The sequence below is a fragment of the Rhincodon typus genome, chromosome 2 (genome assembly GCF_021869965.1).
Source record: "Rhincodon typus isolate 14 chromosome 2, sRhiTyp1.1, whole genome shotgun sequence".
In the NCBI taxonomy this organism is placed as follows: domain Eukaryota; kingdom Metazoa; phylum Chordata; class Chondrichthyes; order Orectolobiformes; family Rhincodontidae; genus Rhincodon; species Rhincodon typus.
Genome location: NC_063333.1, coordinates 119,125,835 through 119,255,076, shown reverse-complemented (window position 1 = coordinate 119,255,076; position 129,242 = coordinate 119,125,835). Strand labels below are relative to the sequence as shown.

General features: G+C 40.5%; 1 protein-coding gene and 1 long non-coding RNA gene across 4 annotated transcripts; one reads left to right on the top strand and one right to left on the bottom strand.

Annotated features, from left to right (window-relative positions):
* Positions 1–23,260: 23,260 nt before the first annotated feature.
* On the bottom strand, positions 23,261–90,467 carry LOC109930721 (E3 ubiquitin-protein ligase RNF144B). 3 transcript variants are annotated; one of them, XM_048610576.1, is made up of 9 exons: positions 90,363–90,467; positions 56,533–56,744; positions 53,196–53,300; positions 37,693–37,761; positions 36,165–36,225; positions 30,884–31,094; positions 28,226–28,370; positions 27,162–27,251; positions 23,261–25,051 (listed from the first exon to the last, which is right to left on the bottom strand). In XM_048610576.1, exons 2-9 carry the CDS (start codon positions 56,698–56,700, stop codon positions 24,911–24,913), a joined length of 990 nt encoding a protein of 329 aa, XP_048466533.1. In that variant the 5' UTR covers positions 56,701–56,744; positions 90,363–90,467; the 3' UTR covers positions 23,261–24,910. The 3 variants fall into 3 exon arrangements, with proteins under 3 accessions (XP_048466533.1, XP_048466526.1, XP_020385778.2); XM_048610569.1 differs by having other exon boundaries at positions 90,027–90,420; XM_020530189.2 differs by lacking the exon at positions 37,693–37,761 and having other exon boundaries at positions 90,027–90,420.
* LOC125485817 lies at positions 90,198–109,381 on the top strand. Its single transcript, XR_007264511.1, has 3 exons — positions 90,198–90,270; positions 94,420–94,481; positions 109,027–109,381. It is a non-coding gene; the product is annotated as an uncharacterized LOC125485817 (long non-coding RNA).
* Positions 109,382–129,242: the final 19,861 nt, after the last annotated feature.

The following is a 129,242-nucleotide window of genomic DNA, read 5'->3' as shown; positions in this document are numbered from 1 at the left end:
AAAAAAACATTTTGAATGGTTGTAAACATTGCATTGTTAGAGACCCAGTTTTTTTCTTAGTCAATTGAAAGAACAAAGTGTAAAAATGATCATAGCCATGTGGAAGAAACAGCTGAAGTGTTGTGCCCAGGCGGTGATTTAATCACGGCTCACTCCGTCTGATATACCTTGTTGCATTTGTGGGAGTTCTCCAACTATCCTGGCCAATATTTATGGCCCAAGCAACTCCACAAAACCATATTATCTCTTTATTTATCTCATTTCTGTTTGTGAACCTAACCACTGTATTTCCTCACCAAAGAGAGTCTTTATTTATATAGCGCCTTTCTTTCCCCCAAGGCTTTCTAAAGGGCTTTACAATCTACAACAGGAAGTAACAACAGTGACTACAGTTTAAAGGTATTTAATTGGCTATGAAACCATTTGTAACATCCTGAGAATGTGCAAGGTAACATACTGATGCAAGTTTTTCTTTCTTTTGATGTTAATTTGAACTCTGAACATACACACTCCAGCACAGCATACACAAAGGCAGCAAGCTCTCCACCTAGTGGAATAAGTATGTTATAACACATTATTTTAAAACATCAGAGCTGCGTGAAAACAGCAAGCCAAGCAGGATCAGAGGAGCAGGAAAGCTGACGTTTTAAGCCTAGACCCTTCTTCAGAAATTGTTATCTCAGATTCTCCAGCATCTGCAGTTCCTACTATCTCTGACACAATCTTTTTAAAACATCACTTTATTTAAGACCCACTGTTGGTTCACAACAATAAGGAAAAAGAACATAATAATAAATAATACTTGCACTTAAATGGCACATTGTCTCTTTTACAGCATGACCACAAATTTGCCAATGATACCAAACTTGGAAATGTGGCAAATAATAATGATGATACTAATTGAAGGCAATGGTAATGTTTAGTAGAATAAGCAGACAGACTTTAATACAGGTATGTGTGAACTGACGTAATTTGGAAGAAGGGATAGGGAATAGCAATAAAGATACAATGACACAATTTGAAAGAATGTGGTAACAGTGGAACCTAGAGGTACAACTATGTATCAATATTTGATGGTGGCAGGTCATATTTAGAGAATGGTTAGCAAAGCATAAGGCATCTTAAGATTCATCAACAGAGGCATTAAGTGTTATGTAGGGAACGTGATAATGAATTTTTTTAAAGCTGTGGTTCAAACACAGCTGAAGTATTGCATCCAATTCTGGTTGCCGGATGTTATGAAGAACGATCAATTGATACTTTTTTTGCAGACATTTACTTCAGAGAAACATGTTGACGACTAATTCAGGGAAAACTTCCCGTTGGGTATATAATACTGATGGAGGGCATTCAGGCTAGTAAATCTGAGCCTATACTGATGCCATTAATTCAGAATGAATCTCACTTTCTCTGCACATCTCTGTATTTTCCCCTACCTTAAATCTACACATCCTCTAAAGATGAAATCATCTCTATTCCATAGCAGAGACATGACATCTTCTCATTGTGCACACACAACTTTGGAAAATACACTGGTAAAAATGAAAGTATGGACACTGTTATGTTGCAGAGAATGAACCAGTTGTATATTTAACAACCAGAAGGTTAAAAGTGAAACTTTTTGGTTGCAAAGCCATGTAAGGTTTAGAGAGAAAGAAAAGTTTGAGTTCTGAAGAAGAGTCACTGGATCCGAAATGTTAACTCAAATTTCTCTTCACAAATGCTGCCAGACTGCTAGGTTTTTCCAGCAATTTCTGTTTTTGTAACTGTTGAAGAAGCTAGATTTGATACTTTTGTGAGACGAGAATTTTTAACTCCAGCAAAGACTGAAGTGCAACTGACCAGGCAATGAATTAAGCATTTGTTCATAGGATCCCTACAGTGCAGAAACATTCAGGCCATCCAGCCCATTGAGTCTGCACTGACCTTCCGAAGAGCTACACACCCAGACCTAGCCCCGTCAGCCTATCCCTATAACCCTGTATTTGTCATAGCTAATCTAGCTAGCCTGGACATCTTGGGCTGTGAGAGGAATCCAGAGCACATGGCAGAAACCCACACAGATACAGGGTGAACATGCAAACTCTGTACAAGCACTCACCCGAGGATGAAATCGAACCCAGGTCCCTGGCGCTGAGGAAGCAGTGCTAACTCCTGAACCACTGTGCTGCTCTAAATGCTGCCCAACATTGTTTATTGTCGACAACAACGTTACATCATCACTAAAAATCAAAAGAACTGTAAGAAAGTCACCTCATTCCACCATGTATTTTGCTCACTTGATCTACAGAATTTGTTCCTTTTTGCCTATGTTTTCAACCTATAAAATTCCTACAGAACTCTCTGTCTTGTCTGTTTTTTTTGTGAAGGAATGTGTAGATGCTTGGGTTTAAAGACAACAGCTGAAGTCAGTGGTTTGATAGGTCTTTTCTACAATTGTGATGGCTCAAGGAATATTGAGGCTTGATTTCCAGTGCACTGTTTCCATCAGTGTCATGATAATCCTTAATACAGACTAGTCTTTTCCTGTTCACTCCATCAGCACTTCATCAGTTTAAAGATGGCTTCATTAGATCTGCTTGCCTTATCAATTGCGCAGAAATGGCATAAGTTTTATAGAGTCATAGAGTCATACAGCACAGAAACAGGCCCTTCAGCCAACTCGTCCACGTCAACCAGGTTTCCAAAACTGAACCGGTCGCATTTGCCTGTGTTTGGCCCAACTGCAGCTACTAATGTCTACCAGCCTAAAGCCAGGTACTACCCGTGCAGTTGAACGTGGCCAGGTTGTGTAATCGGCTCTGATGAACAGAGTTGATCTCACATGTGGTCATCTTCTCTCTCCCTGCAGGTTGTCAGAGCTCTGCTGCTGGGTCAGGCTGAGTTTTCACTGAGGGAATGGCCATGAGGTGTCCCTTCTTATCCCTCCTTGCTGCATTCTTCCAGAATATTCTCCGACGCTCAGCCAATCGATCTTCCGGGTCAAGGCCACAACATACCAACGTTATGGAAGAATCTGGGTCCACCGTCGGCATCCATCCTCCAATGTGTCAAGGATATATCCCCCTTTCCACATATGGTCATGGCAGGAGTCTGGAGCACCAGTGAGTCTGCTCACCATAGTCCAATAAACAAACCAGCCTCGTTTTCCAGGGCACATCTTTGGCCGCCTTTGTATTGTGAGGATGCTTTATGCTTGACCTGAAACTCCCTTCAAGCCTGGCTGCTCAAAGGTTGCCCATTCTGGTTTCGGGCCTAACCATTCAGGCCCTGGCCTATCTGGCCTCACTGGGGTTCTGGGTTACTAGTCCATCCCTATTATCACTCCACTACCATCTCCCTATTTTCTAGAAATAGTACATAGGATGACTATTGTTGTCAGGTTTACTGAATTACAGGCCACAGAATTCGGCAGTTTCAATGTGAACAGAATTGGGTTGATCACATTGAAGTAATCATGCTCCAGAGAATAAGAGGGTTGACCTGCATTCAATCACTCATTGTGGAAACCCAGTAGGTTCCAGATTGGAAGCAAAGAGCAGGAAAGAAAATTCCAAATCTTTCTATATCACCACATGAAATCAACAGAAGACAAAAACCCAATGTTTGTGGCATTGAGAGATAGCAAGCACTGCAGATCTGGAGTCAGAGTCAATACAGTGTGGAGCTGGAGGAACACAGCAGATCAGGCAGTATCAGAGGAGCAGGAAAGTCGAGATTTCAGCTGGGTGAAGGGTTCCAACCCGAAACATCAACTTTCCTGCTCCTCTGATGCTACCTGACCTGCTGAGTTCCTCAAGCTCCGCACTGTTTGTGGTTTTGATTCCTGTGAAGAATCTGAGGGTAAAACCTTACATGTTAAAGCAAGTTTCTGATATGTTCCATGAAATAACTCCATGGAGGCAGGTATCCCATCACCAAGTCACCCTTTATTTTCAATGTACAGTACATGGACTCTGACCAGCTAGCTCAGAGCCAGTTCCTACAGTGAGGAGAGTCTGATACACCTGTATATATCCCTCAGCCAGGGCTCCTGCTTAACAACATCAATCATGGAACTCATACTCAATGAGATCCACCTAGTTGACCACAATTCCAATCACTATAACAGAAAAGGGGAAACCTGTATTATTCCTGACTTCATGCAAAGTGTGAAATGTGAATGTAAATTGGACAGAGTCTGAGTTATCACATCATAAAGACATTTAAGGGAACATTCTAGAAAATTGCCCTAAATAATTATGCAGCTTTTGAAAAAACTAAGTATCAGTCCTTGAAAAAAACAAATGTCCAAATAAAATATGAAGACCAGATGAAACAATTGTAGCTATTACAACCTTGACAACAGTAAGGTGTGTAGTTTCAAGGAAGACCATGAGCTAGATATAACATCAGCGGGAATGTCTCCTTGCATTCCAGATCGTCTCAGTATCATGAAACTAGAGATTCTGCCAGTACTTAGCAGTGTTATTCTTGAGCAGATAAGCTGGACCAAAATAATGACACAGGCTTTGGGCATTGCAAAAAGATTGTAAGTGGACTCCAGACCACATACCATCCTTTGTAGAGTTTGGAAGTAGACACAAATGAATGACAAACAGTTCTTGAGGATCCTTCCTGAAATACTAAAAAAAAATTCAAAACCATTCCAAAGGAAGTAGTGAAGTCAAACAGTATTGAGGATTCAGTGTCTACTGCTCTATTTATTATTCCCAGTTCATTCATTGCCAACCATACTCCTTGAAATCAGCAAAGGTTCAGGAAACATGCGGATTGCTTGAGCTTGTATACAGTAATGTGTACTATGCGTATAACATTTCGCACCGAGTGGTAGATGACTTTTATCGTTTCTTGTTGTTTTCCCATTAATCAGGCTCATTCTTAGACTTGACTGTCTTCATCCCAAAATTCTGAAGGGGAAAGGGGAACTGATATGTGATGTTCTTGCATATTGTTGGATGAACACTAGAACTTTTTTTCTGCTTTAGTAGCGTTGATATCACAAACTAGCATTTGTGTATAGATAGCACCAGGCATGATCTGCTGAGATGGTAGCTTTGAAAATGCAAGACTGTTAAATATAAATAAGTAATGGGGCTGTGATTAGTTCCTTTGGCTCATTAATAACCTTCATCTTCATCTGCCTATCTTTGTTTCATATCCCTTGATAATTTTACTCATGAAAACATATCACTGTCAGTTTTCAAAACTTTCATTGACCCTGATATTCACCCCCACCCCTACCCACGCTTTTTGGGAGGGAGAGTTCCAGATTAACCCTTAATGTGAAGAAGAGCTTCTTGCTCTTGCTCTTGCTCTTGCTCTCAAGGGAGTGCAGCAAAGGTTTTCCAGGCTGATTCCAGGGATGGCGGGACTGACATGTGAGGAGAGATTGACTAGGTTGGGATTGTTTTTGCTGGAATTCAGATGAATGAGGGGAAATCTCATAGAGAATTATAAAATTCTAACAGGACTAGACAGGATAGACGCAGGAGATGTTGCCGATGGTGGGTGTATCCAGAACCAGAGGTCACAGTCTGAAGATTCAGGGTAAACCATTTAGGATGGAGTTGAGGAGACATTTCTTCACCCAAAGAGTGGTGAGCCTGTGGAATTCATTACCGCAGGAAATAGTTGATGCCAAAACACTGAATGTATTCAAGAGGTGACTAGATATAGCACTTGGGGTGAATGGGATCAATAGTTATGGGGAGAAAGCAGGATTAGGCTGTTGAGTTGCACGAACAGCCATGATTGTGATGAATGGTGGAGCAGGCTTGAAGGGCTGAATGGTCTCGTCCTGCTCCTATCTTCTATGTTTGTATGATCTAAATGGTCAGTTTCTAATTCTATGATTGTGGCCATTTGTTCTGAAATCTTCCACACAGGGAAATAATTCAGCTGTGTCTATACTATCAAGCCCTTAGAACACTCGACTTTCTCATGTTTAAACAAATTTAACCATTTTACTAGAAAAATTCTACTGAATACTTAAAACACCATGTCTTCAAATAATCCATTTAAAATTAAAGCACTTTTTATAAAATAATATATATAATAATTGTTTTTAAAATGAGTTTAAAAAGTTCTAAATGTTAACTTTCTACGAACACAATAAGAAGGATTAATAAAATTTGCAACAAACCTTTCTGTAAAACTGAAGTTTATCTATTCGCCACTAGAGGGTAGATTGGGTCCATTTATAGATCAACAGCAAAACAGTGCTGTGGCTGGGTTCACAGCCAGCTGTTGCCAGATTGCGTCGCATGAATCATGTCACGTATTAATATAAATTATTAAGAATAGATACTTATAATCACAAATACATCACTATTTTTTAAAGTGAAGGGTAAGTGTGTTAAGGTTGTCAAATGTAAAGGCGTTTGGGGTGCAGAGTCACTGGAACTGAAAACTCTTAAGACAAAGCCCATAAATTGCATTGATGCATAAAAAGGGTAATTGCTTGGTGGTTGGTTTGTAATGCAGAGCGATGCCAATAACAGGGTTAAATTCCTGCATGGGCTGAGGTTACTATGAAGGAGTCTCCTTAAACTGTCCCCTCACCTGAGATGTGGCGACCCTCAGGTTAAGCCACCAGTAGTTATCTCTCTCTGGACTACTCTGGTTTAGTAGGGGTATGGCAACTTTACATAAAAAGGGAGGGGAAACAACGATACTGTGACCATAACGGGGGTGAATATGCTAAATGATGTGTGTCCTGCTGGAAAAATCAAGATTTGTTTTAAAATTATTCTTGAACTGTGGCCATCACTTGGAAGATCAGCACTGTTTTTCTCACCCTTGCTTAGCTCAGTGTTTTGCTGGATTATTTAAGGGAATAGTTAAGATTATGGCATGCGACTGGAGTCATGACAGGCCCAGGCTAGGTTTCCTTTCCTAAAGGACTTGAGTGAATCAGATGGGTTTTTACAACAATCAATAACTTTGTGACTACTTTTACTGATCAGTTGTGTTTTATTTTCAGATTTTTAAAATGGAATTCAAATTCTCAAACCTATTTTTCAAAATGACATATATATACAAAAATATATAGAATATATTTTTATGAGATTACCTCATTCACAAATTTATTGGTGGCAACAACCCTTTAGAAATAGATGGTTAAATGGATGTTTCTTTAAAAAAGACAGGAACTGCAGATATTTCACACAATGCCCATACTGTAATTGCAGTTAGTGTGACTCTTTATTTTTAATGAAATTAACTTTCTTCCTACAATACAACAATTACCATACTTGGAGACTGCTTATTAGGTACAAAGTGCTTTGGAACATCCGAAGGTTGTGAAAGTTGCTAAAGAAATGTAGATTTTAGCTTTTCTCAGCTGAATAGCCATCTCACAATGTTGTGTGTCACAGTGGAAATCAACTTGGTAGGTCAATAGTCCCAGTCAACACAAGACTGCCTTCTTTCAAATTTGGGGAATCAACTCCGGGACCTGCTATCCAATACGACCACCCCACATCTTAGCAATCATTCAATTTAAAATAAAAAGTGAATTTAAATCTCTCTATAAATGTGCATTTTCTATTTGCACACACCCTGCAATACTTCATTCTTCAGCGGAAAATTGTGCTCCCGTAGTCAGTGACATTCAGATTGCACATCTGTGATTTCCTGCTTTGTTTCCCCCGGGTCAAGTGCCTAGCTGAAAGTCAGCAATCAGAAAATTCACCTAATAGTTCAAGCAGCACAGATTTGCTGTGCATTTGGTGCTTGCATATAACAAACCCAGAGTCCTAGATTTTTTTTTTGTAAAAAGCTTCAATTATAAGGAAATCCTGAATGAGTAAAATCCCTTGATTTGAGAGCCCTTTATGAGGAAATATAGACCTGATCACAGACACGAATGGTTTCATATGTTTGATTGCCAAACCCATTAGCTAATTGGAGCACTTCCCAAACTGTGGTCATTGGCGTCATGTGTTTGGTATTCAGAAAAGTGTGTCAAACTTCCAAAGAGTCAGTTGTCTTGTAAGCACTATAACTGGACTTAAATAGGCTCTTTTAAGTTTGACTAAAACTAAAGGAACTGTCATGTTTTCTAAAGCTTTGAAGAATGGGAGGTGATCCAATTGAAATGTAAAGGATTCTTAAAAGGTTTGACAAGGGAGATGTTGAGAAGCAGGTTGAAGAGTCTGGAATGATAGGCCATAACCTCAGGATAAGGACAGGGATGAGGAAATATACCTGTACTTGCGGGTTGTGAACCTTTGGAATTCACTTCCACAGTTGATGAATAAATTCAAAGTAGTGACTGAAAGATTTTGAGCTGTTAAGGGAATCAAGAAAAATTGAATATAAAGTGGGAAAGTGGAGTCAACTGAAAAGTTCAGCCATAACATTTTTGAAAGGTGGATTTGCCTCAAATTCATGTGTTCTAATCTCTTCCAATTTCTCAAATCCTGTCGATGTGTGCTTTATTAGCACTAGTCTGTGGTAAAATTTGGCTCTTGGATGGGTGTGGTGATGTTTTGTGAATCACAAAACAATGAGGTAGTTGGACTTCTAATCACATTATGAAATTGTCGTGTGATAACATAAAGTCCTCAAAAAACAGTAGGAGAAAGAATGAAATTATATAAATCTCATCACATCCACCACAAACTTCAAATCCTTTTAGATGATACTATTTCAAAATGATAACCTGATGGAGGAGTTATGATTGATGAGAAATAGTCATGTGTCCTCAAAGTTACCAAGGAGTGGTACATATGCAAGGGAGAGGAGGAGGGAACTCTATGAGACATCAGAGATTTCGACACCAGAAAAGGAAGAGGGTGGGGGAAGATTTGACTTAATCGGCAAGTTCAGGGGGAGAAGCAGCAAAAGAGTTGAATACAGGGCCTCAAACATGATTTCAAATACTTTCAGCACTTTGCACTTGTAAGTGCAGTTAGAAGGTACAGGAGAGTAGTGTTTAAGGGCATGATTGGTGGTACAGAAAAGTCAGCATTATACTTGGTCTCCAGGATGACCCTGAAATATGATGGTTTTAGAAAATCAAAGTGAAGCCTGGTAGCCTATTGAACCTGGAGATAGATAGCTAAATCAGATGTGTGAAAGAAACATTCAAACATATCCAAACAGTGTAATTTGAGAGCAAAATAAAAACTTAAATGATTGTGGGGGGATGCTGGAAATCAGAAACAAAAACAGAAATTGCTGGAAAAGCTCAGCCAGCATCTATGGAGAGAAATCAGAGTTGACATTTTGGGTTCAGTGTCCTTTCCTCAGAACCTGTTCTGAGAAACCTCCTGTTCTGAGGAAGGGTCACTGGACCCAAAACATTAACTCTGACTTCTCTCCATTGCTGCCAGACCTGCTGAGCTTTTTCAGCAATTTCTGTTTCTGTTTGTAATTTGAGAGCAAACTTGACTGTGGGAACGCCTTTGGGGAGCTCATCCATCTATTATCAATGGATAATTGAGAATCAATTGAAACCTGTCAGCAATAGCCAGCAAGTATTACTGATAAATACAGCACAAAATGAAACCATTGAGGCAGTTTGTTTTTTGAATGGTAGCAGAAATAAAAAACTGTATAGATGTGCTAATGACAGGCAGAGGTCCAAAATGTCACGGGTGAAATCTGAGCGCTGTTGTTGAAAGCAGTATGAAGCTTTACGAGAATCTAATGTATCAAGTCTGTTTTTTTTAGTGAGTCAATGCTATGGCAATGGCAGCTTGTGCATCCCTGAGCTCAACCAGTGCAAAAGGAAACAATAGACCACATAGGTAAGGATCCTAAGATGTTTTCAGCAGAAGACAGCAAGAGATGGTCCTTTTCACAAACAATAAAACAGATTATTTGAGACTGACATTTGAAATAGCCTTAGAGTTAGGTTGCATCCTAACTCTTTCCCCTATGGACGATGTGTGCCAAAGCATCATTTGAGCCAGGACAATTAGAAGCAAAATCAATAAGCATTGCTTCACAAAAATGTGAAATGGCCACTGTGCCCCCATTCAATAGGGTTAGGATCAGGGCTCTGAGGGACAATTGCACTTTTCAAGATAGTGATGGATTTTTATTCAGGAAAAGATATTCAGGATTTTGGAAAAATGGCAGTCAAATGAGGTTGAACCACTGACTAGTTGAACAGCAGAACATAGTGATCTACTCCTATTCCTAGGTCAAAGATGGACACAGAGCAAAAAATTAAAAATATATTCCATAATTCTTCTTAAAGATCACTTTATCTCAAATGCTGCCACATGGCAGAGTTGGGTTATATATCCAGCAAAGGGTTGCCTGTGAAGTAACTGAGATATAGTATGAAAATACAGAAGCCAAAGCTACTTATACTAGAGATCATAAAGAGGTGACCTTAGTCAGTCAAGAACCTTAAAGTTGTAAGCAAATTGCCCCAACACCTAATGAATATAGAATAAGTCTAACGGGACGTTAAGTAAATAGCAGTTTTGTTCAAGGTCCGGGGGGATGAGGGCCATGGCAGGGATTGGGGTAAGTGGAAGGGAGCTGAAGCCGGGGGACATGAACAAAGGGAAATTTGGCCAGCACAAGTAACTGATTGTTCTGTGGAACAGTGACCAGATGTTGATGACAAATTCCTCCTGTTTACCATCAACAATATGGTTGGCTCCCAGGTAGCTGAGCAGCTTGTGAGTGTGAACAATATGGGGAAAAACCTTCAGGCCTCCAAAAAGGGAGATGGTGTCTCTCTCTCTCTGCAGTAAAACAATACCTAAAGCCTTAAGTAAGCCAATTTATTTCCCCTCAGTTGGTGTAAGCTGTTGTTTTTAACCAGTAACAAGAGACTATGAATAGTTAGAAGTTGTAAACCAGTCACTCGGTGCCTCCTACAAGCAAATGAAAGGAATCTGGGGAAGAGAGATTGAGGAATATCAGGTCTTGGCGAGACAAGAGGATCATCTCAGTGAACCCTATAGCCAGGGACAACTGAACTGCTGGACTAGATTTTGTTTTCTTTCCCTCTACCCATAACACCAGTGCTTTTTGTCTGTCTGTGGGAGAATTTAGAGGGGGTTAGAGTTTTAACTAACAGAGGTTTTTGTCTATGGTTCATAATTGTCACTTGTAGTGAAAAACCTATTCATTTGTAATAATAATAATAACAATAAATCCCCAAATGTAGTGGTCATAACACAAGGTGCGACAGAGTTTATTAGTTTTCTGCCATGTCCTTTTATTCTACTGCACCCTACCAGTTTGAAGATTGTGTGATAATTTTTGACATGTTAATCAAGAGACCCACTGATTTGGAAGTTCAAGGACAACAGACTGTAAAAGGATGTTTCCAGGTTTGGGAAGGCAATCAGAAACAGATGTCAGCTGATTTTCAATATATTAGTAATAAATGGTAGTTCTTGTTAAGAACCAAAACCTGATCCATACTTTGTCAACCTGCATCCAAAAAGACACAAATTCGGGAATTTTGTTTATTTTTATAAAATCTTTAATTTTTGCGCCAACTCCAGAAATGGTGAGGCTTTATTTCCAGTACACTACCCCAGTGAGATGTGACAATCAATGCTAGGGATGGTGTTCTTATGCCATATAAATCATATTGGTAATTTGCAACAGTCTTCACTACAAACGATGCAAGTAGTAACTATTAGTAACCATAGATCAGGCTGTAGAAGGTCTTAAATACATTTTAAAAGTAGTACACTGGCAGTATTAACACAGATAACGGGAAAATAAAAGTTGGTGAGAGCCATGTTAGGAGGCAGAACTTTGGATTAACTTAAGGTTTTGGAGGACAGAAGATCAGCTAGAATGTGCATCAGGAAAGCAATCAACAAGAGCAAATAAATGGAAGGGAGAAAAATAGTAAGAAAAACAGATCGACCTCACAACAAAGATAATTGAAAAGCAGAAGGTCGACATCTGAAATAAAACCAGAAAGTACTGGAAACAATCAGCATTCAGGCAGTAGACGTGAAGACAGAAACAGAGTTAATGTTTCATGTTGATAACCTTCCATCAGAGCTGAAAAACGTTATATTTGCACCAGTCCTGGGTGGGACAAGGACAAAGGGAAGGTCTGCAATAGGATGGAAGACAGGGGAAATTGAATGACAGAAATGTTAATTCTACAGGGCCAAAGTGAATACCGATTGAGGAAAGAAAAACAAGGCAAGAAAAGATATCCTAACCATCACATCCTCAAAACCAATTGAACCTCTAACTTTTCCCAGTCCTGATGAAAGATCACAGATGTTACCTGACCTGCTGAATATTTCTAGCATTTTTCTGTTTTTATTAGGACAAAATTAACTTCTCCAATTCAAAATCCACCCATGAACCACTTCATTGTTCACATCTGTTAATTCTTACTTTACAGGTTGTGGTCAAAGGTCACAACAGATGCAACAGAGCAGTTTGTTGGGGTCTAAATAGTCAACTACATAGAAGACTATATATGAATAGCAAGTTCTGTTTCCTACAAGTAATAGCAAAATGTTAACAGAAAAGGTGGGGGGGAAATGTTATTGGACTTATTTTTTCTGAAGGACAGTGGGTTCTTTGTTAATTCCTCATCTGTAGTAGTCATCACACAAGGCATTTCAGAGCTTATTAGTTTTCTGCCATGTCCTTTTATTCTACAGCGCCCTATCAGTTTGAAGATTATGTGTTAATTATTGACATTTTAATCAAGAAACCCACTGATTTGGGAGTTTCAAGGACACCAGACTGTGAAAGGATGTTTCCAGGTTTGGGCAGGCAATCAGAGACAGATGTCACTTGATTTTCAATATATTAGTTCAACAAGCACCACATCATCTAATATCCCTCAAACTACTTAATGAGTATCTCAATTCCCAAATAATCTCTTGATGGAGGTCCACAACATGGAATGATGAGAGCCATCACCCTGTCAAATTCCACACACTGGATTCATGAATTCAGCCATCACATTGCTGATAGTTAGGAGGTAAATGCTTCATTTAGATAGAAGGTGGGAATGTGCTCAGTGACAACGGGAAAAACCGTCACTTTTCATTGAGCGTTTCCTTAATTTCTTGCAGGGAAAGGAACCCTAAAGCAGGCTAGCATCAGACAGTTGTGAGCTGAGGCCCAGAAAACAATCAACCAGGAAATCGGTTGAAGGTCACAGATGAGGGGGAAGGCTGTCTGTAATAAACCCCAGGTAAGAATAGGGGCATCAACTTTGTAGTCATTGTATGGGGTCAGCTAGGTGGACCTCATTGAATATGAATTCCTTGCTTGGGGCTGTTAACCTGGTCCAATCAGGGAGCCTTGGTTAACAGGTATAAACAGGAGTGTCAGAGGTTCTGTTCACTCTGAGACCTGGCTTTGAGGGAGTTGGACCAGTGTCAAGTACTATGTGCATGTAAATAAAGGGTGATGGGATACCGGCCTCTGTGGAGGTACTTCAGTAGCACAAGACAGAAAAATACACTCCTGAAGAAACTTGCTCATAACAGTTGTCTTTATGGTGGGTAATCATTTCTGGCATCGTGCTGCAATTTTGGGAAGCTTGACTCATTTGATCATGCCAACAACTGGGCCCAGTATGTGGAAAGAATGCATTACTTTTTCTGGGCAAATGGGATGAGGGCAGATGAAAAGCAACAATAATTTTCCTGACAGCTTGTGGGCCCACAGCTTTCTCGGTTATTAGAAGCCTAACTTTTCCTGAGGCATCAGATACTAAAACATTTCAAGAGTTGACAGACTTAGTTAAGGAATATTATGACCCGAAGATTCCTCTAATTAAGGGATGCTATTGGTTTTACTTGGCAATTTGAGAATCGGGGAATCCATATCAGGATTTTTGGCTAGGTTAGGACAACTGGCAGAAGCATGTGACCTTGGTTTGACCCTTGATGAAATGCTGAGACCCCATTGGTGTGTGGAATAAGTGATATAACCATGCAAAAGTGCCTACAAGCTGAAGCCCAACTAGACTTCAAAGAGGCACTGCCAGTGGCTTCGCCATTAGAAAATGTAGCAAGTGGAGCATATGAGTTTCAGGGTGCACTGATGGAAGTGGATACCGTTGCCAGGCTGACTAAGCTTGGGGGACACCACTCAACTGAAAGCAGTTGCATAGCTTCACTCAAGACTCTGAACAGAGGGAAATTCAGGTCAGCCCACAGCAAAACCCCAAAAGAAAGCCAAGCCTCAGCCAAACAGTTAACATTTTCTTCAGGATCCAGGGCAGCAAGCCATTGTAATTGCTGCTGGTATGTGGATTCAAGACAGCAAGAGTCCCACTAGGCCTAAAATGAGTAAGAAAATTCATAGGCCAGAATCCAGGAGAGTGCATACCCTGGAAAACCCACCTACATCTGGCTTGGAACAGTTAAATTGCTTAGCAACATCCAAATCAGAACCAATCGTCTGGTTAAATGGTCACCCGGCTCTAATGGAGGTTGATATCAGCATGGCTACATCGCTGATTTCAGAGCCAGACTTTAACAAAATTCACATCAGACTCCAACTCTTAAGTTTGCATAAGATCTTGGCTAGACTGAGAACCTATACTGGGGAACCTTTACAGATTAAGGGTACAAATTCGGTTCTGGTCTTGTATGAGAAGCAGCTGGTTCAGTTACCCCTGATCGTAGTAAAAGGCTCAGGCCCAAGCCTGATGGGCCGAAATTAGTTGAGAGAGATTTACCTAGATTGGTTCAACATTTTTCGATTAGAAAATGGATGCTTGAGTGAAGTCTTAATTAAATACCCGGAAGTCTTTCAGGAAGGTCTACGGACTAGCATAGGAGACAAAGCTAACTTGCATTTTGACTGGAAAGTATTCCACAATTCTGTAAAGCCCACCCAGTGCCATTTGTCTTGCGTGCAAAAATGGAGGCAGAAATCAGAAGGCTGGAAAGTGGAGGAATCATCAAACTAGTACAGTCTGCGAAATGGTCAATACCAAATGATGGTGAAGCCCGATGGGTCCGTTTGCCGCTTTGAAGATTTTAAACAAATGGTAAACTGCTTCTCACAGCTGGATAAATACCCAATCCCTTGCATAGAAGACAAATACGTAAAGCTGGCGGGGGAGGGGGGTGGACTGTCCTTCATGAAGCTGGACATGAGCCATGCGTACCTGCAACTGCCGTTAGATGAGGATTTCCAGAAGTATTCTACAATTATTAATACCCAAAAGGGTTTTTACCAATATATGAGACTGTCATTTTTCAGCAGATGATGGAGAACATTTTACAAGATCTAAGATGTTGGCACACTACGATTCCAAGCTAGATCTGGTGTTGTCATGCAATGCCCCCCTATATGGTATCGGGGTAGTGTTGGCTCACAGATGGCCCAATGGGGAGGAACTGCGAATGTTTCCTGGACATTGGCTGATGCAGAGTGCAAATATGCCCAAATAGAGAAGGAAAGTTTGGCAATCATCTTTGGTGCGAGCAAGTTGCACCAATACCTTTATGGGTATAAATTTGTATTAGTAATGGACCACAAACCCTGCTAAGGCTATTCACTGAGGAAAAGGCCGTGTCGCCCATAGCTTCAGGTCAAATTCAGTGGTGGGCTCTCATCCTAAGTGTGTACAATTACAAGTTGGAACATCATACGGAGGCCAAGAAGCAAATGCCGTTGCCTTGAGCCACCTCCTGCTAACAGACACATCACCAGTGGTGGTGTCACTGGAAGTGTCCATTCTGGTTTTAAACTTTCTGGACACCCTTCCGGTCACCAATGACAATTAGACTGTGGACCCAAGAGGAACTGGTCCTGGCAAACAGCTGGTGGTAATGGGAGAAACAAAAGGGTTATCACAACCAGAACTGAACCTTTTCTGGGCCCAGCAAGACTAGATCACTATGGACATCAGCATTTTGTTATGAGGAGCAAAAGTGATTGTCCTCCAGCAAGGGTCGCCACCAGATACTAGCTGAATTCAACCAGGGTCATCAAGGGGAGTCCAAAATGAAGATGTCGGCAAGACATATGTCTAGTGGCCAGGATTAGATGCAGACGTAGCTGCAAGGTGGGACAGTGCCCAGAGTGCCAGCAAGGACAAGAACTACAATCGGCAGCTCCCCCACATTCCTGGGAATGGACAGGTAAACCCTGGACTCAGGATTACATGTTGACTATGCCGCTCCTTTCATGGACTCAACATTCTTAGTCATTGCGGATGCCCCCTCAAACTGGTTAGACATGCATAGAGTTCATTCATCAAACATGGGGATGACAATAAAAAACCTGCGAGCATCTTTTCCAACACACAGACTCCCAGAATTGTTGGTCACTGACAACAGGCCATCATATACTAGCAGGGAGTGAGTCATTCCTGAAGTTGAATGGCATTGGGCATACAAGAACAGTTCTATACCATCAATCATCTAATGGTCTGGCAGAAAGAGCAGCCTAAACTTTGAAGGCAGGCTGAAAGAAACAGCCTAAAGCTTTACTCGATACCAAACTGTCCCGGTTCCTATTTGATTATCGGACCACCCCTCATACAACTACAGGGATAGCTCCAGCTGAGTTGCTAATGGGGAGAAGACTCTGCGCCAGGTTTAATCTGATCTTCCCAGACCTGGCATCAGGAACATCAATGCCGGACACAAGACTCCTCTAAGTGAGAGCAACTCTTTACTTCAGAGTTTGGTGCCAAAACCACAAAGAGCCCTGCATGGGAAAGAAGCAAGGTCAACACGAAGTCAGGTCCTGTGACTTACAATGTTTGGGTAAGTGAGGCAGTCCTGAACAAACAGATGTACCACATGAAAGCTGCAAACTCTCAAATGGTGTGGGAGCAAAACTAGCCCACCTCTCAACAGCCTTACCAATTGTTGCAGAACTTGTGGGTTCTCCCCTTCTGTCTAGTGAACAAACCTCTGATTCTGAGATTGACACGGCAGATGACGCTGCCTCGACACCTTTACTGCCTGAAGAGGATGAATTTCTTCTGAGATTCTCTGGGTGCAAGAGGCATGCTATGGTCCAGTACACACCACCTGTATTGAAGGCTGAGTCAGAATAACCTGACCTGGTGCAAAAATGCCCCAAGAGAAAGAACAGGCCTACTTCCCCAAATTCAGAGGGTGGGGGTGCTGTAGCAATTGTAATGAGGTCAGCTAGGTGCACCTCATAAGATATGAGTTCCCTGATTGGGGCTGTTAATCTGATTCATTCAGAAAGTCCTGGCTGACAGATATAAACAGGAGTGTCAGAGGTTTTTTCACTCTGAGAGCTGGCTCTGAAGAAGCTGGACCAGTATCAAGTACAATGCATGTGTAAATAAAGGGTTACTTGGTGACAGCATACTGGCCTCTGGAGTTATTTCAACATCACAGATTTCAGAGATCGGAAGAGGTGTAGCTCTGAGAAGTCATTCAATGACTCTGATGCACAACTGTCATGGGGTATCCACCAATGTCAATAAACAACACTGGGGAGGTGATGACCTAGTGGTATTATTGCCAGACTATTGATCCAGAAAATCAGCTAATTTTTTTTGGAGATCTTAGTTGGAATCCTACCACGGCAGATGTTGGAATTTGAATTCAATAAAGCATTTGAAATTAAGAGTCTAATGATGACCATGAATCCATTGTTGATTGTCAGAAAAACCCAACTGTTTCACTAATGTTCTTTTCAGGAAGGATATCTGCCATCCTAACCTGGTCTGGCTTACATGTGACTGCAGACTCACAGAATGTGGTTGACTCTTTACTGCCATCTGGGCAATTAGGATGGTCAATAAATGCTGGCCTAGCTAGTGATGTCCACATCCCATGAATGAATAAATAAAAAAATCTGCACAAGGATAAGTAATATTATTTATTTTAATATCAAACAAAATATTCATAAGCTTCCAAATGATTGTTTTCTTAAATTGAATATTTAGCAATATGGCACAGTTATGTAGAGAACTATGTTTATAGATACAGCAATAAAGTGCATGGATTTACAATGCTGTTCTTATGATATTACAACAATGTGACACAGGCTTGATTATGGAGTTTAATAACTGGGACTGCAAGTGTAAAACTCAAATCAGACTGCGGTCTTGAGTTTATAACTTTGCAGAATTGTCTTGGTGTCTTCAGAAACTGAACAGTAACACACTTGTCACAGCTGAGAATAACATATAGGGGGTGGGGAGAAAATAATGGACAATGAAAGTTTTTGTCCCCATTTTCTTTTACCCCTATTTTGCTACTATGTTCCAAAAAAAGTATTAGAAGATGAGGACAAGGGCTGTTGGAAGGAGGTCTTGTGCTGAAACCTCCAAGAAGACATCCAACTAGAGTTGGCAAGCTTATTGCACTGCATTATGCTCTAAAAGCCAGCTGCATCCCTCTGCGTAAATTATGTGCTCCAGGAACAAGTTCATCTGCCAATCGTTCTTGGGTTAAGTTTGCCTGCTTCAGAAAGGTAAGCATGGGGAACCACATCCACAACCTTACCCTTGTCAAGACGATTTGTAAACCCTGGTTGTGTGACTCTCTTAGCTTAAGAGTAACATTAAAGGTATTAAATAAATTATCAAAAGTATATAGTAAGAGCTGTCCATTGATCACTTTAATGCCTGCCAGGCAATGGATTAGCTTCTCCACATACAGGCACAAGGGTGTCACATGATTCACAAAAGGATTTAAGAGTATTCAAATAAAGATTTTTTTTCAGACCACCTACAACTCTCCACCACCACCTATTCCAGTCTCTCAAATAGAACAAAGTGCAGCAAAAACTGTAGTAGCTGGGTGGGAGATAATTTCAGCACATGAAGATGCTTCTCTCCAGCAGCACCAAATATACTGACAAATCCTCCCTCTTTAAATCTTGCACTAAATGGGATCTTTTGAGGTCAGTTATAATGAATAAAATTACACAACGTATCTCCATGACATCAAAGAACCAGAAAGGTGAGGATAATACATTTTATTGCACGACAAATTACTATTGGCTAGAATGTACTTCCCAAAAGATGTTGTATACTTGAATAGGGAAACTTGCAGGGCTATGAGGAAAGGGCATAGGTAAAACTGAATAACTCTTTCAGAGAATCAGCTGAATGGTTTCATTCTGTGCTTGAAAACTGATTCCTTTTATATTATACAACAAAACAAAACTCAATTACCAATTCAGTTTAACCTCAATGCTGGCTTCTGGGAGATTGTGAAACTTGGGAGTAACAATAAACAATGCAACTTAGAAAAAGCAGATTGGAGTATGTTCGAAGAACAAGACATATTGAAGTTCAGATAGTGTTGATAAAGTACTCGAGCTTATTGCTACAATCCAGATTGTCATCTGAATGCTACGATGTTAGTCTAGTCTATTATTACCTTGTAGTCTGCATATGTTATCCAATATGTTATTATTTGATTCAGCTGGTCAATAGTCCATTTGATCTCATTCATCTAGAACATGAAACCAATGCGCTCCCCATTGTCGAATTTAGGTGTTTGATAAGTTAGTCCAGTGCACTGGCTTCAACCAACCTTTGTGTAACCTGCTCCGGACACTGATAAATCTCTGGTGTAAAGATGCATGCTGTGTCCTTTGTCTCACGTTCTCCCTGACCTTGTGTCACGTTGCTGCCCCAGGCATAGATGAAATAAGCAAAATACTTTAATCCAGGAGCTTAGACCATTTCTCAGCTCAGCTGTCATGTGGCTCTCCCATCAATTAATGGGCAAAGGTCACTATTTTAGAAAGGCAAATTAAATCATGCCCTTGGAAAGTCTAGCATCATTTTTGTTTCACATTATAAAAAGTCAGAAACACCTTTGCAAATGGTAACATTTCACTGCAAGCTTGCTAACATTGTCTAATTGCACCAAATATCCCTCTACAATTCATCATTCAAAACAAGGGATACAAGCACAGCGAGCGGTTCCCAGACCACATTGACATTTAGCTTTTTGCTTGTACAGACTGCTTATTGCTGAAATAAAGACAGACACTGTATTAAAGTTTTTCTTCATCCACTCATCAAGATAGGATCACAAGAAAACCAGACTGCATATCTCAGAAATTGGTGGATCATATCAAACAGCATTTCCTGGTGGCTATTCAAAACAGGCAGAATACTGACCATACTCAACAAGCCCATGATTGTAAAACTCAGAACATAATATCCTACATTGGATGGGATTTCCCCAAATATGCAACACCTGCTAAACAATCCCAATTATGCTAAGAATTGAATTAACAACTCACTTATGTTTGTGTGTAACTTCTAGCATTCACACATAGCGCCTTGTCATACAGTCATACAACATCGAATCAGACCCTTCGGTCCAACTAGTCCATGCTGAACATAATCCTAAAGTAAACTCGTCCAACCTACCAGCTCCTGGCCCATATCCCTCCGAACCTTTCCTATTCATGTATCCATCCGTCTTTTAAAATGTAATTGTACCCACATCCACCACTTCCACAGGAAGTTCATTCCACATGTGAACCACCCTCTGTGTAGAAAATTTGCCTCTCATGTCTATTTTAATCTCTCTCCTTTCACCTTAATGTGCCCCCTCGTCTTGAAATTTCCCATCTTACAGAAAAGACAACTACCATTAACTTTATCTATACCTGTCATTATTTTATAAACTTCTGTCAGGTCGACTCTCAATCTCCTATGCTCCAATGAAAAAAGTCTCTGCCTATCCAGCCTTTCTTTATAATTCAAACCTTCCATACCCAGTAACATCCTGGTAAAACTCTTCTGAACCCTGTCCAGCTTGATAATATCCTTCCTATAACAGAAAGGACATGGCCTAGCATTGGGCCTTTTCACTTCAACAAAAGCTTGGGCAATAACCATTCCCTGATGCATTCCCCTAGGGAATGATTTAGCCAAATGAGTGTTGACTTGCTTGGTCTGAATTTAAGTAAAAGTGTGGCAGTTAACTGTTCCTTGGTGCATTCTCCATGGCAACGCCTCTATCAATCAGAGTCCACCTGCCAACTGATCAGTACTGTCTTCTCCTACAGTATGTTGTTCTGAGAGATTTAGTTTTCTTGTGATTTTGTCCTGATGAGTGCAAAATGGAAGAACTTCAACAGCACGTCTCTGTATTCAGAAATATTTCTAAATATGATAAAAGTACACTAACATTAACACTTTGAAAACAAAAATATTTGATACGCAAGATTAAATATAACATAAAAGTTGCAGAAGAGCAACAAGGCAGCTCAGCAAATGACGCAAAAATAATCTGCATTTTCACAAGTCCAAATAAAACATTAAAACATCATCTGCAAATGTCAGGACAAATCCCAAGTTTTGACTTCCTTTCTTTTATAAATGCATGAGATACCATGTGAGTACTTAAAAGAGAGCTCACTGAAAGCTCAGATACAACTACACTGCTGTTTGCTGACAACACAACATTTTAAAGGCAAAGCAAATCATCCATGATCTAATGACAGAGCTCTCTCTATACTTACACACATTCCTCCAGCCTCTGTTTTAATGCTCTGATCAGAGACGGCCTACATGCAGACAGTTTGTGTAGCCTCTTCAGGTGACTCCCTGTGGCTTTACAAGTTGAGAGTGCTGCCCATCAATCTTGCATTCCTTCTCAATAGCTTCAATGGAGTACAGCCTCCCATCACAGGACAATAACTCAATAAGAAAGAAAAACTGATCTGCCAGCAAGAGTACATGTAAAGTCTGATTACAGTGGCCATTCCATGCTTGCTGAGAAAAAAAACTGGGAAATCTTAGGCCTGGTCTCCAGAAAATTTATAGAATATCTCTTCATTTACTGTACTTTTCAAAGGGTTTTCTAGGCTTTTTGGCACCAAAAGCTATCACTTATTTGACAAAATGACTCAGGCCCAAAATCACACCCTTCCTTGGTTTGGCCAACTCAAGGGTTCAGGAACTAGTTGGAATATTTAGCATCATTGTGGTTCAATGTTTCCACTCTTGTCTGAATCAGGAGGTCATAAGTTCATTATGATCTGAAGAGATGCGAGAAGATAATTTACTTAAGAGTGATAGGGTTTCATTTGTGATGATAATCTGAGACTTCATGTGCTCTCTCAGATAGCGACATCATCACACTATCCCATACACTCAATGGGGAAGGCAATTTCAGAGGGAAGATTATATATGCACTACATCAAAAGTAGGGTATGCCAAAAGGAAAATGTCCTGGAAAATATGTTACAAAACAGACTCTTTGATGCAATTATTGTACAGTACTTCCAATATCACAACTAAATATTAAAGTGATAATTTTACAGATGTGTTCCTGACAACTTTTGACTACTGATGGAGATAATAATCTATTAATCCTGCACAGCCAAATGACTGCCTCAAATTCCTAATATACTCTCCCACAAGATAAATCTTTGCACGGGGAATACAATTTCTTAAAATCTACAACTTTAGCAAATGTTCATTTGATCATATTTTTCCAATCACTATCAGATTTTTGCTGTTACTTTTTAAAACACACACCTAACAATACAATAAAAGTGGCTCGTAGCTATTAATAATGCAAAAATAACTCCTGCATTCATCAAGAGGATCCATTATCCTCACAAAATTGATGTTGAGAACTTTTCTTACGCATTCCTTCTTTCCTATGACTGATCGCAATAAATTTTCTGGAAAAGCAAACTTTAGCACAAATGCCATCAATAAGATATTCCATTGTAAAAGGGAAAACATGAGCAGATTCAGATCTAGCCAAACAAACAATTTTAAATTGGGATAATTTCCTCTCAAGAAAATTGACCAAATTATGAGTTGTCATAGCTCACCATATTGCTGTATTTTTCAACTTCTGTCACCAAAAGGTGGACAGCATATTTACCTCTTAGTCTCGGAATATCTCTGGGTAATCTAATTTAGAAAGATTACTGAATGGGACAGTATTGTTGCTTGAGTTACATTAGAACTGGAATATTTTTTAACTGACAAATTTGAGCTATATTAAAATTCCCATAACATTCACAACTTACTTTCATTTGTTTCTCCTCATTGTCTCTCTTATTCTCAAGAATCTGGTGTTACAAACAGATTAATATAAAGGACAGACTAAGAAATATCCTTACATCTGCAGGAATAGTACAGGTGGAAACTCTCTGAAATGCAGTTACAAGCTGAAAATCCAAATTAATAAATGATTGGGTAGAAGACAGTTCAGATTCTGTATCTAAGTTGGGCATGGTCTTTTAGAAAGGTGTCAAGGCCATACAAGTTGCAGAAAAGATTAATTATGTTAATCAGTGATGAGAGCATTAGTTATGATATGAGACTAAGAAAGTGGACCTCTTCTAATCAGATGCAATAACAGCAAAATTTTTTATTTATATAGTGTTTTTTAAATAGCAAAAAATGTCAATAGCACTTGATAGGAGCATAATCAGGCAAGAATGAGACACTGAACCAAATGAGACATTACATCAGGTATCCAAGCACTTGGGACTGTTTTTTTTCTGGTTGGGTCATGATGCTGATGTCATTTTCAAATCTGTTCCAGAACCTGGAGATAGTGGTGTCAAGATGTTGGCTGCCATCTTCCATGGGCAACCAAGATGCCCTGTCCAACTAAGGATGGCAGGCAGACAATGGGAGTCAGAGTACAAACAGAGGAGCCAGCAGTAGTGTCCAGCCAGCAGTTCCATGGGGAGAGACAGGCTGAAGTCATTAGAGAATGCGGGGCATCTCAATATGGACAGGCTCTGTATAGCACTGAAAATAATTAAAAATCATGCACAACCACAGCTGTTAGGCCACCATTATAGAAAGGGAGTTTCTCCATAGATGGCATGAGGTATCCCAGTGAGTCTGTGTTGAGGTGATCAAAGTGGAAAACACCCATGGTTACACCAGCCTGCTACTGAGAGGCCATCTCTAGTTGTCAGTCAAGCTCTGGCTTCACATGAGAAGCCCATCCACCACAGGGTAGATAGCAATATCACCATCAGAATTTCCCTAATTGGCTCAGTCATTGACCTAATTGTTACCCATTGGTCCTGGACCCATACCTATGCTACATTGACCCAGTCTTTGGAGAGCCAACCTGATGCATTGTTTTGTAACTCCACTCCTGGTTCTGACTTGACCTGCTTCCAACAGACTGGAAAAAATTCAGTCCTTTGAAAGGAATTGTCTGGCTACTACTTCAACTCCCTAAAGCTCTAAAAGGAAGGATGATGTCATGATCAGTTTCTTGAGATTCAATTTTTGCAGCCTTTACGATGGGGAAATAAGTTTCATAAGATTTGTCACCAATTACACATTTGGTGCCTCTGCACGTAAGTTGCAACTTGAAATAACAAATAAATTACAAATGAAACAATACAACCACCACAGTCCAAATATCAGAATAATGATCCAGTGGTATAGCAATGCAGTTTCTCATTGAAAGGGTTTAGATAGCTCTGAGTTTGAGTTTAAGTCTTATATCGTGCCTTTCTTGCGAATTCCAATGATTTTCTTCATGAATGTTACTAGGTGAAGCATTTTTATGGTTGTCAAACACTGCCTTGACCAAGTGATGGAAAATAGTGTAATTGAGAATCTTATCCTGTACCACGGTGGTTGAAACATATAATAACAAATAAGCTAAAGCAAAATGAGTCTGTTAGGAGAAAGCAGGCAAAGGGAGAAATGTGTAGGTTGGGTAGAATAATTAGCTGAAACCATACAATCATCCTTATCGAGAAACTTAGGCTGCAGCAGCTTGCATTGTAAAGACACTTGAGCAATGTCATATTCACCGATTGCACTTTAGTGTGACCTGTTTCTTTCAGTCACCACAATAATACATAAGTCGAAGTTACCACCAACTTCCCTTCCCCCCACAGTCTATATTATATATGTTTTCACAGCAATGATCCAGTAGGCACTTCAGTATGAAGATGACAAAGGTGGAGTGAAAAAGTCTTGGCACCAGAAAAACATTAGTTCAGGGATCTCCTCAGTTTATGTAGATGATGGGCCATGGTGTTTCCTCTTACTCCTACAGGACTTACAGGCACAGCAAATGATGCAGGGGGAGGCCAGGAGGAGAAGCGGAGATGTGACTAGCACAATAAGGCCTAATCCAAAGAGGATCCCGACAACCTGCAGAGAAGGGGGAAAAGAAAAGTTAAAATTTCTGTTGTGCACAGCATCAATAACCAGATATCAAGGCATGGACATTTGCCAAGACTGTACAATTCAGAAGCCCTTTTAAAATGGCAGGCAAGTCTCGATTCTGCAATTTCCACCCAAATACTGGGGTTTCCAATTGTCAGGGGTTATTTTAAAAGGTGCAAGCTGTTTTGAGTCAAAAGCCTGGGACTCCCATGCAGGCTGGCTCAATTGCGGAGAAAGGCATGGCCTGCTCCTCTGCAATTTTCATGGAGTCAGGCCAGCTTTTTAGAAGAGTCCTAATTCAGGGCATTGCAGAAGTGTAATGAACTACAATTTCTAAGGAGGACTTTTTGAAAGGTAAGTTTGAAAAGGACACCCTCGTGCTCCCTATTGCTGAATATTATGCATTTGCCCACCCCTCTATAGCCACTCATGCCAGGCTATGTCATTCCAATTCCCACTCAACACTCTAATATATATAGAAGCAATAAATGCCATAGTTTCTTAGAATTTAAAATAAAAGCTTTAGAATATCATTGTTAAATAAAACTCCCTTTCAGTACAGCCCAATAGTGTCATCTATCCAGACCCTTTGAAGAGCTGAAACTGCAAGCATTTTGTAAAAGAGTCAGATGGAATACAATGTGGGAAGTGAAAGATTGAGTATATGTGACAATAAAGGCTAATTTAGTGAGTATAGTGAAAAGTTTATACGTCGCCACTTACAGCACCATTTAGTACAAAGGTACCCAGTACAGCTTCTTCTGTTACAAGATCTGAGAAAATAGAGAAATAGAATGTCCAGCATTGCAGAAATAAAAGTTCAGAACAACGGTCTTCCAACCCAGACCACACTGGCACCTAGCCTCCAGTCCACACCGGGCCCCAGCTTCAGATTGCACCGTGCTTCACCTTGAGAATCACGCAGCTGAGAGATCACTTCACAGCGGGCCAAGAGGATGCCATGACGGTGGGCCACTACAATAGGTGGGGAGGCCACTACGCCAGGCCAGTAGGTTTCCATGCTATGTCGGGATGCCGGCATGCCAACCTGGGAGGTTGCCACGCCAGGCCAGGCCGGGAAGCTGCTACAGGAGGCCGCTGCGCCAGGCCCGGAGGTCGCCAGCCATCGGAGGCTGGGAGTCAGCTGGAGGTCATCACCGGAGGCCAGGATTCATCGCCGGAGGCCGGGAGAGAAGAGGAAAGAAAACACTAAGAGGAAGAAAAGAGAAGAAAAGAAGAACAGGCGAAGCAGATGAGCTCCAGCTGCAGTGTCCTACTCCACTGCCATTTTGGGCTGGAAGGTTATGCACTTCATAGGAAGAAGAGAGGTATAGACTATTTTCTAACTGGGGAAAGACTTCATAAAACTGAAGCAAAAAGGGACTTGAGAATCCTAGTTCCGGATTCTCTTAAAGTTAACATGCAGATTCAGTTAGCAGTTAGGAAGGCAAATATAATATTATCATTCAATTCAAGAGGGTGAGAATACAAAAGCAGCGAAGTACTGCTGAGGCTCTATGAAGCTCTGGTCCAACCACATTTGGAATATTGTGAGCAGTTTTGGGCCTTGTATCTAAGGAAGGCTGTGCTGGCCTTGAGGGGATCCAGAGGAACAAGAATGATCCTAGGGATGAGAGTTTGTGATATGAGCTGTTGAAGACTCTGGGTCTGTACTTGATGGAGTTTAGAAGGATGAGGGCAAATCTGATTGAAACTTACAAGAGGTCTGGATAGAACGGATGTGGAGATGATGTTTTGACTAGTAGGAGCAAGACAACCTCAGAGTGAAGGGACCACTGTTTAGAACTGAGATGAGGAGGAATTTCTTCAGTCAGATCGTAATTAATCTGTGGAACTCATTGCTGCAGAAAATTGTTGAGGCCAAGTAATTGAGTGTATTTAAGACAAAGATAGATAAGTTCTTGGTTAGTAAGGGGATCACAGATTATAAGGTAAAGGCAGGATAATAGGGTTAAGAAACATATCAGTCACAACCAAATGACAGAGCAGGCTTGATGGGCCGAATGGGCTTAATTCTGCTCCTATGTCTTAAGGTCTAAACCTTAATATTATCTATAGATGCACAAACACTTACCTGGGTTCTGTTCCAAATAACTGAAGCTCTAGAGTGGCCAAGTTTATTGCGACATGGGCCTTTGTCATAATGTCTCAAGAAAATGTCATTCTGAAAAATACAAATTGTCAATATCTGAATAAACTATCCTAAATTGCCACATTCTATAAAATGTATTCCACAACTTGTTTTTCAAAATCAATAAGCTATACTGAGTGAGGATTAGCATGCAATTGTACGCAGTTCTGTTTGTTGTTTTAAACATGAGGTTTGAAGCACATCACTCTTTGAATAAGATTTATTATTGCTCCCATAACAATTTGAATTTCTACAGCACTAACAATAGGAAATATCGTAAGATGCTTCACAGATGTTCAACAAGAAGAAAACATAGAAAAGCCAAATAAATGTGGAGATACGAGGAGAAATGGCCAAAAGCTCAGTCATATAGGAAAAGATGACACAGTAGTAAAGTAGTTTCTAGACATGGAACCAAAAGAAGCTGAGATTGTTCTCCTGAGTATGGGTAAAGCTAAAGACAGATTTAATAAAAGTGTTCAAAATTATGAGAGATTTCAATAAAATAAAACGCAAAATCTGTTCCCACTAGCAAGACAGTCAGTAACTATAGCAGGTTGATGTGAGATAACAAGTAAGAGAACTCTAGCCATCTAAGCTAGCCAACCCTATAATCTGCCGAAATGCCTTTAAGGATTTATTGTGGAGTTCTGAAAATGAGTTAATGAATTCTTCACTGGAAGTTTTAGCTTTTTAATTCTCACTGGCAGCTAAGGGCATGCTTTTAAGATTTGAAGTGGCACCACAAATAAGAACCAGTAAACAAATTGATTAAATTTTATGTGGACTAGATTACAGTCAATAACAGTTCAGATTTGGTTGAGTGGCCTGCTTCTGCGCAGTACTGCGATCGAGGGACAGAAGCAATGCACAAAATCAGTCACTTTATAGGTGAATACATCTGACTTGATCAGAATATCTGTCCAGATCATAACTTCCAAAACAAATTAAAAGAATACAAATTCGTGTAAGCTGACCATCTAACAGCATTTTGAGGATACACTTACATCCAGATTATGAAGACAATACCAGCAAAAGGTGTGCTTGCAGTTTTTACACATCATTTGGGCACAACCTTCATTTCGTTCTATGAAGATATGGCACACTGGACACTGTTTGATGGGAGCATCGGGGTCAAAGCTGGTGGAAACACTACAGAAAGAGGCAATGGCGAAGAGGTTAGTTAAAATTTATCATAATTCACATTTAGCCTCACAAACTTAGCCAAAATAAACAATCTAAGGCCGATCTTAAAACAACCCACAATATATACTAGAAGATGTCACAATCAATTTATAACTTTATCAGGTGATTTCATTATCAACTGCCATATTCCTTCATTTGAAATTCTCAAATACACTTAAATAGTAAAAACTATTGACTATATTCTGCTTCATACAAAATCTAAACAGTTCTTAATGTAGACTCCATGACACAGATTGGAGTCTCTAAAATTGGCCGGTGTAATGGGAGTGTAAAAGTCTGTTGCTATTTCCATTTTCTGCCTCATGGAAAGGGAGCGAGGTATGATTCACACATAAGGGAAACGCAAATTCAGCAATGTCATTTTAACTCAGTGCTGCATTCAAACAGACCGTGTTGAGCAACTTGACCCATAACAAGGCAGTCACAAAACAGTCACAAGTAAACAAAGGTTTTTGAAGAATGAAGTCTGTTTAATTGCCATGATCTGAAGGTTTTTAAATCACCCCTACTTCAAATTTTAAAAGCATGCCCTCAGCTGTCAGTGAGGGTTAAGAAAAAAGCTAGCACATGCTGTAGCATCTTTCCAAGCAGCTTCAAAAATCATTTGATGACATTTCCTTAAGGGGTATTTACGAATGTGTGACTGACTTCCAAAAGCTACAATTGTCTCAGCAGGAGTTCCAAGTTCTCAGTTTTATCGACAACTGGCTTTAAATGGCCTTTTAAGGGTTCGGCTTCTTTTGATGTGTTAAGAACACAAACATGTTTGTTTTTAATAAGAGAATAAGCTTTAAATTTAAAACCTATACAGACTTTCAAGAGTGGAAGTATTTTTTTTAATATAGTGAAGACTATATTCAATTTTTAGAACATTATTTCACATCATTTCAACTTGGCACTGGTGGCCTGCCCAGAAGTGGATACTGGGCAAGTTGGCATGGATGGTACAAGAGCCAAGGTGGGAGGTATGCAGGTTGAGTCCCTATGGTTTAGGCAGAAATTCAAGGAGGCTGCTCACTTGTGTTGGTAAATGGGATGACCATGGTATCAGTCTTCAGCACTGCAGTGCCAGTGGGGCAATTTCCAGTGGTCACACTGACTGCGAAATGCAAGAGCAACACCAATCACAGGCAATTCCTGCATAATTGGTGCAGAGGCAACAAGGGGAAGGACCAATGAAGGGTCACTTGAGGAGTGGCCCTCATCAACATCATTCCTGTCTCACCCAGCCCTTTCATGGAATGTGTGCATGTCCAATAGAATAAGCAGCCGGACGGGGAGATGTGGCTGCCTAACAATGAATCGTGGCACCATCAGCTCATCTGACCATCCTATGTTACAGAATGCAGCATGGATTGTGTGCAGCACAATGTGATGCCAAATATGGTTGTCCATGAGGTTGGCCACTCTTTTGATGAAGGAGCTCATGCAATCAAATCTCTGAAACATCATGGAACAAACATCATGAGTATTTTGCTTCAGGCTCCACATTGCCACAAAGAAGTCCAACATTTGGGCACACATGTCTTGTTGCTGATCCTCAAGCCTTCATCTCCCCATTTAGAACAAAACTGTTTCCTAAGTACAACTTCATAGCACACTCTTGTAAAAAAAAATCAAGATGGAATCAAAATATTTTGTAGAATATCCCTTCAATGTAGTGTAATTAAATATGGAGATGGATTTCAAAATTATAGAATAAAATCTATTTCATATAGAATTCCTCTAATTTTTATGGCAAGGACTAGTTTAGTAGTCTAAATTTGAACTCCACACAAGTAGTTCAGCACACATTCTAGGCAAACTTCAATGCCAAGTGAATGCTTGACTTTAGATGAAATAATGAACAACACTGATTATCCCAGTAGATAAAAAGATCTCACAGCACTATTAGAAGAGCAAATTTTTTACCTCAAACGATCCAAGCAAAGAATAACTTAATTTGACATCAGCTCTCTGAAGTTTCTGGAAACTTGTTGCAAACAACACAGCTACTGTTCATGCTTATACAGCCATAATGACCACATTTCAGAAAGGAATAAAGGAAAATGACACATCTGATTAGGATTAATATTTGCGTGAAGGTTCACCAACATAACAGGTTGGACAACTTCTATTTAATTCCTCACTTTGGGATGTTCTCTCTCCATTTCTTCAGACAATATTAAATCTGAATCATGCCTCAATGTAAGTATTTTGCCACTTAACTTAGCACTTGCCGCAGCTGTCTTTCATATCTAAACAAACATGTCTAAAAGATCACAAGCTGAATACCTAAAATGATAAGGACTAAGACAGTAATAAAACACTTATTTCCATTTTGTAATGGGTTCCATTAGTGTGTCTCATGTTAGGCACTTTTAATTCTGAGGACAAAAGGGAAGAAAATGATAAAATTCACAAAAAGTGCTGTTCTGTCCAAAAGCAGAAAGGTTACGGTTTCATGCCTCAATTCTTACCTCGTATCATTTGCTTTTGAGGGCATAAAGGGCTGGGTTTCTTGACACGCCTGCCCTGGATGCCAACTGGCCTTGCAAATGGAGCAAAACTGTGTCTGACAGGAGGGACATTGTACTGACACAGCCTGGTGTGAATCAGCTACATTGATCTGGCAAACAGCCTGACACTGGACCCTGGGGCACCAAGTCCTGGAGGGATCCAGATGGACTTCTAAAATAAAAGAAAGAAATGTCAAACAAATTTGCAATCCCACTGGTTCATTACGCGCTAAAATTATTTTCAATTCTAGCTTCAACATAACACAAATTAGATTTTATAACCAGTTGAGTTTTCTCCCCAATTAATGAATCACTGTGGCTTTTATGTTTTAAAGTTCCATTATGTGGCATAGATAGCCCTCTTCCCAAAAGTTTACACATGGATATTAAATGTCAACCCTAGTGAAACAATTACTAAAATGTTTGATTTTGAATCAACTGCTGTGCATTTCAAACGATGGAGATTTTCCTGCTTCTGTTCCCTGGATCTCCGATAAAGTCAGGTTTGGACGGACAAATTTCTGTGAACGAGTTCACATGACTTTGGTACCAATCTTTTATTGAACGTTCAGTTCACTTCTTTTGTACATCACCTATTTCATCATCTGTGAAGTGCTTCAAGGCCCACATTCATGTGAGCTAGTCTGGTTGGCAATTGTCCAACAATGCCAATGACTTAAGAGGCAGGGAAAACTGAAACAGTAGTGCTTTCATTTTTAAATATGCTTGAGGTTTAGGGGAAAAGTATCATGAGATTTGTTGATGTTGCCATTAAAAATCAATGATCTTTAACTGCTCTGGACAATTTCACTTAACCTACATGTCCTCCTCCATCAAATATCCGAGACGTTGTCATGAAATATTAACACAACCCCTAGATGTTGTCTCAGTCCTCACTAAATTGTTTCACTGGAGCACAAGCAAATGATCCTCCTCAATGATTCAAATTTCTAAAATGATTCCTCTTGAAATGGTTGTTGACTATGACACCACTTGTTGAAGAGTTTAAAAATAAATTAATCCTGCCAGAGAGACCCACCAACTACATGGAAATTGCAGCAGAGAAATTGGTACATGCCACCTCCTGATCTACTTCATCGAGTTAAAGCTATCAGCTTATCTTTCTATGTCTTTGTCCCTCACTTATTTCCCTTCCCTTAAAGGGATCCTCCCTACCCTTAAATGCATCAATGCCATAATTCCTCAACTAGACTATATGTTACAATGATCCATTTTTGAACAATGTTTTGGTAAAGAGGTTTCTCCTGGATTCCTTTATTTATTAGTGGTCATCTTGTGTTGACTGCCCCTAATTTTGGACTTCCCAGAATTAGAAGATCATTTCTATGTCTACCTCCATCACGATCTATTTTAAAGACCCCTTTCAAGGCACCTCTCAGACAGAACGGTATTCAGTTCAATTTTTGTTTTCTCCTGGGTCCCCATAGGAACTTCCTCCATAACTGAAATCTTGATTTGCACTTCCGTGCTCCAAATAAAACCTACACTCAAATGTCTTTGGATTATAAAAGAAAATTACCATAACTTACACTCAACAAGTGGTAAATTGGAGGTAGTATATATCATTTAATATATTTCCATTTTTATGGATGAATATAGAGCAGATATCAGCATGCCATATTGTTAGGTTAGGTTAGGTTAGTTAAGTGGTTACAGGAAACAAGAAAAAAGGGATAAGAAAATTGAGACTGATTATAACTCTGTGTTCAGGTGGAGCATAAGCATCAACATGAAAAGTCACCTGGTCCATGTTTTAAGTTTTAGAAATTCATTGTTTTAGGGCAGTTTATTTTCAAATTGTCTGCATGATTTTGTTCTGGTTATGTTTGCATGAATGACACAGTGGTGATGAGGATACTGTAGCAGGTCATTAGCTTTCTCCTAAAAAGAGTCCGCAAGTGGTTACATCCAGTAGGTTTGTTGAGTTACTACCATATACAAGAGGCTCAGATGACAGTAGAAACTAAGGGCATCACCAGGCCAAAGTCTACACAATATCTGAAAAATTTTCATATTGTTATTACTTAGATTTTTTTTTAACTTGTATTTCCAAAATTCCAGCAGGACTTGCCTGGAAATGCATGATATTTTGAAAATGGTGAATGCAAGTAGTTGTAAGTATAGAAAATTTCAATGCAAAATAACCCCAATACTGAGGACATTTCACACTTGTACTATAATTCAACTGAGGCAGGTAATTTGTTCAAAATATGAAGTTGATATGGTTTATACAATTCTCTGAATCACTGTATCAGAAAGAGAAACTTCTATTCCTTCCAAGCATTAGCTATTGTCAATATAAAGGTTATGTGAAGTAGGATAATGTTTTTGTCATATGGTTAAACCTTTTTCTAAAAACAATATATGTGAAATCTACTCTATCTAGGAAGTTTTAAAAGAAATGTGAGACAGAAAATGTGATACTTACGGGAAATAAATGGTACTAATCAGACTTTACTAATTTTTAAAGGATTTTTTCCCCTTCAACTATTTTAGGCCTTTTTTTTGATAATAGCAGATATCACAGCAATACAATCTACTCTAGGTCCACACTGACAGAGTAACAGTTGGGACAGGAACATTGAATTTCACCATCAACAACCATTTGAAGGGGACTAATATTGGAAATTTTGAATCCACTGAAATGGATCATTCATTCATGCTACAGTGAAACAATTTAGGGAGCATTGCAATAACGAACATGGAGAGGTCATGTTGTTAATATCTCATAATAATGTCTCAGAGGTATTTGATGGAGGAGGACATGTAAGTTAAAAATAAATTCCAGACCAAATGAAGAGAGTTAATTTTTACCGGCAGCATCAGAAAATCTCACGGAATTGAATTTTTTGTTTGGGGGGGACAGGGAAGGGGCTGGGCTGAGAGACACAGCAGCCTTAGCAAGAAAGAGAATGAGATTTTCACCCCTCAGAGAGAGGAAATCAAACTCTTAAGAGCTCCAGACAATGAGGATTCCCAGCAGCGCTAGAATTTAGTAGTGGGTGCCACTAAGATTCAAGCAATCTGTTTTAGGATGGTGAGGAATTATGGACCCAAGGTATAGGGGGAGTAGGTGGGCAGACCCCAATGTGCACACAGCATCCGCCAAAAGCATTTTTTTTCCTAAGCCTTCTCACCTTTTCAACACACATGATAAAGAAAATATGAGTGGCTTCCCTTTTGAGGTGCCCTCCACTCGTCATATTATGGTGGTAGAGATGGAATTAATTCTTCACTGCCTATCAAATTTCCTGCTCAGGGCTTCAATAGGTCCAAGGATGAGTGAACTGGTGGCCTTACTTGCCACCATACAATGGGCAAAGATCCTTGAGTGAGTGAGATGGCAGTAGGATAGCCATCTATCCTATTTCACATGTTCTACTTGAATCTCCAAACCATGTAAGATGGAGAAGGGACATGTAAAATTTATAGGTCTGAGGAAGGGTCACTGGACCCGAAACGTTAACTTTGATTTTTTCTTCATAGATGCTGCCAGACCTGCTGAGCATTTCCAGCAACTTCTGTTTTTGTAAAATTTCCATGCAGTGGAGAAGATGTATTGTTTAATGAAGTACTTGCACAAAAAGATAATTATATTCAGATGTAATTTAGCACAGGCTTATTCTCCTCTCTCTCCAACAATAGAGTAATTTATAGCTCCTCCAGAATTCATTGTATCATATTTATCTCCATCAACTGAAAGCAGTGACTGTGTGTTTTAAGAGTCTTTGAAAGAAGTGACATCTTCTCTCTCCCTACTCTAGACTACCAAAATTAGTGATCTCTCCCTCTCACTGGACACAGTTCCTTGACTTCTAGAGCCTTGCTGAATTGATATTCATATAGAAGGGTAGATACTTATATCAGGAATTTTTGATTGTCAACCAAAAAAGTGAAGCCAATGTGTCCTCATCCAACAGCATCATATAATCTGCTGTCAGCTCATCTAAACCCTAGATTAAATATCTCAATTAACAGGGTAATTAGATTGCTCAGTAAGATGCTCAGCTTTTTCTCAATTTAGTTTATGTAACATTTTTTTTAAAAGGTCACAAACAGATATCAATTTCGTCACAATTCAGAGTAGAAGCTCCAAGATCATTTTTCCCACTGCATAGAATAATGGCAGAGTTAGTTTGAGGTTAAGTTCCTCATGGTCAAAAATAGAACGGAAGGATATAGGAAGCAGTATAAACAAAGATAATCAAAAGACTAAAAGGGAATATGAGGGGTAAAGTCCATGATCTAGAGTTGCTGAAAAAGGAAATCACAAGAATACAAATGATGTCTTTTCCCATCCATTAATCACAATTTGAGATGATTAAACATCACCGGCTGCCTGCTTGCAATTGCCAACATTCATCGTTATGATTGTTTCCTGTCTTGAGAAAGCATTGTTATTGAATGTAAACAGCTACGGTTAAAATGGTGGAGATGTGGGGATGCATGAGTGTGCTGCAGTTTCATTGGATTACCTTATTGGCACCAGGGAGCAATTGCACAGAATGTTCCATCAGCGGCCTAAGTATTTGGTTCAGTGTTTATTATATAGCCGGATGTAAATAGACTGGGGATGATTAAGCAGCCAGGAAGGTTTCCATTATAGGATAATTTTATACGTTGATTTGGGAAGGCCATTAAGCGTTGAGGTAGGGTTTGTGATAGTAGCAGTTGTGCACAAGACCATGGAAAAAATGGTCTAGATTGATACATGTCTTTTCTCATTTTGTTTCTAGTCATTCTTCTGATTGACGTAGACAGTTGGGAAGAATTCCATGAATTTCTTTCGGCCTATCTTATTACCAATAAATCACGTCTTAACACAAACAAACAAACAAACAAACAAAAAATCTGCACACATTTTACCTTACATCTGGAACTGAAGATGAAACGCTTCTCTGCATTAGTGCACTGAACAGTGTACAATGTATTTGAAAAGGTAATAAAGCAAGTGCAGAAAAGTATCTGAAGAATCAGAACAGTCAAGCAAAATTTGGGTGCGACAAGACAAAGCACAATTAAACCAGCTCAGCTAGTTGTTGAAGATATTAAAGATAAGATTTGAAACTGTAACCATGCAAAAACATAAGCTCATTGACATCTCCAGCTGATACATTCATTATGCAAATGTTGCTTTGCAGTAGTTGAGAGTCAGAAGCAAAAGCATCCCCAACAGAGAAACCTGATGCATCATGCTGTTGCATATAAAAATATTGCACACCTCGTTCAAATTTCAGTTGCTGGTACAGCTGAAGCACATCAGCTGGAACCAAACATGCAATCTGAAACAAATACAAAATAAAACAAGTTAAACAAGACTGGAATTTAAAAAAACAAAAATTATAAATAATTACATATACATACATACCAAAATACGCTTTTGCACTTTATTTCTGTCAATTGTCACCAGTGACTGGGAACACTATTTAACAATGAAACCATTTCTGTTGCTGCTGTGTCCAACCATCAGCAATCAGGAGATACAACTAGGTCTCAGAGAAGGAGAACAGTCCAGTACAACACACAATGATCTTGAGAAGTACTTCTCTGACTATCTGCATTTCTAACCTTGCCCCTCACTGATCTCGGACACATGGGTTTTAGTTGCCCTGCTATACCTTAGCCAAGTAACAAATATTCATGTCTGAAGCATAACAGTGATCCTCAACAGACTGTTTAATATGTGTGGACAGAAACTGTGAAGGACAGCAGCACTCATTTGCCATTGGAGTAATTCAAATCCCCAATAATATCATCACTCTGGCTGAGAGCAGTCAGCTTAGTGTAACCCAGAATCACATCTGGACCTCTGTGGCTTTATTGTCACTTGGCTACGCACTGAATTACTCACCTGAGCTTCCGGTGCAGCTGTTTCATAGCACTTTATTTGCATTTAATATTGGCAAAGTTAAAGCCAGCTAGAAATATCAGTGTCACTGACAACTGTTCGGGCCACAGCTCTAACCATTATCGGCTATTCACCAAACTATTCTAGATTTGCAGAGAACAGAAACTTTTTTTTAATTTCACAATCAGTAAAGAAACCAAGTTTATTTCTTCAATATTCTCTGCTATTAGATAGAATTTTCACAGCTGAGACTAAGCCTGTTTGTCAGGAACCTGTGAGGATATGCACACTCCCATTTGAAGAAAACATCTAACTTTTGGCTAATATCTATTTTCCTTCTATCAATCCCATGTCTGCCCACATAAAAAGGAAAAGATACATAATACATATTGAAACATCTTCCATAATCAAAGATGTCACGTTAGTTACAAATTTCTACAATCCATTCCAGTTAAAATGAACAAGTGAAGTGAATCAAATTTAATAATGTCAAGGTTCTTTCTCACCTGCTCCAACTGTGTTCACTTCTGGTTAGTGCATACTCCCAGATTTAAACTTGTGACCTTCACAAACCAGAAAGACAAAGGAACAGATGCAGGTTTCCCTGTATGTCACAAATCGCAACTTCAAAATATATCGCTATTCCTTCATTGTCACTGGATCAAAAATCATGGAACTTCCTATCTATTGGAAGCATCTTCACCACATTTACGGTAAAAAGCTCACTGCAATCTTCTTAAGAGTAGCTAGGAATGGGCGATAGAAGCTGATTTTCTCAGTGATAACCACATCCTAGCAAGGAATATTATAAATAAAATCAACAAGTAGGTCTTTCCTTGTGCGTTTCTTCAAGTAAATATGCCTAATTTATCAGGAATTATCAAGCATTAGAAATATGTACCTGTTTGCTTATCCCCCAGCAGCCATCAGACTTTGTCATATGTACCTCGCCACTCTCCCAGTTTGCATTCTGAGTCAGTAATTAACCAAGAGAGACAGAGAAACACAGCGATGCTGCGGGTTACTCCAATATTCATGGAAGATTAACAAAACCTGGCTAGGTTTTGCTAAAAAATAATAAGAATTGATTCACATTCTCAAACCAAACAAAAATTGCTTCTGATAACTTTTCTCTGATGCATAAAATACCTGAAGGAAGTCACCAGAAAGTACAAAGTGATACATTTTGGTAGGAAGAACACAGACACAATATAGCATAAAAGGGAACAATCCTAAAGAGGGTGCAGAGCAGAAACAACTCGTAGTATATGTTCAAAAGTTATGCCTGTGACAGGACAGGTCAAGAGCAATTAACAAAGCAAAGACCATCCCGGGCTTTATCAACAGGGTTACAGAATACAAAAGCATTGAAGTCATATTTAATTAGTATACTTGGCCTCAACGGGAGTATTACATCTAGTTCCAGACATCACATTTTGGAAGGATGTGAAGGCACCAGATAGGGAGCAGAAAAGATTCATGGAGAATGGTTCCACAGATGAGGAATTTCTGTTAAGTAGACAGGTTGGAGAAGTATGACTGTTTTCCCTTGGAGAAGGGAAAGTTTACAGGAGATTTGATAGAGGTATTTCAAATTATGAGGGTGCTGGTGGATTAGTTATGGAGAAACTAATTATAGAGTACTTACAGAAGTATCAAGAGTCAGAGGGCACAAATTTATGGTAATTTTGCAAGAGAAGCAACAACAGAGCAAGTGTTATCTAGATATCTAGAATGCACGACCAGAGGCTGAGTGTGATGAAGGCAGAGACAATTAAGGCATTCAAAAAGGAATTGAATTATTATCTGAAAAGAAAGTAAAAGTCTACAGTGAGAATGCAGGGAAGTAAAACTAGGTGAACTGTGAACTGCTCATTTGAAGAGCCAATACAGACATGGTGGGCCAAGTGGCCTTCTTTATTGTTATGATTCTCTGACCAGAGTGTAACTGCTGGTGTGCTAAGTTGTGCACAGCAAGCAGCCCTGGGTTCAATAGTTAACTTGTACTTAGTTTGCTGGGTTGAGCCAGTGCAATAGTTGTGCTATTAGTATTGGCTGCGGTGTCCTTGGACTAAGGACAGGAAAAAGATTCTCACCCAGAACCACTATTCATTGATTCCAACCAAAGTATGGATACAAATTAAGTAAAGAACTGAACAGTCCCCAACTGCCAAAAATCCAGATTTGCAGGGGTTAAAATATTTCTATGCGAACCTGTGATTCAATGTTAAAACTAGAGTTAGTCTTCGTCAAACAATTCTTGCTCTTAAAAAGTATACTGATTTTAAATACTGTGCTGTATAAGTGCAATACTGTGCAGTCCTAGCTGAAATAACTTGTGCAATAAGATCACACAGTACACCAGGAACACCATGCAGTTAAACTTCAGGGCCTTTCTCAGCAGAAAATATACTTCAAAAGCATGAAATTGAAATGGTGTATATTCCAAAATGCCCACATTCATAAATAAAAGAACATCTAAAACAATTTCTACAGAAATGTAAATCAAAAAACACATACAAAAATTATTAAAATTACATTGGCTTGATGATGGTAAATTGACCAAGCTACATCTAATGGCAGACCTTCTGATGGTGAAGATAGAGGACAGGTACATAGGAAGGACAAGGGAATGTCAGGACTATACAAGAATTGAAGCACGGGACAAAGGTCTTACAAGCAAGCAGGCCACAGAACAGGAGGTCTGTGACAAACAACAGCAAACAAACACTCAGTATTAAATGTCTTTCAATAAATTAATAACAATCTATTTGTTTAAGGTGAAACAAAATTAACTGAACTGACATTAAACAGGGACTTCCTATATTGAAGGAGTATTGCATTTGCAGGGATTTAATTTCCTTTCATAGGATGTGGCCATGCTGGCTCGTCCAATATTTCTTGCTCATCCTCAATTATTCTAGAGAGGTGGTGATGAGCTGTCGCTTTGAACCACTGCATCTCTAGGCTAAATATACACCACAAGTGCTGGTAGAGAGGGAATTCCAGGATTTTGACAAAATAACAGCAAAGTAACAGCAATATACTTCCAAATTAAGATGGCCAATGGCTTGGAGGGAGATGTGCAGGTAGTGAGTTTCCCATGTGTCTGCTACCTTTCCGCTGCTAGAGGTTTGAGGTCATGAGTTTGGAAAGTGCTGTTTGAGGAGCCTTGGCGAATTGTTGCAATGCATCTTGTAACAGTATAAACTGCTACCATTGTGTGTTATGTGGACGGAATGAATATTGAAGGTGTTAGATGGAGGGTCAATCTTTCAGGCTGCTTTGTGTGGACAGTATCAAACTTCTTCAGCGTTGTTGGTGATGCATTCATCCATATTAGGCCTGTATCTTGCAGGTGGTGGTCAAGTCTTGAGGCGTCAGGTTGTGAGTTACGCACAGCAGGATCTCAAGCCTCTAATCTGCTCCTTTAGCCACATTATTTATGTGGGCTGCTTCGATATCTGGAGGAATGGTGCTAATAAAAGCAAGCATCCACACCTTTGACTGCATGATGTAAATAAGGTGACTGATGGAACACTACAGGAACTACTGCAGTGATGCCCTGGAGCTGAAATGATTAACCAACAAGCACACCCATCTTCCTTTGTGCTCAGTATGATTCCAAAAGGCAGAGTGTTTCCTCCTCGATTCCCATTGATTTCTGTCTTGCTATGCCATCTTGATTCCATACCCAGTCAAATGTTGCCTTGATGTCAAGAGCAATCACCCTCACTTCTCCTCTAGAGTTCAGTCCTTTTATCCATCTTTGGAACGAGCTGTACTGAGGTCAACAGCTGAGCAGGCCTGGAGTAGAACAAACTGAGCACTGACGAACAGGTTATTGCTGACTAAATGCCACTTAATAACAATCACACTCACAATAATTCCGATGATTGAGAGGGTAGAGTGATGAGGCAGTTTTTCACATTAGCATGTAAATGTCAGTGTTATAGCTGTACTGGAACAACTTGGCTATGGTGTGGCTAATCTAGGGTACAGTTATTCAGTACTATTGCCAGAATATTGACAGGGCCCATAGCCTTTGCAGTATTCAACTATTTCCTGATATCACAGTGTACCAAATTGACTGAAGGATGGCACCTTCAATGCTGGGGCCCTCCAGAAGAGGCCTGAAGATGCTTGCAAGTGCTTCAGGCTCATCTTCTGCATGTTTGTGTTGTGCTCTCCCATCACTGAGGTTTGGGACATATATGGAGCCTTCTCCTCCAGGGAGTTGTTCAATTATCCACCACCCTTCACAACTGGATATGGCAGGACTGATCTGTTGACCATGGGAACACTCAGCTCTGACAATTGTATGCTGCTTGCACTGCTTGACAGTCATGTAGTCCTATGCTGTAGCTTCACCAGAAAGACATCTAATTTTTCTGTGTGCTTGGTGCTGCTCCTAGCATCCCGTTTACAACATACATTGAACCAGGTTTGATCTCGTGGTTTGATAGTAATGATAGAGTGGGTTTTAACAAAGATCTGTAGCTAGGGGTGTAGTTGGAGTTGGTTGGTTAGCCAAGCTGACTAGTTTTCATGAAAACGTTTCGTCTCCCTTCTAGGTGACATCTTCAGTGTTGTCTAGCCTCTATTGAAGCACTATTGTTCTGTCCCGCTCTGAATTTTTATGGTCCGATCTAAAATGGTGGGTAGTCCTGTTTCCGGTTTTGTACTGTAGTGGTTTGTAGATGGGATCTAGTTCAATATGTTTGTTTATCACATCGGTCGTTAAAAAACCAGGCCTCCAGGATTTCTCCAGCTTGTCTTTGTTTCGCTTGTCCTGCCAATTAAACTGATGTCCTTCTATGGTTGGAGTGTATTGAAACCAGGGAGAGTTGGTTGTGCCGTTTTGCAGCGAGTTGATATTCATGCGTCCTGGTGGTGAGTTTCCTGCCTATCTGTCCTATGTAGTGTTTCTCACAGTTGCTACATGGTATTTTGTCAATCACATTTGTCCCCCTCATTGTGGATATGGGGTCTTTCAACTTTGAGAGTAACTGGTGAAGTGTGGCTGTTGGTTTGTGTGCTCTCCTTATTCCAAGGAGTTGTAGGAGTCTTGTAGTCAGTTCAGGTGTGTTTCTAATATAGGGTCAGGTGGCCAGTGTGTTGGGATGTAGCGTGTCTTCTTGTGTTGTTTATTTGCCAGGCATCGGCGGACGAAGCTGTTGGGATACCCATTGCTCATAAAGACTTTGTATAGTTGTTCCTCTTTGTTTTTGCATAACTCACAGCTCCGGGATGTTGCAATGTGTAATCGTTTGTTTAAATAGAGTCTTGACACAGCTCTGTTTGTTGAAGATGGGGTGGTTACTGTTGTAATTCAGGATTTGGTCTGTGTGTAGTCTTTCTGTACACGCTGGTAAGGAATTCACCGTTGTTCATTCGAACCACCATTACATGTAGAAATCAGAGTCGATTGTTGTTCTCTTCTTCCCTGGTGAACTTGATCCCAGTAAATATGTTGTTAATACGGTGCGGTGTTTCTTCTAACTTTGTTCATTAAATGATCACAAAAGTATCGTCCACGGATCTAACAAAGAGTTCAGGCTGGATCTGGGGGAGGGCTGTGCGTTCAAGTCTTTGCATAACAGCTTCCGCTATGAGCCCCGAGATGAGTGAACTCACTGCTGTCCCATTGATTTGTTTATATACCTGGCCGTTGAAGATGAAGTGCGTGGTAAGGCACAGGTTTAGTCACTTTAGCATGCTGTTCCTGCTGATGGTTTCATTGAAGGTTTATGTTTTCGGACTGAAACTGGCCACATTGCTAGACAATTACTAGACTAGCTTTTAATTCCAGATTTACTAATTAAATTCAACTTTCACCATCTGCCACAGTGGGAACAAACCCATGTCTGCAGAGTATTAACCTGGGTGTCTGATTACCAGCTTATGACAATACCACTATGTCACCATCTCCCCTGTCCCATCACCACTTTCAGTGATGTTGCCTTTAAAAGATCTAATGACACATTTTAAAGCAAAGCAAGGGAGTTCTCCCTGGCTAATATTTATCCTTCTTATCAATATCACGCAAACAGGTTAGCTGGTTGTTTATTCATCTATTGCTTGTGAAATCTTCTTGTGTGTAAATTAACTTCATTTCCCTAAATTACAACAGTGGCTACAAATCAAATTGTGCATCATTGATTGTTAACTTCATTTGTGCATCTGGAGGTTGTGGAAGGCACTATTAAAATAAAATTTTCTTTCTTGCTGTGCTTCTCCTGTAAAAGCTGAAACTTGCACCAGTGAATATACTGGATTGCAGGAGAATGGAATTCTGTTGTAGATTCCCACAATGTATGGAATTTTATCAGTAATGCATTACTGTGGCAATGGTTTTGTGCACTCTCTTTGAGTTGGAACATGATGAGACAGAATTTCCTCTGGTTTGAAGTAGATACTTTATCACTGAGCGACATCACATCTGAATGATCTGGTTATGAACTGATCAAATATCATCAAACATGTAAAGGCATATTAACCACCGTATGACAGCTTGGAAGTCTGGTAAAAGGATAGATCATATGGGATCTAGGGGGAGCTAGCTAATTGGATACAAAATTGGCTTGAAGGGAGGAGATAGCGGGTGGTGGTAGAAGGTTGCTTTTCAGACTGGAGGCCTGTGACCAGCGGTGTGCCATGCGGATCTGTGCTGGGTCCACTGCTTTTCGTCATTTATATAGATGATTTGAATATGAATGAATATAGGAGGTATGGCTAGTAAGTTTGCAGATGACACCAAAATAGGTGATGTAGCGGACAGTGAAGAAGATTATCTAAGAATACAACGGTACCTTGATCAAATGGGTCAAAGGGCCAAGGCGTGGCAGATGGAGTTTAATTTAGATAAAAACAAGGTGTTACAGTTTGGTAAGGCAAACCAGGGCAGGATTTATATGGTTAATAGTAGGGCCCTGGGATGTGCTGCCAAATAAAGAGGCCTGGGGGAGCCAGGTAAGTGGAGTTGCAGGTAGACAGGGTGATGAAGAGGTGTTTGGCAAGCTTCCTCTCGATGGTCAGAGGAGCTCAATGAGCACAGGAGTTGGGATGTCATGTGACAGCTGTACAGGACATTGGTGAGGCCACTTTTAGAATACTGCATAAAATTCTGGTCGCCCTTCTATTGGGGGGATGTTGTTAAACTTGAGAGGATGCAGAAAAGACTTGCAAGGATGTTACCAGGACTGGTGGGTGAGAGCTAAAGGGATGGGCTTATAAGTTAGGGCTTTTTTCCCCTGGAGTATCGGACGCTATGGGGTGACCTTAGAGAGGTTTATTAAATTAAAGAGGTCATAGATAGGATGAATAGCTAAGGTCTTTTTCCTACGGTGGAGGAATCCAAAATTAGACGGCACAGGTTTAAGATGAGAGAGGAAAAATTTAAAAAAGGACCTGAGGGATAACTTTTTCACATAGATGTTAGTGCATGTATGGAATGAGCTGCCAGAGGAAGTTGTAGAGATGGGTACAATTACAACATTTAAAAGGCATCTGGATGGTTATATGAATAGGAAGGGTTTAAAGGGATGTGGGCCAATTGCTGGCTAATGGGACTAGATTAACTGAACAGATTTGGTTGGTATAGATGAGTTGTACTGAAGGGTCTGTTTCCATGCTGTGTGACTCTATGTGGCTGCCAAATTATCATGGAAACTAGCCAAAATTAAAACCACAGGTACATGGCTGGTTGTAAATGACTCAATTTATAGCATCATGTAGTGAGGAACAATCAACCTAAACTGCCCAAAGTCAACTGCGTGTCTGTGTTCATGCCTGCCTGAGTGACTGATGCAACAGCCTCTTGACTAGACTCAGGTGACGAAGGACCATCAAGAAACCTCCAATGCTCCTTGATGCTTTACCCTGCTCATCCCTACTACTTCCAAAGGTCTTTGCTGCACTTGTTGTCATCTTCATCCTCCCTATTCCCAACATTTCCAGTACCAGAACTCCACCTTACAAAAAACCTCAACACCTCCAGCAATTTTATTTTTGAAAAACACTGCAAATTATCATGATCTAAATGCACTGTTTTAAAGCATGGTCTGAAGGAGATTCAAAAGCAACTTCCAAAAAGGAACTAAAAATGTACTTAGAATTATAGAATTGTTAGAGCACAGAAGAGAGCCATTCAGCCCACCACATCAATGCCAGTTCTCTACAGCAGCAACTTACCTTATCCCACACCACCATCACCCAGCATCTCATTTCTTCCCCGTCAGATAATTATCCAATTCTGTTTCAGAAGGGCTCAGTTGAATCTGCTATACCACACTCTCAGGCAATGTATTCTGGATCCCCAACCACTCACTGTGTAAAAAAGATTTCCTCTTTTATGCATCGCTCCATTTGTCATTTGCTTGAAGTTAGTAACCTCTGGTTCAAAGTCCATCCGCAGATTAGACCAGTATCTCTCTAGCCACTCTGACCAGATCCGAGCTACGCGGCACTTTATCAAATGCCTTTTGTCCACAAAGACAACCATCTCACCTCACCTCCTGTCTATTACCACACCAAAAACTCAAACAAGTTGGTAAAACACAGTTTCTCTTTTAATAAATCTGTGAAGCTCTCCTTATTTAATCTACACTTTTGACAATGACTAAAATAAAACAAAGAACTGTGAATGCTAGAAATCTGGAGGTCACTGGACTTGAAACATTAACTCTGCTTTCTCTCCACAGACGTTGCCAAAATTGTCGTTCATTGTGTCCCAAATTATCATTTCTAAAAGCTTTCTCACTATTGAGGTTAGACTGACTGACTGACTGACATGTAATGAAAAAGTGCATAACAAAGCAAAAATGAGTCGGGGGCAGAGGGGCTAACTGAATAGTTCTTTTCTCAACACAACAGAATGAATAATAACTGTTTGCATCATTGTATAATTCTATACATTTGCCCATCCCTTTGAAAAATTATTTTTTAATTCATGTTATTCTGGAGTAGAGAAAGAGGTTCAGCTTCCATTCAGAAGAAGCATCTAACATCCATATAACACATGAGATTCTGATCTCAAATTATTGAGGAATGACTCACGATAACTAGCCTCAACTGGGAAATGCATGCCATCCTAGGTCAAAAATCTGTGTTAAACTACAATATTTACTGCAAGATTTAAAAATGTTAAAAAAAAATTAAGTGGCAGGTGTTGCACCCTGGCTTCACCAGGCAGGAGAGTGAAACTAACTGGATTGTTCATAGAGAGCTAATGGAGACTGTATATCTAACTCAAGTGCCCTATTATCTTAAACTCCTGCCTGGTTGAAAGTCCGGGTATGATTTTTTAATATATAATAACAAGATTGCTGATTTCAGAGAAGTAAAATATTTGTTTTAAATTTAAGCTATCAGCTGGCATTTAACCACTGCCAACATAAATTGGCCCTTCATTTTATACGTGCTCCTCAGCTGTCTAAATTCCAAGCAATCCCATATTCAGAAGCATATATATATATAGGGAGTTCAACTAGATGCAGCACAATGACTCACTAACAATTAAAATTGGAAAAACATCTGAAGTCATAAGAACATTCATCAAGCTTCCTACTGCTTAAGGAATTCATCCCATATTTGTTTAAGCTGGTTTTCTAGTTGACAGATTGAAGAGCTTAGGAACAGAATAGCAGGGTGGGTCTGAGACAGTATAGAATTTGGCAGAAACCGATGGGAGCACTGAGTCATACTATCTCCAGTAAAATACACAAGCAAAATACTGGAAATCCAAAATAAAAACATGAAATGTGGAAAATATGGAGGTCAGAGGCATCCATTTCTATCACCACAGATTCTACGTGACCTGCAGGGTATTGACAACGTTTCCATTCAAACCCCAGTAATGTCTGGCAAGCATGACAGAAGTGGCATTTATTCCACTGCTAAGAATCAAGACGGCTGGCGTTACATTTTATGATGATTAGGGATAAACACTAAGTAAAAATAGGTTTGAACTCTCAGTAACTGAAAAGATAACGTGGAAATTTCAAAGAACACATGTTTCATATAAATGACAATATGTACCACAACCAAGAAAATTAGATCACTGTTGCAGCAACCTGTTCTGCATCAGAGTTGCACCCAGTATCATTTTGAGTCAGGAACCAGTTCAGCTGACAGAAATTATTTGTGATCTATTTAATAAACAAGTGCAAGGCCTGAATTTTGCACTGTGGACTCAATTGCCATTTTTAACGTCTCTAACACCATATTGATCCACTCTACAATAGACTAGAAATTATTGAAAGGAGAATATAATTTCCAGTTGATTTTTAAAATGCAACTAATTTCAGATATGTCACTAGTTTATTAATGTTGGTGTTTGTGTGTTGCTTTAGATGTCATAACTAGCCATTAAACACTCTAAAAGGTTATCTGACTGTGTCTACAGTAAGAACTTTAACTAGAGCTTCTCGCTGTCTTTGTTTGTGTGCCAATGTGACTGGGAGGAGGAGGAAGAGGAGGAAGACTTCAAGTTCTGGGATCTCAGCATCGCTCCAATTCCAGCCACTTAGAGTAACAGAGCTGTAAAGCATAGAAACAGACCCTTCGGTCCAACTCGTGCATGCCAAGCAGATATCCTAAATAAATCTGTGCTGTCTATACCTGACACATGCTTCCTTCTTTTTCTTGACCAAAACCTAAACTTCTCCAGTCATCCCTGCACTGACCAGTCGTGCCCTTCACCCTAACAGGGAATAAAGTGTCTCTGGACTCTCATTATCTCATTTTTGAAGTCATTCCATTTTCCAGCGGTCCCTTTACCTGTGAATTCCCACCCTCTATCAACTTTTGAAAGTTCTTGCCTAATACCATCAAATTTGGCCTTCCTTCAATTTAGAATTTTAAGTCTTAGATCCAACCTATCCTTTTCAATCACTATTTTGAAATTAATAGAATTATGGTCACTAGCCCCAAAGTGTTCCCCCACTGACACCTCAGTCACGTGCCCTGCCTTATTTCCCAAGAGTAGATCAAGTTTTGCCCTTCTCTAGTAGGTACATCCACATACGGAATCAGAAACTTTTCTTGTACACACCTAAATTCTTCTCCATTCAAGCCCTTAACACTATGGCAGTCCCAGTCTATGTTTGGAAAGTTAAAATGCCCTACCATTACCACTCTATTATTCTTACAGATAACTAAGATCTCCTTGTAAATTTGTTTCTCAATTTGCAACTGACTATTGTGTGTGTGTGTGTGTGTTGGGGGGTGGTGGTGGAACCTATTGTACAATCTCAATAGGTGATCATCCCTTTCTTATTTCTCATTTCCACCCAAATAATTTCTCTGGATGTACTCCCAGGAATATCATCCTCAAGTACAGCCGTAATATTATCCCTAATCAAAAACGCCATTCCCCCTCCTGTCTTGCCCCCTTTATACCCTTCCTACAGTATCTATACCCTGGAACATTAAGCTGCCAGTGGTGTCCACCCCTGAACCACTTCTCTGTAATTGCTATGATATCCCAATCCCATGTTCCCAACCATGCCTTGAGTTCATCTGCCTTACCTGTCAGGCCTCTTGCATTGAAATAAATGCAGATCAATTTATCAGTCCTACCCTGTTCTCTGCTTTGTTCCTATCTGCCCTGACTGTTTGACTAGTTCCTTTTCCCAAATGCACCAGTCTCAGACCGATCTCTTTTCTCACTATCTCCCTAGGTTCTCCCTGCCTCATCCCTTTGCTAGTTTAAATCCTCCTGAGCAGCTCTAGCAAATTTCCCCATCAGTACATTACTCTCCTTGCAATTCAAGTGTAATTTGTCCTTCTTATACAGGTCACTTCTAACCCAAAAGACATTCCAATGATCCAAAAATGTGAATCCTTCTCCCCGCACCAGCTCCTCAGCCATGCATTCATCTACTCTATCCTCTTATTCCTACTCTCACTAGCTCGTGGCACCAGGATTAATCCAGATATTACTACCCTCAAGTTCCTACTTTTTAAATTCCTGCCTAACTTCCTATATTCTCTCCTCAGAATCTCGTCCTTTTCTCTTCCGATGTTGTTCCAATGTGTACGATGCCCTTCTGCTGCTCCCTCTCTTCTTTGCGAATATTTTACACCATCTCTGAGATATCCTTGATCCTGGCGCCAGGGAGGCAACACATCATTCTGATTTCTCACTGTTGGCCACGGAAACATCTGTCTGTGCCTCTGACTAGACAGACTCCCATCACAGTCGATAGCTTGGAACCTGATGTACCCCTTGTTTCATTAAAATTAGTCTCGGCACTTGCACATCCTTGGCTAATGGTGACTGTGCCTTCAGTTGCTGAGCTCTGGAATTTGCTCTGCAAACCAGCCCATCTCTCCATCTTTCTCATTGTCTTTAAGATGCACCTTTAAAGCTATCCACTTCGATAAAGAATTTTGTCATCTGATCTGATATCTTGCTATGGGATTCAGTGTTAAATTTTGTTTGACAACACAAAGTCCGTGGGATGTCCTACAACATTATAGCTGCTATATAATGCAGTCATTACTCTTGTCACAGAACGCAACTGCAGTTTCTCTAATTTCTCCACTTGTTATCTTTCACTGAGCACTATTTTGTAATTAAATGAGCAGGTAACACTTGTTTTTGAAAATAACTTTCTCAAAACCACAGTCGAGTGGCACACTTAAGGCTTGTGGATGCTTAGTAAATTGCAACTAACCTTTGAGAGCTGTTACAATAGAGCAAGGGAAAAGGGATTTTCCATAGACACCACCTTATTAAGGGACACGTAGTGAAATTTATAGGTTCATTTTAAAGAGCAGAACCTGTTCATTATCCCTAAACATTGGGACATTCTCCATGAATTAAAAATTGCCAAAAATCCAGTTTACACAATAAACAAATAATAAATTTTCGTGCAGTGAAAAGGGAAAGGTTAACAAAGACAAATATGGACCCATTACAAGCAGAGTTATAAGAATTTATAATGTGAAATAAGGAAATGGAAGTGAAATTAAACAACTTTGTTTCTGTCATCACAGAGAAAGATGAAGGAAAATCTCTTAGGGATACTACAGACCAAGGTATGAGCAAGAATGAGAAACTGTAAATAACTAGTGTTAGTAATAAAGCAGTACTGCAGAGGTTATCGGAACTGAATGCTGATAATTCTCTTGGGCCTGACTATATTGCTCTGCGATGAAAGAAGTAACTCAAGAATAGTGGATTCATTGGCTATCAGCTTCGAAAATTCTATAGATTCTGGAAACATTCATGCAGACTGAAAAGTTGCGGTGTAACCCCAGTATTCCAGTAAGGAGGGGGAAGAGAATACAAGGAAGTACAGACCTGTTAGCCTGACATTAGGGAAAATACCAAAGTTTATTATAAAGAATGTGATTACTGGACACTAGGATCAGGCTCATCCTACATGGATTATGAAGAGGAAATCGTGCTAACATGTTGGGAGTTTTTGGAGGATAGAATAGATAAAATGTTACCAGTGGATGTAATGTATCTGTATCTTCAGGAGCGTTTCAATTTTAAAAAAAAAGTCTCACACAGGAGATTATTGAAAAAATTGTAGGACATGGCACCTGGGCTAACGCATGTTACCATGGGGGTTGGGGGCCAATGAGGTTGCATGGATGGGGTGTGGGGGGTCTGAGGGGTGAGAACCGGAAGTCCTTATTAATTTTACTACAGCTGGAGGAAAAAATTTCAGAGCACAGAGCTAGACCATCTAGCCAACTCACCTCAGTACTCGGAAGCTCCTCTGACAGACTCCGAGGTTCTGTAGGCCTGCCACAATACATATAACTCCCCCACACCCCCAGCTGAGCAAACATGTAGTGGTTTCAGGGCAGTTTCTCTTGAAATAAGTCCACAGTGTCTGGATTGGCATTTTTCTCGACATTGCCTATCTGACTCAGGAGCAAAATTTAGTCTGCAGTGCAGGAAGAAAACCCACCTTTCAAGAACAAATAGACCTCAGAATTCCAATGGATTAACAAATGGATGTTGCTCCCTTAATGTTTCAAAATTGCCAACCATGCATTTTCTTTTTTGATACTTGTAGTTTTACTTTATTGAATTCAAAAACCAAAAGATGTTTTTTTTCTTTGATAGGATGTGAAGACCGGAGAGGAAACCGACAGAAGCTAATAAACGGACAGCCAGTGACGCCCCTCCCCTACACTCTAACACGAAGCAAGATTTTGGCATTAGTTATCTGCAGGCACAAGACAAGTGGCATTAACTAAATTTGATTGATATGAAAATTCTGACATAATGCAAAATGGTTGGCTGTCAAAGTAGCCAAAAATGAAAATAACAGGGCAAGTCAAACATTCTATTAATAGCAGCCTTGGTTCAGACTGCATGCAGTGAATTTATCAGATACTTCAGCAGGCTAAAAGGAATGGAGCATCAAGCTGTCAACTAAATATGCTGCAGGCGCTCTGATATGGAACACATTCTACTCTTTTCTAAAGACTCCTGTCTCAACTCATGAACGAAGGTTCATGCATAGTAACAACAGGCCCCTCTTTTCAGAGTCTGGTAGCAAATGTTACATTGTTAGGTGGAGTACTGAAATTAGCCCCAAAACTTTATGTCAATCCAACCTTTATTCTTAGCCTTTTATCACCCTGTGAACAGGCAAACAAGTAACCTATTACCAGCAAGCAAGCAAAATTAAACTCAAGCACGACACTAGGAAGCACATGGTTGCGTCCATAAGATTCCCTCCACAAATTTCCCTCTTGTCCAAAAAAAAATGAAATTACTCTATTGCAGTCAGTTGGATACCACAAGAATCCAACTCACAACAATGTGGATCAGACATGGTGACACGTCACTACTCATGTAGTCTTTCAACATTCAAAGTCACTTCCTAGGAAATCACTCAGTATTTCAATCATTGTCTTGCTCATAAGAACATAAGAACTAGGAGCAGGAGTAGGCTGTCTGGCCCTTTGAGCCTGCTCCGCCATTCAATAAGATCATGGCTGATCTTTTCCTCGACTCAGATCCACTTACCCGCGTTCTCACCGTAACCCTTAATTCCTTTATTGTTCAAAAAAATATCTACCTTTTCTTTAAAAACGTTTACTGAAGTAGAATCAACTACTTCACTGGGTGAGGAATTCCACAGATTAACAACCCTCTGGGTGAAGAAATTCCTTCTCAATTCAGTCCTAAATCTGCTCCCTCTAATCTTGAGGCAATGCCCTCTTGTCCTAGCTTCACCTGCCAGTGGAAACATCCTCTCTACTTCTATCTTATCTATTCCCTTCATAATTTTATATGTTTCTATAAGATCCCCCCTCAATCTTCTGAATTCCAATGAATATAATCCCAATCTGCTCAGTCTCTCCTCATAAGCCAACCCCCTCAACTCCAGAATCAACCTAGTGAACCTCCTTTGCACCCCCTCCAGTGCCAATACATCCTTTCTCAAGTAAGGAGACCAAAACTGCACACAGTACTCCAGTGTGGCCTCACCAGCACCTTGTACAGCTGCAACATAACCTCTCTGCTTTTAATTTCAATCCCTTTAGCAATGACGGACAAAATTCCATTTGCCTTCCTAATTACTTGTTGTACCTGCAGACCTACCTTCTGTGATTCATGCACAAGGACACCCAGGTCCCTCTGCATAGCAGCATGCTGCAACTTTTTACCATTCAAGTAATAACCCTTTTTACTATTACTCCTACCAAAATGTATGACTTCACATTTATTTACTTATACTTATCCAATTTCATTTTTAATTAAAACTCACTACAATAGACAGGTAACCTGTGGCCAGGGCTGGCATTTTCCCCATGCTGAATCAAGACAGAAAGTACACAGGAAGATAATAAGATGCTGGTTTATTCCCAACAGACAAATTTTCCAAGGCTGGGTGGAGAGCAGGTGACGGTGGGGCAATTGAAATTTCCAACCTCTAACTAGGAGGCTTGGTAAGAGCTCATCTGCTGATCCAAAATGTTCACGGAGCCAGGCGATCATTACAGCTCTCTTAAAATGACCCACACCAACCTGATGGGAACAGGGTGGGAGTAATGCATCATTTAATACAAAAAGGTGAACACTTGGACAAAGAAGTACTGAAAATTAATAACATTTGAGTGATCATCCTTTTACTACACCAGCTCTCTCTCTCTATACCTTTCTAATGGGATAGCAACCCTTTGGTTTGGTATGGCTATGGCAACTTCAACTCTTACCTGTCCTATCTCTGGTCTCAGCTCACTATTTGTCCTAGTTACTCAACATAAAGGTCCTCTTTTTAAAACAAAACAAATAAAAAGGACCCTATGCAGAAGGCAGCCACAACAAAGGCTGTTAATTCAGGCCAGTTAGTGGTGCATTTCCCACCTCCCCATGGCCACCAATTAGGGCATTTCTTGGGTCAATAATGTTTAAAGCATTCTTACCTCTGCATCCTGCAAGACTCCATTTTTAGGACATCCAAGCTCTGGGCATGTGATAGGAGATCCACAACCTTCTCTGATCATTAGTTCTACGTAGCGCATTAAGCACTGATGAGTCGAAACATAATTTGAAAAAAGAGTAAGTACAACTGTTACTTGGTGTCACAGAGCATTAGCATATTTATTCGATCAATGAACCCTGGACTTTATCATTTAATGTGACATTCTAATGAAATACAAATTAGCTGAAGGCAATAGTTAAAAATACTGATCGCAATCTCTATGTCATGTAGTACTGAATACAGTATTAAAATGATTGTAAAGAGAATGTCATCTTGCAACTTATTCAGCAATACAATAACACATGCAACTCAAGTGATTGGGTTCTATGAGAAAGATCAATTTTCTTCAAACATGATGGGTATTTTATTCCACCTGGTTCTAAAGGAAGGTGCAAACATTCACAGATGCTGAGTGAATTGCTGCACATTTATAGCATTTTCTGCAGATTATTTAAGGTTTACCCCTGGTGGTCAAAAGGAAACCAAATCTAAATTTAGGAGTCAGGAAATTCTGTTCTATTTTAGTTTCTCAACAATGAAGCACCTTCAAATAACTAAAACCTTACCAAAACACCTCATAGGAACAAAATGAAATAATAATTGACACCAAAACAAAAGGAATACACACTATAGGACAGGTGAGCAAGCATGTGATCAAAACAGACAGGTTTTTATTCAAATTTTAAAGCGGGAGGAACACAGCACTTTGGAGAAGGAGTTCCTGAAATTAACAACTAGTTAATTGATAGCCAGGTAACTAGAAGTCAAGTAAAGGAGTTCGGGGTTGCATATGTTGGAGGATGATAGCATTCCCGGATACTTGTACGTGATGTACCGAAAAGGGAACTGGTGTCTGCCAACAGTGTCTGGCCACAGAGCAATTTTTAAAAAAAAAAAAATTCACTCACAGGAATGTTGTCAGGACCCATAGCCTTTGCAGCATTCAGGGCCTCCAACCGTTTCTTGATATCACGTGGAATGAATTGAATTGGCTGTAGACTGGTATCTGAAATGCTGGGCTCCACTGGAGGAGGCTGAGTGGATAATGCGTTGGGCTCTTCCATCATTGAGGATGGGATATTTGTGAAGGCTCCTCTTCCAAGGAGTTGTTTAATGACCCGCCACCATTCATGAGTGATGTGGCAGACTGCAGAGCTTGGACTTGATCGGTTGATTGTGAGATTGTTTAGCTCTGCCTGCTTAAGTAGCTTGGTATGCAAGTAGTTCTATTTGGTAGCTTAACTAGGTTGACACCTCACTTTTAGGTATGCCTAGCGCTGCTCCTGCACTCTCCACTGAACCAGGGTTGATCCTCTGGCTTGATGATAATGGTTAAGGGGGGAGTATATCGAGCTATGAGGTTGCAGATTGTACTGGAGTACAATTCTGCTGCTGTTGATGGCCCATAGCACCTCATAGATGTCCACTCTTGAGATGCTAGATCTGTTCTAAGTCTGTCCCATTGAGCACAGTGAAACTGCCAGACAACATGACGGAGGCTATTCTCAATGTGAAGGTAGGTCTTCATCTCCACAAGGACTGTGCAGTGTTCATTCCTACAAATACTATCATGGACAGATGCATCCGCAGCCAGCAAACTGGCAAGAACAAGGCTGAGTATGCTTTTCCCTCTTATTGATTTTCTCACCACCTGTCACAGACCCAGTCTAGCAGCTATGTCCTTTAGGATCTGACCAGCTCAATCAGTGATGCTGCTGCCAAGCCACTCTTAGAGGTGGACGCTGAAATCCCCACCCAAAGTACATTTTACATTCTTGCCACCCTCAGTGTCACCTCCAAGCATTGTTCAACATCGAGGAGTTGTGATTTATCAGCCAAGGGAGGATGGTCCATGGTAATGAGCAGGAGGTTTCCTTGCCCACATTTAATGTAAATCCTTGAGACTTCATGGGGTCCAGATTCAATGCTGTGGACTTCAAGGGAAACTTCTTTCCGACTGTATACCACTGTGCCGTCAATCTGCTGGGTCTGCTCTGCCAGTGGGACAGACATATCCAGGGTTGGCGATAGTGATGTCTGAGACATGGTCATATGCGCAGAATCATATTCACAGAATCAGAATCAAGCTGTTGCTTGACTAATCTGCGAGACAGCTCTCCTAATTTTGGCACTAGCTCCAAGATGTTAGTAAGGAGAATTTTGCAGGGATCAACAGGGCTGTTTCTGCCATTGTCTTTTCTGGTGCCTCGGTTGATGCCAGATGTCTGACCAGTTTCATTTCATTGTTGAGATTTCGTAGCAATTGATATGACTGAGTGGCTCATTAGGCCATTTCAGAGGGCAGTTGAGAGCCAACCACATTGCTGTGAGTCTGTAGGCACAAAAAGGGCACACCAGGTGAGATGTTCCTAAAGGACGTTAGTGAGCCAGATGAGTTTTTCGGACAATTGACAGTGGTTTCATGATCATCAGCAGATTCTTAATTCCAGAAATTTTTCATTGAATCCAAATTCCACCACGTTACATAGTGGGATTCAAACCCAGGTACTCAGAACATTAGCTGAGTTTCTGGATTTATTGTCAAGAGATGATACCACTAGGCCATTGATTCTCCATTTATATATGTGAATATAAATGAGAATCTCTTAAGAAGAAATGTGGCATCAGTTGATTGGGAGCCATCGTAGATCAACAAGCATAGTAAGAATGAATGCCTCTATTCTAACTTGCACCAGTACCTGCTCGGAGTTTGAAATGTACCTACCGAGTTCAGAATAACGGAAGTCTAGCCAAGAGAGCATAAAAATATTAAGTTGCAAAAATGCAAGTGTGGAGATTTATGGTATTATGGAAGAACTACTGTTTAAAAGGCAAAGGGCGGCACGGTGGCTCAGTGGTTAGCACTGCTGCCTCACAGCAGCAGGGACCTGAGTTCGATTCCAGCCTCGGGCGACTAACTGTATGGAGTTTGCACATTCTCCCCGTGACTGCGTGGGTTTCCTCTGCGTGCTCCGATTTCCTCCCACAGTCCAAAGATATGCAGGCTAGGTGGATTGGCCATGCTAAATTGCCCATAATGTTCAGGGGTGTGTAGATTAGGTGGGTTATAGGGGAATGGGTCTGGGTGGGATGCTCTGAGTGTGGGTGTGGACTTGTTGGGCCGAAGGGACTGTTTCCACACTGTAGGGACCCTATGATCTCTATGAAAGGTAAATCCTTCCAACACAATCAAAATTATAGTGATATCATTTAAAGCTTCCATTCAGGTTCAGTTCTGATAAACCCTCCAGTTACAATGCCTTGCTGAGCACACTCACCATGGTGCAGAAGAAACAGTTGCATTGCTCCAGAGTGGTCATTCCATCAAGAGGGTATTCACAAAGGCAGAGCTTGCATGTCACCAGCGGGTCCAGAGCCAGTTCCTCACCCACAGACAAACCTGCTGTAATCACCGGGTGATGGTGGGTTTTACTGGAAGATTCCATCCTTCTAGTGAATTAGGTCACTGGATTTGGCCTTTGTACTGTACCTGTTGATAAACACAAAGAATTTTTGGAGGTTCTTCCATAGCATGATAGCATTTTTAATTAGTTAGCAATTTTCTCTCTCACATAACTGCAGAAAACAGAGGTATAAGCTTGAACCTGGAACACCTGTTTTGGCAGAGCACCAGAGGTTGAACCTAACAATGATCATGTGTGGGACTCACCCATCTTAGTTTCTTCTGGCTTTACATCAAGTCAAACACCTTGAATGTGCAAATCTGTGGTTTCTGGATTAAAGCAAGCTAGTTATGCTAACTGACAACCTATTCTGCAACTCAAAAGTACAATATAGTCACAGTGAACTAAAGTTATGTAAACATCTTTTAATTTTTCCTTGAATCAGAAAAAGCTTTTCTCCATAACAATTAGAACAGTTCACTTCCATGATTGTAACAATTATTATAAAATTAAGATTCTTCCTTTATGAGTTGGTTTCACAATCTGTAGCAACAAAATAGGTTGCACACAGTTAGGAGACTTCTATTTCAGGTTAGCATTTTTGGTGAAATAATAGACAAAATAAAACTTAAATCTAAATTGTTATCATCAATATCAAACCATACAATTACAACACATTGGTCTCCTCGAAATAACTATATTCTGTGCAAAACCAGAAGTCATCAATGCAGTTAAGTGTGAAGTTTGTCTTTGATTCAGAAGATTATGGAGTAAAATTGCATACAATTTATAAGATTGGGACTCAAAGTTTAGCCAAGTGTCCCCACCCGCTTATTCAGGTTAAAACATCTATTGCATTTTTTCAGGAAAAGCAGAGTTCTCGCAGTATCCTGTACCATCAGTCATCACGTAATTAGTACCACACAAACTTTTTATCTTTTTGGTACTTGTAAAGCCTTGCTAGTTACACATTTCTTTTAGGGTTTTTCCCAACAAAAACATTTATCAAATACAAGATAACATGCGATACAGGTACAAAGCTTTCTATTAATGCACGTAGCCTACTCAGAAGAAAACATATTGAATTCAAGTGAAACTTTGGATTATCTGTACTTCCGTCAGCTTTTTCTCCACCTTCAAGGGATCACCAAAGTTTGCATCACTGACTGGTTCCACAGACGGGAAAGCAACCGAGTTCCCAGTCAAAATTAGATGCATATGAACCCAAAGATATCAATACTTGCTTCCTTCCTTCTTTGTGGGAAACAGTTTATCATGTCCACATAGGTTTCAATTAAGCTCAGAAATTCACTACATAGAAACCATACGTCTGAACCCAACTGTCCTATGGTCTAACATATTGACTATCAGCCTGGTGCTGCAAGATATTCAAGCAGTGTTAATTTGGCAACAGGCCTAGTTAAGTAATGAACAAACTATAGTGATTAAGCTTGTATTTAAACAAAGCTCAAACATGGCCTATAAACATTTTAACAATTTTGATTGGGATTCAGAAAACATGATCCATCCAAAAAGGTAATTCTTTTCTTTCCAGAAAAACATTTTGGCAATATTCTGCCCCCAAATGTCAGCACTAAAGCAAATGCTCAAATCCTTTATCCTATTTATGTCAGTGGGATCTTGCTGAACACCGGTCGGTAGCTGCGTTTGCCCAGTTTACAACAATAATTACACTTTTAAAAGTACTTCAGTAGCCATGATACCCTTTGAGAGAGCCCAACGACATGAAAATCACAATACAGGACATACGTTTGAAAGGCTGTGGGTACATGAATAGTAAGCGTTCAGAGGGATATGGGCCAAATGCTGGCAAATAGGATGTCTGGTCAGTGTGGACAAGTTGGACCGAAGGGTCAGTTTCCGTGCTGAACAACTCTATTTGGAATAGAAGCAGAAGTTGATTATTCAGCCCTTTGAACCTGCTCTACCATTCAATAAGATCACGGATGATCTGTTGTCTTTCAAATTCCACATTCCCATCTACTCTTGATAACAATTGATTCCTCTGCCTAACAAAAATCTATTCACTTGGTCTTCTAAATACTTCATGAGCCACAACCACCTTCTAAGGCGTAGATTTCCAGAGACACACCACCTTCAATGAAAAAAATTTCTCCTCATCTCTGCCCTGAAACGGCGACTCTCCAATTTTCTGAAGAAGGGTCCAGACCCGAAACGTCAGCCTTCCTGCTCCTCTGATGCTGCTTGGCCTGCCGTGTTCATCCTGCTCTACATCTTGTTGTCTCTCTTCCATGAATTGACTTCATCTATACTTCGCACTGCCTCAGGAAAGCAGCAAACATAATCAAAGACCCCTCCCACTCCAGTTATACTCTCTTCCAGCCTTTTCCATTGGGCGGAAGATACAAAAGTTTGAAAACACTTACTAACAGATTCAAGAACAGCTTCTCCTCCATTATTATCTGACTTATGAATCATCTCTCATATAGTAGAGTTGATCTTTCTCTGCACCTTCTCTGTAGCTGTATTCTGTATTCTGCATTCTGTTCTATACCCTGATGTACATATGTAAGGTATGATTTGTCCGGACAACATGCAAAACATGTATCTCACTGTATCTCGGTAAGCCAGGCTCACTTTCCCGATTACCTTGAGTGTTTCTAAATGCCCAACTATAATCCCCTTAAACAACTGATTCACACACCTTCCTCTAACAAATGTCAAGCTTACTGGCCTATAGTTTTCTGCCTCTCTCCCTTCTTGAATAAAGCGCTTACATATGCTAGTCTGATAGAACTAAATCAAAAGAATTTTGGAAAATTAACACCAACGCATTTACTACTTCCTTACTAACCTGTTTTAAGAGCCTAAGATGAAGTTCACCTGAACGTGAAAACTTCCAGCCTGCAAATCCATCAGTTTGCTTAATACCACTTCCCTTGCGATTGTAATTTTACCAAGTTCCCTTTTCTCTTCCACACCCTGAATTACAGCTCTGACTGCACATTTTTTTAATCTCTATTGTGAAAACAGAACAAAATAACTATTTATTACTTCATCCATTTTCTTACAATCCACTGCTAACTCCCCATTCTCACTCTTTAGATGGTTAACACTCACGTTGCTTACTCTTCCTTTTTAAATACCTGTATAAACTGTTGCTACCCATTGTTACATGACCAGCGAGCTCCCACTCATACTCTAATTTCTCCCTCCCAATTCACCTTTTAGGCATTCTCTGCTGTTCTTTATGTTCTGACAAATCATATGACATGCCACTCACCTTTATGCAGTTGTCTGGTTTTTCCTCAAATTAAGTGCTTTCCCTAACATTTTTAATTAACCACAATGATGGTTAGGATTTAGAGTTCCCTTTAGATTTTCTTCTATATTGTTGAAATGTACTTATTCTCAGATGCTTTCTTATTAGGTCTGCCACTAGGTCTCTATTGATCTATCACTACCCTATGTGCCAGTTCGAAAACTGGTTGTAGTTGCTGCTACCTATGGATGCCTTAACTTGGAGGCCATTAATTAATCCTGTCACAGTGCATAATATCAAATCTAATATAACGTGCTCCCTGGTGAGGTCCAAAATATGCTACTCTAAGAAATTCTCTCAAAGCATTCTATTAATTCTTCATCTCAGCTACACCTGTCAAGTTTATACGTAGATTAAAGTCACCTATGATTATTATTGCCCTTTATCACAAGCATCCAATATTTCTTCTTGGATGCTTTGTCTCCCATTGCTACTGTTAAGGCTTTGTAGACCAGTCCCACAAGTGACTCCTTTCACCTACTGTTCTGATCTCCTGAACCAAGGTAATCTCCAACTTTTGTACAAATGCCATCTTCGAGTTAACAGTGCTCCACTTTTATCCAGCTTTCTATTTTTCTTAAATGTCATACAGCCTGCAATATTCAGCACCCAATCCTTGTCACTGTGTAGTCATACCTCCATAATGGCTATCAAATTCTATTTATTTGTATCAATGTGCACTATCAATTTGTTCACTTTATTACGTATGCAATGCAGATAGGCACCTTTAGTTTTGTCCTTTAGCTATCTTTGTAACATAGTCCTGATTGTTGGTGTATTTTTCAGTCTTTTTCCCCCTTCACTGTACCATCCTGCTGACCCTTATTTCCCATAAAACTATCTTCCTTTTTTACCTTGTCTCTACACTTTGATATATACATCTTTCCATGCTTGATCCCTTGACCCCTTTATTTAATTCAACAATCTTTCCTACGTCCCTAGTTATGTGGTTCACAAGAAACTGATCCTAGCATGATCCAGGTAGCAGCCACTTTTCCCCCATATTGCTGCCAGTGGCCCACAAACAGGAACTCAATTCTCCCACATCAATCTTTGAGCCATGTGTTCATCTCTAAATTTATGAACTAAAATACCAGTTTGCATGCAACTCAAGCAATAATCCAGATATTATGACCTTTGAGGTTCTGCTTTTTAAATTTCATCCCTATTTCTTCATATTTTCTCTATATAGAATCTACGTCCTGGTTCTCGCTAAGTCGTTAGCACCAACATAGACCACTCTTCACCTCTCACTGCATGTTCCTTTCCAGCCATGATCAGATGCCCCAAAGCCTGGCACTGGGCAGGCAGACAACCACCTGATCTCTCACACATTGCTACAGAAAACAGAGCCAATTGTCCTTCACTATAGTATCCACTACTAATGCTATACACCTTGTTATGCCCCCACTTGAACGACTTCTTGTACCATGGTGCCAATGTCAATTTGCTCATTCATTTGCAGTCCCCAAACAGGCTGAAGAATGTTAAAACCTGCATGACAACTGTGGAGGTTGACACTGCTGCTCTCTGGGCCCCCCGTTACCTGCCTCCAATTCAGAAGTCACTATCCCAAATAAGATGACTACCTCTTCGTACAAAAGAATCCAAGTAACTTTCCCCGTCCCTGGTACATGGCAGTGTTTATGATTCAGCCTCCAGTTCAAACTCTGCTCCAAAGTTGCTCAACTTGAAAAACTGCTTGAAACAGTTGCTGCAGAGGTGTTTGCTGATCACAATGCTATGTGGGAGCTCTCACATACTGTAGCATTGGTTCAAATGCCATTCTTAGTGAGCGAGTCTTAATCATTCATTTACGTTCACTTCATTATATTTGATTAATTTTACCACCATTATGCATACCAAAAAAGACCTTAAACATGTACTAGAGACTCACCAAACAGTTCGTTTCTCTGTAGTAGAGGAAGAGCAAATTCCAATCAACTCCAATGAATCCAACTCTGCCAGCCACAGGGTAATTTATCTCACCTTCTCCTGTCTAATTGACTGCAAGTATATTTATGTTCCCTTAGCTTGGTGTTAATGTATACATTACATACAATTTTCATTTGAACATATATTTTGTTGATAGCCAGCTCAGATGGTGTCCAAACTTATTTATATAACCCTTACTATCAGAGCTGAAAGGATGATGCTCAAACTTGTATTGCTATTTAGAAGAAGAAAGGGCAATGTAACAGAACAACATTTTGGCTAATTGTTCATACATCCTAATGTGTAGTTTCAAATCTCACTTATCCACATTCCACCACCCCACTTCCCTGAGTGTTCATGCTTTAAGATTTACTTTAAACAATCAAGATATTTCCTTTGTTCTTTGGTCTATGCTCTTCTTCAAGTTAATTGACAACAGAAACTATGTAACAAAAGACCGATATTTTGTTCGAAGTACTGTAACACAAAAAACTTCTGGTAAAAAAACATTGAGTGATATGATTCCTAGTTTCAGAATTAGTGAAGTGTACTTCCATGGGCAAATGTACCATACAGGATGTACGAATGAACCACACAGACCTCATGAGTTTTAAATTAAACTCTGACTAGAATTGGCTGATCTCAGCTAGGCAGTAATGAACAAAAAGTTTCATTTATACAGCTGCAACAACATAACATTCCACACAATGTTTGACGGGAATGTTAAACAGAAGTGGACACTGAGACACATAAGGAAATATTATAACAGGTAACCAAAAGTTTGGTCATAAGACCTCGGGTTAAATTAATGTCTTAAAGACGAGGGCAGTTAATTTAGGGAGAGAATTCTAACATTTAGAGTCTTAGCAGCTAAAGGCAAAATTGCCAATATTGCAATGTTAAAAATCTGGGTTCATGCAAGAGCACAGATGTCTTGCACGTTTGTCTGGAGGGAAGGGCCAAGTCATGAAGAAACGTTATGATAAGAATTTAAAATCAACATAAGGCTGGCCCAGTCAATGTAGGTCAAGGAGCACAAGACTGATGAATGAAAGGGATTTGATAAGAGTTAGTATACATGAGAGCGTTGGATCAGTTCAAGTTTATACAGGATTCAGCAGCAGCTACATGGAGGTAGGAGACATTATGAATGTGGCAAAGATGGAAGTAAGTAGTCTTGGCATAACAATTATCTTCAAAAGAGAAAGAAATCCAAGAGTTATTGATTGTGTCACAGAGAATAGGAATCAGAGTCACCTGTAATTTCAACCCCATTTCACTTCCCTTTCTATCATAATTATCGAGATTATTCACCATCAACACAACTAAAAAATTATGGCGGAAAATTGGTACCAGAGAATTAATGATGCATATATTCAGGACAGAAAAGTTGAAAAAAATTATGAATTTTTAAAAGATCCACGTCCTCCCTTAACAACTCTTCGTAAGTGAACACTTAAAGTAAACATGAAGAATGCTGAAGAAACTCAGCAGATATGGCAGCATCTGTGGAGAGAGCAACAAAATTAACATCAGATCTGGTATGGCTCTTCTTCAGAGTTGTTTCTGAAGAAGGGTCACTGGACTCTAAAGCTAACTCTGTTTTCCTCTCTAGGTTCTGCTAGGCATACTGAGATTCTCCTTCATTCTGTGTTTCTTTTAGATTTCAAGCATCTGCAGTATTTTGCCATGAACTGAGGAATTGGTTGCATTACAATAATTAATTTTGCACTCAGTTTTTAAAGCCAATTAGCTGGTTTGGTTTCTGTTCCCCTCCTAACCTTTACCATTCCTTCACTATCAGTCCATTTCCGATCAAGCTATAGCTATAGGCTGGGTCTGTTTCTGAGCACATCACTTCAGGGTCAGGATGGAACATCAGTTCCCCCAGCTATTCCTAGGCTGATGTCCTGGATCAGGGTCATTACGTATTTATAGCAGGGTCCCAGAAGGACTTCCATGAGCAAGTAAATATCCTTCACCTTCTGCTAAGACATTATGGGTGATAATGCTGTGGGACAGTCATTGTGACACTAGAAAACTTTGCAAGTGGAAAATAGGACTGAAAGAAGTAATTCACTAAAGGCTTCAGCCCAGGCCTTCAGCTAATAAGCAAATTAGTGGGAGATGGAGCTTCTATTGTCCACAAGCAGGGCCAATCACCAACCTTTAGCTGGTGGTCTCTGTAAGCAGCACAAACAGAGGCATCTGGATCCCAGCCCAGGCCCAGCATCATTTACAGTGACAGGGTGGTTTGGAGATGAAAGTCAGGTCAGTGAGGTGAGAGTTGGCCACAATGCCAGTTTTGTCCCTTTTCTATTACACGCTGCACAATTTCAAATGCCTTTTATTCTGTTTTCCTCCTATTCTCAGGTGTATGATCTCATCTGCAAATATAATTAATTTGCCTATGTTCCTTCCATATCTATTTCTTCAGTTACTTCAGTGTGTTTTTCCTTTGCTACTTACTGTCTACTCTCTTGAAATTTTCAATTCACCAATCAGTGCAAAGGGAGCAATGACAGCAATAGTAAACTAGGAAAAAAAAACTCAAATGCATTTATATATCTCACCTCAGTAGCTAAAGGTGACAAAATGTATTTGTAAAAGGTAAGTAGCAAAAGAAAACACACAACTTGGAACGAAAACCCGATGGTTTCCTAACAATCTTCAATGGGTGAGGCTCTGGCAGGAACATAGCTTAGCAAATATTTACTTATACAGGTGTGCCCTCCAGTGACTGATCACAACTCAGCAACTTGAGATTACAATAACCTTTGTAATTGATTCTAAACAAAGTTAAGAGAAGGAGACCAGTAATTATTTCTATATGTGGCACTGCTGTTATGCTATTGAATGAAATATGGTACGAAAGTCTGGAGTTGCATTCTCCCCAAGCTGGGCAATGGGTCAATAAATCGATTAGGCACTTGGAAGTATGACGAAGTATATAGATTGTCATAAAATACCAAATTGATTTTGCCAACATCCTCAGGAAATGGAAATTTCCACCCTACCAAATTTAGCTTATACATTATTTCAGTCTTACACAAGTGGTTATCTCTTAATGACCTCAAGGATAGTCAATAAATACATTGGTTAGATCTCAGCTAGAGTATTGTGTACAATTCTGATCACCATAACATAGGAAGGGTGTGAATGAAGGCAGAAAGAGTGTAGAATTGTTTTACTTTAATGGTTCCGGGGTGAGATACTTCAGTTATGAGGAAAGATTGGGTAGTTTGCCTTGGCAAAGAGAAGGTTAAGAGGGTCTTTAAAAAGTTTTCAAAATCATGAGTGTCTGCAAAAAAGTGGATAGGATGGAAACTGCTCCCATCCCTAAACGGATCAAGAACCAGAGGCCACGGTTTTAATGTGTTTTGTAAAAGAGGCAAAAGCAAGGTGAGAAAAAGCTTTTTCACACTGTGAGTGGTTAGAATATGAACTGCCTGGCTGTGTGGTGGATGCAGGCTCAATTAAACATTCAAGACAGCATTGTTTCTATTTAAATAATCAACTAATGTGCAGAACTGTCAGCAACAAAGAGCAGATGGGCACCAAGTTAAAATGCTGACACATGGGCCAAATGTCTTTCTTCTGCCCTATCTCCAATATCTCAAGGTAATGAAAACTACATGCTGTTCATATGCAACTACCTTTAGTAATGTAAGATTTGTGCTCTTTTCAGCATCAAAACTGCTATACCTGAGCAGAGAGGAAAATCATGAGCAAATTGCATGCCTAAGCCAAATTCCACCTATTATTTTAGAACGACGCTTCAAATCCATATTAGTGACTTGTCACCATGAGCTTCACAGACAAATCTATTCTCCAGTTAGCCTCCCTGCTCACCAGCAGCATTATTTCTCTTTCAAACCACAATTTGCTGCCCTTTCAAAAAATAAAGGTCCAACAATCGTGGACAGTTTAGTGCCCCTGCCTTGAGGCCAGCCTGGGTTCAAGCCCCGCCTGCCACAGATGTGTCCAAATATAAAACATTACAACAATTGTTGAAAATTCTCTGAAGAGAATTCAGTCTTAAAATGAGAAGAACATTATTTTTAGCTCATTTTTAAATTCTTTTGTAATAGGTACAATGCCCTAAGCACCTGTAAACATGGTTTGATTTACAGATTGTAACCACTGCAATTGTAAGTAAAAAAGCAGCTGGGCCTCTCTCAAAGCTCTGGTGTTCTGAGGATGCATCCAGTCACTGGAGGGCACTCCTGCACAGGTGTATATTTGTGAAGCTGAATCAATGCCACAGCCTCACTCATCAAAATCCAAGTCAGGGAGTCACAAGTGCGCAGCTTATGATTCTCCAAATAATTAAGAGAAAATTGTCAGCTGTGCAAGCACGATTTCTCAACATGCACTCAAATAGTTAAGACTTACACCTTTGTGCAATTAAAAAACCATTTTTCAAATTCACTACACTCAAATGAGGGGAAAAACTTTAGTGGGAAGGGCAAAAACTAAAGCTCCATTTACACTGTGAAGAACCTTGTTGAGGATTCAAGTTCATTGAAAAGTTGCATGCTAGTAGAAGAGAAAAGCTCACAATTTTGTTGCACAATCTGGAAATTAGTTGGGAGAGAATTTTAGCACTAGCACTGCACAGAAGAAACAGGGTAAGCAAGCAATTAAAATGAAGCAATTCCACTTCCATCTTGACAAATGAACCGTCACATCATGGCCAAATTTGCTAATGACACAAACATAGGAAAATTGTGCGCAAATAGCACATAACCAAATCCCTTCATAGGCTTTGTAAGTGAGTGGGCAAATATTTGGCACATAGAGATAATGTCGGAAAATATAAATCTGTTCACTTGGGCAGAAAGAATAGAAAAGCATGCAAAATTAAGTGGGAAAAGACTGCAGAACTCAACTGAGGGAATCTGGGATCTTAGTATGTAGGAAAAGTCTTTATTGCAATGACAAGCAGTTCTAAGAAGATTTACCTAATTCATTCCTGAGATGAGGTGGTTATTTTACAAGGAAATGGAGCATAGGTTGGGTCTTTATCCTATAGAATTCAGAAGCATCAGATGATCCTATTAAGCCTAATGGGACTTAGAATGATGTTTCTCCTATGGGCAAGACTAGAATTAGTTTAAAAACAAATAGTCCCCACCTAAATGGTGATAAAGAGAAATTCTCTCTTGGAGGCTTAGGAGTCTGTGGAATTGTCCTCTCCACTGAGGTTGGTGGTTGAGTCTTTGAATAATTTAAAGTACAGGTAGATAGATTATTGACTAACAGGGGAGTCAGAGGCAATAGGGGTTATGCAAAAAAGTGCAGTCAATGGCATGATCATATCAGCCATGATCTTGTTAAATGACAGAGCAGCCTCAACAAACTGATTAGCCTACAACTGCTCTGAGCTCGTATATTGGCATATCCTGTTGTTTTAGCTGCTGGTGTGATGGCATTTTCATGGTAGACAACAGTGGCTACATGTACTCCCGCATAATTTAATTGCTTGTCTTCAACTGGCCAGGCCAGTCTAACAACCTTTTCCACTTCCTCCAACCCAGGTAATCACCCTTTTTTGTGAAATAATTAATAGAAATTAAAAGATAACTTGGCAGTGTGGAAGCCTCTGGTACAAATGCTAATCAGTACACAATGATGTGAAAGGGGTGTGAGATAAAAAGGTGCACCATATTTCTCATCAGCATTTGGAACTTGGATTTTAAAATACAGGCAGATGGACTTCAGTCAGTTTTGTGACGGCAATGGTATTCTTTTAAAAAAAAGTCACTTGGCAGTGTGACTCAAATACATCATTTCCAAGAAGGCATGTAACATCAGGTAGTGCCTGGCAAGACACCTGTAAACTTAATGGCTGGCACATTTATGTTGCTAAGTGTGGGGGATAAAAGACCAAAGGTCATCAGTATCAAAAAGTATTGCTGGTTTTCTCTTTTCTCTTCTACTTTTCGGGGTCAGGAGCAGAGGTGCTCCGCTGAACTTCACCAGCTGTCCCTGCCAAGGTCTCAATCTCTCTTCCCTGCTACAAGACTCCTAAGAAAATACTTTCACATTTTCTCTCAAAACCCATGGGCAACACAGAAACCAGGAATAAAACAATCAACCTCCCTGCTCCCTTTGCTAGGGCCTCCCTGTCTACCCCGGTCAACCTGCCCCACTAACCTGAAACCTGGGACATCATGAATCTGTAGCGTTGGCCACCATCGCCGTGGTCATTATGCTGGATACTGGGAAGCTACTAGACATAACTGCATCCGCAGTTCTTTTGGTTTTTATATCAAGCAGGTAAACTTTTTGATTACTATATTAAAATAATGATAGGTGGAATCTGACTGAGAGTTAAAAATCAGTCTTATTGGCATATCCAACAGTGCAAATGTTTATTTGCCAACTTTAGATATTTTTTAAAATTAGCCTGTTCTGACAGGTTATGACACGCCTCTGGAGCAGGTGGAACTAGAACACAGCCTCCTGGCTCAAAGATAAGAGACACTATCACTGCACCACAACAGCTCTGTGGATGCGAATTATATTCAAAAGTCCATTATCCTAATTTAAATACCTATCCTGTGGAAACATATTACACTATCCTTAACTGCAACTGTGGGTGTTAATGTTTGGTAATCCTGCAATTCTAACATCAAAATTTGGTTACTGGAATCTACCTAAGATTCTAACTCCATGCCTACTTTGAACACTTTTATTAGTGAGGTAAAGGACTGAACTTGTATACACCTTATATATAAATCAAAATAAAATATGTAACACTCCTGATGTCATAATTGTGACTTGAAGATTTAGTTTTGCCATGCTAAAAATGATTCAAGCCATTGTTTGTATGTGATACTATCAGGAAAGTGAAATGATCCATTTGGGGTGGAAATTTATTTAAAACTGGGGAGGAACCATTTCTGGGTAGAGTTTACAAGTTCAACCCACCTGTGCAATCTTTCTAGAAGGGGCTAATTACCAGACCGATTAAATGGCTGCCTCCAGGAGCCCAATTTAGTTAAGGCAGGGAGGAGGGCTAAACGGGCTGGCCATTTGGCAGCCCCACTAGGGGATCTAGAGGTTGCTTCAAGATGGACAGATTGCCCAAAGACGTCTGAATGCTCATGGCTCATGGCCACAGTTGTGTAACTCTGACAAGGATGTGGGGCAGGAAATGAAAAACAGCCTTACTGCTTCCCTGCTTTATCATCAGAAGACTAGCTCCTGTCAGCTTAACCCTTGCCCACTGACGGATGGGCCCAAGATCCAGCAGCACTACCAAATCTGCACCCAAGTGAGCAATTAGCTGCAGATAATTAACCATCCACCAGTACCAGACAGGTAGGTATTGCTGGTCTCACTCTTTCAGCAGTAATGTTACTCAGAGGTACACTTGGGTCAAAAACCCGCAGCACAGCTCAAAGGTTTCTTTGCTCTTCTGCTTCAAATCTGGCTCCATGTAGTTGATCAGTGTAGTTAAATGAAAGAAAACATCAGCCAGCTTGCACTTAGTGCAATACCATATACAACAACTGGCCAGATAACCTGATTTAGTAATGTTTGAGGGTTAAATACTACCAATGGCCACCAGTACAAACTCCCCTGCTCTTCTTCAAAAACAACATTCAAAACCAACAGTGCAAACTCGTAAGAAGAATTTTATACTTTAAATTGTACAACGTCAAACTCATTGAGACAAAAATTTGGACAGGATGTTGGATTTATCGCATGATGACAAATATTTCATAGAATGATAATGCCAACCTTGGACAAATAATTGCCTCTGACTGAAGTACACAAGCTTTCATAAAACCGTAAAATTGGAGACTGAGCAAACCTTCAGTTGGATTTTATTATAGAGAAAATAACCACAAATCAATATTTGCAGCAAGCACTTAAGATTAAGGGTTGCAGCAAAAAAAGATTGCTTTCTTCAGCAAGAACCAATAATCATGGGGACAGATAATTAAACAGGCATTATGTCTGCCACCATTTTGTCATTTTACACATCTTCAGTGAAGCATCACCTACATCTGATCCTGCTCATGGCTGATCCCAATTTGTTTAATTAATTCATGGGATGCAAACAACTACTTGCAAAGCTAGCACGGGCTGTTCATCCCCAACTGTCCTCAAAAGATGGTGGTAAGCTAACTTCTTGAACTGCTACAATTGACAGACTGTAGATATATCCACAGTGGAAGGGCATTACAGGGTTTTAACCTAGTGACTGTGAAGAAATGGCAAAATTGTACCCAGTCAGGACAGCACATGGTGGTGTTCCCAAAAGTGACCTGTGCTTCTAGTGGCCAAAGGTCACACGTTTAGAAGGTTCAGGCAATGGAGGCTTGGTGAGTTGTTACAGTGAATTTTGTAGATTCTACAGATTGCTATCTCTGTTAATGAAGAGGGTTTTTCTCTAGACAGCGACGAGCTTCGAATGTTATTGCATCTGCACTCTTCCAGACTCGTGGAGGGAATTCCATCACACTCCTGACTTGCGCTTTTGGAAAGTGGACCTGCTTTGGGAAGTCAGGAGGCAAGTTCCTTCTGAAGTCCCAGCCAGTCTTACCTGTTCTTGTAGCCACATATATATTGCTAGTCCAGTTAACTTTCCAGTCAATGGTCACACTCAAGATGTTGATAGTGGGACATTCAGCAATGGTTATGATATTGATTATCATACAGAGAGGATTAGCTTCTCTCTTATTGCAGGTACCCTTGTCTGGCATTTGTGGGCACAAATGTTACTTGTCTTTTATCCGTCCAGGACTTAGTGTTGTCCAGGCAGGGTGGATAGGCAGGGACTGAGGCGGCAAGAATAGCACTAAACACTGCAGACATTAGCAAACATTCAAACTTCTGTCTTTAATGATGGAGAGAAGGTGATCAAATAGCTGAAGATGGTTGGGCCTAAGACACTATCCTGAGGAGCTCCTTCAGTAAAATTCCTTTCTTCACAGCATTTCAACATCTTTGTCAACATCATCAAATCCATCCAAGAGCACTCTGGGATATTGGAGCCTATCTGATCAACATTGGATGGAGAGGGTTGAAGAAAACTTTGCTGGAGTTTACCAGAGAAGTAGAGGATGACGTGCAAGTTACAACATGCCAGAAATTGGCAGATTCAGTACATAAGCCGTAAATTTCTTACATTGCAAGTATGTTTGAGTTACCTCACCCCTAACTAATATTGCAACTTACAGATCCATATCCCGCTCATTAATGTCATCTCTTGCAGCATCTCTTACTTCAATCTAACCTAGTTGATGATTTTCAATTCCTTAAGTCTGGAAATGGTGGTCAAGCCTTCACCCATGTTATCACAAAATTTACAAATTCCTGTCCACATCCCTTTGCCTTGTTACATCTCTCCCTCCTTACATAATAACACACAATTCTTATCATTGTCCTCTGCTACCTCAATTCCTATACCTGTTCCACCCAACCAACTCCTGACATGAAATGCCTGGGGATATTTTGCTAAGCTGGTTGTTGCATAAGTGATACATTGCAGCAATATCCATGATGTAATACCTTTGTTGATAAATGAAAAAGTCAAATAATCCTCACTCTAAATGCTCATTGTTTGCATTAGTCAAATTTTCAGAGTGCTCAGTACTGACACTCTCCTACAAGTAGCCAAGTTTAAAATTAATGCAATTTTTCAGAGGAAGCTCATGTAGTAACTGAGCTGAATCAGAAAGCTGTACAGACTTGGACACAAAATTTGGGTTACCTCTCCGGTACAAAACAAAGAGTACTGTAAAATCAAAGAACTGCAGAAGATGGCTATCCAGCCCATAGTGTTTATAATCAGTTTTCAACATTTTGGTTTAATTGGTTTAAAACTTGTCTCCTTCCTTTACCCCCATACCATTGCACGTTATTTCTAATTAAGTAATTATCTATTGCCCACTTGAATGCCTCAATTGAGCCTGTCTCCACCACGCTTCCAGGCAGTGCATTCCAGGCGCTAACTATTCAATGTGGGAAAAAGCTCTCTCATGTGTCAAATTTACTTACTTTGCAAAACACTTTTTAAATTGAAGGTGCTGCTTTTAGAATGAGTAATTAATCAAAGACCATTCCCCCCACCATATATGCCTTCTAAGGCAGGTGTGAAAATTCCCTTGGTAGTCTCTCCAGTGTCCAGGCCAATATTTAATATACACCTAGCCACTTTGCTGTCTGTGAAACTTTACTGTGCAGCCCACATTACAAAACTGACTAAGTTTTAAAATACTTAATTGGTTGTAAGTAGTTTTGAGGCATTGTGAAAGACTATGTATAAATATAAATCTATAAGGATTCTTGTGGTGGAGCGGTAGTCCCTACTTCTGGGTCAGAACACAAGTGCCCATGTCTCACCAACCCCAAAGATGTGCTTGAACAGGTTAATTAAAAGTCTACTAATACAAATCTAATTTTCTTTTTTCAAGTTTGAAAATCTTATTAAGGATTGACCATTAGTGATCCAAACCAATGTTGTCTTTACCATAACCTTACTAAAATATTGTTTATCAGTTCGCAATAATTCTTTCATTACGACTTGCTGGACCCATTTTATAGGTTCATGCAAATCATATCCCAAGGCATTTGGTTGGGAGCCCCTGTCATAATAAAGCACAACTCACAAGGACCTCATTTAAACAAATTCATTGGCAGCTCTGTCTCTTAGTAACGCAACTACACTTGTAGTTATTTGGCAGAGGGTTGCTTTGCAATATTCAGTCTTTGGGATCACAAAGTTGTTGGCAATGAGACTTGTCACCAGAAAATGGCTGTTTACGTTCCCATGTTGTCAATATTGGAATAAAGAAGAATGTAAATGAACACTTGAAGCCAAGAATATCACACAGCAATGGGTAGAGAGCAAAAAACATGTGGCAGGGCTTGGATTCATTCTGTATTACTCAAGTAAAGGGTCGACACTGGCACAATAGGTCAGATGGCCTCTTTCTTTGTTTTATCCCTAGTTAGAAGGTTATAAATAACTTCTGAGTAAATCACTCAGGATTAGCATTGTTCTGACACTGATAGGGTCCTAGCATAGAAAGAAACCCTTCAGCCACTGTGTCCATATCTGTCTATTCTAATTCCATTTTCCAGCACTTAGCTCATAGCCTTGTATGCTACAGCATTTCACGTGCTCATCTAAATAGTTTTTAAAATGTCTCATGGGTTCCCATCTCTACCACCCTTTCAGGCAGTAAGTTCTACAAACTCACAACCCTCTGGGTTGTCCTTAAATTCCTGCTAAGCCTCTTGCCCCTTCCCTTAAAACTGTGACCCCTGATTATTGACCCCTCTTCTATGGTAAAAACTTCTCCCTATCTATCTTGTGTAAGACAAAAAAAAATTAAAAAGCATCCAACACAGGAAATTGACAGGGTTGAGCTGTTTATACTTTAATGAAAGGATTATTACAAACAAGGTAGATGGACTAAGGACACAGATAGATACATGGCAGCACTATGTCATTGTTAAAGGAGGAGGAAAACTGGCAGCTCGTAACTGGATATGGAGTTTTCAAGCAGGATACAATGAGTGACAAATAAAGGAGGGATTAGCAGTACTGGTTACAAAAAAAAGTCAATTACAGTTGTGAGAAGGGATGATGTACTAAATAGGTGAACAAATAAGGCTTTATGGGTTGAGTTTAGGAATAAAAATAAAGGTGCGGTCACACTGCTAGGAGTATACTACAGATTTCCAAATAGGAAGAGGGAGATAGAAGATCACATATGTAAATAAATTTCTGCCTGTAAAAATAAGATGGCAATAACTGTCGGAAACTTCAACCATCCCAATATCAACTGAGTTTCAAATAATACAAGGGGTATTAAGCGTGAAAAATTCGTCTGTGTCCAGGAATTTTTTCTAAACAATATGTGACAAGCCCAAAGACAGGAGATGTAATTCTGGATTTAGTTTTGGGAAATCAAGATGGGCAAACGTGTAAAGTGACCGCGGACAACCAAATCAAGGATCATGACCACAATTCGATTAGATTTAGTATAATTATGGAAAGGAACAGAGATAAATCAGGAGTAAAAAGTTTTAAACTGTGGAAAGGCAAGTTTTACAAAACTTAAGTGATTTAGCAGTCTTGTCCAGTACACCTCAGCCAAAGGATAAATTAGTGGTAAACCAGGCACTTAAAAAGTGAAAACCAAAAGAACTGCAGATGCTGTAAATCACTTAAAAAGTGAGATCCTTCAGGCACAAAGCAGACATTTCCCCTCCAAAGATAAGAAGGTACTTCCAAATCTAGACTCCCACAGCTGTCTAGAAAAATACAGTGAAGATTAAACAGGAAAAAACAGCAAGTTTACGATATTCACAAAAAATCCAATACTGCAGACAGCCTAGAAAAGTATAGAAAATACAGGGATCCAGTAAAAAAAATTTTAAAAGAAGAATAAAAGAAAGCATGATAAAATACTAGCACCCAAAATAAAGGAAAATCCAAAGATGTTTTACTAGCACATAAAGAGCAAAAGGCTGTTAAGGAAAAGTGGGACCTATCAGAAATGAAGAAGGGAACTTGTGTGAAGATACTGCAGATATGGGAAGATTTTAAGTGAATTTTTCATCTCCATATTCATAAAGGAAAGGGATGATGTGGATATAGCAATCAGAGAGGTGCAGTGTGAAATACTGGACAAAATAATCATAACGAGAGAGGAAGTGTTAGAGGAGTTGGAATCCTTGAAAGGTGGATAAGTCACCAGGGCCTAATGGGCTGCTTCCTAGGATGTTGAAGGAGGAAATGGCAAATGCTCTGAGGATTATTTTCCAATCTTCACTAGACACAGGCGAGGTGCTGAAGGACTGGAGGAATGCAAATATGGATCTGTTGTTTAAAAAGGGTACAAAGGAAATGTGGACAAATTGTTAAGAATCAATCCTGAGAGATTAGATAAACTGTCACTTAGAAAAGCATGAACTAGTCAGGGATAGTCAGCATGGCTTTATTAAGGGAAGGTCATGCCTTACAAATTTGAGGAAGTGACAAGGAGGATAAATGAGTGGAGTGCAGGTGATGTTATCTACATGGATTTTAGTAAGGCATTTGACAAAGTTACACATGGCAGACTGGTCAAAAAAGTAAAAGCCCATGGGATACAATATAATGTGTCGAATTGGGACCAAAGTTGGCTTAGTAACTTAGTAACAAAGGGAAATGGTCAATAGCTGCTCTTGCAAATGGAAAGCTGTTTCAAGTGATTTTTCCACAAGGTTGGAACCCTTGCCATTGTTTATATATTAACAACTTGGACTGAACATGGTGGGCATAATTAGGAAATTTGCAGACAACACAAAAATTGGCCCTGTACTGTGTAGTGTGGAGAATAGCTGTAAGCTGCAAAATGATGGGTTGGAGGAGTGGGTAGTAAAGTGGTAGATTGAGTTCAACTCCAATAAATGTGAGGTACTGCATTGAGGGAGGTCAAACAGTTTAAGGGAATACACAATAAATAGGAATATACTGAGGAGGATAGATGAAGTGAGAGATCTTGGTATGCAAGTGCACAGGTCCCCAAAGATAGCAGTAGAGATAGATAAGGTTATAAAGAAGGCCAATTGATTGCTTTTCTTCATTGGCAGAAGTATAGAATACAAAAGTAGGGATACAATGATGAAACTGTATCAGACAGTGGTGAGGCCACAGCTGGAATATTATGTCCAGTTCCACTCACCACATTACAGGAAGGATGCAACTGCTCTGGAGAGAGTGCAGAGAAGATTTACTAGAACGTTGCCTGGGCTAGAGAATTGTAACTGTGAGGACAGAATAGAGAGGTTGGGGTTGTTTTCCTTGGAACAGAAAAGCTGAGGATGACATGATTGAGGTATACAAAATTGTGAGGGGTAGAGATAAAATAGACAGGAGGAACCGGTTTCCCTTGGCAGAGAGTTCAAAAACCAGGGATCACAGATTCAAGCTAAATGACAGAGGATTAGAAGGGATGGAAGAAAAATTTTTTTATTAAATGTAGAGTGCGGTGAGAATTCTCTGCCTGAGTTGGTGGTGGAGGCATAGACCCTAAACTCTTTCAAAAAGTACCTCTTTTTGGTGATCTCTGCACCTTAAGTGCTGAAAGCTGCAGGGTTATGGACCACGTGAAGAAAGAAGGGATTAGAAAGAGCATTGGGGTGCCTTTGTGTCAGCATGGACAAGATGGGCCGAATGCCCCCTTCTGTGTTGTATAATTTCCATGATTCTATGGTATGCCCCTCAGATCTTCATACACATCAGATGCCCCTCAGTTTTCTGTGCTCTAAGAAAAATGTCAGCCTACTTGTCTTTCTCCATAGCTGAATCACTCCAGCCCAGGTGATCTGGTGAAACTCTTCTGGTGCAATCATATCTTTTCTACTGCATGGGGACAGGAAGTGCACTCCATACTCCAGCTGAGGCCTAACTAACATCATATACCGCTCCAACATAACCTCCTTGCTCTTGTAATCAGTGACTTGATTAATAAAGGCAAGTATCCCATGTGCCTTGATAAAACCCCTCAAACCTGTCTTGTTACCTTCAAGGATCAATGGGCATGCAAAGCAAGGTCCCTCTGACTTTATATTTCTTAGGGTCCTACCATGAACATGAACTCCCATGGCTTGCTGGTTCTTCCAAAATGCAACACATCACACTTTGTAGGATTAAATTCCATTTGTCACTTCACTCAGCCCATCTGACCAGCTTATGTTGTCCTACAGTCTAAGGTTTTCCTCATTATCTACCAGATCACCAATTTTCATGTCATTAGAGAACTTATTGAGCACACCTGCTTCATCCATGTCTTGATCATTAAATTTGCAAAAGAAACAGCAAGGGACCCAGCATCAAACTCTGTGGTATGCCAGGCTCCCAGTCACAAAAAAAACCTTCGACTATCACCATCTGCTTCCTGCTGATAAGCAAATTTTGGATCCAACTTGTCAAATTGCCCTGGATACCACAGGCTCACAGCTTCTTAAGGAGGCCGTCTTGGGAGAACTTGTCATAAACCTTACTGAAGTCCATGTCAACAGCATCAGCTGCACTCCCCTCAGCTACACACTTAGTTATCTTGCTGAAAAATTCAGATTTGTTGACATGATCTTACAAAGCCATGCTGACTATCTTTGCTTAATTCTTGCCTGACCCCGTGGAAATTAATTCTGTACTTCAGAATTTTTTCCAATAGTTTTCCTACCACAAAAGTTAAACTCACTGGCCAGTAGGTTCCTAGTTTATCCCTCATGCTTCTTGAATAACAGTACCAAATTAGCTGTCCTCCAGTCCTCTAGCAGCCCATCCTGTGTCCAGACAGCATTCAAAAAGTGAGGTCTCCCACAGCAACCTAGAATATGTTTCGTCTGGGCTTGGGGATTTATCCACTTTCAAGATTGCTAAAGCTGATAATACCCCCTCCATCTCAAATGCTAAGTAAGATTAGAACTGCTCTGACACCTTCATAGAAACAACAGTTCATGGAGGAAACAAAACACTTGCTTATAAAGATTTCTTTTCTTCCAAGTTAGCATCACTTATGAACTCGGCATTCATGAAGGCAAAAAATACTACAAGGAAGGTCAAATTTGGAATTAGTGAACTTAGCAAAGAGACATTTTTAAACTGATCACCAGAAAGACTGATCATGAACACCTCGCAGGTGCACTGCAGGCTTGAAATTCCAGCATATGTTTTGTTTTTAGTGAACTGGTGACATCGCCCTAAGGAGATCAATTCCAGATTTGTTAGCCTCTTCACACAAATGAAGTACTTCATCCCTGCTATAATTCCAGCAAATCTCCTCTGCGCCCTCTCCAGATCCTAAATATCCTTCCAAAAAAAAGTGTAGGGCCATATTTTGACACAATTGATCCATTTTTCACTCCAGAGTCAGGTGTCCAATTCCCAAAATCAACTGATTTTCATTTCAAGGTGGGGATGAAGGGGCTAATTAGAGTTGGGCCATTCCCTGAAACAGTGCACAGGAACCGACAGGATCTGGCATGTTTTGAGGTGCCTGGTTAAAAAGACTTGCCTCAAAACTCTGAGACTTTATCACAGCTACAATAAAAAAAAGCAAAGATCTCAAGCCCTCACATTCCCTCACACACTCCTCATGCCCACCTAGCCCATGTACCCTTCATGCTCCTATACCCATCCATGACTCCTAATAACTTTCATGCCAACCCAGGTTCCACTCACCCCATAGTTCTTCATGGTCCCCTGTCAACTTAGTACCAAATCATGTCTCCATCAAGCCTCTACCCTTACACTCTCCATGCCAAGATGTGTGGGTGCCAGTGTTGGACTGGGATGGACAAAGTCAGAAGTCACATGACACCAGGTTATAGTCCAACAGGTTTATTTGAAATCACAAGTTTCGGAGTGTGCCCCTTTGTCAGGTGAAGTGAGAGAAGCACACAGAACATAGGGGCAGCGAGATCAAAAGATCATACAAGTGGTGTGAGTGGAGTGTCGAATAATAAATCTCTGCAGGTGATCAGACGTGTTAGACGGTGTGACTCAAGTTTCAACAGCTGAATAACAAAGCAAAGGGCTGATCGATAACCTGATTAAATGAGGCAGAGACATAATTGCAAAAAATTAAAAATAAGGTGGTGCCGGAGACAAACCAAATGACTGGAGTAACGTGATAAGTATAAGCGTCATATGCCGATGGTCTAACCAAAGCGATAAGTAATCCAAAACTGTACGGTCTAATTAAGGTAAAGAGATCATAATAATTTATCCAGATGATGGTGTCAGTGAGGAAGATTTTACAGATAAAGAAGTGTGGTGGGGTCACATGTAGTGCAACATGAACCCAAGATCACAGTTGAGGCCATCTTCTTGGTGTGGAACTTAGCTATCACTTTCTGCTCAGCAATTCTGCATTGTTACGTATCTCAAAGGCCACCTTGAAGGATGCTTTACCCGAAGATCAAACACTGAAAGCCCTTGACTGCTGAAGTGTTCCCCGACTGGTTCCTGGTTTGACTGGACCATCATTCACAGCAAACTACCCAGCCTTCAGGAGAACATCGACCACAATATCACACAACCCTGCCACAGCAACCTCTGCAAGACATGTCAGATCAGATCATCGACATGGATACTACCATCACACATGGTAATACCACCCACCATATACACAGCAGATATTCATGTGACTCGGCCAATGTTGTCTATCTCATATGCTGCAGGCAAGGATGCCCCAAGGTACAGTATTATTGGCAAGACCATGCAGATGCTATGACAATGGATGAATGAACACCATGCAAGAATTGCCAGACAGGGATGTTCCCTCTCAGTGGGGGGCCACTTCAGTGGTCAAGAATATTCTGCTCTTTGGGTAAGTGTCCTCCAAGGTGGCCTTCAAGATACACAACAAAGTAGAATCGCTCAGCAGAAACTAATAGCCAAGTTCTATACCCATGAAGACGGCCTCAACAGTGATGTTGGGTTCATGTCGCACTACATGTGACCCCACCACACTAACTAAAAATTGTCAGGACTGAATACATACTTTAGTAAAAGATTCATATTGTAACTGATTGAGCTCACACCTACACTTTAACTTGCTCCCCCAGAAATAGTTCTTATGAAATAATCACTTCGTATTAAGAATATTTGAACATGTTTATGAAGTACTTGTTGATTTTCATCCAGTACTGACTAAATTTGGCAGATGCTAATAAAAAATCAAAGGTTAACCTTTTACAGTTCATTTCCAAAATACATGACATCATAGATCTACTCTCAAATGGAAAGTGTAATTGATTACCTAAACCTTGTGGTCACACTATGTGACTAAGACATGGACAACAACACTGCAGCTCAACATTCTGGTCCCAATACGGGTGAGCACAAAAACGGGTACATGTGGAATCTCATAGGTCAAACTGTGCCATTTTGCCTGCAGCACTCTACCCCTGGGCCATTTTCCTGAAGGTGGGTGGCAAGGGGGCCTGCCTGCAAGCAGTGGTAGCCAATTAAAAATCACTTTAAAGGCCTAATAAAATCAGATTGTCAGGGGATAACTGTAATGTTCCGCATAGCTCCCTCTCCAATATTTGATGCTCCAGCTGCTAAGGCAATTTCTATTGTGAAGTTTTTTTTTAAAGAAATGGGGCAGCAGTCACTTCAAAAACAAAATGGAGGTGTCTTTTCCTTTTCCTAAAAAAAATCTGCTGCTGTTTCTATGCTGGAAGTAGTTTTGAGAGGCCACTAGACAGCATACCTGCCCTCTGGTCACTAATTAGCCAATTTCTGGAAAATCAGTGTGAGTTTCTGACCCCTGATAAAGTTGGCAGGAAACAATTTGCCTCCAACCTCCTAACATGTAAAGTCACAAATAAGCTGGTCTTGTTTCAAATGTTAACTACTCTATCATGCTCCCATTGTTTTATCTGTACTTGTTTGCAATGCAAAATATGGGAGACCAATAACTTTGAACAATTCCAGGGCTACCACATGTGCAGAAGGTTGTCCAGATGGGCTGGCTTCAGGCCAGAGTTGCTGAGTTTGAAAACTGAACCAATGAGCTACTTCTTGCTACCAAGGCAGATAGCTCACGTGAGAAAATGCCTCAACTTTGCAGGTCTGCCTCATCTGACCCAGGTTTTACTTCAGCATGGTGCGGGTAAAATCCACTTGGGCCTGCTGTCCCAAGAAGAAGAGCAGTACTGAAGCGGGTCAGTTGAATGGCCAGTCTTGCTTATCTGAGAATTCACTTCAGTGTTTTGCTTGTATTTTCAGCCCTCAGATCTCTCTTATCAACTCATGACCTCCACCCCCACATGACAACTCAAGATACTTCCAAGCTTATTCTCCATGTAAACACACAGTACAGAACCAATGATCCTAATAGCAAGAATAGTACTTGTGGAAGGGCTTAAAAACCTCCATTCATGATTTTCTTTTTAAAAAAAAAGCTGTTGAAACAAGCTTTAAAATTTGTCAATCAACCAAAACTTCTAAAATTTCAATACTGAAGTTTTAAGAACTTAACTCCTCATTAATTTTGTGCAATTGAAAATTGTTAGTAGCTCAGAAAGAAAAAGATCATAACATCAAAAAGATATTCATCAAACAAAGTTTTCCCTTCTGTGCACTAGTGTCAACAAAGTTGATCCTTGAAATGGGAATCTGGACAAGTCCCAATGAATGTGATCTACACAAGGGCTTTGTTTTTTCCCATAAATTGAAATCAGATAAAAGTCAAAAAGAGGGAAGTTCTTAAAATGCATCCCAGACCATTTCCTTACATTTATAAGTTGAATGTCTCTCCAACAAAAGGGGTTCTGGGTGACAAAGTGAAAAACCATTATGGAAGTAATTACTACAAATCAAGTTCAGTCTCATTTAAACAAAGGCAGGCAAAGTTTTTTTTAAAGAAGTGTTAGTTTATCAAGGTGCTGCTGTAAATCAAATTGCTTATTTTCTTGGAATGGAAAGATAGCTAATTCAAATTAAAAAGATGAGAAAGAAAATGTCAGATCACATAGAGCACAATTGGAAGATTTTTAAGTAGAAAATAAGAGGTAGTGTTTAAAAGGTATTCTGAATAGGATTCTATGGAATTCTTTCAAAAGATGAACTTCCATTGAATATCCGACTTTTAAAAAGGAAACTCAAAAGGGATAGGGAAAGGAAATACAGGAGAAAAAAAACTGTGGTCAAGTGTAAAGACATTGAGCATAAACTAAAAGGGACATTAGGAATAATATAGGAGATCTTGCAGGAAAAATGGAAATCCCAGGAACTTTTTCTTTAAACTCACTGTGGAATTATGGAAGTCGCTGGCTGATTTTTCTAGGGGTCCTTGATGCCACACTCAATCAAGTGTGGCCTTGTGGTTAAGGACAGACACTTTCACCTTACCTCTGGAATTCAGCTCTTTTGTCCAATGCTGTAATGAGGTCAGAAGCTGAATGGCCCTGGGGGAACCCAAACTGAGCAGTAACCTGCTCACTGGTGCTAAGTTGCCTGACAGTGCTGTAATTGGCTGAGTTGGATTTGTCCTGCTTAGTGTGTACAGGACATTCTTGTACATTTTGTTACATTGGGTAATACTGGCATTGTTGGAACAGCTTAGCTAGGGGCACACCAAGTTCTGCAGCACAGAATTTCAGTAGGATTACTGCAATGTTGTCAGGTCCGATAGCATTTGCAGTGTTTAGTGACTGGAACCTGTGATGCTGGGGATCACTGAGGTAGGCTGAGATTAAACATGTACTGAACATCTCTCAATCATTATTGTTGTAAATGCTCTAGCCTTACCTTTGCACTAATGCGCTGGGCTCCCCATCATTGAGGATGGGGATATTTGTGAAACCTCCTCCAACAAGGAGTCATTTAATCATCCACCATCGTTCATGTTTGGATGAGGCAAGACTGCAGTGCTTAGATCTGATCCCTTGTTTATCTAATTGTAGAAGTCAATCTCAGTTGCTGCGTCTGCTGTATAGCATGCAAGCAGTCTCGTTTTGTAGATTCACCAGGTTGACACCCCATTTTTTGGGTATGCCTCATCCTGTTCCTGGTATGCCCATCTGCACTCTTCATGAACCAGGATTGATCCCCTAGCTTTGACAGTACTGGTTTGGAGTTGCTAGATCTGTTCAAATGTCTATCTCAATAATGGCAGTAATGGTGCCACACAACACAACAGAGGCTATTCTTGATGTGAAGATGGGAGTTTGTTTCCATGAGGAATGTGCAGTAGTCACACTTTCCAATACTGTCATGAACAGATGCATCCTGACTGTGTACCACTCTGTGCTGCCACCTCTGCTGAATTTGTCCTACTGCAGGCAAAGGCAGGGATGGTGATGGCATTGCAGGGACAATGCGTATTAGATATAATCCCATGAGTTTGACTGTCAGGCTGTTCCTTGACTAATCTGAGAGAGAATTCCTCCAATTTTTTCTTCAGCCCTCAGGTGTTGTGAGGTGGTCTTTGCAAGTTAAGACTGCCATTGTCATTTCTGGTGGTATGTTCGGTTTCATTCCCATTTTTGAGACTTTTTAAACCAGTTGATACAATCATTTCCGAGGGTAGTTAAAAGTCAACCACCTTGCTACTGGTTTGGAATTAGATGTAGACTAGACTAGGTAATGGCAAGAATTTTCCTTCTCTAAAAGTTAGATGGCTCTTTACAACATTGTCAACATTAGAGTTGTAACTCCAAATCTTTACTGAATTCAAATTGCACCAAATGGAAAGGTGGGATTTGAACTTGGGTCCTTAAAACATTTATATGGGTCTCTGGATTACTAGTCTAATGCCACTATGCCATCACCTTTTCTTTACAAAAGATTCAAGATCCTGCAACTTTTATTGAAATCCTTGTTGACATATATTCCTCAACCAACAATGCGTGAGAACAATTGCACGACTGTTCACTTCCTTCTTGTAACAACTTATTTTTGCAAATTAGCTGCTGCATTTGCCTGTTTAACAACAATGTCTGTACTTCAGAAATATTCCACTGACTTTTGATTGACATAAGTTACTATGCAAATCCAAGATCTATTTTCTTAGTACATTAATGCTTACACAAACATCTAAGGAAACATGTCTTAGTTCAGTTGAGATGTTAAACTATGCAGAGGCCCCTCTGATGAATACAGAAGATTCCATGTCACAACTTTGAAGAAGAGCAGGGGACTTACCCCATCCACATTTTTCACTCCACATCATATTATCAATTTACTGATGTAGGAGCTGGCTGCACTTAAATTGGCTGCTTGTTTCCACATTACAACAATGACACTGTTTCAAAGTTATTTCATTGGTTTAACGTGCTTTGGGACATCGGAAAAGGTACTAATAATGTCTGCTTTTCTTCCTTTCATCTCATCATTTTAACATTTTGATCAATCTAACTGTAATTTCTGGCATTATTACTGTGAATGGATGCTTAAATTTTGGCATGAATAGTATAAATACTGTGTAAGCTAGTCAAATTTCACATCCTATTAATACTGTGCACATTTATTAATGCTGATATATATTTTAGAACAGCCAACTAACAAAAAAAACAAGCAGGAAACAACTTGAGTCACTGTCAGCAAAACTGAGGTGATGTGATATGGTCTGGATGGGGTTTCAGAGGTTGAGGTACCATTTTGTATCGTTTTACACGAGTATGAACAGTTGGAAGTAAAAAGAATATGATGCCATGGGCGGCACAGTGGCTCAGTGGTTAGCACTGCTGTCTCACAGTGCCAGGGACCTGGGTTTGGTTTCAGCCTCAGTTGACTATCTGTGTGGAATTTGCACATTCTCCCCATGTCTTCAGGCATTTCCTCCAGACGCTCCGCTTTCCTCTCACAGTCCAAGGATGTGCAGGTTAGATGGACTGGCCATGGGAAATGCAGGGTTAGAGGAACAGGGTCTGAGTGGGATGCTCATTAGAGAGGCAGTGTGGACTGGATCGGCTGAGTGGCCTGCTTCCATATTGTAGGGATTCTATAAAAGTGGATAAATAGTTTTGCTGTCTGCAATGTGACTTGACAAGCTTCTTAATTGAAGTAATTGTTACAGTGCTGAATCTTTGTTAGAGACCATGTACATAATCAAACAATCAATGTCCTGTTGTTACTTGTTCAGTCTGTAAATTACCCAGATATAGTACTTCTCCACACCTCAAAGTGTTTTGTATGGCATTAGGATGTATGTGGCTAGAAATATCAGCATAAAAGTTGGTGATTTAGCCCATCATCAATCTGCCAATTCTTCAAAAAGAATTGTTTTTTGCCAACCAACTTTGATTCCTACTTTTGCATACATTTTTAAATCATTTTTCCATTCCACATTGATCTAATTTATTCTTAATATATAATGTTAACTTAACAGATATCAATGACATCTATTTGGAAGCCATTCATGTTAATACTTTCCTGATCCCATTTCCTTTTGTACCAGCATAAACTTCTGGCTTCCTCACTTGTCTTATTGGTTATCTTGAAATTACATTTCCTTTCTGTTACTAATTCACCAACCAGGTGAAACAATCTTTTGCTGTTGGCCATCTCAAAAGTTTTAATTATTTTGAAAACTTTTATTGGCAAAATGAAAGTATCCAATGAAAGAACTCTCAATTCCATCAATTCACAGAAGTAACCTTAAGGGTATCCTCAACAGAGGTGGAAAGTAAATAAAATTTCCTGGCTTGTCATTTTCCCCTCTCTCTTTTGCAGTTGTAAAATTTGCTTCCTTCTGCTTCATGGGAATTATTCCCATTGACAAAGATTTGATGTAAAGGTATCATCTACTTTCTTCTTCTCACCTGTTTCAGACTTCTGAAATGTACACCATCGGCACCTGGGCACTTTCCCAATGATCGCTGCATGATTTTGTTTAAATATGATGTCTTGTTGAATATGTATCTCCCACAGAGTATCCTGTACATCTTCCTGAGGTATTCAACAGCCTCATCTTCACCTCTCCCTATCAAAGCTGAATCAAAGTCTATATTTAACATCTTACTAAAAACTTTTAAGACAAGTAAAGATTTTGTGTATTTCACTTTATGTTAATTGTTATAACCTAAATAACCAGCACTTAAAACTGGAGTCAATGGGAATCGGAGGAAAATCCAACAAATGGTAGGATGGTTGTGCTTGTTGGAGGTCGGTCATCTCAGCTCCAGAGCATCTCTGCAGGAGTTCCTAAGGGTAGCGTCCTAGATCCAACCATCTTCAATTGCTTCTTCAATGGCCTTCCTTCCATCATTAGCTCACAAGTAGGGATTTTCGTTGATGACTGTACAATGTTCAACATCATTCATGACTCCTTTGATACCGAAGCAGTTCATGTTGAAACGCAAAGTGGCAAGTAACGCTGGTGCCAGACAAACCATCTCCAATAAGAGACGGTCTGGCCACTATCTCTTGACATTCAATAACCTTACCAGCACAGAAGTCCCCCATTATCAATATCCTGGGGTTTGCTGTTGACCAGAAATTGAACTGGACCAGTTATTTAAATACTGTGGCTATGAAAGCCAGTCAGAGAATAGGCATCTCCAAAAAAAAATTTCACCTCTTGACTCCACTACAAGGCCTAAGTCAGGGGTGTGATGGAATACACCCTTCTTGAAACTCCAACAATATTCAAGACATTTGACACCACTCAGGACAAACAGTCCACTTCATTGACACAACACCCACAAATATTTATTGTCTCCACTAGCGAGCTCAGTAGCAGCAGTGTGTGCCACCTACAAGATGCACTGCAGAAGTTCATTAAGGCTGCTTAGACAGCACCTTCTAGTGGTTGTAAGTTTTGAAGAATAAGCAGATACATGGGAACACTATCACCTAAGAATTCCCCTCCAAGCCATTCACCATCCTGACTTGTAAATATATCGCTGTTCCTTCAGTGACACTGGGTAAAAATCCTGGGCAATGGCAATGGTGCCTACAGACTGCAACAGTTCAAATGGGCAGCTCACAACCACCTTTAGAGGGATGGGCAATAAGTGCTGGCCTAGCCAGCAATGTCTGCATCCCATGAACGAATAAAACAAATCTAACTGAACAGACAAATGAGGCTCCAGTTCAATGAATTAAAGATAGCTATCCAAGAAGAAAAACAGAAAGCCCCTCGTAAAAAGGGAAAAAAAGGACAGGCCCCTCTTAGTAGTGCATTGATGTATCAAACTATGCATGCTTAAGATTGCAATCAGACTTGCCTTCTGACTCTTTAGCAAGAGCTGGCTGAACCAAATGAACTGCTGCATCACACTGAACACACAGACCATGAATATGACGATACCATGATAAGTTGTCACAGTCAATTCCTACTCAATGGTGAGTCAGCTGGTTATAAAAAAAAGGCGCAGCAACCAGTGGTATCATTAACAGCTAGGATCTCTTCATCACTATCCAGTCATAATGACTGGAAGGCCTTGGTTTTGGCTTCAGCTAAAGTTGCTTGGCTCTACAGTATCCAAAACCAAATATATCATCCACATTTACTGTCCAGGCTTGCACATGAAGAATGACTGTACAGGGGAAGATAGCAAATGGCCCAACCCCAATTAAGAGAAAAAAAGGATTAAAAACTGAGAACACTACGAGGAATGAGAAGAGGGATTAAAAACTTTGGATTCTGAAGTTGCTGCACCTCCTGACCAACAAAAAATGAGTGTGGTGTTGATGGCAGCAGTATTCACAACTTCTCATCAGGAACAGCGAGATTCTGAAAATTTTACTACTCTTTAGCATCAAAGGTAGGGCTTGAAGAGAGGGGAGAAAAGCCAAAGGGAGTTAATCCTGTAGGATCACTCATGTGATCACCTGTGAAACACCATCTAACTGGGATATGACTGATCATTAACTTGGTCAGTTAAAACTGATTCAGAGATAGTAGGAACTGCCGATGCTGGAGAATCTGAGATGACAAGGTGTAGAGATGAATGAACACAGCAGACCAAGCAGCATCAGAGGAGCAGGAAAGCTGACATTTCGGGTCTGGATTCTTTTCTGAAGAAGGGTCCAAACTCGAAACGTCAGCTTTCCTGCTCCTCTGATGCTGCTTGGCCTGCTGTGTTCATCCAGTTGTACACCTTTGGTCAGTTAAAAGCTAGATTTGGCCCAGTTACTAATTTAGTACCTGTCTATAAATGCGTTTTTTTAATATAATCTTAATTCCTGTCCCTGGTTGAGTTACAAATCGAGGTCAAAATAAGTCTCCTCATCTTCCTTTCCACCAAACAAACTCAAACTGCAGTAAAACATTCAATCCACTCTAGAGGCAAGACATGTTCATAATCTGAACATCCTTACTGTCTGTCAAACCAACTAAAACCCAGCCCTCACAGTCTTGAAAAATATTGTACACAGTGGATATAAAATACTTGAACATTTCTATGCCACTCTGACATTAAACAATGTTCTGAATTTTGCCCCATGCAAAATCTATACAAATATACCAGTGCTCTTCTATCCATATATAGAAGGCATTAGATTAAGCAATTATATTTATACTTTTCCCTGAACCTAATAACAAGAAAGACTTTTGATGGTCACCCCTTTGAGAATGACAGCAATGTACTTTTTATGCAATTGTTCTTTATTTTCATTTGGATTTAATAGTCCATTGGTTAAATTTTGAAAGTCAATAAACAGCATTTTTTTTGAGTAATCCAGCAGTATAGTCTCATACAGCTCAAAAGATAACCATTTGGTTCATCATATCAGTGCTTCAAATTGAGCTACTCAAGTTAGTCATACTTCTTTGATTTTTCATAAAGTCCAGCAAATCTTTCATTCAAGTATTTATCCACTTCCTTTTGAAAGTAACTACTGTATCAGCTTCCACTATCTGCTTTTCAGGGTAGCACATTTCAGCTCATTAAATTGCTGCACTAAACATTTCTCACCTTCCCTTCTACACTGTAACTGTTCAAAACAACAGCTCAACACAACCTTCAAGGGCAGTTAGGGACGGACAATAAATGTTGGCCTGACAGCTAGTTACACCCATATTTCCCCAAATGAGTGAAAACCAAAAGTTAGAAGTGATTACATTTCACAAGTTTTCCATTCGCTATAAAATGCTTTTGGACATCATGAGGTTATGAAAAGCACTATATAAAAGCAAGTCTCTTTCTGGTTTATTTGTTAATTATTTTATGCAATATGATCAAAAATTGAAACAACTCACACACGTTTCCCTTTTTCTCTCTCTAATGACAGGAAATTTCTGAGACTTGGAAAAGGAAGGATCTGTCTGACAGCAGCAGGATAGAGGAACTATTAGAGTTTATAGTAATAGAACAGTCTGGTGAAAGGGGCAGAAGAGTCAAGTTATTGTCTCATTAGACTGTCCTCCCCTTGTTATGGCAACAAAACCAGATGCACGACAGCTATCTACCAACCACCGTGTTATAGAGGAACAGTTAGTGCTCTTCTTTGACATGGTTTGAAATTCATAAGCACCAAGAATCTCTACCTGTGCCTTCTAATTTCAGACAGTGTGGCCACTATGTAAAAGTTACTCATTTTAAAATTGAAATCAGGCCATATTTACAATGACAGGACACTGTTTACCTAAGTCCCACAATCTCCACCATCTTGCCTCTTTATGTTCCCTTCTCTCAAAACCCAGTAGAAGCCTGTCACCAGCAAGTCTCCATTTTATCAGCCAAAAGGCACAGTGCATATCTCTGACTTACCATTGTAAGGGTCACATTTTGGAGGAGGAACTAAATTATAGCAGCACAAAATAAGCTGTCAGGGGATGGAGCAGAAGGCTATTCTTCTTCACAGAGTGGATGATAATTCCACATAAAATTCACAGCAGTAAAAGCAGAACCAAAAGCCATTGATGGCCACACATCATCCGCTAGAACTCCCCCTGACTCAGGTACCAGATTAGTCGAGACCAAAAAGGTTGTTTAAAATTATGCATGCATAAACACTACCACCAAAAAAGTAAGAGCAGCAACAGATGTCATCACTAAATTATTTTATTGACCTTACCAAAATTTTAGTGGAAAGTATTTAAACCCATTGCTACAAGGAACATATGATTCACCCCAGGTACGCATAGAAACACAAGTCCAGAGGAAGAAGTGGCAATATTTGGAGAGTTTGATCTGCTATTTTGATTAGAGTGTAGAAACACCAATCAGCACCGCCAATTAGTTACCCCCCACCCCACACCATCCACAGAATACTTTTGACTTTGAAACCAATAAGAAACATGGTTAGGTTTGACAAGATAAAATCAACATTTTCATTTCCAGACCAATCAAATGATAAAACAATGAGTGGTATTTGAAAAATCACCTTAGTTTTGCCAAAATAGTTCGCGTTCCAAAAGTGGTTATGCGACAAGGTTGTTTCAAATGTTATCAAAAGAACTCCTATTTACAGCAGACATACTTGCATAAAACCAGATGGCTTATATAGAAAGGTATTTCTAAATAGTTATGTTGTTGCTTTCTATAAATCCAATGCCTAAGGTGTGCCGCAAACAAAGGATAAACAAAAATGCCCCACTCCATACCAACCAAATACAGTTCTGTAACAACCTTACGGCACGATTTTAACTAAAATAAATTAAACAAATAAGGCTAAAACGGATCAAAGATTTATTGTCACATTTCATACCTCTGAAGAGAAAATTTCAGCCCTGAAGGAAAAAAGCTGAGATCAGTGGAAGTTGTTTGTCTGCTGAAGTTAATGTGCAGCCTGGCACGAAAGCCGACCTGTGCCTGGGAAAACACATACACACACACAGAGGCGGGCACACGATGCTACTTTTCAGTTGCTGCAGCTTTCTAAGTAGCTCTGCTGATTCGAAAGGCTTTCACAACAACCGCGCACGTCCCAGCGAGAGACGCTTCAGTTTTTGGTAGGTTTTCTTTCACGGTGTGTTGGCATGACTACAGTTTCGTGAATGACTAATTTGAAAACAAAACAGCTTTCTTTTTTAGAGCAAGTTACCTCAACAGACATCCACGTCATAAGCTCTCTCCACCCATGGGAGGCTAGTGATTAAACAGGAAACTGAGCACGGAACTTCCTTCTTTCTCTGTGGGCAATTTAAATATTAATAAAGAAGACTTCAGTTTTGCGAACAACTGCTCGATGCGGGAAGCTAATCCCAGACTCCAGTCATACTTCTGGTTTGGGACTGTCAACATCCTGAATAAAGGTTAATGGTATTAACAAAAAATTTTTGATAATGCATATCAAAAATGTCAATGGAAAGAAAAATAACAAAAATATGGTAACCATCAAAGACCCAATCCGAAAGAGGCCAGCCCCTCACCCAATCAGTATATCGCCCACCAGAATATTCCATCTGAAGTCTAATCAGTCTCCTGTATAGGTTCAGCATAAACTCCCTGGTCTTGTAGTCCATGCCCCTGCTAATGAAACATAAATACTGTATGCTTTATAAACAACTCTCTCTATCTGTCCTGCTACCTTTAACAATTTGTACGCAGATACTAATAACAACCGAAAGAACTGCGGATGCTGTAAATCAGGAACAAAAACAAAGTGGCTGGAAAAGCTCAGCAGGTGACCCTTCCTCAGAACTGATTTCTGGACCCGAAACGTTAATTCTGTTTTCTCCTTCACAGATGCTGCCAGACCTGCTGAGCTTTACCAGCCACTTTGTTTTTGTTGTTGTTGTTGTGTACACAGATACATCCAGGTCGCTGTAGTCCTGCACACCCTTTAGAATAGTACCCTTTATTTTACACTGTCTCTCCATGTTCTCTGTGCCAAAGTGTAGCATTTCACACTTTTCCACATTGAACATCACCTGCTACCTATCCGTGTATGCCACCAACTTGTCAACATATCTTTTTGAAGTTCTGCACTGTCTTCTTCACAGTTTACAACACTTCCATGTTATAGATTGTCTGTAAACTTTGAAGATTATCCCATGGTGTCGGCTATGAATGACTGTGCGAATGCATAGCCAGTCACAGTAGTATCAGGCCTGTTTGCCAGAAACACTTGGTAAACTGGATCAAAAATTGGAGTAGTCCACTACCGTCTTCAGTTTTGTGCTGGCTTCAGCATGTGTGCATCTGATGTCTCCATGGACAGGTTGGCAACCAGCATGGAAATCTGGGTTCAGTAAAATGCTCAGTGGCAGCCAGAAATACATGAGAATCAGCACTCCATCACTTCAGCCAAGTTGCTTAGCATCAACAGCAAGACGTTACTCCAGATGTCCCTTCCTCTGAAGAAGACAGGGTGGTGGCAGCAGGCACCCAGACAAAGGAGGAACCACAAACAGATCTCCCACAAGTCTCCTCTCAGGATACTTCACAAATGCCATAGCCCTCCACCTTCACACTGCCTTGATCCCTAACACTGTGGAAGCTAAAGTTGAGGAGTGTGAGCCTGCATCAGGGCAGGGCACTCCCAGCATGTCGGATTGAATGAATGATTTTACTGTCACATATATTTGGAAAATTAGAGTGAAAAGTGTTCTGTTGCCACAATCTGGCGCCATTTTGGATTACAAAATGATTAAGAAGAAATTACTTAAATAGAGCCTCATCTTCTCATCAATTGACAGAAAAATATAAATGCAGAAAAATAAGAAATAATGTTCAAACTTACAGTTCTTATTGTCAAGCACGGCTCCAGTTTTTCTTAAGGGGCTTCTGTAAGGCATTCAGGTCTCCGGGCCATTTCTGGTCCATCCGATGCCCCAGGAGACCCCGGCTCCACTGCCGCTGCCTTGTTGACATTGCTAGGAGTCCTGATCAGGACCTACCGCAACCACAAACCTCGCTGCATTAGCCATGAGTCCCACTCCAGCCTCCTCCTCCGAATGGGCCCATGAGCAACAAATACCCTTAGGGACATCCTCTCAAATCTTTCTGGGCAACAGGCTCCACTGCAGAGTTGGTTCCGTCCACAAATATGGACCTGAGGACTGCAACTAGATGCAATGGGCGAGTATGGGGGAAAAAACTCAACACATAGGTAGCACAGGTGAAACTGGTGTAAATACACTCTCACATCTTAAAATGTATGCACTTTAAATCATCACATGTCTGATCAATTGTCATGTTAGCTGTATGACCTGGTTATGTGGCTGCCATATCAAAGACAAATAGCTTCTTCATACATCAGGAGCTCACTTAGTCCAAAATTACTGTGAACACTTTGTAATAGGTCCTTGCCTCCACTCGTGTTCTACATAAACTTGTGTGTGACTACACAATCATTTATGATTGCACATTTCTTTTCATTCTAAGTGTCTTAAAAAGGAACCTACAGTCATTTAAGAATGGACATTGTCCAGTGTTCAATTAACATCCAAATTCTGCTTCGTAGAACAAACATGTCCACACTGCCCCAGCAGAGAGAAAAAACATACTCCAACAACTGTGAATGTGTCTGCAGACATTTTTCATGATCAATATCTCTTATTTTCCTTCAGCATCTGGTCTACCACATTGCCATGAGAACCATGCACCCTTATATTTTTAGTTGCCTTCCTTTAAATTAATTATTTGCTTCACAGCATAATACTTCCAATCCCCACATCTGAGTTTCCCACTTTCCCCAACACAGCAAGAACTGCCCCTGATAAACCCTCTTGACGTTTATTGGGCCAAACCCAGGACTACCTGTAGCCCACCCCTTGGACTTACTTTTGAGGACAGCCACAATTGAGCACGGCTCAGCCACCTAACCAATGCCTCTATCATTCCCCAACTGACTTACCTGTAACCCCTCTAGAGTGTTTGGACTTGACCTGCAGGACTGACAGTGGCTCAGTACAGACCAACACGACAGGAATTTTTGGACCCTGATTGCACCAAGTGTCTGACTTACTGTGGCCAATTCCCCTAGATTAAGATGTGATGACACCCTCAACTAAGTCTGCTATGACCTCAACTGACCAAAGAACACCCTTTCCCCTTCCTCTCGACTAAGGACGACTTCGCTTGGACTTTGAGACATGGTCATTTGGTTGAAGTACATGCAGTGTGTTTGCTATGTATGCTGCTGGCACATGCTGTAGGCATGACACAGATGTAGCACAATGCCAGATATCAATATGCCAACGCCACCAACTGGTCAGAGGTGGAAACTGGTGACAGGATGCCTAATTTCCGGTCTGCCCTAAGAAGCAAGACAAGCCAGAGAAAATGTGAGCCTGTAAGTTCTGAATGAAGCAGCAATGTGCCAAAACACAAAGCAGCAATGCTGTGAACATCCAAATAAGAGCAAAATGAGTGAGGACTAAAAGGACAAGGTAAAAGACCTAAGATGCACTCTGTGCAGGTGCATGAGGTAGACGTATGTCCCTGCACATAAAGTGAACCTGGTGGAAGCAATACAATATAATGTGTCAGTGAGCTCCAACATATAGTAGTGAAGTGCTAAAGTGTCTTCGGAATTTATCTGAGGTGGTGATATGGTGAGGCTGGCGTTTTGCTGATTCTGACTTTGTTGAACAAAGGATGGAGGTGATTGCTGCTGCCCATAGAGCATGCCATGATGAGTTCGTAAATGGAGGTGAAAATGGAATCCCAGAGAAGCAAGCTGAAAGCTGCATCTGCCAGGTAGCCGCTCAGGCTTTCAAGCTGGGAAATGACACGATATAGTTTATCACTTGTACCTAAGGGAATCATAAACTGCATATAAATGAGGCCAGATTAGCTATTAATAAGATGCAAATGCATGGAACTAAAGTCCTCACTGCTTACTAATGAGATTCTCATTTAGCCATTGAAACCTTAAGGGCAATATTGGACTTTTGTCGTGATATTGAGAATCAAATTTTATTTCATTCTCAGCACACTCTCCCAAATTTCTCAACATTGCCCATAATGCTCAAGGGCTGATGAAATTCCATGTTATGATTATTAATTTAAATAAAGGAACAAAAGTTTACTCAAATTAACAGAAAAGTAATTCTCTTCCAACTAAGTTACTACAGTAAATTGTCTCCCTTTTAGAACAAGTACTTCAAGCACTAAAAAGACTCTTTGGATCGTTTCTTCTTCCTCCTCCTTAGGAATTCCCTTCAGATCAAGATGACTGAATTCCACTCTGATTCAATGGATTTGGAGTCAGCTGGTAAGTCTCATTGCAATCTGCAAATTCTGCAGGTGAATTGTCAGATTAACCAAACATTCTGGATTTTCCAAGATCATCCTGTAATTTGGTTTCCCATCCTATATTTGGGTTTGCAGGAATGACATTTCTTCCAGATTCCTCCAGGCAGTGATTGAAGAGTTTGCTTGTTACTTCCTCTTGCTGCTGTGCAAGAATACAGTAGACATTTAGCCATAGGAAGCAGGGACAATTGCTGAAAATCTCCTCTCTAAAGTTGTATGGCTTTGACAGAATTGGTTAGGATTAGGGTTAGAGTGTGAAGTGTCCAGCACACAAGTGTCTGAGATGGAAGATGGAGCAAGGGTGCAAGGATGTAGAAGTTTGAGGGGCGGTGTCTGGCTACAGTGGGGAATCAAGGTGGGGGGCCCTTGTCTTGCGCTGTTAGGAGTGGTCAGGCTTAATGGAGTGATCTGGAGAAGGGATTTCTGAGCGATTGAGAGATATAGAATTTGGGGAGAGAATCTTCTGAATGAGCAGGGTAGAGGAGAGTTTGGGGAAAGTATAAGGGTGTGCTGTTTTGCATGTCCCATGGATCAGTGCAAAGCTTTAAGGGAGTAGCACATGGAGCATTTACAGGTCAAAGAGGCAGACTAAATATTAAAGAATTTTACGTGTACTATATTATAATGCACAAAAGTGTTTTATCTGGGCCTCATCATCCCCATTGATGCTCTATGTATTCTTCCCTTGAAGCTCCACCTTGGGTCTCTGGTTCAATCTTGCTCGCCAGCCCTTTATCTCCCTCCCATCACACTTCTAAATTTCTGTCAACAATCCTCTCTCAAGATAACATCAGATATCCACCCCTTCTCCCCTCATCTCACTCCTTCAGTCTCACCAGCACCCTTTCCCTGCTCCTTCAGCAAAGTGTCTGTCTTAATACCCCCAGGTTTGTTCACTCTGATCATCATGTTTTCTGATACCCTGACCTCAGCTCTGCATGTTCTGATGAACCCTCCCAATATATTCAGTCCCTTCCGATGGAAACGTTTGACATTATGGTCATCATGTTTGTCCCTGTTTAAGGATGTTTGAGAACTAAAGCCTCTGCTGTCCTTCTGCAAGTCTCATGCTGTTACTGAGTTCTGGTCTGAGAGGTTGCTTCATGATTTTGATGTCAGGTATACAAATACCTTGAATAGCTCAGCTGGTTTTGAGTGAGTGGCATCTCAATAGTAGACATGATTCAGCAGTTATAAAGGCAGTTGGTGGCTGGTTCAGTGGATCAGCAGGCTCAGAAAACGCCTGGAAAAAAGAACTGGAAAAAGATAGCTTCATACAACAAGCCCGACTCCATGGACCTAGCAACCCTCGGCAACACCAGGTGACAGGATTCCAACAGCCTCTGGTCCGCCCTCAAGGCCACCATCGTCAATGCCTGCAAAAACTCAGTCACTTAACCAGAAAACTCAAGACTGGTTTGACAAGAATGCTCAGGAGATCCAAGAGCTGATAAGCCGGAAGCGCATAGCATTGCTGAGCGTAAAGCAGCATTCGCACTCAGAAGAGAAAAGGCAGACCTATAGGTGTCTGAAGACCAAGGTTCAACAACAACCCACGATGTAAAGAACAGGTGGTGATGGAGACAGCACTGGAGGCCCAATGAATGGCCAACAACTATGACGAGCAGGGTTGCTTCTGTGCTGTCAAGACCTCCTACGGTTCAAACATCCAAGGCCCCAGCCCACTGCTGGCCAAGGATGCAGTGGCTCTTATCAAAGACAAAGAAGTCATCAAATAACTCTGGGGGTAGCACTTCAGAGAACTCCTCAACTAAGGCTCTGTCGTTGACCCAAACATCCTGAACTGCAATCCACTGCATGCAACCTGCCACGAGCTCAGCAACACCCCAGGCCCGCACGAAGTACAGAAGGCATCTACCAGCTCAAGAATAACAAGGTTGCTGGAGCAGACAGTATCCCTGTGGAGGTACTGAAGTGCAAAGGCAAGGGGCTCCTGATGCAGCTACACGTCCTTGTCTGCTTTATCTGGAAAAAGGAGACTATCCTGGGAGAGCTCCAAGATTCCACAGTTGTGAGCATTGTCAAAGAAGGGAACAAGTCCGACTGTGATAACTACAGGGGAATCTCCCTGCTGTTGAACATAGAAAAAGTCATTGCAAGGTCTTCCTCAACCATCTTCTCCCTGTGGCTAAGGAACTTCTCCCAGAATCCACCGTGGCTTCCGACCACAGAGAAGCACAACAGACATCATGCGACAGCTGCGGGAAAAATGACCTTCTTCAACCTTACAGAGGTCTTTGACACCATCAAATGACAAGCATTACAGAGCATCCTTCTCCACTTTGGCTGCACCATGAAGTTTGGCACCATCCAGTGGCTGCTCCATGATGACATGGAAGTCGTGGTAATGACAAATGGCTCCACCATGACTCATTCTCTGTTCGGACCGATCTCAAGCAGGGCTGTGTCACGGCTCCAACACTGTTTTTGATCTACCTTGCTGCAACACTTCACCTCACGGCCGACCAGTTCCCCACTGGAGTGGAGCCAACCTACAGAACTAGCAGGAAATTATTCAACCTCCACCACCTTCAAGCCAAAACTAATGTCACCCCAACCAGTGTCATCGAGCTGCAGAATGTAAATGATGCGTGTGTATGTGCAAACTCAGAGGACAAACTCCAGACCATTGTCAGCACCTTTACGGAGACATATGACTTCATGGGTCTCACCCTAAACATCTGCAAGATGAAGGTTCTGCATCAGCCTGGCCCAGAACCCCCAATCATCAAGGTCCACAGGGAGGGCTTAGAAAATATTGACCACTTCCAATACCTCAGGAGTGTCCTGTCGACAAAAGCAGATATTGATGAAAAGATCTAGCATTACCTCCAATGTGCTAGAGCAGCCTTTGGCCTCCTTAGGAGAAGGGTATTCGAGGATAACAACATCAGATCCGACACACCCAAGATCATGGTTTACAGAGCTGTGGTGGTTCCTGCCCTCCAATATGCCTCTGAGATGTGGATTGTCTACAGCAGATACCTCATGGTGCTGATGCAGTACTACCAAGGCTGCCAGCACAAGATCCTGCAAATCCACTGGGAAAACAGATGCACCCAACATCAGCATCGTCAACCAGGCCAACATCCTCAGCATTGAGGCACTGACCATCCCTGATCGGTTGCGATGGGGCTAGGCACCTTGTCCGCATGACCGACACGAAACTCCGCAAGCAGGCGTTCCACTCCCCAGACTGAAATGGCAGGCGAGCCCCAGGTGGACAGAGGAAGCACTTCAGGGATACCCTCAAGACCTCACTGGCAAAACGCAGCATTCCCACTGACATCTGGGAATCACTGGCCCAAGACTGTCCAAAGTGGAGGAGAAGCATCCAGGAAGGGATCGAGCACCTCAAGTCTTGCTGTCAGGACAAAGTGGAAGCCAGGCGAAAACAGCGTAAGGAATGTGCTGCTACACCTACTCACCTCTTCCCACAACCACGTTATGCCCCAAGTTAGGCAGAGTCTGTGGAAACCACATTGGACTGTGCAGCCACCTATAGTGAGTCATCCTCATCTGCATGGGACTGCCACGATGATGGAACAGCAGCATCAGAAAATAGTTAAAACAGTCAGTAAATTGGAATCTTTGTGGTCTCCGCTTGATTTTCTGAGGAACAGATTGAGAGTACACTCAGGGAGCTCATGGGCAGAACATGAAGCCAGTTGTGTCATTAGGAACATTTTACAGCTGCAATATCTCTTTCTCCTGGCACAAGGGCCAGATGCCCATGTCAGCAACTTGGCAAGATAAGGAAGGTAAATGCATAGCTGGAAGGCTATCATTACTAGAGTAATATTAAGCGGGAATTCAACAGTAAACAGTCTGACGATAGTGTAAACCTAGCACCAGCAGGAGCAACACCCTCAGGTGAGTACTTTGGATATTTTGCATTAAGAGGATCTTGGTGTCACTGCACTAACACCAGTTTGGAGAGGTAAGGGACAACACTGACCTATGAAGTTGTATCATAAATGGAAATGTAGGATCCACATAATGTGAAATGTGGTGGCCCACTGAGGCGTTGGTACAGTATCCACAGCAGTCAGGGTATCAAGCTCGGCCAACTATTGCGGATTCTAATACATGGAATGCCTGAAGCATTGCAGGCAGAAGATAGTGTGCACCAGACACATCAACGGTTAGCTTCCTTGACCTGTCAGAGCAGCAGTACCTCTAAAGGCTGCAGCTGTCAGGTCAGGTAGTCACTAGCTTATTAATACTGATGGAAGCTGATCTAGTGCCAAATGGAGCATTTAACCATCTGTTGCTGATGGAAGTGAAGGTGACTATTGATTTGGACATGATTTTGTTCATTTGTGGTAAGTGGGCATCACTGGCTGACCAGCATTTATTGCCTGTCCCCAACTGCCCTTCAGAACCTGGTGGTCAGTTGCTTTCTTAAACCACTGCAGTTCACATGCTGTGAGTTGACTTACAATCCATTAGAGAATGAATTCCAGGACTTTGACCCAATGACAGTGAAGAAATGGTGACATATTTCCACGTGAGGATAGTGAGTGATAGTGAGTTGGAGGGGAACATGAAGGTGGTGGTGTTCCCATACATCTGCTGTCCTTGTCCTTCTAGATGGAAATGGTCATGGGTTTGGAAAATACTGTCTGAGGATCTTTGGTGAATATCTGCAGCGCATCTTGTAGTTAGTGCACATCGGTGTTACTGAGCACTGGTGATGAAGGGAGTGGATGTTTGTGGATGTGATTCCAATTAATTAGGCTGCTTTGTCCTGAATGGTGCCAAGCTTTTTGTGCATTGTTGGAACTGCACCCATCCAGACAAGTTGGGAGTATTCCATCAAGACAGCAGAGACAGGCACGGGAATTCCTAGAAGCCTGGTACTCCACGAAGAAAGCCATCAATGAGCACATAGAACTTGACCCCATATACACTCCACCTCGAAGAAAAACCGAAGTGAGGCAATCCAGTTCAACAGACTCCAGAATTTAAAAAACCAGGCAGGAAAACACACCGGCGCTTCATCGGAGGCTGCACTGATGTTGTTACCCAGCAGGGTAATGAAACGTCTATGGAACAACAAACCAGCTCGGCGAGCCAACCAACCATAACACCCACAACCCAAGCTACAAATCTACTCCAAAACCTTAGGAATCCTGTCTTATGCCTTGTAGATGATGGACAGGCTTTGGGGAGTCAGGAGGTGAGTTACTCGCCGTAGTATTCCTAGCCTCTGACATGCTTTTGTAGCCATTGTGTTTATGTGGTGAGTCCAGTTGAGTTACTGGTCAATGATACCCCAAGGATGTTGGTGATGGGGGATTCAGATATGGTGATATCATTGAAAGTCAACGAGGAGGTGGCTAGATTTTCTCTTATTGGTGATTGTCATTGCCTGGCATTTGTGTGGCACAAATGTTACTTGCCACTTGTCAGACGAAGCCTGGATATTGTCCAGATCTTGTTACATTTGAACATGGGCTGCTTCAGTATCTGAGAAGCCGCAAATAGTGCTGAAAATTGCACAATCATCAGCATACATCCCCACTTCTGACCTTATGATGCAGGGAAGATCATTGATGAAGCAGCTGAAGATTGCTAGGCCCAGGGCACTATTCTGAAGAACCACTGCAAAGATGTCCTGGAGCTGAGATGACTGACCTCCAACAACCACAACCATCTTCCTATATGCCAGTTATGACTCCAACCATCGTTTGCCCCCGATAGTCCAATGATTCTAGTTTTGCTAGAGCTCCTTGATGTGACACTCAGTCAAATACAGTCTTGATGTCAAGGACTGTCACACTCACCTCAGAATTCAGCTCTTTGGTCCATGTTTGAACCAAGGCTGTAATGAGGTCAGGAGTTGGGTGGCACTGGCGGAACCCAAACTGGGCGTCACTGAGCAGGTTATTGTTGAGCAGGTGCTGCTTGATAGCACTATTGATGACACCTTCCATCACTTTACTGATGATCAAGATTAGACTGATGGGGCATTAAATAGCTGGGTAGGATTTGTCCTGCTTTTTGTGTACAGAAGATACCTGGGCAGATGCCAGTGTTGTAACTGTACTGGAAAATCTTGGCTAGGGGAGGGCAAATTCTGGAGCACATGTCCTCAGTACAATTGCCAGAATGTTGTCAAGGCCAATAGTTTGCCTCCAATTGTTTCTTGATTTCATGTGATGTGAATGGAATTGGCTGAAGACTGGCATCTGTGATGCTGGGGATAGCTGGAGGAGGTGTGATGCATCATTCAAGCTGCATTTCTGGCTGAAGATTTGCTGTGAATGCTTCAGCCTTGTCTTTTGCACTGATGTGCAGGCTCTTCTATCGTTGAGGATGGGGATATTTGTGGAGTCTCCTCCTCCAATGAAATATTTAATTGTCCTCCATTATTCACGACTGGATATGGCAGGACTGCAGACTTTAAGTCTGACCTGTTTCTTGTGTGATTGCTTGGATCTGTCTATCACTTGCTACTATGCTGTTTGGCATGCAAGTAGTCCTGTTTGGTAGCTTCACCAAGTTGACACCATTATTAGGTATGTGTGGTGCTGCTCCTGTACTTTCCATTTAACAAGGCTTGATCCCCTGGCTTGATGGTAATGGTTGAGTGGGTGAAATGCCAGGCCATGAAGGTGCAGATTGTGCTGGAATACAATTCTGCTGCTGTTGATGGCCCACAATGCCTCATGGATGCCCAGTCTTGAGTTGCTAGATCTGTTCAAAGTCTGTACCGTTTAGCATGGTGATCATGTCACACAACATGATGGAGATTATTTTCAATCTGAAGGCTTTAATGGATCTGTCTTCAAATCTAACTTTAAGAATTTTCTGATTGATATTGGGATATCATGCAGCTAACCAAAAATGATGTAAATAAGGGGATGAAATAGTCAGTCTTCTTTGTTGCTTTTGTCTTGGCTACCTTACTGAGCTTCTGCTATACAATGGTAGTTTGCCTATTACAGCTGATCACAACCCAATTGACTGGATTCAGCAAAAGGTGAAGTTGAAAACATTTATCATTTGATAATTTTTTGATACTTCACTTGTCACCACTGATGAGATGTTGCAGAATTTCAATTTTACCCATCTGAGATCCAGGAATAGCTCAGATTAAAAATATTCATGCTTGCTTTCAAATCACTTCATGGCCTTGCTCCTCTCTACCTCAGACATTTCTTTTTGCCCTATAATCCTCAAGATCTCCGTATTCCTTCAGTTCTTGGTTTTTGCACAATCCCAGCTCACTTCCCTTCTCTGTTGGTGTCTATGGGCAAAATCTTCCCAGTCCCTGAACAACTTGGGCTATGGAGAAAAATTTGGGAAAACCAGATAAAATGTTAAGAGAGGCCTTCTGTTTTCAATTGTTTTCAAATTTCAAATTTGCTCTGATAACATAGCCACCTGTCTCTCCTTCTGTAAGACATGCTTTAAAATGTTCTTACACTGTACCATGTCCAATTTTGATTGAGATCACTTCCTTGAAACCACATAGGGCATTTTACTTCATTAAAGGTGCTAATATAAAGATCTCACCCAGTCATGAATCTGCCACTATTGCAACAAATTGGCCTCTTGTTTAAGATTTGAATTATCAACCACAGGTCAGGGGCGCAGCATCAGGAAAAGTCCCAAATTTACAAATCAGACTCCAGAGTAACTGCTCCAGATGTCCGATTTTGGCTCTGTGGGCGCTGTGAGTGGGCAGGTTTAAACCGATCACCCTCGGAAACAGAGATACGGGGCGCAGAAACAGGCTTTCTGAAAGGCCGGCCTTGGTGAACTGGCACTTGTAAGACAACAGGAACATAAAACAGCCCTCCAGTCCTTGGTCCCTCACAACCGCCTGCTTCTTCAGATAGGGAATGAGGAACGTTTATACATGCAGTAAACATCACAACTTGCAAGTATTACAGCCAGCCATACTGTATATATATGGTGCAGGAAAATCAAGCAAGATTCTGCGCACAATGAACACTTTGGAAACACTGCATTTGTCTCTCCAAATGTCTGTCACTATTTATTCAATGGCCATTACATCAAGTTATTTGTCCAACTATAATGTTAGAAGTTTTGCATAAACACACTTACTGTAAGTGAACATTCACTCCTGGTAACAACTTTATGTCACACTATTTCCTTCACACCAATTTTCAATGTGTTTTTGTCACATTTAAATGTATCTATTATACTTAAACCCTATTGAATTGACAAAGTAACTATGGCAGGGGTATCTGCTCATTATATTTCACAAAATGTTATATTCCTTGAAATCCACGAATTATATAAATTATTACAACATTCTAGTATAAAATCACAGCTTCTGGCCTGAAGCCACATCTGCAAGGAGCATGTAAGTTTATTTTTTATTCATGCAGCGGATGTGGGAGTCATTGGCTGGGCCAAGATTTATCGTTTATCCATAATACCCCTTGACAAGGTGGTGAGCCACATTTTTCAACTGGCACAATCCATTTGGTACAGGTATTTCCAAGTCAGGTTGGTGAGTGATTTAGAGGGGAATGTGCAGATGGTGATGTTCCGTGTATCATCTGCCCTTGTCCTTCAAAATCGTATTGGTCTGGGGTTTGGAAGGTGCTAAGGACCCATGTTGAATTTATGTAGATGGTACACTGCTGCTACTGAGTGTCAGTAGTAGAGACAGCAAATGTCTGTGGACTTTGTGCCAATCAAGTAGCTTGTTTTGTGCTGGATGGAGCCAAACCTCTTGACTGTCAATGAAGCTGCACTCAACTGGGCAAGTGGGCAGTTTCCAACATATTCATTGTGCTTTAAAGATGGTTGGCAGACTTTGGGGAGTCAAGAGGTGAGATGCTCACTCCTGGATTCCTAGTCTCTGACCTGTTTTTGTAGCAGTAGTATTTCTAAAGCTAGTTCAATTTCTGATCAATAGTGACCCAAGAATGTTGTCAGTAAGAGATTCAGTGTCTTGTTTCATCTTGGTGTATATGTATGTGTATGGGATTTTTAAAAAAAGAGGTAGAGTTTATGTTAATAGAGAACTGTAAGTTAACAATTCATGTTTCTTTTCAGCCTTTCGATTGAACAATCTGTTTGTAGTAAATAGCCATTTTCTTTTTTAAATAGAGAGACTTGTATGTGTTTTCTTTTAACCTAGGTTCGACAGTCAGGTAAACTGGGGACTTTGGATAGTTCCATTAAATCTTTTTCACATTTGTGATTGATATAGGTATCAGTGGGGCTCAATTTCCAATGCACTAACCCAATGAGTCGTGACTTAGCCCAAGCCTGGATATTGTCCAGGTCTTTTTGCATTTGCAAATGGACTGATTTAGTATCTGAGGTGTTCCTATTGGCTTTGAACATTGTACAGTCATCAGCGAACATTCCCACTTCTGCCCTTATGATGAAGAGAAGTTCACTAATGAAGCAGCTGATAATGGTTGGGCCTAGAACGCAACACTGAAGAACTCCTGTGGCAACCACAATTAATTCAATGAGGAGAGTCTTCCCTCGATTCCCATTGACACCAGCTTTACAAGAACTTCTTGATTCTACACTCTGTAAAATCTGCCTTGCTGTAAAGGCCAATGACTTTCACCTTCCCTTTTGATTTCAGCTCTTTAGTTCTTGTTTGAGCCAAGGCTGTAATGAGGTCAAGAGTTGAGTGGCCTTGACAGGACCCAAACTGAGCATCAGTGAACAGATTATTGCTAAGCAAGTGCTGCAAATAGCACGACTGATGACACCTTCCATCATTTTACTGATGATTGATAGCAGACTGATGGGGTGGTATTTGGTCTGGTTAGGTTTTTTTCCTGCTTTTTGTGTACAGGATATAACTGGTCAGGTTTTCGTATTGTCAGGTAGATGCCAGTGTTGGAGCTATGCTGGAACAGTTTAGCTAGGAGCACACGTATTTAGTACTTTTGCTGAAATACTGTCAGGGTCTGTAGCCTTGGCAGCATCCAAAGCCTTCAGCCGTTTCTGGCATGAATCAAATCAGTTGAAAACTGGCATCTGTGATGCAGATTCCTCTGGAAGAAAATTGCATGGGCACAGTCCTTAAGTTTTTGTCCATCAGTTATCTGAGGGTTAAGATTGCATGCCTGGACCATAGGAGGAGAAAGTTCACATTATTCTAAGCAGGCCCGTTTTCCAGAATGTAGGGACCAGGTCTTTCAAACTCCAGGTAGTTGGAAACTGAAAAGTATGCATTAGGGCTCCCAGAACTTCTGATGCACTGACCAGGTGATAATTACCAGGAGAGTTTAAATTTTAAATTAACAATTACCCAACAACTAGAGCTCTCCACAAAGATCCCAAATTCTAAGTTAGAGTCAGATACTTCAGAGGGTTCCAACTTACTTACCTGATAGTTAGCCAGGAAAAGGTTAGTTGAACTAAAACCTGCTCTGACTCTTGGCTGACTGGAAAACTGATCTCCATATGCCAGTCACACACATGAACCCATTCCCCACACACTGAAACCTGAATCAATTTACCCTCCTCCCAATATCCACCCACAATCCCTCATACTTTAATAAATACTTTTCTTCAGTATTCACAACTAAGAGGGACCTAATTGTAGAGGAGGACAGTGTGAAACAGGCTGGTAGGCTAGAGGAGGTCAATGTTAGTAAGGAAGATGTACTAGGAATTTTGAGGAACTTGAAGATAGATAAGTCCCCCGGGCCTGATGGGATTTATCTAAGGATTCTATGGGAAGCGAGGGAAGAGATCGCAGGGCCTTTGGCAACGATCTTTTCATCCTCACTGTCCACGGGTATAGTGCCAGAAGATTGGAGAGAGGCAAATGACATTCCCTTGTTCAAAAAAGGGAATAGGGATAACCCCGGAAATTACAGGCCAGTTAGTCTTACGTCAGTGGTGGGCAAATTATTGGAAAGGGCTCCGAGAGATAGGATTTATGATCACTTGGAAAGGCACAGTTTGATTCGTGATAGTCAGCATGGATTTGTGAGGGGTAGATCATGCCTCACAAACCTTATTGAATTCTTTGAAGAGGTGACAAAACACGTGGCTGAAGGTAGAGCAGTGGATGTGGTATACATGGATTTACGTAAGGCATTTGATAAGGCTCCCCATGGTAGGCTCATGCAGAAGGTAAGGAGGCATGGGATAGGGGGAAATGTGGCAGATTGGATTCAGAATTGGCTGACCCTTAGAAGACAAAGGATGGTAGTGGACGGATAATATTCAACATGGTGCTCAGTTACGAGTGGTGTACTACAAGGATCTGTTCTGGGTCCTCTTCTATTTGTGATTTTTGTAAGTGATTTGGATGAAGGAGTGGAAGGGTGGATTAGTAAGTTCGCGGATCATACGAAGGTGGGTCAAGTTGTGGATAGTGCAGAGGGCTGTTCTAGGTTACAAAGGGACATTGATAGGATGCAGAGCTGGGCTGAGAAGTGGCAGATGGGGTTTAATCCTGAAAAGTGTGAAGTGATTCATTTTGGAAGGACAAACTTGAAAGCAGAATACAGGGTTAACGGAAAGATTCTTGGCAGTGTGGAAGAGCAGAGGGATCTTGGGGTTCATGTCCACAGTTCCCTGAAAGCTGCCACCCAGGTGGATAGAGTTGTTAAGAAGGCGTATGGTGTGTTAGCTTTCATTAATAGAGGGATTGAGTTCAAGAGTCGTGAAGTTATGCTCCAGCTATACAAAAGCCTGGTTCGGCCACATCTGGACTATTGTGTCCAGTTCTGGTTGCCTCAGTACAGGAAAGATGTGGAAGCGTTGAAAAAGGTGCAGAGGAGATTTACCAGGATGTTGCCTGGAATGGAGTGAAGGTCTTACGAGGAAAGGTTGAGAGAGCTAGGGCTTTTCTCTTTAGAACGATGAAGGATGAGAGGTGACTTGATAGAGGTGTACAAAATGATCAGAGGTATAGATAGAGTGGACAGCCAGAGACTTTTCCCTAGGGTGGAGGTAGCTATTACGAGGGACATAGTTTTAAAGTGAGTGGAGGTAGATATAGGGGAAACGTCAGAGGTAGGTTCTTTACTCAGAGAGTGGTCGGGACGTGGAATGCATTGCCGGAGAGGGTAGTGGAGTCGGCCTCATTAGGGGCATTTAAGCGGCTATTAGATAGGCATATGGATGATAGTATAAGGTAGGGGTGGAGGTTAGATAGACCTTGGGATTAGGGTAAAAGTTCGGCACAACATCATGGGCCGAAGGGCCCGTACTGTGCTGTACTCTTCTATGTTCTATGTTCTATACCTAGTTCCCCCAACTGGACAGCAGGGTACCCAACCCGTTCCACAAATACCCAAATGCTACCACCTGATCCGACCCCTAGTAAGTGACCCATCCTGCACTTTCATGTACTTGCCAGGCACCTGTACCCCTCTCACTGACCTTCCACCGTACACCCCTCACTCACTTGAATGACATCCTATCGCCTCAGACACTTATATGCCACTTTATTTCATCACCCACATGCCATCCTACCTTTTCACTAATTCAATTGTCACCTGTACATCCCACATACCTGCCAGCCTACTCCCTTATTAATCTGCTACCCCACTCCCTCAACCACCTGTCACCATACTCATTTCCCCATATCAATTTTATCTCACCCACTCATCCCCTAAAACCTTATTCCCTTACCTCCCTGGCATCTTACCACTTTACCCATCAGCTACCATGCCTCTGTAACCACCCACCCCATTCCTTTCCAACCAACCAGCCACCATACCGTCTCACCCACTTACCTTATACACTTACTTTCTCTCAGTGGCTGTCAACTAGGCTTTGGAATCTTTAAACACTTCACTTACTGAAATATAGCAACTATCGTGGAAGAAAAGAGGTTATGACTCTGATTCACTCTGATGCTGTCTGCATTGGTTCACTGAACTACATCAGGAGTCAGGCGTGAAAAATCCAGGGAAGATAAAATGACAGCTCTTTGTCTGATCTGAGTTGGAAATAGGGATTCTAATCCAAATCAGAAAATTCGGGCCTTGGAGATGATCAGAAGAAGAAGGTATTCCAAGTGTGATGGTTACTATGGAATGTTAGAAGCAGCAGAAGTTTGACAATCCAAAATAAACCAGACATCCTACATACATTAGTGGGATTAATTAAGAGGAGTCCCTGAGAGACCACTTTCACTAAAATAGCTCTGAGATGGGCTGTGTTCAGTGTTTCGGTGCTCCAAGCATGCATTGCTCAACATTATCATTTAATGTAAATAATAGAAGATGGGTATGGGGTCAAAAGAAATATTTCCATTGGTCCTATTAATGAAGGGTCTGTCATCCCTTTAATAATATGCTGTAATTTAAATTTCTTCCCAAAATCAGTCTGTCTTGAGTTTCTGATACAAATATAAAGAAACTAATGTAGCTGTGCCATAATTCAAACTTCCGCATTTTCCCTCAACCCTATTCCCAGTAAATTACTAGTAACTCAATGCCCCTTCCTGGCTCCATATTAATTGATATGTTAAGAGGCTTACTGTCCTCAAGGTACAGTTCCCCTCCCTTCCCAAACCACAGTTATTACTCCCACTAAAACAGCACATGCCTTATCCATTTATCCTTATTAACTACAACTCATCTGCGAGCTCCCTTTCCTTTCCAATATTTTTGACTATGTTTTTTGCTTCCCAGACATGACAATGTGTCCATAAGTGAGGAATTACAATTTTTTGTTCCCATGGCCTTTTCATTATCATTCTCTTGTCTTCTTCAAGCTGTGGGCAGCCTTTAACACAGTTGACCATGCCATCTTCATCAAAGTCTCTCTTTTTTATTAAGCTCCATTCTACTATTATCTATCCAATCATATCAAAGCCAATTCCATCATGGCTGCACATTCCACTCACTCATCTTTTCCTCTGGAGACCCATCAGAATATATACTTGGCTCCTTTGTCTTCCTCACCTACATGCTGTTCATTTGTAACATCATCAGTATCTGGACATACACTAATAAGACACACATCTACCTCTGCACCATTTCATTAAACCTGAACTAGCTAGCAGTGTGATGGTAACAACATTCTCCTGACTGCCTCTGTCCAACTAACTAAAACCGTCAATTCAGTAATTCTTGAATTGCTCTGAGTGACTTATTGAAAAGCTTGCAACCCATCTAACCTTATACCTAGATAGGCCTGAATGTAACTAATATTTGAAACAGTCAACGGTAGAAACCCCCTATTTCCTGAATGTTACAACATTCACAGAATGCTGGCTTACATAACACAATTGGATATATATGACAAAGATCCTTTCTATCTAATGTTGCCAAGAAGATTTATTTTCTGAGAGACTGCAGAAAAAAAGCATGTATTTCAAGTTTTGTGAGCACACTGGAGTAATTTCTTTAAGAAGCCATTGATTGTTTGCTGTGGACATGGTTTTTTTTTAAACAAGGCTTCTTAGAAATGTCATGAACGATGAAAACAGTTTGTTTTGGTATGGACATGCTGGGGTTGTTTTGAATAGTGACTGGCTTGTTTACGTTTTTTTTAACTAGTTCAGTTGGAGGAAGCCTGCTAAGAACGAGCAGTGTTATGGAAACCCTGCTAAGAATCAGCAAAGTTGGCGGAAAGCAAGTTTAAAACTATCTGAGCTGGAGGAAAGCCTGCTAATAATCAGCTGAATAGGCCAAAAGCTTGCAATAAACCATCTGCTCAACTGATCCAGCCTATTTCTGTAAAGAAAATCCTCTACAGCAATTCAGGGTAAAAATTTATTGGTACTTTTGAAAAAGTGATTGAAAGAACATTCCAAGATTATATTTCCTGAGTGAGCTGAGTCTATAACAATTTTTGTGACAAGCACAAAAACAGAAATTGATGGAAAAGCTCAGCAGGTCTGGTGAAGAGAAATCAGAGTTAACGTTTTGGGTTCGGTGACCCTTCCTCAGAACTAGACCCAAAACGTTAACTCTGATTTCTGTTCACAGATGCTGCCAGACCTGTTGAGCTATTCCAGCAATTTTTGCTTCTGTTTCCGATTTTCAGCATCTGCAGTTCTTTCAGTTTTTATTTAGTATGTGACGAGTAACTTGATTACATGTGCAAGAACATCTGAGCAGCAGATTCCAAAGCTATACTTGATTGTTTTGCATTCAAAATAATCCATTAGACAATGTGTTTTGCTTTGTCAGAAAGCCAAGCTGCACAGGGAAATCTTTTTTCTCTTTTCCTGAAAATTATGTATATCTTGGGATAAGTATTTGTACTTTGATATTACTCACTATGTATATTAATCAATTATTGCGTCTTTATTGAATAAACAAAATAATAATAAACACAATTATAGAACTGCTTTACAGATCTTCGTAGAATAGAATAGAATCCCTACAGTGTGGAAACAGGCCCTTCGGCCCAACAAGTCCACACCGAACCTCAAAGCATCCCACCCAGACCCACCCCACTACAACCCACTTAATCTACACATTCCTGAACACTACAGGCAATTTAGCATGGCCAATCCACCTAGCATGCACATCTTTGGACTGTGGGAGGAAACTGGAGCACCCGGAGGAAACCCACACAGACACAGGGAGAATGTGCAAACTCCACACAGTCGCCCAAGGGTGGAATCAAACCCAGGTCCCTGGTGCTGTGAGGCAGCAGTGCTAACCACTGAACCACCGTGCCGCCCTGAGTGACAGTAGTAGAGCATGACCCTTGGTGGGAGGTGGATATAGTATGAGAGGATGGGATATTGGAAAGAAGATGTTGGCACTTGCACCTGCACAGTAGAGAAGATTATTGAGCTTCTTTCTACACTGCAGTGCATTCCTCCAAATGGTCTATTTGTTTAAAATGTGATGTAGATATAGTATTTACTTGACCATCTTAGTAACTAGAAAAAGTAATCCTATTTTCTATTGCAATCCATGGAGTAGCGGAACTAAATGATGGGGCACTCTTTTAGCTGTGGTTGTAATAATGTTTAAAAAATGGAATCTAACAAATACTTAAATTTTGAAAGTAGGGAACTTAAATTATAAACATGGGCAATGTAGTGCCAGATAAAATCTTGAAGATATCAGATCATCTCCTGTTACTTTAAAGTATGAAGAGATGAGATAAGCCTGTGTTCATAAACCATGAATGTTACGATGGAATTTGTTATGGTTTCATGTTTTCACTTTTCCGTCACACTGCAGTGTAGGGGAGGCATGATATTATGCTAAATTCACTTCAGCAAAGAATTTACGATTTCTTCGGTCCAATAGTGATGACAATATAATCAGGGTTAAAATAAAAGGGAATATCTATGAAAAGAAATTAAACACATTCAATACAACTTAGTTTTGCCATATAATTGCTAACTTATCTACTCCATGTAGAGTATTTTATGCCAGCTCTATGTGTGTAGCAGCAATTGACTCTATCAGATATTTTCTTCTATCAGAGTTGAGGCATAGAAGCAGCTAAACCTATCTTTAAATTCCATGCTTTTAACAGTAGTAGCAAAAGCAAAACTGTCTCCATGTTCCTTACACGCTTAAGGGCATCAAAAAGAGCTCAACTTATCTTCACACTAATTCTCAGGTTTTAAGAGTATGTGAACTAATTTCCATATTCCATGTCAGCTCAAAGGTCACAGCATTTGCTGAAGCTTTCTCCACATTTCATATCTTCCTAGGTGTATTTATTTACACATTTTGGTCTCTTAGGGAATTGAGCGAGATGGAAAGTGAGCACAAAAAGTTGAGTTGAAGCCAAAGATTATATTGAAAGGTGAAACAGGCTCAATGGTCCATTCTGCCATTCACTTGTGTTTACTTACAGTTACAGCTGCAGAATTATAGCAGTGGCTGAATCTGTTTCCACAGTTCCTAACAATCTGAAGTTGGAACAGTAGCTATAACCTCATTCTGTACTGGCTCCTAGACAATGACAATGTCTTGAGTTATAATAAAGCTGAAAATACGTAGATACCATACCACCCTCAGTGGTATAGCACTATCTGCAACTTCCTCAATAATTCTACAATAGCCCCAGAGGTTTCAAAGGAGCAAAACATATCTTCATAGTAGTATCAATCACAGAAAAGATTACATCAGCTGAATCTATGTCCTCATTGAATACCAGCTATATGGATATATCAGTAATTGAATCAATTTTGACATTCATACCAATGCAGAAACAAAATAAGATAACTGCTGGATATCCGAAATGAAAACGGAAAATTGTGGCAATATTCAATAGGTCAGTCAGTATAGCTCATGGGCCAGATTTCCATTTTAGAGGTCAGTAATTCAAGGTTCCTTATATCCTCCATGTCAACTTCTGCCCCCAAGCCATCCCATGCCAACTTCATGCCAACTCATGAACCCCAGCCAAACCCATGCTTCCTATAGTCCCCATGCCAACTTAAATCCAATTCCTGTTGAACTATGCACAATATCACCACCAAGTCATTTTTAGCCTTTGTGCCAACTTACTGCTAACACATATCTCCCCTAAGGCCCATATACTCTCCATGCCAAATCACCCATTAGCTATTACAAGCAGACCTCAGGCGTCATGTTGAGACGAAACAAAATAAAGTCTAAATATCTGTTACAGCCTTTACTATAATACAACACAAACTCATTCATGAAAGCTGGTTCAAAACTTTTAAAATTCCTCAAGTACTTACTCCCTTATAAAAGCAACAGACTTCATAACCCCACTTCAAAGACAGCTAACCCTTTAATAACTTATTTTAGCTGACCATCAAACTGTGAACAAGGACTCCAGCTGAGGTAATTAGTTGTGAAAAGCAAGCAAGCATTAACAATGACATAATGATAGCCCTTGGGCAAATGTCAACAAATAGCTATTGTAACTGCTAGACAGTACTTTCTAAACCCCTCATTGATGCAGGCAGCCTATGTTGTAATTTTAAATTTAACTAACCTCACAGTTTGAATTTTTCTTTACTACATACTGACATAGGTGAAATGTTAGTACTTCAGTCTTCAGTGGTTGGGTTGTAAATAACGTGACAGCTTGACAATTCCACAAACCTTTTCCACCCTTCATAAATACTTAAGTAGAACATAAATAATCCTGACTGTCACACAGTGGGTGGAGACCCTACTCTATTTGAATTTAGCAATGAGTTAAAATGGACTACTGCATTTTGTATTTCAGCCATGTGTGAATCCTACCTCCTTGCCCGTCTGGCAAACCTGAATCTGTTAGAAATGGGAACAGATGTCCGGATCTGGGGTCCCCCTTGTAGGGGTGACCTGTACCTGGCCATGTAAGGTGACTTGTACCTAACCACACTAAGCAGCCCATGCCTGCTTACAAGATGGCAGACAGAAGCTAAGCAAAACTAAGCAGCATGCTCACACAGTAAAATACAATTGTATCTTTGAACAAATCTGCTAGAAGGTCAGTAAAAGAATGCTGTACGTTCGCATCCAAGACAGTTCTGACAAAGGGATGCCTTAGGACAGATAAATAACCAATTCTAGACTTATTAATGAAAGGATGATTGTCCCAGTAAATAAATAACATCAGGTGCTAGATTAAGTCCCTAAGCAGCTGCAAGGACAACAGCTAAAATTATTTTGAAGTAAATAGTTGCTGCTTTGAAGCTACCTGCAATATTAAATAGGTTCTAATTAAAAATACTTTAATCATAGAAGTTGGTTTCAATATATAACCAAACTATAATATAAGCATTAAAATAAAATTTAAACCTAGATGTGACGGTTAATTAGCCTTAGGAGATGCCTTCTTATGCCCTGAACAAGACAGATTGCTCACAACCCATAAATTACAAAATGCTAACAGTAGAAGCAGTTGTGTAACGTTATACTTTATAATTAACTTTATAACAGAAATTAACCTTATAGTAATTAGTTAAAAGTAACTTTTTTTTTAATATTATGTAATTGGGACAGTGTGAAGTATTAAAAGAATGGCTGAATTTGATAAAATAAAGCACACGTAGTACAATGAATAACAGAACTCACACGGTCCTGAGAGATAAGAAGCCTGAGACAGATCTGAAGGAGTGTAGCCAATAAGCTTTTGGAATGTGAATGAATAGGATACATAGAAAGATCCCAAGGCCTAGAGATTATAAACGCCATAAGACAATTGGAATCTGGGGCCATCCATAGGAATTTCCTTCATTGATTAGGTGAGCATGGGATTGGGTGAACGGATTAAGAGGGAAGGGCAGTGACTACACTGTATTTGATCATTATAACAAAGTGTATAAAATGCTGTATTTTCACTGTAAAAATCAGAGTGTGTCATTGATCTCCCTTTTGATTTGGGGAAATTCTTTGGCCCTTTCCCCGCATCAACCGGTTTCTGCTTGAATAAACATCTTCCACTTGCCTGAATCCTGCCAGCCTCCTGAGTTTTTGTCCCCAGTCAAGGGGTATGCTCTTACACTATTCAACATTTTAAAGGTTCACAGAGTTCCCGTAACACTGAAAATCTGGCCCACTCAAGATGTCTTCGATGACCTGATCAAAAGTAATCCCCAGGTCTTTCATGCTTTTTTTAAAAGTATAACTGGACAGGTGGCTAAAGTATTAAAAAGCAATTACTAATCCCAGACTTTCAACACAAGGACTGTAATTTTCTCATCCTGGGTCAGGATGAAATGGCGGCAGGATGGCATACAAAATGACCACCAAGCAGTGAGGCTGGAGATCTCACCTTTATTTCTACCCTTCACTATTTTGCACAGAGGAGGAAAACATACAGGTGGCAAACCAGGCTGTTAAAGCAGCAAACAAGCTCATTGAGGCCACAATAAAAGGACCAATTACAGACTACATTCAATTTTCCAGGAAAGGTCTTATGGAGCAATGGTAACATCCCTACCTGATCAAGTCCCAAACGCCCAGGGCATGTATCACAGCATGTCAGAGCAGGTTGATTAAGATAACTACAAAAGTTCCATGAATCAGACAGGAATTATCTGCCATCATGTGTGAACAGTAATACAGCTATTGGGAAGGAGGCAAGGAAAATCTTTGAAACTTTTAGATTGTTTGAACTGACAGCAAGGTCTTATTATATGCACTGAAAAGATGCAATCGCTCAGTAATGGAGGGTGGAGAGATAGGGGTAAGGTCCCTGCTATTGCATAATAAGGATTACTTCTCAACAGAAGTGATGACTTGCAAATCTCTACATCCAATTCGTGTGTTTTCCACGTTTACATTATGACATAAATCACTGGTAAAGGGCTACCAAAATTTTGAAATGGCACCTTTCCTGCTGGATTCTTCAAATCAAGTACCACAGAGCAATGCTCCACAGTCAAAACTCAAAGTCTTGAATTTGTTCAAGGGTAATCATGGAATCCCTACAGTGCAGAAAGAGGTCATTTGGCCCATTGAGTCTACACCGACCCTCCAAAGACACCCCCGCCCCCGCAAATCCCCATAACCCCGCATTAACCATCGCTAATCCACCCAGCCTGCACATCCCTGGGCCCTATGGAGTAATTTAGCATGGCTAATCCACCTAACCTGCACATCTTTGAACTGTTTTGAGGAAACTGGAGCACCCTGTGGAAATCCACGCAGACATGTGGAGAACATGCAAATTCCACACAGACAGTCACCCAAGGCTGGAATGGAACCCAATTCCATGGTGTTGTGAGATAGCAATGCTAACCACTGTCCCATTGTGTGTAGTTCACATGAATGATTTTTATTTATTTTTAAGGTAACACTTTTTCCCAAAAATATACTTTACTTATCTAAACGTAGTATGTAATTGTGGGTTTTTAGATTTAGGATTTAAATCACTTAATCTAGCCATTTGTAGAAACACAAACATTCCGTTAGGCTAACAAAGGAAAAAGGCCATTTTGTATTAATACAGGAAGCATGATTATGGTGTGCTTAACAAACTCAAAACACTAAATAGCTTAGTTATCAGCTAGCAACAGTATTAGAAGACGCATTTCAATTATACCGCGATTCAAGAGTGATTAATTAATAAGTAATCAGTAGCAAATAAATTGTAATTTTTTATTAATTTTTACTAAAAATTAGTAACTGTTTGACATTTAAAATGGACTTTCTCCATACTGTGAGAGACAGACAGGCTATGGAATGCAAGAGAACAAGATGCCTCCACTTCTTATCAACTAAATATTGTCCTCTTTACAAAAGACAGCCATACATGTCCATTCTAAATGATAAGGCTGTTAGTCTCAAATGCTTCATTTTCTTATGTTTAAGATAATTGAAGCCAGAAAAGATCCAAATAAATAATAAATTATCACATTATGAGCAAATTGGATTCGAACAACTTTTAACTGAGAGGGGCATTAATTCCTAAGGAACTATGAAATAAGGGTTTTGAGCAGTAAGCTTTGTGCATATGTGTAGAGATTCTTAGAATAACTGAGGGTAGTGAGCTGGGCATGCATCAGCACTGGAAGATTTTTAAAGCAGTCTAAAGATGGTGACAGTTAGTCAGGAGCTGTTCCGCCCAGGTTTAATAGTTTTTAAATGTTAGTCCAGGATTTTTTCTGTCAGTGTGAAAACTTGCAGGTATTCTGTCTTGAGGTAGGAAGACATATCCTGTCCAAAAGACAGATTTTGATTTGATTTGATTTATTGTCATGTGTACCTAGGAACAGTGAAAAGCTTTGTTTGCAAGCAGAAAGGCAGGTCATAGTACGCAAGGACATACAGATCGTAGGGTGCTTGGAGTGAAGCATCCGGGTTACACTGCACAGGAGGTACACTAAGCAAGATCAACATTCAGTTTGAAGTCTGTCTTGTATTGCCTGTAAGTATAATTTTTGTGGTTTGTGTTTGTTATTTAAGTAGTTCTTAGCTGTGAGAAAAGTGTATTGTCTTCCTTGGTTATGCTTAATAAAATCTGGTATTATTCATTAACTCAGTGTTCAAGTGTTAGTCTGTCAATATATATGTATTTCTGAGAAGTGGGAAAATTTAACTATTTGGACATTGCTGGGTTGAAGAAGCCTTATCATGTGATTTCTTGGAAGAAGTCAAGAGTTAAGGAGAACACTGGCTATTTGCTATTTATTGTAAAAATAAATTATTTTGGAAAAGTACTCAGCATGAAGCTTTTAAAAGAGAGATGAGATTACTTTTGTGGCTTTAATTGTGAAACAAACATACTGGGTTTTGGAAGCCATCTTGAGGGTTATCTAGCAAGAGTCTCTGGAATTTTAGTTTGGTTTTGCCACAAACTTGGGAGGTGGTCAGTTTTGGACAGATGTGTCAGGAAGCAGTGATATCTCTTTCTCTTTCTCAGTGAGTAAAAGATAACTCTCAAAGAAAACTAGCTGAAGATCTATTTCAATGAATTGTTTTCTGGGAACCTGCAGATGTTTCAGAAGTCAATATCTCTATTCTCCTCATACATTCTAAATGTTGAACTGTTACATCAATTCAAAATCCTCAGTCTAATCAATCTTCCAAGCAAGCTGAGGATCTTCTACTACAGCTGACAACATGACCTTATCAACATGAAACTGAAGAAACTATGGGAAGTCAACTAATTCTACCTTTTGATTTGGACTCTTGAGAGGTATTTTTTATTTTTTTTATTTCCTAATTTTTCGCAACTATAATATCTCTGTAGAGCTGTGTCAACCTGTTCTGTCTGTGAATGATTGTGTGTGTGTGTGTGTGTGTGTGTGTGTGTGCGCGCGCGTGCATGCATTCATGTGTGCGTGTGTTAGGATTAAGCGCAGTATAGTTTAAGACTGTACATACCTTAATATCCCATTTTGCCACTCATTTAAGAATATCTTTGTTTTAATAAACAAGTCATGATTGAGTTTGTTGCAGCAAGCTCATGATAATCCCTTTTGTTTTAGATTACAGTAATAAAAAGAACCAATTTGATCATTTTGGTGATTAATTAAAACAGTTACACTTTTGGTACGGCCCATGGAGTAGTGGGAATTCATTAGTAGCCGACTCCTCTCATCAAAGTAAAACACCAGTCATGCCTGATGGTGTATACCCCTCCATGACTCCTGCACAATATAGCTTCTTGTGTCCAAAGCCTTTTGAGGTCTTTAAACCTTCCTTACAAACTCAAGGGGTCCTATGCTTCATTGGACTTTTACTATACTCGTAGCCCAACAACACTTTCTTACCTGCTTCTATTTTACAGGTAGAAGCCAAACTGTGGCCACAAACTACAGAGATATTGAAACCACAGACCAAGATTATTGAATAAAATAATGGATTAATGTAGCCCGTTTATTGTTTAGTTAGTCTACACTAAGAAATATCACATAGAAACTTAGAGTATAGGAGCAAGAGTAGGGCATTTGGCCCTTCAAGCGTGCTCCATCATTCAACGTGATCCTGGCTGATTATCCAAGTCAGTACTCTGTTCCCAATTCCTCCCCATATCCTTCGGTCATTTTAGTCCTAAGAACTTTGTGTACACTATTCTTGAAAGTCTTCAAAGTTTTGTTCTCAACAATTTCCTGTGGCAGAAAAATCCAAGGTCTCACCACTCTCTGGGTGAAGAAATTTCTCCTCATATCTGTCCTAAAAGGGCACTTTTTTTAGACTGTCGTCCCTGGTTATGAACTCCCTGGTCTTTTAAAACATCCTTCTGGTATCTACCTTGTCTAATCCTGTTAGAATTTTATAGGTTTCGATGGGATACCCACCAACACCACCTCTGTCCCAATTCTTCTCAACTCCAGTGAATATAATCCTAACAAATCCAGTATCTCCTGTATGTTAGTCCTACCATCCCAGGAATCAGTCCAGTTAATACGCAAAGAACTGCGGATACTGGAAATCAGAAACATCAACAGAAATTACTAGAAAAACTCATCAGGAGAAGAAGGGTCACTGGACCTGAAGCATTAACTCTGCTTTCTCTCCAAAGATGTTGTCCACACCTGCTGAGTTTCTTCCGGCAATTTCTGTTTGTGTATCAGTTTAGTAAATCTTTGTTGCACTCCCTCAATAGCCAGGACATCCTTCCTCAGATAAGCAGACTAAAGCTCCACGTAATACTCCAGGTGACTTCTGACCAATGCCCTGTACAGTTTACTCCTGCACTCAAAACCCCTGACAACAAAGGCCAACGTACCATTTGCTTTCTTCACCGCCTGCTGCTCCTGCGTGCTTACTTCCAGCAATTGGTGTACAAGGACATGATATTTTGTTGCACCTCCACATTTTCCAATCTATCCCCATTCAGATAATAAGTTGCCTGCCTGTTTTTTGCTATCAAAGTGGATACCCTCACATTTATCCACATTATAATACATCTGACGTGTATTTGCCCACTTACTTAAACTGTTCAAGTCACACTGAAACGTCTTTGCATCCTTCTCACAGTATACCCTCCACTCAGCTTTGTGTCATCTGAAAACTTGGAATAATGACACTGTTTCCTCATGTAAGTTAGTAATATATATTGTGAAGAGCTGACATCCAAACCCTAGGTCCTCCAGTACCCCACTAGTCACTGCCTGCCATTCAGAAAAGGACCTACTCTTTGTTTCCTGTCTGCCAACAATTCTCAGTCCATTTCAGTACAAAACCTCCAATCACATGTATTTTGATTTTGCATGCTAATTTATTACATGGGGCTTTAATTTGCAGTTTCTTTTCAAGTTCATCCTTGGGATGTGAGCATCACTGGCAAGGTGAGAATATATTAATGTATTATTAACCATAGTTACCTTTAAAATGATGGAGTTGAATCTTCTTCTTGAACTGCAAGTAGTTTCTCACGCAGTGCTGTTACGTACAGAGTTCCAGAATTTTGAGCCAATAACAAAGCAACAATGATGAAGTATTAATCAGGATGGTGCATGATTTGTAAGAAAAAACTTGGAGGTAATGTTGTCTGCAAGCCTGGCCTGCTGCTTTTATCCTTTCAGGTGATGGAGGTTAGTATCTACTAAGGCAGGATTATACAGTAAGAAGTTCCTCAAAAATGTGGTGAGGAACTTTAATGGCCCAGATTTTGCAGGTATTGGCTTTTATTCCTACTTTCCTTTGTCCATCGAGTTTACAGGGAATAGAGAAATATAAATCATGTGCAGCCATACAGGGCCAAAGGGCCAGTTCCTATGCTGTACTGTTCTATGTTCTACACTGGGTATCAATAACCCAAGGCAATTCTAACAAAATAATATGTCCATTGTTCTTTATTAAATCAAAGTACACTACAAAAATTATACAAAAATCTTATCCATACAATGCTTACAAGCAGAAGTGAACTTGTTTGTGCGGACCTCTCTGAAGATCAAACCAAAATAGGTGGTCATCCTGCTACATTTCAACCTCCGTCCACTACTTGAATGACCAGATAGCTAATTGTGCACTGTAGCAAGCTTTCTTTCTTGATGAACCTGGGTCTCCTGGTCCAGAGGTTGGGACACTATAACTCTACAAGCTTTCTTTATACTCTTTTTCTATACAGACTGTCTAGTGTGTTCAGTCTTGACACCAACCAGTCTCCAGCAAATGATTAGTTTGACCATTGCCAATCATCACAAATGTGTCATCTACCACGATATTCAATGCTGGTGTCTCCCTACAAAAAGGCATACCTCTTGCATTTAACGAACTTTGATGCCAACTTTAGCTTGCTCACCTTTACATCATTCAATCATCCAAATGACATTTACACAGCACAATTAAATGACAATCACAAATTGTTAACTGATAAATATTCCACATTATCACATCTGATTCATTGACAGTTTTAAATAGAACTTCAGCTTTCCAGAGTTGCTGTGACAGTTCAGTTCATGACTGGTGAGTTACAATATATAACTTGAACATACACATATTCCTTCAGCAAAACACTTCCTTTCGAAGGATTCTTGCAGCCCACACAGACCAGCTTAATACAAACGATAACCTCCACTCACGTTGTGAAATTATCTACAGAAACCAGGTAACGCTTGTTCCCTTTTTAAGTCACTGGCAGTGGACCAATTAGGTTGATTGTTAAGGATCACCATGGTCTCTACACCCTTTAGGTAACTCCAAATTCGACTTTCCTTTACTGGGTGAGGTTGAGTTATTCTGCAGGCAAATAAAACATCTGTTCGCATGGCCTTCACATTTGACCTCATTCCCAGCCACTATCCCATCTGCCTAATACGTTCCCAGGTTTGCTCATTTTTTGGATGTCTGACACTGGGGCTTCCAGTCAATTGCATACCTCCTGTCAGTAACCCTCTTCATTTTCCCAATTAGGTTTCTGGTACTGCATCAGTACCTTTATTAGGGTTCCTATAAATCACATGCCTTCATTGCTGCCACACATCTCATCGCCCTCTCGGGACAAGGAATGATCACAATCCCCGTTCTTCCATGATTCCTCCCCAGAGACAGTCATTAGTCATATGCACTGCCATGCTGCTAACCTTCTCTTAGTTAGGCCTCTCCATTTTGCTAATATACATGCCTATCGAGTCTCCAGGTGCCCCATCCTGTGACTCAAAGATTTTGATAAAGCTCACATTGCCAAGTCACCTGTGAAACCGTCCAGTTGGTATAGTCATCCAGGAGGGCGCAAACCCAATGGTTTCAAGAATGGATCACCATGAGAGATTTACTATATATTAGAGATGCTCCCCATACATAAGTTACACATGTGGACATAGGGGGCTTTCCCCATTCATTGTATACTATCAGGCACAGGTATTCGGATTGGGTGCGGCCTCTTCGGTGACCCCAGGGTCACAATGAAAGAGGAGGATTCCTCCCCATTCTGGGTCTGAATCTTCCCCATCTGCTTTCTGAGTACAATTACCTCTCAGCATATTTCTTCATCTTTCAGAAGTCAAACATGCCTTCTTTCTTTTCACCATTTAGTGGAAAAGGTTTCCATGGGGCTCTCAATACCCGCTTAAAGTTCTCCTTCTTGCCACAATTGATGCATTCCCCTCATACTCCAGATCACCACTGCCCCCTCTATTCTTCGCATCTTGCTTCCATGTCTTGAGGGCATAGCTTTTTGCTTCATACATTTTAGCTTCTGGTCTGGCCCTGCTTTCTTATCCCAATGTCTCTTTTCAAAATGACAGGTCATTTTGCTTAAGACTGCAGCTTGGATGAAATTTCTCAAACAGTGCCTGAATATTCGGGGGAATTTCCTCATCTAAGTCCTCAACGAGTGAGTTAAGGTGAAGTTTGTATGGTCATTGCTGTGTTCAGCATCCACAGGAATGGCCATTTTATAAGTGCCCACAATCAATCTGCATTCGAGGCATTAAATTTGTCAGGCCCTGACTGAAGATTGTCTAAGGGCTTGACCGGTGTTTTCCCATTGCTATCCGTGGCAACTAGCACATCGTTTTGAAGTGTGGCATATTCCCCTGTTCCCTTTTTAGATGTACTGGGGAGTGTAGAAAACAGGCTATCGGATAAGGTAAATAACACTTTCCATTTGTCACTCCCAAATTATTGAGCGTAGTTGACTGATCCATCTCCTGGAAATGCTCATATGGGTCCTTCCCAAAGTCTAATTTAGGAAGTTTTCAGCCATTCCTCATAGATGGTCAAAGATACATGGTACCATGTATTTGTGTCACCCCATCCTGCCCAATTATACCTAACTTACATCAGCTCTGTGGACTATTAACACACATTTACAATGGTTTTGGGGTGGGTCCATCCAATTAACTGTCATGTATCATGAATATCCCCTTCCTCATCCCCTGACATGAGATCACTACAATTTGCCTTGCACACCCACCCCAATCCTCCACCCACCCTCCTGGCTGGCTCACCATCTGAATCACCATGTCTGTTTTAAACTGAACTTCAGCTATTCCAGAGTTAAGATAACAGTTCAGTGCATTACTACTGAGTTACAACACTTCATATAAACACATACACATTCCTTCAGAAACACATTGAAACCAGTGATCTTTCTAATCATTAGGTCATTTTCAGGGTTCATATGTCATGTTTCCTCAGTTTACTTTAACTTCATATTGGCTAACCAGAAAATTTAGATTAACGTTTACACATTCAACATAATGGCAAGTTTAATGTGTGAGCAATGTATAAATCATCCAGCAACTTCTGCCAAGGAAGAGATATCCTGTGTAATACAAATCTCCAGAAGTCTGTGGATAATTTGTGCTGTTCCATTGTTAGAATTAATAAACAGATTTAAAAAGAAATCGCCTCTTTAGTTTCAATGAATATGTTGAAATCATATAGTAATTAGTAGTTAAACACACCAAAGTTAATGTTGCTAATTAGAACCTAAACACTCTTCTACTGGCATGATTTATGTTCTTACAATGGCCCATAAAAGGGATGATTGAAACTGTGTTCTCTCAATCCTCTATGTTGTTAATTGTCGTTATAGATTTTTAAAATGTAAAATTACTTATTCTTTCTATCTCTTTTGCTTCTTTCATTAGCTTAATCCAAATTTTCTTTCCTTTCTTTTACTTTTTCTGTGACTGATTTGACTTGACTTGAATTCAACTGATTTCTGGCTCAATTTTTCCGTGTTTCTTTCTCAAATCTTAAATCTCATTCATTATGAAAGTACACATTTCATACTATCGGTCACTGAGGTCCCAACTACCCTCATTGCACCATTAGTTTACTTAATTAAGGACAAAGAATGATCAAGGTTAAAGTTGAGGGATGAATTTCAACAAATAAAGTACACTGAAAAATGCCCTTCTGTTAGTAATACTGGGCAAACACTGTAGGGAACAAATTTTAAACACTGCTTTCCTGGGAAAGCTGAAAACTGGTTTGGGTAATAACTAGGTTTCTTCAGAAACCTGAAATGGGAGTGGTCAATACAATGAGACTGAGTAATGGATGAACTCACTGCACAGCTCATGACTCAAAGTGTACTTTACACCCTTTCTGAAGATTAGTGATTCTGCCAGCAAGTGAATCACAAGTTCTAACAATTGTTATGACAAATGTCCAGTCAGCATTCTTCTGCATCTTCCTACATAAGAAAAATCAAATGTGTCACACCCATTGTGATGCCTCTGCCTTGCACAACATCTCATGGCTCTATAAATAATAATCCACTTCACTTTGTTACCACATTGGCCACTGCGTCAATCCAAAATTGGACCTGCAGGATAGCGGCCCACTACTCGGACTGCAATGATAACGAATCCTTGAACATGGCCAGCCAAAAGTGGTGGATTGACCATGTCCAAGCAACTAAGATTGAACGCTGTCCTTGATTTACTGTGGCAGGACCTTCGTCTGCTGGTATCAGTCCCCCTTGACTTGATGGATGACTATTCCTTTTAGATGAGGTGATGGGCTAGTGGTATTATTGCTGGACTATTAATCCAGAAACTCAGCCAATGTTCAGGGGGCCCCAGTTCAAATCCCACCAAGGCAGATGGTAAAATCTGAATTCAATTCTTTAAAAATTCTGGAATTAGGAATCTACTGGTATCCTTGAAACCATTGTTGATTGTTGGAAAAAACCCATCTGACTCAGCTTGTCTAGCCTACATGTGTCTCCAGACCCACAGCAATGTAGTTGACTCTCAACTGGCCTCTGAAATTTCATAGCAAGCCATTCAGTTGTATAAATTGCTACAAAGTCTCAACAAAGAAATGAAACCAGACCTGATATCAACCTAAATACTGGAAAAGACAATGGCAGAAACAGCCCTGTTGACCCTGCTCGAGCCAAAATTGGGAAAGCTGCCTCACAAACTAGTCAAACAACAGCCTGACATAGTCATACTCACTGAATCATACCTGAAAATGTCCCAGAAACTACCATCACTACCCTGGATATGTACTGTCCCACCAGCAGGACAGGCCCAACAGAGGTGCAGTACAGTGCTTTACAGTTAGGAAGGAGTTGCCCTGGGAATTCTCAACATTGACTCTGGACCCCATTAAGTCTCATGGCTTCAGGTCAAACATGGGTAAGTTAACCTCCTGCTGATTACCACATACTGTCCTTCCTCAGCTGATGAATCAGTACTCATCCATGTTGAACAACACGTGGAGGAAGCACTGAGGGTGGCAAAGGCGTAAGATATACTATGGGTGGGAATTTCAGTGCTGGCAGCATTAGCAGCAGCAGCACTACTGACTGAGTTGGTCAGGTCCTAAAGGACATTGCTGCTAGGCTGGGTCTGCGGCATGTGGTGAGGGATGCAACAAGAGGGAAAAACATACTTGACCTCATGCTTACCAATCTACCGTCTACAGATGCATCTGTCTAAAACAATATTGGTAAGAGTGACCACTACACGGTCCTTGTCAAGATGAAGAGCCACCTTCACATTGAGCATACTAGTGCTGTGTGGCACTATCACTGTGCTAAATGGGACAGACTTCTAACAGATCTCGCATTTCGAAACAGGCCATCCATGAGGCACTGTAGACCATCAATGGCAGCAGAACTGTACTCTAATACAATATTCAACCTCATGGCCTGGCATTTCCCCACTCAACCACTACCTTCAGGGTCTAGGCCCGAAACATCAGCCTTCCTGCTCCTATGATGCTGCTTGGCCTGCTGTGTTCATCCAGCTCTACACCTTGTTATCTCAGATTTTCCAGCATCTGCAGTTCCTACTATCTATAGTGTATGTCGACTATTTAAAGGGCAATAAAGCATTTGACCAGATGTCAGACTTTTAATGTGAAAAATACACTACATGTGACAACTTCAGAGCAAAATCCTGAATAATTTAATGCTACTGTAACAAAGACAGAAATTGCTGGAGAAACTCAGCAGGTCTGACAGCAGCTGTGGGGGGAAACAGAGTTATCGTTTTGAGTTCTGAAGAAGGAACAGGAATACAGGGGTAAAGATGTCCTGCTACAATTTTATAGGACCTTGGTGAGACCGTACCTGCAGATTTGAAAATAGTTTTGGTCTTCTTACCTTAGGAATGATATATTTTCCATAGAGGAAGAACAACAAAGATTCACTGGACTGATTCCTGGAATAACAGGATTGTCCTGTAAATTAAGACTGAGGAGATTGGGCCTGTTTATTTGAGAGTTAGAAGAATAAGAATTGATCTAATTGATATGAGATTTGAACACACAGACCGCTCAAAGATTATCAAGCCGGGATTCTTTATTCCACTGGCACCAAGCCATTGCAAATATGGGGGGAAATCAAAGATATATGACAATGACACCATATGCATGTGGAATTAAGCCTGTACTTTACGTCTGGTTGAGGAAATCCTTTGTCTGTCTGATACTTTTCACCACAAGACCTCTTTCTCTGAAAGACACACTTTCTTCCAAAGGGGTTCTATTTGACTGCCCCAACTGCCTTGCTCAGCACCCTGCCTCCTCATCGCCACTTGCTGCTGGAAGTCCCACACAACTACGTTAGTTACTTTTCTCAGTGCCCCCACTCATCATTACTGCTGGAGGTTCCGCTATATACTTCCTTGGTTGAGACTTGTCATTTTGGCAACTACACAGATAACACAATGACTATTTGCTAAGCAATTATGTAATTCATTGGTTCAATTGTGTCATGATGGCTAGATTGTGCAGTTCACATTAGTTACATCATTCTCTTCTTATATCATCAATTTAGGCAAATGGTGAGGATTGGGGTGCTCAAAAGGACCTTCTCAGGCTCTGGTCTACATTGGTATTTTCCAACGCATCCAGATTCTGTGGCAGCTCACCTACATTGGGGTCTATGTAGATGAGGGGTCATCCATCATACAACAGGCAGCAGTTGTTGCTTCAATTCCTGCCTCTTGGCAGATCATCCTTTCATCATTTTCCAGGGTAGAAGTAGGCCTTCAACACACTGAATGCATCCGCTGAATTCACAACACAGGTGACTCCAAGATTCCTCATCACTGTTCAACTCTACTTCACTTAGCCATCACACACTGACACTTTAGGCTCTGAAATACTGTTGAGTGAGCTACTTTCCTCTACATCATCCACCAGACCTCTGGCCTCAAGCAACTCCCATTTGTAAACCATTTACTGAGACTGGCCTCCAGTTATTGATTCCACGACATAGGTATCACCAGTGTCGATCTGCTCAATGATTCTATGGGGTTCAGGATCCCAGACATCCTGCAACTATTCTGACCTCAGATATCATGATTTCAGAGCAATACCTGTGTCAGTTGGAAGGTCAGTCATGTCAGTCTTGCAATCATTCAATGTTTTTCCAAGAAAACCATAGAGCCCTTCTTTCCCAGACCCTTGGACATCATTACAAATCCTGACTTAGCCTCATGTGATGTTCTAATGTCTGCTCATAAATCTGGCCATCTCCATCAGTGTAAGTGTGATGAGCCCAAAGGAAGGACTTGATCTCATTAAGTTAAGAGGTAGAATGGAAAAAGGCCTGTAAATGAGTGTTGGTGCTATTATTAGCATAAGCCAGCTCCAGAAGACACTCATGCCACTTTTGTTTACTCTCAGGAGGCAAGGTGCACAGACAGTCATACAGAGTACTTCCTGTAATGTCAATTTTGAATTGTCATGTAATGTGCTTTTATAATTTTTATGAATAGTCCATTTTAGAATAAAGCTAATATGCTTTAAGCCAATATATTCCAGCATAACTCCTCATGAGATATTGATATTTTCCTAATCAATCTGTTCAGAGGTGTTATGACACTAAGGACACTATCACTGTACCACAAGTACCCTATTGGTCATGTGGAATACAGTTGAATCATCTGCACTATCAATTACCCTCTAGATGATAAAGGGTGGTGTGGCTTCTGGCATATCCATTAACCTTGCAAAATCCCATGGGACCTTGCTCTCCAAGTTGCGATAGAGTTATAGAGTCATTAGCAAAGAAACACACTCTTTGGTCCAACCAGTCCATGCTGACTGTAATCCCAAAGTAAACTAGTCCCACCTGCCTGCACTTGGCCCATATCCTTCCAAACAGTTCTTATTTATGTACTCGTCTAAAAGAGTTTTAAATGTTGTAACTGTACCTGTACTCACCACTTCCTGTGGAAGTTCATTCCACATGCCAACCATTCTCTGTGTAAGAAAGCTGCCCCTTGAGTCTTTTTAAAATCTTTTTCCTCTCACCTTAAAAATATGCCCCCTAGTCTTGAAATCCTCAATCCTATGGAAAAGACACCAGCCATTCACCTTATCCATAGGCTTCATAATTTTATGAACCTCTATAAGGGCATCCTTCAACCTCCTATGCTCCAGTGAACAAAGTCCCAGCCCATCCAACCTCTCCTTTTAATTTAAACCCTCCATTCTCTGCAACATCCTGGTAAATGTTTTCTGAACCCTCTCTAGCTGGATAATATCCTTCCTATAACAGGGCAACCATAACTGGACACAACCCTCCAGAAGAGGCCCTCACTAACATCCTGTATAACTTCAACATGACATCCCAATTCCTATAATCAAAGGTCTGAACAATGACGGCAAGCATGCTAAATGCCTTCTTAATCACCCTGTCTACATGTGATGCAAACTTCAAAGAATTGTGCACATGAACATCTAGGTCTCTCTGTTCTACAGCAATATCCAAGGCCCTATTTTTAATTGAATAAAGCCTGCCTTTGTTTGTTTTACCAAAATGCAATATGTCACATTTATCCAAATCAAACACCATCTGCCACTCCTCACCCCATTGACCCAATTGAACCTGATCTTTGTAATGGAAGATGCCTTTTGGTTAGTGGTGGGATTGGCCTGAGTGAACTTGGAGAAGACACCCATGAATACGAGAATGTGCTCAGTCCCATTAGTCCTGGGGTCAAGCACCAAAAGATCCATTGCAAGGATTTCCACTGGTCTCTTGTAAACTAGGGGTCCCATTCTGGAATGAGGTCACGTCCCTCCTTTGGCTGAAGTAAACTTCTCAATTTTGACAGTAGTCATCAGTATCATCAGCAAGTAGCACCACTCTCTAGGCAGGGCAATTTTCTTTCCTGTTGCTTGGTGTCCTGCTTGATCATGAACTGTTACCATACTTGACCTCGGGCTGTTAGGAAGGATGAGTGGCTTCATCTCTTTGTCACAAACAGCTGATAGAGGACTCCATCCTGCTTCCTGATCCTTTTCCAGCACCTCAACAGTTTTCATGTCTGTTTGGGCATCCATATCTGCTGCCATTGAGTTGGTAGAGTTATATACGGAAATACTGGAGGAAGCTGAAGTTGAGTATAAACATTGGCAGGAACTTGGTGAATGAAATTACCTTTTTCTCTACTGCATATTCAATAAAATCAGATAGAGAATAATAGACATCTAGCTTGTACAAAGATAGTGAAAACTACAGACAATCCGTCTACTCTTCTCCGACAAAACCTGTGTGTCAAAAGGCATTCACTTCACACCTAAGCAAAAGCCACGTAATCCTCTGCAGGAAGTGAAAAACAAGGTAAATTTCTACTCGAATTAATGGGAAAAATATCTGGTAAATTCCTCTTCAGTCTCCTTAGGACATGGACTCTGACCCTGTTTTGTGTGATACAGTGCCTATTTCTTGTACAAAGTGTTTTCTGCAATAGGCAGAAGCTAGTACAGCCTTCACTTGAAGGAATTCACCAAATTGATGTCCAATGCAGGAGGTGGCAGCCTATCCAACAGAATACCATTCTCTGAGGAAAGAACTATCCTCTGATATATAACCTAATTATGGCATTCTATTACTTATTTAGTTGAAACAATCTACTCCAAGGTCCCATGTTTTTTAAAAAATTATTTTATAAATCATGATCAAATCAGCTCAAGTTTATGCTTCTCCAAAATGTAGAGACCCAGCGCTCCTGCCT

Coding starts and splice junctions, on each gene's coding strand:
- LOC109930721 (XM_048610576.1), bottom strand. CDS start 56,700: ATGGAATCTTCCAGTAAAACCCACCATCACCCGGTGATTACAGCAGGT. Junction 36,226..37,692: donor GCTGGGGGATAAGCAAACAG/GTACATATTTCT, acceptor TATTTGTTTCAG/ATTGCATGTTTGGTTCCAGC. Junction 31,095..36,164: donor GCAACTGAAATTTGAACGAG/GTGTGCAATATT, acceptor CTTTTATTTTAG/AAGTCCATCTGGATCCCTCC.